Source organism: Hydra viridissima, unplaced genomic scaffold (assembly GCF_058129835.1).
Source record: "Hydra viridissima isolate aposymbiotic clone 2 unplaced genomic scaffold, HvirCarnegie_v1 scaffold_12, whole genome shotgun sequence".
NCBI classification, from domain to species: Eukaryota; Metazoa; Cnidaria; class Hydrozoa; order Anthoathecata; family Hydridae; genus Hydra; species Hydra viridissima.
Window position 1 is genome coordinate 1,138,770 of NW_028324311.1, and position 132,277 is coordinate 1,271,046.

General features: G+C 29.6%; 7 protein-coding genes, 2 long non-coding RNA genes and 1 pseudogene across 17 annotated transcripts in view; 5 read left to right on the plus strand and 5 right to left on the minus strand.

The window, feature by feature from the left end:
- Positions 1-2,294: 2,294 nt before the first annotated feature.
- LOC145194158 (cytoplasmic dynein 1 light intermediate chain 2-like) lies at positions 2,295-8,614 on the plus strand. Its single transcript, XM_090068857.1, has 12 exons — positions 2,295-2,396; positions 3,974-4,047; positions 4,592-4,714; positions 4,851-5,081; positions 5,264-5,418; positions 5,631-5,718; positions 6,643-6,778; positions 6,871-6,982; positions 7,188-7,250; positions 7,394-7,453; positions 7,610-7,696; positions 7,795-8,614. The coding sequence occupies exons 1-12, from the start codon at positions 2,344-2,346 to the stop codon at positions 7,996-7,998; spliced, it is 1,386 nt and encodes a 461-aa protein (XP_089924983.1). The 5' UTR covers positions 2,295-2,343; the 3' UTR covers positions 7,999-8,614.
- Positions 8,615-11,236: 2,622 nt separating this feature from the next.
- On the minus strand, positions 11,237-12,090 carry LOC149880653 (uncharacterized). The gene is made up of 2 exons (XR_016445824.1): positions 11,929-12,090; positions 11,237-11,449 (listed from the first exon to the last, which is right to left on the minus strand). It is a non-coding gene; the product is annotated as an uncharacterized LOC149880653 (long non-coding RNA).
- Positions 12,091-15,401: 3,311 nt separating this feature from the next.
- On the minus strand, positions 15,402-99,745 carry LOC145194156 (uncharacterized). Its single transcript, XM_090069229.1, has 32 exons — positions 99,633-99,745; positions 95,995-96,473; positions 93,857-94,159; positions 89,400-89,550; positions 88,158-88,343; positions 84,603-84,751; positions 80,237-80,359; positions 79,971-80,146; positions 76,264-77,408; positions 75,536-76,200; positions 66,794-66,950; positions 66,644-66,715; positions 66,184-66,318; positions 65,070-66,080; positions 61,491-62,066; positions 59,451-59,563; positions 59,370-59,387; positions 54,782-54,793; positions 46,973-47,437; positions 33,545-33,847; positions 29,882-30,032; positions 26,524-26,988; positions 25,199-25,468; positions 24,331-24,473; positions 23,471-23,621; positions 23,113-23,368; positions 21,345-21,436; positions 21,164-21,230; positions 20,822-20,954; positions 16,803-16,908; positions 16,000-16,311; positions 15,402-15,860 (listed from the first exon to the last, which is right to left on the minus strand). The coding sequence occupies exons 1-32, from the start codon at positions 99,679-99,681 to the stop codon at positions 15,685-15,687; spliced, it is 8,610 nt and encodes a 2,869-aa protein (XP_089925355.1). The 5' UTR covers positions 99,682-99,745; the 3' UTR covers positions 15,402-15,684.
- On the plus strand, positions 39,166-43,213 carry LOC149880654 (uncharacterized). The gene is made up of 2 exons (XM_090069079.1): positions 39,166-42,532; positions 42,692-43,213. The coding sequence occupies exons 1-2, from the start codon at positions 42,422-42,424 to the stop codon at positions 43,211-43,213; spliced, it is 633 nt and encodes a 210-aa protein (XP_089925205.1). The 5' UTR covers positions 39,166-42,421.
- LOC149880655 (uncharacterized) lies at positions 43,403-44,500 on the plus strand. The gene has a single exon (XM_090068863.1). The coding sequence runs from the start codon at positions 43,547-43,549 to the stop codon at positions 44,150-44,152; it is 606 nt and encodes a 201-aa protein (XP_089924989.1). The 5' UTR covers positions 43,403-43,546; the 3' UTR covers positions 44,153-44,500.
- On the plus strand, positions 81,468-82,988 carry LOC149880656 (uncharacterized). Its single transcript, XR_016445655.1, has 2 exons — positions 81,468-82,536; positions 82,864-82,988. It is a non-coding gene; the product is annotated as an uncharacterized LOC149880656 (long non-coding RNA).
- A 4,004-nt stretch (positions 99,746-103,749) lies between the features above and the next one.
- On the plus strand, positions 103,750-111,702 carry LOC149880657 (uncharacterized). Its single transcript, XM_090069231.1, has 2 exons — positions 103,750-103,991; positions 110,586-111,702. The coding sequence occupies exon 2, from the start codon at positions 111,268-111,270 to the stop codon at positions 111,700-111,702; it is 435 nt and encodes a 144-aa protein (XP_089925357.1). The 5' UTR covers positions 103,750-103,991; positions 110,586-111,267.
- Positions 105,824-108,308, minus strand: LOC149880658 (uncharacterized; annotated as a pseudogene). The gene is made up of 2 exons (XR_016445970.1): positions 107,928-108,308; positions 105,824-107,564 (listed from the first exon to the last, which is right to left on the minus strand). The product of XR_016445970.1 is annotated as an uncharacterized LOC149880658 (transcript).
- A 15,301-nt stretch (positions 111,703-127,003) lies between the features above and the next one.
- LOC149880660 (uncharacterized) lies at positions 127,004-130,787 on the minus strand. Its single transcript, XM_090069080.1, has 2 exons — positions 130,202-130,787; positions 127,004-130,012 (listed from the first exon to the last, which is right to left on the minus strand). The coding sequence occupies exons 1-2, from the start codon at positions 130,785-130,787 to the stop codon at positions 128,619-128,621; spliced, it is 1,980 nt and encodes a 659-aa protein (XP_089925206.1). The 3' UTR covers positions 127,004-128,618.
- LOC149880659 (uncharacterized) overlaps positions 127,004-132,277 on the minus strand; it is a 25,791-nt gene continuing 20,517 nt past the window's right edge. For 5 of the 8 annotated variants that reach the window (XR_016445651.1, XR_016445654.1, XR_016445653.1 and 2 more), the window contains one exon: positions 127,004-127,770. Coding sequence is in view for 4 of the 8 variants with exons in the window: in XM_090068862.1 (XP_089924988.1) it covers positions 127,745-127,770 (26 nt within the window). In the remaining 4 variants the exon portion in view is untranslated. Of the gene's footprint in view, positions 127,771-131,985; positions 132,004-132,277 lie in introns of all 8 variants that reach the window. The other 3 variants (XR_016445652.1, XM_090068859.1, XM_090068860.1) reach the window with 2 other exon arrangements.

A 132,277-nucleotide genomic window follows, 5' to 3' on the forward strand; every position in this document is an offset into this window, starting at 1 on the left:
AAAAAAGTCAAATGAAGTTGTGGCAAGTTTGGGCAACTGATTTTTTTTTTTCCGCTTTACATATATAGCTGTGGATAAAATAATAGCATTGGCTTGTAAAACAATGATTTGTGATAGTAATTTTATGTAAAATTAAATATAGGCAGATTGATAAAACGTGCTGCTGTTGCAGATCCTTTTGTAACTTGTAAAACACATTAAAGAAGATTTAAATTTAAGCGTTTCTTCGAGAACAATACGTAGGCGGTTAGAACAAAGTAAGTTAGTTGCCAGAAGCCCAAGAAAAGTTCCCCTTTTGAAAAGAAGGCATGTGGTAGCAAGATTACATTTTGCAAAAACGTATGCAGATTGGCCTGTTTCAAAATGGTGTAATGTTTTGTGGTCTGATGAAAGAAAAATTGTTTTATTTGGGTCAAGTGGACGCAGGATGTATGTAAGGAGGCCACCTAACTCTGCATACAAATCGCAATACACCATAAAAACTGTAAAACATTGCGGAGCAAAAATAAATATTTGGGGTTGTTTTTCTTATTATGGCGTAGGGACCAATCTATAAGATTGATGGTATTATGGACCAAGACATATACCTTCAAATATTAGAAAATACCATGCTGCCCTATGCAGAAGAAGATATGCCCCTAAGAAGGGTTTATATGTAGGACAACGATTCAAAGCATACCAGTCGCAGGGTAAAAAGTTGGTTCATCGAGAATAGGGTTGCAGTTATGGATTGGCCTGCACAGTTAACGGATCTCAATCCGATTGAAAACCTTTGGACGGATGTAAAAGAGGCAGTTTATAGTCAAAAAACAAAAAGTCAGCAGGAGTTATGGCAAGTTTGTCCAGAATGCTTGGAACAACATTCCTTTAGAACATTGTCAAAATTTGATTAACTCAATGCCAAATAGATGCAAAGCTGTGATAAAAAACCGGGGGCATGCGATTAAATATTAATTTTTTACTATTATTTAATTAAATTTATATCATTTTTTGTTAACAAAATAAATTATTTGCAATATAACATTAAATAAATTAATACTACTATTATTATGTCCAACCTGTTTTTTATACTTATATAATTATTATAAATAAAAGCAAAAATTTAAAATTTTCTACTAATTATTTTATCATCTCAAACCTATTTAATTAATAATCCAGTATTAGAATTTCATTTTCAGTAACAGTTTAAAGATAATAACATTAATTCGTAAATTTTAATCACACTACTATTATTTTGTCGATGGCTGTACCTACCAATGGGAAAATATTAAAATTACGATGGACTCTAGTGGAATCTCTAATTTTTTCAACTGAACTCATGAGTAAAGAAAGAAAAAAAATCAACATGGGGTACGTTTTTAAAAATCTTAGGAATGACATCTAGAATAAAAATGCAGTATCAAAAATAATCTTTATAGTTAACAAATATCTTAAATATATGCCTTCAAATTAAATTTAAATCCGGTTTTTTTTAATTTTGACATATTGTGCGACCGTCAAAGTCAGTTTTGGTTTACTATTAAAATTTCAAAACATTTTTTAAAATCAACTGCTGACCGTTACTTTTGCATGTACTTTCTTTTATTGGGAGAAAGTTTTTGATTTTTTTCTAAAAGTAAATATTACTTAAAATTTTAGATTTCCTTTTTTAAAGAAATAATAACTTATGCTTTAAATAATTTACATTTAAGTAAATTATTTATAAAAAAATTTAAAATATATTTTAAAATTAATAATTGCTTACTAAAATTAATAACTTATTTTCTCCCAACGTTTAAAATGGGAGAACAAAATAATTCTAACTAATAATAAGTAAAGCTTTTTATATACAAGAAAAATCACTTTTCTCTTCTTATTTCTCCAAATAAAAGCGGATTTACTTATTATCAATACTGTAAAACTCTGAATAGCAAATGTACTTCGAAGCATTTTCTACAAGACTTTTGTAAAAAACTAACAAAGGCATTAAAAGCCACCCCCCCCCCCTCTTTTTTTTTTTTTTTTAAATCACCACTACAAGATTTTTTTAAATATCTTGCTGCAAGTAACTCTAGTGATCTTTTTAAACTAAAATAAAGCGAATACTTAAGCGAAATGAAATTTTTTCAACTCTGGAATAGATAACTTGAATATGGAGACAACACTCATCATTTTAAGTGAGAATTTTTCACAATAAGCATTTTTAAAAAAGCTTGAAATAGCCTATATGCTTGATATGTATCTGAGTCGTTATTCATAGGTAATTACAATTTTCCTATTATTTGGGGTGTGTACTATCCCGCACTATATATCTGTATATTATTTATCTAAAAAAACCGGAGATGAACTATCGAATTAATCAAGATGGCGGATAATATAGATGGAGTCCCGATCCATCATGAAAAAGGGAATTTCTGGTATGCAATCCCTTTTTTTTTTTTCACCTTCAGCTGTTAATTTTAGTTTAATTTCTGTTTCATTTAACTTTAGCGTAATTTTTAAAAATATCATATCTAGGTAGTTTAAAAAATACCGCTAACTGAAGTTATTTGACCTATTGCTGTATAGCTAACCGTATATATAATTAATGCTATGTATATTAATTTCAGTTAGCTTTGGATATTTATCTATGAAATCAAAATTTTTTTGTTAGCTCTTAATTATGTGAGCTTGATATTCCATTCCTATTTGAAGTTGTGAGCAGTTTAAATAAGTTTCTTTAAGCAAAATATTCTAAAATAATTTTAGCAGGTTTATTTCATACTTTTTTCTTAAAAAGACATTGAATTTTATTTTTTGTGCCTTAATGAGACTTTTATGATGAATGAAAATTTTTATTATTCAAACACTAAAGTTCTTATTTTTGTTATAATTTAAAGAGAAGTTTAATGCTACTTTTTTGGTAGTTATGACTACATTGTTCGTAAACTTAATAATAAACAAATTCAATAAATGTAAACTATATTCATCCTTTTATATTTGGGTGACTGAATTGTAATGTAATTTTTTTTTCTTTCATTATGACATTTGGGGTGTAAAGATATATAAAATATCCAAATCAATTTCAGTAATTGCTAAAATAATTACTCAGTAAAATAAAATTACGATGTGTGATGGAGGATAACTAAAAAAAATGCTATTAAGTACTAAAAATATTTGTCCAATTTAACTTATGCCACCAAAGTAGTTAAAGAAGAAATTATTAACAATAAGTCATTATTGTTATTATTACTTTAAATATTGTTAAATTTATTACAGAGTGAAACCTCGTATATAAAACTTGCATATAAATTAAAAACTCATTTTAAACAACCATGATAAATTAGACTAAAATCTAGGTAATTGTACTGTTATAAATGGAAAAAATATTTGAAAATACAATGAAGGGTGAAAGAAGACTGATTGGAAAAGAAATCAAGCGTTATGCAATTAAGTTAATTGCTTACATGGTGTTTGTGATGTTAAAGGTGAAGGAGCTAAATGCATCTGCAGGGAGAACTTTGTTTCTGTAAATATTTCTCTGGAATGCATTCCTACTTGTCTTAAAGTATGTCCACTTAACTATGAGTGTGCATTTGACTCAAAAGAATTTGCAAATTTGCTACTGTTCATCAGGTAAATGCACCACTGCTGCAGATGTTCAACAATGAAGTTCAACTAAATTGTTTAAAACCTTGATTCCAGTCCATTCCAAAGGTATTATGGTGGTTGCTATCATTCTGATTGTAGTTTGTATAAAATGGAGAAGGCAAAGCAACCAGTATGCACCAAGGAAAATTAAAAATTTCAAAATGGAGAATCTAATTTATTTATATAATTATATAAATATCTAAATATCATATGTATGTATATGTGTGTGTGTGTGTTTGTGTGTGTGTGTATATATATATTATTGAATTTTTTTCTTAAAAGTGATGTTACAAGATGTTTTTTTCATTACTAGCTAACAGCTTTTTTTTTGTATACTTAAGATTTATAATTTGGATATTTTTAGGAAACAAATTCTAAATGAAGTTGCAGCTCAAGCTACTAGAAGACTTCCCTCAAACAAAAGGCTGTTAGTTGTCGGCAAGTTTATTTTTTTTGGGTTAGACTTACTAGTCATTGAATGAATCTTTAGAAAAAGTATAATATTATGAAAGTTATGAAAAATGAGCTTAAATTTGTATTTCATTTATTAGTCATTGTTTATTACATAAAAATACAAGATTTTAGATTTTACTTATAAGATTTTTCTGTTTCACTTTGATGTTAAAAGTGATTTTAAGTTTTCTCCTAAATACAACACTTTTGATGTAAAAGTAGCATTTTTCATAAATGATGTACAACAGAACACTTTCATGTAAACAATAGCATATTTTAATAAAAATAAATGATCATGGTTACTAAAAAATAGCTCTTTATCATATATTAGCATTTTTTAGAGACTAATCTTGAGGATTAACTTCTTTTTATTTTATTTTATATTACTTTTTTTTATTTTGTTTTAATTATATACCACTTGTGTATCTTATATTTTCTTTTTTTTTAAATATTATCAAAATTTAAGTTTAAATTAATTTCTATAGTTTTTGATTCAGTAGTTTTTGATTTAGTAATATGTCTGTTACAGGTGATAGCTATTCTGGTAAGACAACCTTAATTTCTAAACTGCGAACACCTGGTGATGACCATTTTAAAAAAGGAGCTGGATTAAAATATACATATTTAGATGTGCACGATGAAGAACATGATGGTACATTTACATAATTATTTATGATCAATCAAGTCTATGTATGAATAAGTTAAATAAAAGTTTTAATTCAATTATGATTTTCTTAAAATAGTTTTTTTTTTTTTTAAATGTAAATTTAATTTGAACATTTTTCTAGAACACACCCGTTTAAATGTTTGGATACAAGATGGTTCTTCCCATTATCATAATTTGTTAAAGTTTGTATTTACAAGTGAATCAGCAAAAGACTTAATGATAGCAATTTGTGTAGATATGTGTAAACCGTGGAGGATTATTGATAGTTTAGAGAAATGGAATCGCATATTACATGAACATTTACATTCTTTGCATTTACCTGCAAAAGAGCTCAACGCAATGGAAGCTAAACGTATTTTTATATTATACATTTCTTTTATAATATATGTTTATGTTTCTAAGCTTACTTATGTGCAAAGTTATTACAAAATAACTTATGTTAATTTATGTTAAAATGCTAGTTATAATGTTTATTACTAGTGCATATTCAAGTTTGATTACAAATTCACATTCTAGTATTTAATTAATTTTTAGTTTCACATGACTTTCAAGCTTACAAGGATGTTGAAGATGATGAAACAAAATCAAAAAAACTACAAAATTCAGATTCAGATGAAATCAACACACCACTTGGTGACAATGTTTTAACTAGTAATCTAGGCATTCCTATGATAGTGATCGTAACCAAGGTAATATATCTGATGTCTTTTTTTTCTTTTTCTTTTTTTTTTGTTTATTCAAATTTTGTTGACAAACTTTGATTGGATTTTTCACAAGCTACATTCTAACATTCACAAGATTATTTCTTAAGTTTTTAATTTCAAAAGATTTTTTTTTTTCACTTAAGAGTGATTTTTTTTTTCTCTTTTTCTCTTCTCTAAAGAAATTTTTTTCTCTTTAGAGTGATTACATGTCAACACTGGAAAAAGATTATAGAGATGAACATTTTGATTTCATACAAAAATATATTCGGCAGTTTTGTCTCAAATGTATCCTTTTCATTTAAATTTAATTCACTTAGAGTAATCTTATTTTTTTAAAAGAATTTTAACAAATGATCTGGTTGAAAAAAAAAAAAGCAGTTAACAAGAAACAAGAAGCTGCAAGAAGCTTCTAAAATAAGACTGCAAACAAAAACAAAAATCAGTTACATAAAAATTGAAAATAAGTTTACAATTTTCAATTTATATTTAAAAGGAGGGGGGGCGGGGGTCATAAGATGTGTCTCACATACTGAGCAGGTTCAGCAGTTTTCATTGTCATGTCAAAAACTTAGGATGGAGTTAACTCATTCAAAAAAAAAATTTCATTTTACGTTTTACGTGTTTTGAATTGTTTCTCGGAAAAGAAATTTAGAAAGTTATTTTATTATCAATTATTTTGTTATCAATTTCAGCTACTTTAAATTTTAAAAACATTTTCATTTTAAAAATGCAGGTGTCTTGCTTAATTTCCCTTCTAACTCCAAAAAAATAAACTTAAAAATGAAAAAATTTGATTTAAAATCTTTACAAATAAAACTTTGGCAGCTTAATTTTTTTTTACTTCATATAGAAAATGAAAAAAACTTATCAATGAAAGTTAGAAAATAAAAAAAAAAAAAAAAACAAAGTAAAAAAAACCGAAATATTCCCTTGTTCACTGCCTAACTTCAGTGCATCTTTGACTTCAATGTTTCAATGAATGCATTTTTATGAATCTAAACTTGTTAAGACTTTAAAAATGATAAGTGAATTGGTGCGAGACAATTTGTTTTATGTGCAAAATGGAAGGAGCCATGAAGGCAACTCTCCATTGATCAGTTTTTTTTTGTAGGTCATGTTTTTTTTTGTGATTTTACTCTGTGTTCTTTTTTTCTTTTTTTTGCTTTGCATGTTTGATCTACATTTTGTGTTCCTTAACTTTAAAACAAGGTGGTGCAGCATTACTTTACACATCATCAAAAGAAAGTTGTAATATTTCCATTTTGTATAAATATTTACTTCACAGGCTTTATGATTTTCCTCTGCGTACGCCTGCACAAATAGTTGATAAAGACGCTATATTTATGTGAGTAGATTGATTTTATCTTTTACTAAATAATTAAATTTTTATTGTGGATTATCATTTAAATTAGTTTGTACTGTTTCATCATATTACAGACCAATGGGTTGGGATAACAATAACAAAATATCAATCCTTAATGAACATATTAAGACATTCAATTCTAATGATCCACTTAAAGATCACATTAAGAAACCACCATCTAGAAAGGTATTTTTTTTTTGTAAGATTTTACTTAACAAAAATCTCTATTTACTACTCTTTGCAACTATTTTTAGATTATTGCTTTTGATTTTTAGTACACTAAATTCCAGAGGTCATTTATCTAAGTTGTTTAGATAAATGACCTCTGGAGAAAAAATAGCCTCAAGAAAAATTTGGAGCTCTCGAGCTTATTTCGTTTTTAATCATTTAGATAATGACTCAAGAAAAAGAAATAGTAGCCGAAGATGAGCAGTCTTTCCTAGAAGCTCAACTGGTAATTGTGTTTTCATTTTTAAATATCAATTTTTAAAAGAAAATTTGTTTTTTGTTTTTTTTTTCTTTCTTTCTTTCCAGAACCACTTTTTTTTGTAGCCGTTATTAAACCAAAGTTTTTACAGGTTGTTTAAATTGTTACAGGTTGCTTTAAATAACGCTGTTCCAGCAACAGCGGCAGTTCAACGACCCCAACAACCTGTGGTGAGTTGTTACGTTTTAAATGTTTTTTTTAAATGGGTTGATAAGTTCACACAACTAAGTATTTTTATTTACAAAAAAACCTTATCTCATGGTTTTCTGCTCTAAATTAACGATTGTTCACAATAAATCTCTATAAAATACTTATCATTTGCATAGGACCCTCGCAACCCTCGTATTCCACCTTCACTATCGCCCGGCCAACATAAAGGTCCTCGGCCTGGAATGCCAAACACTAAAATTAAGGTTTCTGATTTTTATTGCTTATTTTTATTCTTGTATATCTTTTCCATGTATTTTTTTTTTGTTTTTTTTCTTCTAAAATTCTGAATGATTTATTATAGATTGATCCAACGAAAGGAGCATCCGCACCGAACTCATCGGAAACAGTCCTCGCAAACTTTTTTAACAGTTTATTGAACAAAAACACAACAGGAAAAACACTTAAATCCGCAAATCCGGCGCTCGGAACTAGTAGAAGCGATGTTCAAGCAGAGCTGGAAAGAATGTCTAAACCAACGGTTGTTGAAAAAGAGAGTGACGCGTAGTTGCATTTTTAGTTCTGTTTTAATGAATAAATTGCTCTTTGGCCTATAGAATTGGGTAAACGGCTGTTCAAACTAAAAGCCAGAATGAAATAAGACTTGGTTTGTAGAATAATAAATTTGCATAGTTTCTTAAATTGGAAAGTTGTAAAAATACATCCATTTTTTACAGCTTCTTGGGGTCATCCGAATGGCCATTGTACTGGGAGTACAACTATTATGAAGTAGTATCTCAGAAAGATATTTTCTCTCGCGTTTATCGCGTATTGTCTTCAATTCAACTTAACATATTGTCGGTATAAAAGAAATTGCTGGTATTTTTTCTCTTAAAATGCTCTAAAAATGGCTCTGGTGTTCACTCTGCTGCATTTTCCAATCATAAATAAATATTTCATTTTTATAATGATAGCACCCAACTATTTTCTTTCTTTGAAAATGTCGAAAAAGATGAACTTTTGAGTTAAATTAACGCGTCAGGAAATATAAAAATTATTTTCATTGCATTATGTAATTTTATTAGGTATTTTATGATAATTTATATAATTAGGAGTTTTGTTTATTTGGTTTGTTCCCGAGAAGATGTGCCGTATTTATTTTTCATTGAAAAATTTCTTTTTGATCAGTTTTTTTTACGTTCCATCCATGAAGATTTCTCTTATTTCTGCATGAAAAGTACAAAAAATCATTTAAATGCAGAGTGGCTTTTGATAATATTAAAATTCTATTTTCCAATCGTAGAAGATGAGGCTCGCTAATATTTTTGAGAATTCTAAACATGATTTCGTGGTTCCTCTCTTTTTATCTGTTTAAACCATCTTTTACTTAAGTGTGTTCTGCTGCTACCAATCAGGAAAAGCGCCAAATCGGAGGACGTCACGTGTCACTTGTATTTTAAAGTTATCTTAAAATATTTTTATTGCTGTTATCTTTCAAAAAGTTAAAGTTTTTTCTAACTAATTGTTTCGTTTAGAAGTCTATTGTTAAGGTGGCTCACCCCCATTAAGTCTAACTTTTTATTTATAAAATTTCTAAACTTGTTTTTAATTTTTTATATAAAGAAATTACATTAAAACTTTAACTTTTCAAAATAAAAATTAAATTTGCATTTTTTGATGCTGAGTCAGCATAATTTGTCTAAAATCTTACCTTATCTAAAACAAGGATATCTTGAGTAAAATTTGCACTTATTACACCATATTTTGCCAAATTGTAGCTAAATAGTTGCTTTAGGGCTGGAACTAAAATTTTTTTCAAATGTTAAAAAAAACTAAAATGGCAGCAATAAATGTGCCGAAATCGATTAATTGCCTGTGTCAGTCTGACAAACTACATTGAAACTAACTCATTTATACTTAAAATGTTACAATTCTAGTTCCAGCCCTCATAAATAAGTTAATACACATACTGTGAAAATTTGAAGAAAAAAGCTTTAACCAAACTGAAGATATTAACGTTTTCGTAAGAAAAACATATTAAAATAAGAAAGTCTTAAAAAACACATTTTAAAAAAAAAAACAACAAAAACAAAAAGTTTTTTTTATAAAAAGTTACTAAAAACTGCCATTAGAATAAGAGTTCACATCATCCTTCTCTTTCTCAATGTCTAAATAACCTTCATTTATTGATCTTATATGTTTTCTTCGTTTTTTATTAATATCAGTCAATTTTCTTGACATACTTGATTATCACTTTTTATCTTTTTTATAAGCTCCTTTTTTCGAAATTAACACCTCCAGAAAACCCAAGCATTTTAAAAATGCAACTTAAAGAAGAAAGTCCATCATTGTAATTTAAAATAGATGAATAAACAGATATTCCAAGAATTTTCCTTGCAGTAAAAGTAGTTTTAGGGCGTCACTTCCAAATGAAACCACTAAATGACTCTGCAGTTTTGTGTCATCCCATGTAAACACTTTCTTAGCATTTCAGGGTTTGACAATTCTTGAAAAATAGGTTTAATTTCCTCCATAATTGTCACAGGTAAATTAATTTTTTATCCATTGCTTGTTTTACCCATAGCGTTATCTGATTGCCATTTGCACCAACTGTTTTTCACTTTTAAACAAAATTGATGACGAGTGACTTCATATGGAAAGTTTGTACAATGGTAAAGTACAGCTATTACAGAATTTCCTATACTCAGTAGGTTATTTTTATTTTGTCTTATAGCCATTTCAACAAAGTTCTGAATTGTGTCACTAGCTTTGAACTAGAAGCACTTCGATTTATAGATGGTGATGAATAAAATGTACTTTCAAAGTCACAGTTTGGACATTGTATTATAATTCCAATAGAAAATCCTATACCTATAGATTCATTATGAAAAATAGTTAGCTTGCTATTACACTCACTGCATGTAGAATACTGTTCAAATACATTTTTAATAATTCTAAAGTTACAAATAAAGAAAAAACTGTCAACTTTGGAATCACAATTTGTTGCAGCACTTAAGTCATGTTATTTATTAAGCTTTGATACACTTGTTGTTTCTAATTTCCTGCTACGACCATTTACTTCCTCTGCTCTCCATGTATACCTATTTCCTTGATATTTTCACTTTAAATTTCTAATATTACTTCTTTTGTTCGCCATATCCAGATAGATAGTTTTCAGTTCAGTTACATTGTATTAATGCTACAGAGCATATTTTTAAGAAATATTATATTTTACAGAACAGTAGAAAAGCATAATAGATCTAACATTGAAAAATACTTCAAAACTTTAAGTTGAAACCTTCCAGAAGTAATGAATAAATTTGTTGTTTATACCGTTGCTATGACGTTGCTAAGGAGTAGGAAACTGTATTAACCACAAAAATGGTATTTTTTGTTACTTTTTAAGCATATAATAGTAAAAATATATTATGAATTTTGTACTTCGATGCTTAAAATAACATAATTCAAAAAAAAAAAAAAAAGTTTTTTTTTGATTTTTAATGGGGGTGAGCCACCTTAATGTGTTACTCTTTAATAGCCTCAAATGGCGTGGCAATTGTAGCAATTACAAGCCCTAAGTACTCTGTCCGACATATTTCGGCAAAACAGATTTTTCCTTTTTTTTGCAGCTTTTTCGTTTCCGTGGTATATTTAAGCTTATGTATAATATCTATAAAAACAAATTAGCTTTACCTTGTCTTTGAATAATTTTTCAGAGAATTCGTTTTAAAGTTTGTTATTGCAAATTTATACAGTAGTAATAAGACTAAGGTTGATAATTAAACAAAATGAAAAACTACATTAGGTTAGAATTTTTTTTTTTTTTCATTTGACTTTCAACTTAAAATTTATTTTCGAAGTTTAGAAAGCAATCTTTTAACTTCGTTGATGTTTTCTTTTTGTCGGTCTCCGTCGTGGGTTTTCCGGTCTCTATTTTCATCTATTTTGTTATTGAAACCACTCTTTAATGGCGCATTATTTTGCTGTTTGCTTATAAATGACAAATCATTTGGAGTCACCTACATAAATAAATCAAGGAAATAATTTAAGGACCAAAAAAAAATTTGTTTCGCTGTTCATTACTTTTTTAAATAGCGGGAACCAACCAGTTCAAATCAGTTTATTTGTGAAATTCACTCTTAATCATTTATACAAATCTTATCATAAGTACAACCATTTATACAAATCTTATCATAAGTACAACCATTTATACAAATCTTATCATAAGTACAACCATTTATACAAATCTTATCATAAGTACAACCATTTATACAAATCTTATCATAAGTACAACCATTTATACAAATCTTATCATAAGTACAACCATTTAGACGTTCAGCACCTTTTCAAAGATATAATCAAAATTCGAAAACCTTTTCCAACTCACTGCATGGGAAGATGAAGAAAGGGGAATTGCCAATAATTGGCGATTTTAAGGTGTAAAATGATTATAATAATTAAAATGGTCATAATAATTTAAAAACTACAAAGCTATTACCGTTTTCTTTGTTGAGAAGATTGGCCAAAGAGCACTGGCTATCCCTTGAGAATTACAGACCAATGAAAAAATTATAAGCAGAGTAAGTGTTTTCATTTTTAAGTTTTATTAAAACTTAAATCTTCACCTAAAATCGGAAAGACCGGCAATAAACAGAGATAAACTAAATAAAATGTAAATGATGTTTACAGTTATGAAAATATCTATTAGTTAACTAATGTAATAAAAATAGATAACTAATGTTAATAAAATATACTGATGTTTTTTATATTTGATATTAATAACAACTTTTTTCAACACGCAGAGTTTTTCGCTTCCAAATAAAAAATCTCAGAAGCATATTTATAATCAACTCACCTGTTTTTTTTATCTAAAGCTGTTTCAATAAATACAAGGACAAGTTAAAATGCAGAATACGCAACATTAAAATGCAGAACAAATTTATATTAAACTCTTGAAAATTTTTAAAAAGCAATATTTTATAAACTAGTTTAAATTTTCAATTTGAAAGATGAACAATAACAACGACGATGACACCAACAACGACAAAAGCTATGACAGCCAAAAAAAAAAAAAGATAAAATTCAAAAGTAAATAGATGCACAAGCCTACAGTAACAACTTGCATACACCCATAATATACATAGCGGAAAGGAAAATAAAGGTTCTAGAGAGGTAGGAGGTTTATTTTTTTATTGAAAACCACGAGGTCCTCTTTTTAGTGATCCAAAAATGATTACCAAAAGGAGGAAATTTAAATATGAGGGGGTGCAGAAAAACCATTTTAAACTAAAAACCAAACTATTTAAGATGCAATATATATATATATATATATATATATATATATATATATATATATATATATATCGAGCACTTTTCAACGAACAAGAGCATTGTATTATTTCAATACAACACTACATCAAACGATATATATATATATATATATATATATATATATATATATATATATATATATATATATATATATATATATATATATATATATATATATATATATATATATATATATATATATATATATATATATATATATATATATATATATATGTAAATACACACACAAACAAAGATGTGCTTGCTGTCAGACGCAAAAATTTGTATTAATTATTACAAATTTTGCTAATTTAAATAAAAATTGTAACAGAAAAAAATTTAACTATGACAGAATTACGAACAAAAGCGTTATTTGAAAATTTGAGAAAAAAAGAGGCAAAAAAAAAAACTAGTTGAATAGAATTTGATTGGCTGTTGGAAATATGAATAAAAATATTGCTGTAAAGAAAGCAGAAAAGATCTGGGCAAAACTCAAGAACGTTGTCAATGAACAAATTCAATGAACGTTGACTAAACAATGTTGCTTCAATGGATATTCTTTGTCAACAATATTGAAGTTAAGAAGAGAAAGACGGCAAAGAAAATACCCTTTTTAAAAAATTCCTTTTCGTTTAAAAAAATTTTATTTCTCTTTCGAATGAAGATAAATAGTTGGTTAAAAATAAAAAGATTTTCAAGGCGTTTGACGTCGGAAGAAAAAAAATTATTTTAGGTGAAATAAAAGAAATAATAAAGATAAAATAAAAATTAATTGAATTTAATTGCTTTTTTTGGAAATTTTGTAACTTGCTAAATTTAGAAGTTAAATTTTTTCGTCCTTCAAAAATTAAGTTACAAAATTTTACTCATTTTTGAGTTTTATAAGTTTTATGGTATTTAAAGGCCATACCAAAAAATCTTAAGTTGTATCTCTGTGTTTTCATTCAAAGGGATTTTAACATAGGTATTTAAAAAATGTTCAGTGTGACCCATTAATACCCGTTCATACGACACGACCACTACCCAAAAGTGCGTTCTAATCACTCTTAAGGGGATTTTAACAAAATATTCTCTTGTTAAATTTTATTATCAAGTTTTGTTTTTAACACAAGCAAATTGCTTTTTACACCATCAATTAAGGAATTAACCCGTGTCATCTTGATTTTTAAATACTAATAAGATATAATACAAAAAAAATATAACTTTTCGATGATTTTATTAAAATTTTTGTTGTTGCTAAAGTAAGATTACACGAGCACTTAACATCAAGAAAGAAACTTAAGAAATATTTCGACGACTTTTATAATCTCAAGAGTTATAACAAGAAAATTTAATGTGAATGAAAAAGCGTTTTCAGGGGGGCTGCTACAAACTACTTTTGACATGCTTAAACATTAATTTCAGTAATAATGTATTATTTTATCTTAAACAAATGAAAAAGTATAGCTGCATTGAGATGAATATTTTACATAAAAAAGAAAATGTTAAATTTTTTTAAAAATATATCCTTAATTTTTTTTTCGTCATTTGCTATTTTTTGCATTTGCTTTTTTTTCGTCATTTGATAAGAGTTATAAGTTTAGGTATATTTTCAACATTATAATATATTCTAGTTTTATTATATTATGTCTTGTACATTATTTTTTTTGTGTATTATCTTATATTTACCTATACATATTTTATTATTTTGATAAAATCTGTAAATCATTTAAAGTCCCATGTAAAGCCCCCTCATTTTGTGGGCTTCACTCTACATGTTAATACATCCTCAACACCAAAATATTTTTTGAAGGAATTTAATATCTGTTAGTGAGTTTTATTTTCGTTTATGAACGTAGAAAAATTTTTATAAAAAGTATTGTAGATGACTTTTTTTCAGGGGAAGGGGACAAATTTACCCCAATCTCCTAAAAGTTGATTTTCTCATCAGGATGTACACCAAATAATTCATTCTCTTCTTATTTGAATCTGTTTATTAGTCCTTAATAACATGTAATTGTAATTTTTGAAGTAATTAACTTTTCAACCTAAATGTACTACATTTGAATAGTAAGTATGGTGCGCCAAATCTGTAACTAAATATTTTAATAAGGTGTAATTTTTGAACCGGTTTAGATATCAAGCTAGAATTTACTTGCCTCAAAAATACATAAACAACTATTTTGGATATCAAGAAAATCTGAAACCAAGGTCTAATAAAAACATTTGTTTGTGTGGATGATTCTATGCAAAACACCCCTTAAATATAATCATTTATTTTTGTCTAATGTAAATTTTTTTATGTCGAAATTTTGGTTTACTTAATAGGTTTGTAAATATAAAAACAATAAATGACTGGAGTAAAATTAAGTAATTTGAATAAGCTCAGTTCCTCCTTCCGTTCCAAAATTATTTGAGATGTTGATTATTATGTTGATTATACATGACAATTATTTGATTCTCCACGGATTATTCAGCTCAAGCAACAACACCGAACGTAGTGAGCGTAGTTCACCCGAGCTTAGTGAGCGCAGTAGAAATGACACTTGGTAAATTTTTTTGTATTAAAACTAACACTTTTAAGCATAAAAAAAAAAAAAAAAAAATGGAATTCATAACATTCGTATGTACATAGAAATTTAAGAAAGTCACGAAAATTAATTTTTGGTTAAAATAAAAATGCAACTCAGTCCCAAACATTCGTTAAAAAGGTATAGTCGATTTGTGACCGTTGAAGTTTTGTGCAGCTCATTGATACCTAACGTCGAAGAATTGTGCACTTCGGCACTCGGATAGAACCGTGCCTATATCCTTCTAATTCTCGCAGAAACTGCTGCACACAGATGCATGCTGAATGTGAATTCGAGAATTAAATAAAACAATATCTTCTCGAGATTCTACTAAAAGTTGACTTATATTTTCAAAGAATCAGCATAGAAAAAATTCAAGTGTACATGCTCATTTGAGTATTGCGATAAAAACACAACGAAGCATCTTCATACAATCTCAAAGCGCAGTCATCTTTATTTATTTTTGAAATGCGTAAAGGAGTTGCGTTTAACAATTCGTTTAGCTCTGGTACTTCAACTACTTCTGGTATATTGTACCCATCAGCATCACCTGGCAACCGAAAATTATAAATGAAAACAAAATCAAAAAGAGAAAAAAACAACAACTTTATTTTAACTAAAACTGATTGGTGGATTGCTGATGTTTTGGTTCAAAAATTGGGCCTGATATTGCTATAAAATGTTTTTACCACGTCTGTCAGCCATGCTGTCGAAAAAAACCCAGCTGGATTCGTTCCCTTCACCGCACTTCACAAACGAAATGTAGTGACTTGTTTTAATACACACAACGGCAAACAGCTCCATGGTTGTAAGCTTTAAGGGAACTGTCGATGAACTGTTCACCGTAACAGGTTTATGATTCAATCGCTTACGATGACTATGAACAGCATCCCAACATTTCTCGCATAAAAAGGTGTAGACTTTGTCCAACCCAAACTCACACACGCATTCTGGACAATAGCAACAAGATTTTCTACCACAAATAATGCATAAATGCTCAGCTATAAAAATTCAAAAGCAAAACTTTAAACAGGAATTTTAAATGAGAGCAGCATTTTAAAAAAAAATCAAAGCAGAAATAATCCAGTCTTTTCATGTACAGCGTAACATTAAAGCTCAGCAGAAGACCTCATTGCAAAAGTCATGTAAGTTTATATACTTAAAAATAAGAAGTGGGATTAAAACAGGTTAATAAAACAGAACTAACAAATTGTAGGAACAGAATTAACAACACAGTTCGAAATCAAATAAACGGACTTTACACTCACCATCTTGAAGAAAAGGTTAATATTAAAACAGGTTAATAAAACAGAACTAACAAATTGTAGGAACAGAATTAACAACACAGTTCGAAATCAAATAAACGGACTTTACACTCACCATCTTGAAGAAAAGGTTAATATTAAAACAGGTTAATAAAACAGAACTAACAAATTGTAGGAACAGAATTAATAACACAGTTCGAAATCAAATAAACGGACTTTACACTCACCATCTTGAAGAAAAGGACTTATGTCAATTGTTGAGTAGATTTGAATACGGTTAAAAATCTTATCTGCTCCAGAGCGCGGTACCTGAACTATCATCACAGACGGAATCTAACATAAGAAAAATTTTTTTTTTTAACCATCGACTTAACTAAAGTCCCGATCAGCCACAGCCACACTATGAAATTTGTGTTTTTAAAGGTTATAAACGTAAATTATTTTATTTTTCAAAGGTTTTAAACGTTTAAAAAGGTTTTAAATCTTTTAAACGCATTCAATTGTTTTAAACGTAAAATACATTTTGCGTTTTCAAAGGGTATGCAATCAAATATAAGATTTGTTGTTTAGATTTAAAATCTCTGTTGTTTAGATTGAAAATTCCATCAGCTTGTCCAGAAAAATGTCATGAAATATTTGTTTTTTTTTTTGCAGGAAAAAAAACAAAAAAAAAAAAACAATGAAAGATTTGACCAAATTTGTTGATAATATGATTTAGAATTGCGTAATTTTTTCCACAATGTTTAAAAATGAAAAAACAATTTTAAAAAAACCAAAAACACAGCTTTTTCAAATTTCAACGCAATTTACTAATTTATAAATTTTAAAAAGGCAATTTTATATCAACAAAGCGTAAATCCATCCCTAAACCAATCCCAGAGTTAACCCTGGTATCAGGAGGTAATGAATACAAATTTTTTTTTTTTTTGAAGAAATCCGAGACTTTCTTACTTATATAAAATTTCAACAATATGGAAAAAATATTTATCTCTAAACGAAAGATGGCGCCTTATTACAACCCAAGCATAACACAACATAGTAGTTACCTAAAAAGTACTAAACCAGTTTAAGAATTATTTAGAGAAAAAAGTAAAAGAAAAAGAAAAAAAAAAAAAAACTATTAAATTTGTTCCGTTTTTTTTTTTTTTTTTTTTTTTTGTCATCTCCTTAAATACGGTTATTAAATAAGAAATACACGTAAAAATATAAAACTAATAATTTTTTTTTTTAAGATTTGATTCAGATTTGAATTACCTGAAGTCAAACGACAATGAACTTTAAAATTAAAATACCATTTTCCAACAGCAAACATCATTTTTGAAAAATAAAGTGTTCAAAAGAAAGTGAAGATGAACTGCAAGCTACACGTCAAAACAATATTTATTCGATTCTTGAAAAAGAGTTCTCAAGCAGAGAATGTACAGGGAAGAAAGTACTTTCAGAAACTCTTTAACGGCTTGATCACAATCACAATTGCAATGGTCACAATCCCAAAATGGTCACCTGATTTAGCCGAAGAAGAACATGAAGTCAATTAACACTTTGTGAATTCTGAGAAACCACCTTGAAAAAATGATCAGTACTAATATTGTACAAATAATATACATCAGTTTTATATTCATTTATATCTTTTTTATATCTCTTTTACCTTTTCTTTTATTTCTCCTTCATGTTTCCTTCATATCTCGTTTTTATCTCTTTGAGCAATAAAAGTGATATAAAAAAGATATAGAGGAGAGCAATACTCCATAAAAATAATATCATCATCATCTTCATGTTTAGAATGTTGGGGATTAGAATTAGGATCACGTGATATGGGATTTTTAATAATGCTACTTCCATTCCTAAAAATCCATCAAAAATTTCAAAGAGATGTAGTTTAAAAAAACCCATCAAATTTCAAAGAGATGTTTAAAAAAACCCATCAAATTTCATAGAGATATTGTTTAAAAAAAGGTCCATTATCAGTGAAAATTGACGAAATTTGGTAAACACAATTTATTAAAATGTTGTAAGGTATTTGTCTATATATGAAATGCTGTTTTTTTATCAAAATCTTTTCAAGTTGTTTGTACTTTAAACAAGGTGATAAAGTGCAGGATGTAAAATATAAAATCTTGTTTTAAAGGTCAAACTTTTTGAAATTACTATTTATTTTTTAATTTAATATTCTAAATTAACAATTGATCGTTAAGATTCTCAAATTTGATAAAAAGAATTTTATGCCATCCTTCCAGCCGAATATGCTTAAATCGATAAAAAAAGTTTTTTTTTTTTTGGAAACTTAAAGATAATGGACCATCGTTATCTTGCCCAGAATATGGATCATTCTTCAAGGCTTTCATGATTCATCTTTGTATTGTCATTGATTATAAGTCTATTAAAATTAGCAAAGATTCTAACAAAATTAGAGGAGAAATTGAACCTGACAGTCTTGATGGCTCACAGTACAATACACATCAAAGTGCAATCAATAAGAAAAAAATTTTAAATGCATTTATCTTCCATGGATGTAGAAATTAGATTTTGATTATTTACACCTAACCATATCTGAAATCTAACAGATTTTTGCCTACAGGTCATTTTTTGGATGTCTTAAGTTGTGATTGGAACCAATTTTAACATAATGTAAGATCTTAACCCATGCTTTCCTTACAAGGATTACCCAAATGTCATTTACAAGACCTGCTTTGAAATAGCATTACTCATGAGTCTTTATTTTCTGACAAAAAGAAGATCAACAAGATTGTTTTGTTGTAGAGGAATTCGCTACGCCAAGGAGCAATTTGCTACATCAAGGAGCAATTCGCAACATAAAACAATAAAGAAAAGTTTAGACAATTGAAAGAATATTATCAATTGTTTTTTTTGTTTTAAGAGGCAATTTAATTAAATCAGTTGAGAAAAGTCTCTAATGAGAATCTAATCTCACGCCATTTCCCTTTTATACAGTTCTTTTGAGAAAATATTTCAAATCGCCTAATAAAGTATTTTATACTCCTCAATTATACCTTTGGTTTAAATAGTTTAAATATATACATACATACATATATATATATATATATATATATATATATATATATATATATATATATATATATATATATATATATACACACACACATATATATATATAAATAAATTGAGAAAAGATTATCATTAAAAATTGTTTGTATTAATGATTTTAAAATTATGAAGAACGCACATACCAAATATTGGTGAAACATAAATCCTTCATTGTCTGTATAAAGGAAGTTTATGTCATTATTGTGTATATTACATAATGGTGAAACTAGGTGATGCTACTTGTTCATATAGAAATGTAATATAACATAATGAATAATTACATAATTAATGTAACTAACGTAATCATATAATTAATGTAACTAACATAATCATATAATTATTGCTGAATCAATCAGGAAAGTTTTCTTACGCTCGATTATGTTCTTAAAAAACTTTGGATTACAAAGAAATCTCTTTGCTTTTTGTATATTATTTTTCGTATATCATACTTGTTTAGTATTAAGTTTATCTCAAAAAATTTATACAAAACAATCTTGAAAAGAAAAAGATAATGCATGATGGAGAGAGAGATTTTCTGCTCATAACAGAAGAAAGCAGCTTAAAAGAAAAGTAAGAGAACCACTTTCATACTTGGTGATCAGTTTTTTTCAAGACTTAAAGTTAAGTTCTAAAAGTAATCAAATAATAAAATATCAAATGATTAAATGGATAAAATAAATAATTAAGATTTTTTACATTATTTTTCATAATCTTTTGGCAAAGATTATTACATAAATCAGCAGAATCGAATTCAGACGTCTGAAATTAAATACTTAACAGAAAACAAATACTATAAAACTTAAAGATCATTTAAAATAGTGTAAACAAAATGCCCCAAAACTCTCACCACCATAAAACACCTTTAAAAACGTTTGTGTCAATATCTGTTTTATTTAACTATATCCATATTTTTTATTTTTAGATTTGGTAAAAATAACTGTTTTTACCTAAATTGTCCAAATATGTAAATTTGGCTTAAAACAATTAAAAAATATAACTCTTCAAGTTAAATTCTTTTTAGCATTTTTCCCTTACTATCTGCAACTGCTAATCTGTTCATTAGAGCTCTAACAGAGGATTTCTAATGTTTATTTCTATTAGATATTTATGGTCTATTAGATATCCATGAAATACAACAAACTTCTTTAAACTAACTTAACAATAAATCAATACAAAATACCTGAAGAAGTTGTGCTTTGCCAGATAAAAAAGACATCTCTAATAAAAATTGAATAGAAGGCTGAGGGTTTAGAGGATTAACATCTGCAATAATTTGGTAAAGATGTAAACCTATTTCTGGCTGATTTTGCAGACTGAATAAAAAAAAAAAAAAATGTAAATTAGAATCAGAAAAAGGTTCACAAATGAATAGTAAGATTGTGCACCAATATGAAAAATTTTTCCAGACAAACATTTTAATCAATCAGCAGATTTTTAAATTGTTAAAATAATTTTAATTTAAAAGAATAAATCAAGGGCTAAATCAAAAATAACTCTAAAAAACTAGCAACATAACTTTCACCTTAACTTTATAAAAGGGTCAACTTGTAATACTTTTTCAAATAATAAAGCAATAAACTCCTCAGGATCTAAAATAATAGAAAAACACACCAAAATTAATAATAGTAAAAAATAAAAGAAACAGCAAATAAAAGATAAACAAACTTTGTCCAAATTTTTTTTTCTAGAAGGGAAAAAGCAACCTTTTTCTTTATCTAAAAATCCACCAGCGTCACCGAGCTCGTCTAAACACCTCCGCAACTCCATGATACTTTGTTGCTCAACATATCCATTTCTGAAAGTTTAAAACAAAATCCACTTAATAAAAGCTAAATGTAATGAAAACTAAATGTAAACTTAAACTGTGTATAAAACGCCAGGCAAAAGATTTAAATTTAACCTAACAAATCTAATGCAATGTTCCCTCATATAAAATGTTTCTTATACAATTTTCATAAATTGGATTCTATGGTCTCTAACTAAAAAAGTTTATAACTATACACTATAGATAAACTGTTTATCTTATTGCCAAATTTACCCAGGCTTAAAACTTGCAGACAATTTTTTTTTTTAAAAAAAACACAGACATACAGGGTGCAGCAGTAATTTGTGAACTAATTTTTGGCTAGGTTTTGTGATGTAAATGAGAAATTTCAAAAATTTGTTTTTGTTGAGATTAATGTTCAATGAATGTCTTTGATATGAATAAAAATGTGAATAAAAAATCTTAGTTCAAAGTTTTCCAACAGAAGCCAAAAGAACTGATGTTTTAAATTTGATTTATGTGGGTTTGCCTGGAAGTGAAATGATTTGTATTATTGGAGTGTCTAAAACAATATTTTATAAATTGGAAACACGTGACAGTGCTGAGAGAGCCCAAATACCTTATCCAATGAAAAAAGTTGATAAAAAGTTCACTGAAAAGCTTAAAAACCATGTTGAAAAGAGTCCTTCTATGCCCATCAGAAAACAGAAAAACTGGTTGATGAAAGGATAGTCAGAAGAACTCTAAAAACTCTTGAAAAAGTCAGTGTGGTCCAATCTATAGAACTTTTAATAGAAAGGCTAAAAATTTTGAGATTGGAGCAATCAAAGAAGCTTCTGATACAGCTGAAAAGCCATGCTTCATCAACAGCCAAATATTTCTCAGATGAAAAATGATTTAGCATTATATGTATAATCAAAAAAAGAAATGACAAACTCATAGTGCAAAAATGTAAAAGGGCACCACCTGTGTGTCACACCAAGCACCCTCAGTTCATCATGATGCTAGGAATCATTACTTCTAATAGAGAGAAAAATCCACCAATCTACATTAAAGAGAAAGAAAAAGTTACCTCTGATGTGTATATCAGCTTACTAAAACGTTCTGTGGTGCCATAAATTTATAAAAATCCAATAATATCTTCAGGACAATATGGCTAATTTCTGGCCTGAAGACTTTGGGCCACCATAAAGCCATAACCTTATTCCCCTTGACCACAGTGTGTGGAGTGTATTTGAGTATAAAGCTTACAAAAAGGCCCGCTCAAGTGTCAAGTCACTAAAGACATCCATCACTGGTGTATGGAACTCAATGTCAAGAGACTATATAATCAGCACCTGCCAGTCCTTCTAGGCTTGAGGCAGTGATAAAAAAAAGACAAGATCTTATTGAATGTTTAAGTAGGAAGAGCAATCATCTTCAATTATCTTATCAAATATCTTCAACTTTTCTTTTATTAATATTTCCTAAATAAAAGTTTTTAGTGCTTTAAAAATTTTTTTTGAAAAATGTTTTAAAAAGTTAGCAAATTGTTGCAGCACCCTGTATAGGACAATTGAGGCAAAATGGGTTTGTACCCCTTCCCCACTAAAGAAACTCCTTATATACACCCATGAAAGAATCCCAACTTTATAAGTTGTTAAAAAGTTTAAAACATGAAAATCACTTTAAAAATCAACATAAAAATATTAACAAAAAAAACTTACATTCGCAAAGGATTAACTATTTTGTGATGCAAGCATCTTTGCACTTTATTGTAGGAAGCATCTTCTTTTCCACTCTTACGATACAAAATAAAATCAAACACATAACTAAAAGCAAACATTGCAAACAGGGTTGCATCCATATAGCATGAATTGATATGACCTTGGATTCCTTTCTCTTTTCCAAGGTATTTGCATTCCAACTTACTTATAGGTTGATGATAACCAGGTATTAACTTACCAGAATTAATATTTACACCTAATTAACAAAAAAATAAAGTTAATGAAGAAAGTAGCAATTTAAAAACATCCAACCAAAACTTTGCTTGAAAATAATTTCTAACAAATAAAGAAAAAACACCTTTACTTATTGGCATGTCCAAGTTCTGAAATCGATTGTCTGGCTTACATTTGCTCAACTTTATAAAATATCCTCTATAATTTGAACATATAAAATAACGTTCACCATGAAAAGTACCATCTGAGGTACCAAGATAAGAAGAAGATTCCTCCTAGCGCAAAAGAAGAAGCAAACTTTGTATAATTCTCAAACCTTACAAACAAATTTGTTACTATCTCTAAGCACAAGAAGAAACAACAACTATAACCAATACTTTTATTAACTTTAATCAATACTCTTATTATGAAGAAGACATTCGACACCCCCCCTCCCTGACACAATCTCCCTGGCCACTGAATGTAGTTTTCAAGCTTCCTTAAATTTATTACATTACAAATAATGAGTGCATGAAATTTCAAATCAAAATATCAAATCTTTGGGAGTTTAAAGTTTGGCCTTATTTGGAATTTCTGAAACAATTTTCTTAATCATGAGAGAAAGAGTAATTGTACAATTATCAAACCATAGATTTAGGATTTGAAATTCTTCAAGTGACTATAATTGGTGACTCATCATTTAGATAATTGAGGAGTCATCAACTTCAAAAAAAAAAAAAAAAAAAAAAAAAAAAAAAAGACATAAAAAACTTTATAATTATCACCTTCATACAAATTATCAACTTCATTCATATAAATATATAACAAACAAAAAAATATTATTTTATACAGTCAGAAGGAGCTGACATAAAAGCTGTGCCTTTTCAAAAAAAACCAGGGCAAAACTCAAACAGCAATATTTCAGAAGCTATTCAATTTTTTAAGCTTCATTCAGAACCCATTCCTTCTAATAGAGTAATTTACCCAGACTAAATAAACACTTACAAGTTCTATACCAGCAAGTTCATCCTTTATTTTTAGATCAAAACCTCTCCACTTGAGAACACCATAAAAAGTAGTACCAGACACTTGAAACTCCACCATATCATTTATTTGAAGAGAAGATTTCTGTTTTAGACCATTAAGCTCTAAAGAGTAGTATTTTTTATTTAGTTCTGTTTGTTTCTATTTTCTCATTCTGTTTTTATTTAGTTCGGATCATTACACTCTAAAGACTAATTTTGAACTTCTGTATGCTTATAAAACTTTGTATGCCTTGCATATAAATGAAAAAAATAATAGAATCCAAGGTCATATCATCAATTCATGCTACATGGATGCAACCCTGTTTGCAATGTTTGCTTTTAGTTATGTGTTTGATTTTATTTTGTATCGTAAAAGTGGAAAAGAAGTGGATTGCAACTAAAAACAATTAGCCATGATGTAAAAAAAAAACAACCCAAAAAAAAGTATGAAATCATGTAAACTTAGCACCAACTCTAACTGCAAAAAAATCTTGAAAAGTCAAAGACACTTTAAACACTTTACTAAAATTTAGTAGAACTGGCCTCCATATTACAAATATGTAGAGGGAGGGAGAGAGGGGTAATCCTATTAAAGAAAAGTAACCTAAATGGTGATTTTTATGCTGTATAATCTGGGTGGCATAGCATACAACTTAAAAATCTGAACAAACCAAAAGGGAATCATTTTGATGAACAACTATGAGGAGTCATTATGATCAACAATGGTTGTGGACAATTATGATGAATAGGCTCTGGTTAATAGATTATCTTAAACAATTCAAAAAACATTTTGAAAACTTTTAAATTTATGGAAATAAAAAAATTAAATGCTTTTTTTTTATCCTTACTCATTTCACAAGTTTTAACAAGCTCTTCTTCATTATGATGCAACAATAAGTTTCGCAGATGACTCCAACCTTTGTCAGAATTGTTTCTTGCCCATTCATTTAAGATTTTAAACAACTTTTCCTTTAAGGTAAATTGTTGATGATTTAAATAATCCAGGTATTTATCATTTATGCCCAGTAATTTGCCAAAAGTCAACCATGCTGGAAATAACCTTTCTGCCAATATAATAAATACATCTCCCGAATTTGTTTTAAAATATTTATCTAAAACTAAAAGATAGAAATATAAGAAAGATTTTAATTAAACTAAATGTTCATAAATTTAAACTTGTAGATGACATAACAAACTCAGCCTGGTTATGGACTATATGTCCCAGATCATTGTATTCAAAAGATCTTTTAAGATAATATTTTTTATTTTTAACAAAGCCAAACATAAAAAATGGTTCTTCAAAACAATCTTTTTCTAAAGTTCATACAACCAAAAAATACTTTGAAATTCTGCAAAGATAAACTTTGGTAAAAAATATTTTCTCTATTATAGCTTTAACAAGCAACTTTTTACTTCACTATTTAAGAATACACTGATACAAACTATTATTATGTAAAAAATCAGCCAATGTCAGGAGTTAGGTGCAAAAAAATACCCATAGTTGATCAATAAATGATCAAGATGCTGCAGGAAAACCATTTTTTTTATTAGCACCAAAAGCATTAAACCTATTTGATAAAGCTTGATTACTATTCAAGAATGATTCAAGCATAGTTGATTTAGAGTAAGACTTCCATGCAAGAAAACATTTCTTTCACAAACCCATCAAGAGGTAAGACTTGGATTTGGTAATCTTACTTTTTGATGTTATCATTTTATATCAACATTCTCAACAATTTCTAAAAGTTAGTTAAATCAATGCAAAATCAACTTGCAGAAGATATTAAATGCAACGGTGGTCCAACTCAATACGAAAAAGTCACAAAAGTTAATTACTTGGATAAAACTTTGATCTCAAAAACCTATGTTCTTTAAAATTGAAAACTTGTTCAGTTTGAATAACTTGTTAAATATTGAGCTAGGAAAGTTAATTAGTGACTTACTTTTGTTAATTGAAATCTTGATAAAATTTATTTTCAAAATAATTCTGAAAAATCTTGCTGAACTCTATTACTTTTATTGAAGACCTTAAGTACAATGTATAGGCATGAATAATAACACGATTGTGGAAATATGGTATGAGGCAAAACAATATGCCACCTACACATTTAATACAAACCAATCATGATAAATACAATTAAAAAATAATTTAAGAAGAAATGCTAAAGGTTACCTTGGATTTCCTGAGAACTCAGTTTCTTTTCCTCAGAACCAGTAGGATATAACTCTTCATCAGTAGGATATAACTCTTCATCACCAGGGTACAACTCCTCATCATTTAAATCATTTCTGAACCTTGCATTTGCTTCATGCAACTTGAGATTTTCTGATTGCTTGTAATCCAATTTATTTGAAAAATTGTTTACTTCAGAACTTTTCTCTATTCCCATACTTCCTGTGTATGTGGAGTTATTTATCTTAAAGTTCTGCATATTATCTTGAGGTAAGTTACTTGTAATGTATGATTTCATTTCAATTTCCTGCATACTCAACCCTTTTTTGCTTAAAACATTTTGATTTTGTTGATAATCCTGTTTTTTTAAATTGATTTCATCTTTGGATAAAAACCTTGAAGGATTTTTTTCATTACTTGGAAGATAATCAACATCATAACCAGATGCACTCAAGTTTTCTTTTTCTAAAAACACAAAATAGAAAAACAGCTGAAATTAAAAGCTGTTCTGGTAAAAAACAACTCACAAAAAAAAAACAATGATTCAAAATGATTTAGGTGACTAATTACAATTTGGATTCTTAATTAAATGCTTTGGATATTTAATTAAATGCTTTGACAAGATTACTTATGTACAAAAATGTGCCAAACATTTTTGCAATTAGACTTTAGTTAGGGGGGGGGGGGGGGAGGGTTCCTTAAGCTTTGATTTTAAGAAAAACATTTCAAAATTTAAAAATAATGTAAAAAATTAAACTACTAATAAGTGATTCCTTCTATAGATTTCCATAACAAAGATTTTCAAGATTTAAATAAGGAAACTTGGATAATATTAAACTCTTGCCATTACATCACCAGCTCTTCTGTTACTTGCTGCATATCCACATAGTTGAAAAATTGATAGTTCAGCATGCTAGTCAACAGGTTATCAAAATTTTATCTGCATTTAGAATAAAGGCCAGAATACCAATATGAGTGATTAAGCATTGAATATTACTAATAAATAAAAGAAGGTCTGTAGAAGCACAAAAATGCCAAAAATAATGAATCTATCCAAAGACATTTTGATATGGTTTATTCAGATGCACTAGCTAAGAACATAATTCATTAAGACATTATCCTCTCTTTAAGGCAAACCAAGACTTAAAAGCTGAGATGTTTTAACAGTTCACTGGGATGGTGAGTTGATGAAAGATTTACATTGTATGAATATGTAAAGTTCTTGTTTTCAGTGTTGGAATGAATCAGTTGATGTGAGTTATAAACATACTAGAAGAATAAACACATCTGCAGCGATCTAGTTTTTGGAAGAGTGGGCATTAAATTTTAGCATTTTCAACTGCATCAAATACAGTTTATTCCTCTCATACACCTTTTAATTGATTTAAAAAAAATATTTTCCCACAATGTTATAACATAATTAACACAATTATACAATATAATATAATATAATTTCCCACAATGTCATAAAATTTGTTTTTTAAATGACTACAACTAGTATATGTTTATAGGACATGAAATTCAAATTTTTACCTTCTTGTTCTGGTACTTTATTACTTGCCTACACAAAGCTGGAACCAAAGAAGACATGAGTATTAGTTTAAATTACATTGTGAAAGTTATTTTGATTCAAAAAGAACTTAAATCTGGCAAATGGTAGCTGACTTTAAGTCAATTTTCTAAGCTTTATTTTGAAAAAAAAAAAATTATTTATTTAATTTACGAATTATTTATTTAGATAATTGAAACTCATAATTTAACTCATGCAAAAACTTCAATATTTATTTTAATCTAAGGAGAATAAGAAGATTATAAAAATGCTTTTTATTTTAATATTTTTTCTGCACAGTGTCTTTGACAATTTTTTCTCTACTTATGTTCACTCTCTAATCAAATCTTAGCTGTACTTATTGTTTTGCCACTCTTACACAAATATCTTTTGCCAATTCCCCAAAATTTATCAATGGAACAGAACTGTGGGCAGTTAGGTGGATTTAAGCTTTTTGGCATGAATTTGATGTCTCTCGAATTGTACCACTCTACAGTCTTCTTAGAATGATGTTAAGAAGCAAGATCAGGCTAGAACCAACAGGGGACATTGTGACTTTAATAAAATGGTGAAAGTCTAGCTTGCAACCATTCCTTGATGTAAACATCCAAGTATAAAGTTGAAGATATGACAAAAGGTCAAAATCTCAAACCACAGCTACATATTGCTTGGCACAAGAGAAATTTCTTACCGAATTTATCCAATGATTTATCCTTGAACTTGATGCTGGCACATTCACAAACAATTGAAGTGTAAAATTTTGGACCTTGAAGCTGTTTAAAGTCACATTTGATGTACATCATCCATAATTATCCAGGCATTAAATTTTGTAAGCACTTCGTCATGAAGATATTGAGCTCAAGTTTTAGAAGTCAGTGATTGCTTATCTGATCAGTTTGGATATTTAATAGGTCAATAATACTTGAAATTGTAAAATTTCAACTTTATACCTTTTGGCTGTTCGATAAGCTGGGATTTTGGGTGAATGATGATTGAATACTAATAGCTGCTTTCTTATCCTTAAGGCCACTCTTTCTTCCAGATCCTTTTCCTTGTTTGATAGATAGAAAGCTCTTGTATCATTTTATGATCATGTAAACAGTTGTTTTGCTAGATTCAGATGCTTTAGCGATTGAAAGTAATGATGCAGAAGGATTTTGTAGATAGCTGTGCAGAATTTTTTTTTGTTTTTCTAACAGCTTCCATGACATTTTAATTAAGAGAAATATTTTGACTTGTTCGTTGATGTTTTTAATTAATACTATCATTACTTAATGTAATTACACAAAAATAAATAATTTTGGAATGTGTTAGTGACAAGTTTTAAAACACAGTTCATCAATTGGAATTTAACGACTGCATGCTTTACGTAGATTGTTATCTAAAAACTTTTAAGACCATAACTAGTTTGGAACACTTTTTGAAACAGTAAGTCCCCTAAAAAACTCAACAGCAAATTACTATTTCATACTGTGGCATTTCCAGGGAAATAATCTGATAAGAAAATGCCGAATTGATGCTTTCTGCAATAATCAAGAGAACTTTTGCTGATTATAAGACCTTCATAAACAACATTAGGGATAGAAAAAAAAAAAAAAAAAAAAAAAACAAGGCAAGAAGGGAAACTTACTTATCTTTTGCTTAAACTAATTTCTTTAATCAATATTTAAATGAATCAAAACGAAACTGAAGCATTTTCATTTTTTAAATGTATTAAGTAAATGTTTTACCAAAGATAGAAAAATAGAAGGTTAAAACTTTATAAAGTAGTTGTTTAATAAATAATTTAAAAAATAAACTTGATCTTACTATTAGAAATCATTACATATCCTTCATCTCCTTCTACTACATGCAAGGAATTCATATCTGTGGTAATATAGCCTAAGCCATCAGGACATTCAAAAAGCTTACAACCATTATAAAAGTTTCCATTTTTAATTGGCTTGCTTGGCTTTTCTGACTAAAAAAAATACAAAAAAAGCATTTTTAATATAAAAACCTGTTAACTATATTTATAAATAACTATCTGAAGGTAAAATCTATGAAAAAAAAATAAAAATTTCTTAAAAGGTTTTGAGAGAGCAAAACTTTTTAAAACAACTTTGAAATAAAATAACCTAAAAATATCTCACTAAAGTATCCTTGCTAATAAAACATTATAGAGTAACTTACAAAACAAATTATTTATCACAGGGAACTTTTGCAATTATGACACTATTTTGGCAATGGAAAACTTTTGAAATAATCAATAGACTTTGACGAAAGCTGTCAAAATGTGTATCACAACTCTTGGTTGCTTATATAATTTTAGATCAAAATGAAAAGAAAAATGCACTTAACAGGCATCATGGTTGCAACTGTTGCATAATTGCCTAGAAAAAAAAAAACTGTTTTTAAAATAACCTCCTGTATATACTACTTTATGATAAACCTCACTTTTGATTTTCCACATTACTTATAGCACTTTGTTCCAATAGTAACAATAATTAAAAAATCTTTTTTTAATTTTCATTAACCAACATTTTATTTTTGATTTTTGTTACAAAATTTATCCTTATTTCAAAGTTCTTATCTTATCACAGTTTATACCCAAATGCTACATCAGTGTTTAACATTTAAAAATTTTTTCAAAATCATAAAGAACTGCATTTCTAATTCAAAGTTGAAAATTGTAACTTTCTCACAGACAGCATGACATTGCAAGTTTAAAATCTTTTTTATTACTCATTTTAAAACTCTCTCAACAAAAATTTCGCTTTCAATTTATACTTTACAAATCACCTCAAATACGCTCATAGAAATACCGCTTAAACTATATTTCTCAAGGAAACTATGTCATTCAAATCCCCCATACATAGTTTGTCCCACGCAATTCAATTACAAAAATCTAATTGAATCAAACTGCTATTAAACCAAATATTAAGTGATCACACACACAAGGCTTTTCTTTTGGCTAGACAATGACCAAACTTTATTTGTTTTTTAATAACCTGGATTTTAAAAATGAACTTACAGTAAATAGTAATTTAATAAGAAAGACTTTAATAATAAAGACAAATAAACTTTATTTTTCTAACAATTCTGTACAACTCAGGTGCTAACCCTATGGTTCTGGCTACTCTTTTTTGGAAAGAAAGGTTTCTTGTACAACTCAGGTGCTAACCCTATGGTTCTGGCTATTTTTGTTTTGGAAAGAAAGATTTCTTTTCACCAAATAAACACAGCCATAAAAAAAAAAAAAAAAAAAAAAATTGATAGGGCCAACTTTTAAAAATTTGAATGACCAACTTACTATAATTTAACATATTTACAGCAGTTAGGATTTTTATTACACTTTTAGTTTGAACTTTCTCACCCAGCATATAGTTTAAATATATCATTTATTTAGTCACCTTTAAATTGAATAAAATTTTTTCCAATCTATTTAAATGGAAACATCTTATTTTATGTACATACATCAGCTAGTTAGATTTGAGATTATCACATGATCATAAAGTCATTTAAATGATGAAATCATTCAAATCATGAAATCATTCAAATCATTAAATCAATTTAGAAATGATTTCCCTTATATGACTTGAATGATTTTATAAAAGAAAAAAACTTTTTTTAAAGAATTATTGCTCTTCTTTAAGTGGTCTATAAATACTAAAACTGTCAATACTTAAACTTTTGATGTAATTTTGTTAAAAACAATGCGTAAAGAAAAAACATGCAAATAAGTAAAAAAGCTATTAGTATGCTCATAAACATGCTGAGTCAGCAAAAAAAAATTTTGAACAGTGATTTTTTCTTTACTTGTCAGAGTATGAGTTTAAAATTTTTCTAAAAGGTTAATATGTGGATATATGTTTAGGGAGATCAATTTAGTGTAAAAAATTACAGCCAACAGATTTTCACCCAGCTCTTTCCAGGTTTACTGATAAACTAGGTTTAAGGTTAGGGTCAGATAAAAACCTTACTTGTAAATTAATACTGATGTAGTAGGTTATAAAATAAAAGTTTGAACACCAATTCTAGCTAAAGTCACTCCTAAAAAGTTCCAAAAAAAAAAAGGTCCAAAAAGTAGTTAACAAATTTATACTTTTAGTATTTTGGTAGGCCCTATCATGTGACACAAAGATTGCTTTTTTCATTTTTTTAACTAAATTAAAATATTTAAATGCTTTATCCAATAAATATATCATATTCTTTCCATTTAACAGTTACTTCAAATATAAAACATATTTTGAAATAATTGAGATATTAAATTCCATTTGTTTTCCAAATGTTAGACTGGTCAGAATATTACAAAAATGTTTAAACAACCTTTTACCATCAACTGTCCCTTACAGAATATGTTGTAAGCATACCAGCTCACTGCTTGTAATGAGGCAGTCTGAGTGTAAACCAAATTCAGACCAGGAACATAGAAGTTCAGGACAAGAGTATAACAGGTCACATTTTGGTTGCCTATGTGTCCTGCCTAGACTATTTTAAGCAACTCATTATGAGAGCTGATCTAGTGAAGTGAAGTTTCTACTCTACTTCTCCTCAGACCCTTTTGATAGGATGTCTGGGATTTTTTTAGATACTATTAATTAGAACAAATCCATCAGAATGTCAGCTCTACAAGTCCAATAACTTGATAGAAGGGCAGAAAAACTAGAAACTTGCCAACAAAGGGCGAGTGTAGTTCACTGTATGTCAAAAGTTTTTAGTAGAATTTTGAGCTTACACCAACAAATTGAAAAAGTTGAAAAGATCTTTGATCTCCTTTATTGAGCAATCTTTTAGCCACCATTCACACATACATTCAGTTAACCATAGCAGATTGACAGCAGATAGAGCTGCAAAACTAGTACTTATTGCACACAATTTATTCTTCAAAAATACTGGGAACTTGCTAAATATATCAAAAGGTACAACATTTGAAAAAGAACATATCCATCTGGGAGACAACCCCTTGCTCCAGTGCCATTATCACCATCTTACAATGCATCTTCAGGCTATGATGCATCAAAAATAAATGTGGCTGAGGAGCACAGTGACAAGTGCATTACTGAATCTAAAGTTGATTAGCCAAACATTTAATTTAGCCTTTTTTTTGTTCTAGAATCTAGGGATACTTTGTATTTTGTTTTTATATTCTAATATGTTATAAATAATACTTCATAAGGAACAAGTTTGATTTTTTATATGATGTTAAAAAGAAATACATATATTTTTAAAATTGAATGTTTAACTTAAGTAACTTCATAAATCAAAATCAATTTAGAATCAACGCATAATGGATATGTTGATGATATTTTATTTAGAATCAACACATAATGATATTTTAGCAAACTTACTATCTAAAAATACATTATTAAAATTACCCTTTTTTTACAACACTAGTTAACTCTTCAACCCAATAACTAACCTTCTATAATAACAATACTAGTAATAGTAATAATAGTAATAATAATAACAGTAATAACAATATTAACATACTAACTGAACTCCAATAGCAACTGGATCAGTATTACTTTCTTTAGTACCAATATAAACAATGGAACCCTTTAATGGATCTTGATAACCAGAAATAAAACAAAGAACTTTCGTGCCAATTTTCATTCCATTGTAGTTACTAGTCGAAATGAACTGCCTTCTATTATTTTCATTTGATGTTTTATTATTTGAAGGTTGAGTTTTCTCATGTTTATTAACAAAATGAATATCATGCAGTGCAACAAAGCTTCCATATTGATCTTCACATTCAAAATGCGGCTTCCCATCACAATTACCAACTTTTCTCTAAAAAAGTTTAACAAAGTTTACACAACTTAAAAAAAAATGATGATTGCTTTAAAACCCAATATCAATATTCCAGGAAAATAATTTAAATGAAAAAATGCAAAAGATTGAACCCTTTGCAAATAAGTTGCGTGTTGCTAAGCAGAACAAAATTAAATTAAGATTGAACCCTGTGCAAAAAGATTGAACCTTTTAAGAAGATTAAAAATATTTATGCATATGTTTTTAACTTAATCTTAAAATACTGATTGTCTTGTTTCAAATTAAAGAAAATACTATTCAAAATTAGATTACAATAGAAAAGTTACAGAGCTGTATATACATCAAAAACATTCTACAAATTCAACTCTTAGGAAATACAAAGTTGGTATCAGCAAATCTTAAGATTAGTAAATGGCACAATAGTTATATTTATATATCAAAAATATTATTGAAAATGAATAAAGGACAAAGCAGTTTGTTTGTTTCAATAAAAAAAACAACAACCTGTACTGTGAACTTTTATTTAAAATAGAGTAGGGTAGACTGGGGCACGTTGGCCCTAGGGGCAGGATGGCCCTTTTGAGTTAGTTCTATGACTATGCGCTTCGGTGCGCTAGGAATCTAGGGGAAGGTCGACAGCACTCCTCCCCTCATTCCTCAGAAGTATCACTGATATCTGAGCACAGTTGCCAGTGTTGTATCTTTTTATCAATTTTGGATAAGCTGAAGTATATTTTGAACAGTTTGCTTGATGTGTTTGTGTTCACCAGTCTTCGACAGTAGTGCTATAGGTAAGTATCTTGTTTGAAGTTTAAAGCCTGAGGATTATTTTGATATACAATGTTACACAGTATCTGTTGATGGGTTAAGAAAAAAGTAACTTTTACTCTAAACATGGCGATGGGGCAGGTTGACCCAGCACAAACGAGGCACGTTGGCCATGTGGGCTAACATACCCCATTTACGCATGCACACTTTTTAATTCATATTAAATTGTTTGTGATGGAACAAAATGCCAGTGATAGAATTTTTTTATTAAAACGCTAATCTGATTGAGACTTTTTAGCCAGTTTCAAAACATTAGATAAGAATTAAGCCTAATAAATCAATTAGGTATTTAATAATTTTGTTAGAATCTCATACTATGTAGGGAATATGTAAATTTATGTAGGAATGTAATAACAGTAAGAAAATTTGTTTTTGTAGTATTAAAAAAAATTAAATATGTAAACATGTAATATTAATAAGTAAATATTACATATTTAAAAAAGTTAATATGCAATATAGTACCTAGTTGTAAGTTTCAACACACATCAGTTATAAACCAGCTTTCAAATATGTCAGGGAAGATATATCCTTATAAATAATTGGGCATTTAATAACTTTGTTAGTGCAATCAAGGTTTCATAGTGTGTAGGTAATGAAAAATAATCACTATTTACTCTATATTATATATATGTATATAGAAGATTTTATATATATATATATATATATATATATATATATATATATATATATATATATATATATATATATATATATATATAAATCTTTTATATGGGCAATGCCATTTTTAACTTACGTTACCCGCGCAACAACTTTATCAAATATTTGCATATTTAAACTTTAAATTAAATTTTTAGCTGATTTTTATGAAAGCTGTCAGTCTAAAGAATAAAACAAGCTAAAAGTTTTGAGTCTGGCTAAAAGAGGGCGAATTTATTACCGAAAATGCCACTTAACTTACGTTACGCAGAAAACAAGGTAAAAAAAGTGTTGCAACTTTTAGGTCGAATATTTGCGAACCATTAATCCGAATCGTGTTAGAAATTTTTACAAGATGTTGAGAATTCAATACTAATTACAATGATAAAAAAAAAATTATCAAAGGTGACCGGCAAAGAAAGATATACTTGTTTTCTTGATACTAGGTTTTTAACACTTTCGCTGCCAACTACCAGTATACTCGTAGTAAGTTGGCGTCATTTATTTGCCAACTACGAGTATACTCGTAGTAAGTTGGCGTCATTTATTTGCCAACTACGAGTATACTCGTAGTAAGTTGGCGTCATTTATTTGCCAACTACAAGAATACTCGTAGTAAGCTGGCGTCATGAGTTTGCCAACTACGAGTAAACTCGTAGTTATACTAACTTATTTCAAATAATATTTGTGCATGACTGGCTTTGTCTGTTCTTTTTTTTTTTTTTTCTTAGCTTCACATTTGGTTTCAGAAAATATTACATTCAAGTTTTTATTTAAAAACTCCAGGGAACCTAACAAAAAATGCGGATAAAGACAGAAATAGCTTAAAACAGATAAAAAATAAAACATTGATATTGATTTAATTTTATTTCATGAAAATTCAAGTGCAAACCTATTTTGTTGAATGATACATTCTGAAACATTCGCCAATACATAACGGAGGTCTATTTTCACAAACAGCACACTCATATCGTGTTTCTTTACATTTTATTTTAGAGCAGACTCGACATGGTTTGGTTGGGAATTTTTTCTTTTCATTCGTTGGTATTGGTATTGAAGTAGTGGTATTGAAGACAAGTACTAATACTGGTGATTCTAGGCACAATTTCATTCAAATGTTCACTCAATAAATCTCTAAACTTAAGCAAGAAAATTGTGTTATCTACTCCATATTTGCTGTTTAGACAGTAAGCATTAAACAAAATCAAAGAGATGAAGTGCTACTTTTTTATACCATCTAATTGTCTTAGGCAATCATAATATGATACCATTTGTTCCGTCCTATCTACTCCTGACATATTGATTGAAATCTTTAATAATGTTGGGTTTCATTTTCTTTTCTCCTCTCCTGTTTGTTACTTCAATCATTTGCAACAAATGCAAGTTGCTAATCATTAGCACGTCTCTTTTGTCATTCTATTTAGCAACCACTACACCCACTCTGCTTCTGCTTATAACGTCTCCCTGTTTCAGCTTTGCTTTTGTACACTCTTTTGGATTTGACTTTCGGTCAGTTCTTAAAGTACCACAAATGTATGTTTATTGATTTATCTTCAAACCAGGATCGGCAGTAAATTGAATTTGTTTTACAATATTCGGCTCATCTTTCCATTGATTTAAATTTTTAGATGAACCAACCATTGTTTTAGCTCTTTTCGGCGGCATTAAAAAAATCTTCTGCAGTGGCTGCTAGATGAACGTCTGTTAACTGATTGTCCTCACTTTCTTCAGTGTTATTATCTTCAGAACCTGATTCTGATGCAGTCAAGCTCAAAGATGTAGTAGTATAAGCAAAAAAGGAATCCGAATCTTGAATATCATCATCTTCACTATCCTCACAATCTTCCATTATCATATGTGCTGATCCAATTGTGGAATATCTGTGTTGAGCTAATAGGAGATAGATAAATTTATAAATTATCTATTTATAAAAAAGAGATTACTCATCTATAAAACACATTAATTAGTATACTGTGTACAAAATTCGAAGTGCACACTAAAATGTTTTTTAATGTATTAAAAAACATCTTATTGTGTACTTCAAATTTTTTTTCACATTTTTAATAACATACAGTATAATGTAGTTATCAAATATATTTTAGCTTCTAGTCTAAAAAACACAACAATTTAGAATTAAGAAAACAAAATATAAATTACCTTTTTTACTCATGAAAACTGCCAATGTGCATGTGCATGTGTTAAAAAATTGAAACACTATTTATAATAATACATCAAATAAGCCACATTACTACACCTTTTCAAGATGTAATTGAGAACTTGAAAGTTGTAATTAAAAAAGTAAGATGTAATTGAGAAATACAACATCCAATTTAGAGGTTGCAATATGTAATTAAGAAATACAACATGTAATTAAGAAACTTTAAAATGTAATTGAGAAACCCAACATGTAAATAAGAAATCGCAATATGTAATTTGAAATATATATTATAAACTTTTCTCAATGACAACTTTCATCTTCTAAATTTCATCTTTCGTTTCTTAATTACATCTTCCATGTTCTAAACTACATAATGCGACTTCTAAATTACATGTTGTATTTCTCAATTACATCTTAAGTTTCTTAATTACAACTTTCAAGTTCTCAATTACATCTTGAAAAGGTGTAGTCACCGCAATGAGTTATACTCATTACGGTGTTACGAGTATTTCGGCACTGGAGAAAAAAATTCCTTCTCCATTGCCAAACTACGAGTATACTTGTAGTGATTTTTTTTTTGTCAGTTACATTCAGAATAAAAAATAGTATAGAATTTTTTCAGATTAAAAATATTTTTTTTATTGGAATGTTGATATCTAGCTTTGGCAATGAGAATGGAACCACGCAAAACAGCCTCGGCAAAAATTAATCATTGCAGACATAATGGCTCGGCAAAGAAATAACGCATAGTTTAAAATAGCTCGGCAGCGAACGTGTTAACTTACGTTATATCACTTACGTTACCTTGCGATTATTTTCATGGAATTTTTATATCTATTATTTCGTTATAGATTTTTTAGAGTTATGTAACAAAAGAATGGCAGTTGTATTAAAACTCATTCATTCAAAGTAATTAACAAAAGTAATTTTCAATAACTGGTGACTCTCTACTTACAGATTTTTTTGTAGATATTAATGAAATTTTTAAATTGTTTTAAAAACACTTATTTTCTGAAGCGCAAGAGCAACTTAAAAAATTACATTTGGTATGACAACTTTATTAATTTTTATTGAGTTATTCAAATAAGAAAATGTTACAGTTATTCGAAAATTTTACTTACGCTTATAATTTTTATGTGCCCGCTTAATTTTTTAAAATGCTGCTAACTATTTACTCTCCCCTGCTGAATAAACGGGAGTGGGTGGGGGTCTTAATAAACAGTAGGGTCGGAAACTTTTCTAAAATCTAATAAACTTTAATAATAACGTTTAATAAAACGGGAAGGTCAAAGTTTTAAAAAGCTTAAAATATTATTGGTTGGTTGTTCATATTTTCATCTAATATTGAGAGAAACTTTTTCTCAAAGTAAAAAAATAAGAAAATATTTTATATTGCTTCAAAATTATTAAACGGGGGGTGGTGGTGGTGGTGGTGGGGGTGGTGGTGGTGGTGGTGGTGGGGTCCTAATAAGCTCCGAGGATTCGGAAAAAAATTAAAGAATTATTAAACGTCCCCTCTTGTTTATTCGGCTGGCGAGAGTACATTAAAATCTTTTAAAAAGATTTTGATGCTAAAACTGCTCGAACAACTTTGAAAACACCAAAGTGGATGGAATCAAAATATTTAATTTCATTTAGTTTCAATAACGTGAAAAAAGGTTTGCTTGCTGTTGGTTGTTTTGTGTTATTTTTTTTTTTTTTTTTTTTTTTTGGGGTGTGTGTGTGTGTGTGCTGAAATATGCAACATACTTTTAATGAGAGAGGGGTGCATGTATATCTGATCGTTTGTGACAGGAGGCAGGGGTTAAAATTGACAAATATTGGGTGATATACTTTAAGGACGCCCCCTTAATTCCATTTACAAACCATTTGTTTTAGGAAAACAAAAATATAAAGTGAATAAGAATATAATTTAAAATAAAAATGGTTACATCTTTTTATTTGTTTTAAATACTAAATACGTCACGGTGAAGTTTTTTCCGCTATGATCTGGCTCTTACCGACATAAAAGTAGTGGGATTTAGAGATATCTTTCACTTTTTTGGCTTGCTGGATAATTTGAGATAGTTTGAGTGCACAATTGCGCGCTGACATTTCTTCCTCTGACAAATATAGAACTTTGACATTTATGTCTTGAATAGCATTCACAAAATCATTAGCTGATTAGATTTCAATTTTTCCAGACTTTACTCTGTTGGTTGCCAAACGCTTTACAGTAGCCCCAACGCCATTGACAACTCCTTTGCCGTGCATTGCTGCAAAAAAATGCCAAAATATTATTCTGTTAAATTTCTTTTCAAAGTGCATTATTGCGCTCATCACGACTTTATTTTTAAACTGTGATGTAGCATTATCGCTAAAAATGTGAATTTCTTGGGTATTAAATGAAATAAACTCCAATAACTTATCCAAATTTGCAATTAAGGAGGTCTTTGTGTGATCCAGAGAGTCAGATGCAATGGTGAAAGTTTTAAGATTTTTTTGCCAAATAGCTGCAGTTAAAAGAGAAATTTGATTTTGGCCATAGTGTGCTGCTTGAGGCTCATTCTGACTAAAACACTTAAAATTTTCTGCATAGTCAACCTGAATAGTAGCAACATTCAATGATGGACTCATGGATTGAGTAATGCTTAGTTTAAAACATTTAGATTGGTTACCCTTGATATTAGCATGAGTTGTGAATTTTTCTCTCATACTCATAATGTGAGCAATCAATTCTTTACCACTTTCAAACTTTTTAACTTTTTCGATTACAGCGTAATGCTTTTCATTTGGTTTCTGCCATTGGTATCAACTTGTTTCAAAGTTAAGGGGTTCAATTGTGGCCAGGAATTGCTGGAAAAACTTTAGATCTTTGCATTTGTTGCATTTGTTGCATTTGTTGTAGAAACAATCATTTAATGAGTCCTTACAAACAAAATTTTGAGACATATCTTTCCCAATTTTAATGTTAGACGACAGTAAACGATCAACTTTGACCAAGGAATCCAAAGCAAATCGCATATTTTCGTGGTAAGTACAAACGCATACATTATGAGGCAAATTTGCGATAGATCGAACGTTTACTGGTCGTAGTTCACAAAACCTGCTTAATCCAATCTTGATATCTAAGTGATCATGTTTAAAAAGTTGGTATGCTTCTTTCATGGTTAAAAGAAGGTGACGAACTTGGATCTTAATCTTCTTTCCATTTTCAATTACTGATACAAAGTCCCTAACATTTGGAGACAGTCGACTAATGTCATCTTCGCAGTAGAACCTTTTTACTTTTATTTCTACTTCAGTTAAAGCTGGATTATTCACGCTATTTAATGGAAGAGTAGTTTCTTTGTTGAATGATCCATTCAGCAATGTGGCTAGGACTTCGTAACATTGTGCGGGATCTTTGGGCAATGATTTCTGGACTTTCTTGAGCAATTTCCCTTTTGTTTGAACATTCATAATGGTAGAAAAATTAACTGTTTTTGCAGAATCTTTCTTTTTGATTCGATACTTTCGGACTCTTTCCTTTATTTTTTCTCTTTCTTTCATTTTTTTTTCCGGATCTTGTTTTATTCGTTGACGATGAGCTTTTTGGTGATCAGCATTCATATATTTTTTCCGTTCGGAATCACGCTGGCGATAAGCAGCTTGATAAGTTTTAACTCTCTGTTTAGAACTTTTAGCCATTTTAAAATGCAAAGCAAATTTTGCTAAGTTTTGCTTGAATAACTTTGAATTAATCAAAACTTATTGGCGTATAAAGAATAAAAAAAAAAACCTTTAGGGAATTGCGATGTAAAATAGTTTTCGTCTTTATAAACAACCGTAACTTTAAAATTTTTTTGTTTTTTTTCAAACCCCTTGGGAGTTGCGATGAAAATCGTTTTTTTTATGTTAAAAAACTTTACGAAAAAAGTGCAAAAACTTTTGTAAATAAATGTAGTTTTAACTTACGTTACACAAATTCAAAATGAAAATGTGCCTTAACTAAGCATCGTTATTCAAAAATCTTAATGTATAAATATAAGATTTAATATTCTTTCACATATAATATTACAAAATTTAAGTTTTCAAATTAAATTTTCGAAAAAACAGAACTTGATCATGTTTTTGTTAACTTACGTTACGTGAAAATTGCAAAAGTTATTTTATTATTTCTTTGAAATATATTTATCTTTTAAAGAAAAAAATCTGACCAACAAGAAATTGAACATCTTAGCTCCATTATCACTTTAAAATATTTCGGAATACACAAAAAAAATCATGGGTAAAATAACATTTTACAGTGGTACTTTTTTAATATGCATCAATGAGAAAAACCGTAACTTTCGGAACCATAAAAATGACTTAAATACATTTATTTTAGAACTAAAGGTATATTTTAAATAAACTTTCACGTGTCTACATCAATATTCATTTGTTAAAAACTGACAAAAAAGAGTTTAAAATTTGACTACTTTTTCAGCTTCTGCCGTGGAATTGCCCATATACATTTCATATTAAAAAACATAACTAACATGTAATTAATATGAAATATGTTAAAAAAAGTAAAATTTAAAAAACTGTAAGTATGTAATACAATATTTAACATGTAAGTTTTACAACAATTCTACATTAATAATGTAGAATTGTGTAATCAAAGTATAATGTAACATTATACTTTGAATATATTTTTAGATCTAACTAAAAATGGTGCGAAACTATGTTCGCAAGTCAGAGCGAGGAAAAGTGTCACAAGATACAATGTTACTTGCAGTAGCCAAGTTACAGAATATAAAAGATCAATAAGAAAAGTTAGTACAGAGTTCAAAACCCCACGGAAGACTTTAGGAAGATATTGCAACAAGTACAATGGATTACCTTCTGCTAGTAATGCTTCTGTTCAAACTGAGGTGATTAATGAGAACTCAGTGATTCCTTCATTTTCTGATAATAAAAATGAATGCCAGATTGTTGCTACTGTTGACATGCCTGAGCCAAATGAAGTTAATGAAGTAACTACTATACTAAGAGATCTACAACCTCCTAAATCAAACAGAAAACCTTGGAACAAGTTTGGCTATGCCAAAAGATTTCAGGTATATTAATTTTTGTGTTTAATTACTAATTTGAATTTGATAGTTTGTTTCTATAACATTAGTAAAGACCCATGCACTCATTGTTAACTGTAAAACACAACTGGAATAATTAAAAAGAATGTTTATGCAATGTGTAGGCTAATTCTATTTTCTTTTCAGGTATTTGAACCTGAGCAGGAAGACTTGCTTGAGCAATACCTTATGAAAGCAAGTGACATATACTATGGTCTTTCTCCTAAGGAGGTCAGACGATTTGCATATACATATGCTCTTGCCTGCAGCAGAAAAATTCCCCAATCATGGATAGAGTTACAAATTGCAGGTTGTGATTGGTTTGCAGGATTCTTGAAGAGGCATCCAAAACTTTCTATTCGTTCTCCTCAAGCAACAAGTTTAGCCCGCTGCACTAGCTTTAATCAGCATAATTTTAAATTGTTTTTTGACAGATTAAATAATGTTTTGACAAGGTTTAAAGTGACCCCTGCAGGCATATGGAATATTGATGAGACCGGAAATACAACTGTGCAACGACCAGACCATATTGTCGCTCGTAGAGGCCTTCCCCAGATAGGTCGAGTAATATCTGCTGAAAGAGGAGCATTAAAGACTATGGCTTTGGCAGTTAATGCAATTAGTAATAGTGTGCCCCCATATTTTATCTTTCCGAGAGTTAACTTTTAGTCCCATTTTATTTGTGATGGACCAATAGGTTGTGATGGATCAGCCCATTCCTCAGGCTGGATGACAGAGAAAAATTTTTAAAAATTTATCAAGCATTTTGCCATTCACACACGTTGCTCAAACAACCGTCCTTGTCTAGTTTTGATTGACAACCACAGCTCTCATCTTGATGCACCAGTTCTTGATTTTTGCAAAGAAAATGGGATCACACTTTTATCCTTTCCAGCACATTGTAGCCATAAGCTACAGCCATTGAATAGAAGTGTTTATGGTCCTTTTAAAAAGTTTGTTAACTCAGCATGTGATGCGTGGATAACTGTAAACAAACAACCTATGACTATCTATGATGTACCTGGTATAGTAAGAACAGCACTTCCTAATGCTATAACTCCAAGGAACATAATGAGTGGTTTCCAAGTAACGGGAGTTTATCCATTTAACAGAGATATTTTTTCAGAAAGTGACTTTTTGCCATCATATACATCAGATAGATCAGATCCTGATGTTGATTTCTCCATCGCAGATCAAAATAAATCGACTGCCTCTCTGTCTACTTTAAAGGAAGAAAATTTTCCAGATTTAAATAAAATACCAGGTGCCACTCCTAACCCTTTACTTTCACCATCTCTTGAAGAAGTAAGGCCTTTTGAAAAAGCTAAGCCTCGAAAACAGAGAATAAATAGGCCTAAAAATCGGAAACGAGTTTCTGCTATATTAACAGATACTCCTGTTAAAAAAGCCTTGGAACATGAACAGAAGATATCAAAAGAAAAAAAAGAAAGGGCTTTGAAACAAAATAAAACAAATACTAAAAAGCTATTCTCTAACAAAGTAGGTGATCCAGATAATTCTAAAACCAGCAAGATTCAATCTTGTCAAGCTAAGAGAAAGAAACCAAACAAGAAAGATGAGAAAGATGAGATTGAAGATGAGAATTAAGATGTTTTGTGCCTTAGAAGCCTCAAACCTTTCTTAAACAGTCTTCCAGGTGCAGAGTGGATTCAGTGTTCAATCTGCCATCATTGGGCACATATGACTTGCGTAGAAAAAGAACTCAAGGGTCTATTTTATGAATGTTTATACTGTAATGATCTTTAAGTCCCATTAGATGAAGATAGTGACTAATCTGTGACTAAATATTATAATGTATGTAGCCATATTAAATGCTATGATAAGATAACGATTGTTCATTTATATATAGTTGTTTTCACTGTATGCACCTTTCTAACCTCAAATTTAACTAGAAATTATTTTGAGGGCCAATCTGCCCCAACACATGGGCCAACTTACCCCAAGTAAGGGGCTCATTGGCCCAAGGAACATCACCTTAAATAAAGCATTTTAAAAATTTTCACAAGTTTATTTAAGCTTTTAATAAAAGATTTTTTTATTTTATATAGTTTTAGCAACCTTCTCCCATAAAGAAACAAAATAAAACACGAAATGCGAAAAAGTTAGGAATCAAAGAAAAAAAAGCGGGCCAACGTGCCCCGGTCTACCCTACTTCTAAAGTTGAAGCACCTTTTTTTTTTTTTTTTTTCTATTTTTGAGAATCCGAATCAATGACTTTCCTAGCAAAAGAAGAAAATGGTTGAAAAAAATGCTGAAGATGAGAAAACCAGAAATATTAAAATAAATTAAAATAAAATATTAAAAGTTTCATTTAAAATTTTTAAATTAATTTTTAAATTGTTACAATCAAAATCAGAAACTTAAAATGTTGTAACTAAATTGCTTTTTTTTTCTTCAGCTGAAAACTTGGTTATTTTACTTTTTTTTTTTTTTTTTTAATAAGGGTTTTTTTTTTGGAAGTCAGCTTTCTGACTATTCAGTCAGAAAGCTCACCTCCAAAAAAAATGCCTTGTTTTTTACAAGCAATTATTTTATTATACATTTTACTATACATATAATACTAAATATTATTTCATTATAATAATAATCTTTAGGTTTACTTCTTTCAGCTCTGTATCTGTTTATTTTTCTGGAATTCATTTCTTTTTTATCCATTTTCATTTAATTACAGCTGTATTTGTTTCCTTACAACATTCACAATTACATATAGAAATATTTTTTCTAAATAGCAATTAGGTGTATATTCAATTGGAAACTTTTAGTACTTTCTTTTTTAAAAATATGTAATTGATCAAACTTAAAAAAGCTTAGTTGGTAGAAAAACTTCTTCTTACTGTTTCCAATACTAATTTATCTGGCTTAAAGAAACTTATTAATGCTTTTAAGTTTGCTGATATACCTATATGCAGAATATCTTACAATTACAACAAAATGTTTGATTTTATTCTTTTTAAAAACTTTTTTTGCATATTATGGTCAGTTTGGTTTAAACTCAGTTAAAGATTACTGTCAGGAAATTACATGTCAGGAAAGATATACTTGTGCTTGCACTTCAATATAAACCTATATCAGCAGTAATTTAGATTATAAGTTATATATATGTAATATTATATATATATATTATATATATTATATATATATATATATATATATATATATATATATATATATATATATATATATATATATATATATATTATATATATTATATATATATATATATATATATATATATATATATATATATATATATATATATATATATATATATATATATACACATATATATATATATATTGAGTGCCACTACTAAAGATTATGCAACTGCAAGAAAATTTTTTGGATTTGTTTTTTCATAAACCTAACTATACGGGAAGATGAGGGATTCAAAATTAAAACTTCCATTTAAAGTTTTTTATTTGAGACTATGATTCAATCTGCCATATTATTAATAACAAGCTGTTAAAAAGTTTTCAGATAGTACTGAAGCAATTATTCCCTCCAGTTCACAGTGCTCACAACAGCGTCTTTGCACAAGAATATGAGACTTAAAAAGAATTACAACCTTTATGGTTTGCTAGACCTTGATTAGAGTTCACTTAGCCTTGCAATTCTCCTGTAAAGATTACTTATTCTAGACATGAATAGATCTTAGAGATTTTTAATCACAGCAGACATGGATAAGTATGTCTGAGTATCTTAGAAATTTTAAATGCTTTAACAAAAAAGATCAACCTTTGCAAAAAAGGAGGCTATAACTTCTTAAAGTTTTTTTTATTATTAGTTTTTTTAAACACTTTAGCTATCTTTTATTTATTTATTTTTTAACAATATGGCAAAAAAAAACTAGCTGCATTTCTTTTCAGATATTGTACAGTATTTACAATGAAAACCTTTGAATATAGGTATGCAGTAAAGAAACAGAAAGTACTTCACTTTAATTGAAGCTGTTTAATTAAAGCATGTTTTTATGAAAATATTTAATATGGCAATATTTTTTATGAAAATATGGCAAATCCTTTAGGTGATTGGTCCATAATGAGGATGTGATGTAATGCCTTATGGTTGCCCTGAAGGTAAATAAAAAAGAAGTGATTATCAGGAACTTGATTACATCTTCAATTTGAGTTTTTGTTTTGTGCTATAGATACTTTCCATAATGGAGGATGGATAGGGAAAGGTCTTTTCAGATTTCCTAGATGAGGAATATATTTTAAAATATTCTTCATCCTGGATCATTTTGTTAACCGTCATTTATGGTATATTTCAGAATGTTAATGAAAATCTATCAAAGCTGATGAAAAGTTATCTAAGAATGAAGACTACCCTCAAATTTCTTAGCAAAAAAAAACAAATAAATAAAACAAAACTAAAAAAAAAACAAAAACAAAAGGTAACCTTTCTTACCTCAAACTCTACACCAAAGAATATGCCTTTTTCCCACATAACTAGACCTTTATACTTAATTCTTGCTTCAAAAACACCATTGTTAGTTTCAACCTGGACCAAATCACCAGTTTGAGCTGACTTTCCTTGCCTTAATTTGCCTGGTTCATTCAGAATTCCAACACGATCGGTTCTATTAGGAACAGCTAACATTAACAAGTAATATACTTCTGAAAGCTTGAAAACTTGAGAAATATTTACTGTAACTGTGTTTTGAGGATTATCAATAGAGCGCAAAAACAGTTTATTTTTATTACTAGGTTGCTGATCATCTGAATTTTCTTCCAAAAAGATTCCTTTTGAAGCTTGCCATGTTTGAGAATTATTTGGAAAAATCTTTGAACTTTTTGACTTCACTTCTCCTTTTACATCTTCTGTAAGAAGATAGAATTTCTTATCCCAGTGTTCAGATTTCAGTGACATATTCTAATGCAATAAAGCAAATATCCTTATCATATCCATGTTATCAATAAAAAAACTTATTTATATTTTAAGATGAACATTTGAATAACTCAATTATCATCCAATTTCAGTATTAAAAGTGATATATATATATAAAAAAAGCAATAACACAGTTTCAATTCTTATTGATCTAAGATTAAAAAATACTACCTATAAATTTTTCCATTTTAAAAGATAAGACATAGAAGTTAACAACTTTTAAAATTTTATATCTAGATATGTTGTTACTGGACAATACAAATAATTTAGTATTACCTTTGCTTTTCAGACTTTAGAAAAAATATTCATAGCATTTTTCCAGAAGCACATCTTTCATGTTTTTTAAAAAAGCAACACCTTAAATAATGCACTTAGCCATATGTTTAAGTGTGAACACTTAAAGATAACTTCAAATGCATGAGACTTAGTAGGTTTAGAGAAAAAAAGAAAGAAAGAAAACATGCATCTATGCGTGTAAAATTGAAAAATGGTTTATTGAGAAATCTACTTATGTAAATTACATAATTACAACAGTTTTGCGATGTTTCCATTCTGAATTTCGTATGAAAGTAATTTTATGTTTTTCAGGTCTGATTGTGAAACAGTTAACTTCTAGACAGCTCAAAATAAATTTATTTACACAATAACTAGATTTAGTTATTGCTTATCAGACAGTTTTTAAACAACTTAACATGATTTCAATATATATATATATATATATATATATATATTGAAATCATGTTAAGTTGTTTAACATGATTTCAATATATATATATATATATATATATATATATATATATATATATATATATATATATATATATATATATATATATATATATATATATATATATATATATATATATATATAGCGGCCTAAAATAAATTTACATATCGCTATTAACAATACGGTGGAGAGTTTGAATGCATTTAATTAGAACAATAGTATGCACGCATGAGTGATTTCAAAAAAGAAATAAATTTTAGAAGTGGAATTAAATAAAGTTTAGAAGAAGTGAAATAAAAATAGTACAGAGCGCTTGATTTTAAATTACTTTATCTTATATTTCTATAACACTTAAAAAAATTGTCAGGTAAACACTTGCTATTATAATACGGCTATTTTCATAGCCACATATCTCTTAAAAATACATCACCATGAACAATTATGATATAAACTTATATTCTTTAACTATAACAAATAACTTTAGTAAATAAATAATCAAAAATAAATCTACGCATAACATATTTAAGTAACAAAGTAAAAAAAATATCATAAAAATAACATAATAACAATAGAAAATGTTATATAAAAATTACACAGTACCAAATTCAAAAAAAAAAAACAAACTAAAAAAACTACTTTGAAATTTATCTACTTTGGTTTTATCTACTATTCTATGATGCTTTTAGTCTCCGCGAATGAGAGCGTAAAAAGCGAAAATGTAAATTTATTTTAGGCCGCTTAACTGTAGCTTTACCATATATATATATATATATATATATATATATATATATATATATATATATATATATATATATATATATATATATATATATATATATATATATATATATATATATATATATATATATATATATATCTGTTATTTAAATGGAGAAAAACAACATATTAATAGTACTTAAAGTTTCGTGCCTTACGGCAATCATCAGCTATTAATTACAAATCAAAAACGTAAAAAACCGTTTAAAAACGAATCAAATTTACGGTAGAACGAATTCTGTCGTAATGAGCAAAAAAACGCAATCATTTAGTCTTCAGTATCAAAAGAGGATAAAAGGAACTTGTTAGCATGTCGACATTTAGATATTATTTCGCTTCTTTTGTTAAGCAGGTTGTTTTCTTTATACGATAAAATTTCAAACTTCTCGTGAAGGCAAAGGTTACAAATCTTGGTTTCAGGGTTGTAAGGTTTGCAACGCTTTACAATTCTCCACTTTATTATAGGTGTGATGGCTTTTTCTTTGAGATTCCAAATTTCCTTTGAAAGGAACAGTAATATAAGTAAATAGTAAGCTTCTTGTAAACCAATGGCAAAGCACCTTAAATGTTACAGACTGGTTTAAAAAAATTAAAAACAAACATCTTTACAAATTTCTAATTTTTGACATTAATGATTTTTATCCTTCAATAAGTGAAAAAACTCTCAACACTGCAATCAATTTTGCCGAGCAGCATCTTTTACTAAACTCTGAGCAAAAGGCAATAATAAAGCATGCAAGAAAATCTTTACTTTTTAACAACAATGAAACGTGGATTAAGAAAAATGGGGGACAGTTCGATGTTACTATGGGTAGACACCTGATAATCGGTATCGTATAAGTCGATACCGAGAAGAATGGTCTCGTATCGCGTGGTATCGCTTATATACTAATGTCGATACTATCAGTATCGGTTCGATATCACTCGATACCGAGAAGGAAGGTCTCGTCTCGTGTGGTATCGCTTATGTTCCAATGTCGATACTATCAGTATCGCTTCGATACCAAACGATACCGATATTAAAAAGAATCGTATAGTATCGCATGGTCTCGAATCGAGACTCAATAAAACAAAAAAACAAAAAATTAAAATGTGACTTATTGAATTTTTTATAAACTAAATACAAATACAATTGCTTTTTAGAGATTTAGTTATTGTTTTTTAATAATCTACAATACTTTGGCTATCGTCCATTCGTTGTTTTTTCCTTTGCCAAACTTTCGTTGGTATTTTAGGATTTTCTTCTATTAATATTGGCAAAGATAAGTCTGATTCATGTTCTATATCACTTTCATTTTCTTGTTCGATGGGCCATTTTTTAATGTAATTTTCAAGAGCGGAATAGTTCTGCATTATAAATACGAGCTTATCTGCCTTGTCACTATCGAGATTGTATCTACGATCAGTGATGACAAGGCCAGAAGCAGAAAATGCTCTTTCAGATGATGCAGAGGTTGGTGGAGTTGCCAACCAAGATCTTGCAACACCCGAAAGGATAGGAAGTTCCGCTGCATGCTGCTTCCACCATGCTAAGGTGTCAGTTTTTCCTGCATTTTTGGATCTTATTGATTTTTGGTATTTTTCCATTTCAAGTTTAATAGGAGGGCTTTCGTGAAAATTTCCACTTAAGGTGGTAGACTGCTAAAAAACATTGAAAAAAGTAGTTTTTCAAAAGTTGATTAGTTAAAAACTTTAACTATTGCTGTTTTTAAAAACATACATATTATTTTACAAAAAAACATAAAAAGGCCTAAAAAAACAGTTTAAACTTAGTAGGGTGATTTTGCTTCCCCTAGCAACGCTCATAGCAACGTCAAAATAAGGCAATTTTAACTAAATTTTACAAAATCTAAGCACTCAAACCAATAGCTACTTCTTTGTTTTTTGTTTTTCTATGTTTAAATGACATGGTGTGAAAGAACAGCGTTGTTGAATTGGTTTATTACTATATATTAACTCGATAAAAGTGCATACTATCAACATGGGTTCTGCAGAAAGAAGAAATAAGTCTAAAAGCAAAAAACGTAAATGTTATAGATTACTTGCGAATAAAATTCACTTGACTTCTGAATATACTACTTCAAGTTCAAATAATACATCTTTAACAAATACTTCTTCAAGCAAATCAGCATCTGCTGAAAAGTTAAATTTACCTACTTCTGATACTCCAAGTATTAGTCAAGATAGTAATCCTGAATGTTACATTATATTTAATTCTGATGTCTTGAGTTCAATTTTAAATCTTGTTGGTTCTTTTTCACACAAAGATCTTGGTGCAAACAAGTTATTAAAAAGATGTCTTGATGGAGAAACACAGAATGCAAATGAATCGCTCAATAATGTAATTTGGACAAAATGCCCAAAAAATGTGTACGTGGGTAGGTCAACACTTGAAATTAGTGTTGCATCTGCTGTCATACAGTTTAATGATGGTAAAACTGGTATGATAGATGTTCTTCACAGTTTAGGAATTTTACCAGGACATTTTACTAAAAACGGTTTTCAAAATAGTGATGTGCTACGTGAAAAGCTTATGGACATAAAATCATCTGAAAAGTTTAAAAAACAAAGAAAAAAGCTTAGAGCAACAAGGAAGGGGTTTGATGATAAGCACAATGATGAAGAAGAAACATTATATGAAAAGGGGGGGTTTTAACCTGTTGTCAAGTGTTAATATATTTGTATTTTCAAAATATAAAGTTTTATTTGCATTTTTCTCTGTTGTAAAGTTTTTCATATTCTGGATAAGATTGCAGGAGCTGTATTTGTCCAATTGATTTGAAATTTTGTACAGATGTTCATTTTTATGAGCTTTATGTCCTGAGATAAAGAAATTTTGGATAAAAATTAAAATTAAATTTTTTGGGCTGTTTTGGGGTCAGGAATTTGGCCTAAATTTAGACGCATAGAAAAAGCTTATGGTGCATCGAAATTGAAAAAGATTCAAATTTTTTGTTTATCTCAGGACATTTATCTACTTAAAAGGTACACAACTGTAAAATTTTGAGACTTGATATATTTTACTTTTTGAGATATCTTTTCCAAGAACTTTGCACTTTTTAGGCCTAAAAACACTTAAATTTGCCCAAAAATTAGAAAGAGGAAAAAAAAAAAAAATTTTCTTTTTTTTTAATCCTATTTATCGTGTTTAAAATGAGAAAATCAATTGGAATAATGTCAGATTTTAAAATTTTTTTTTTAGCAGTCTACCACCTTAAATGGAATAAAAGTTCGATAGAGTTGGAATAACGACATGGAAAATTACTCATTGCAGGGGCTGATCCAGGTCATTTTTCTTTGGGGGGTAGTCGGACCAAAAAATATATAAAAAATAAGGTTTGCGTTTTTTCAAAATAAAACAACTGTTTCATTTGATATTTAGAATGATTTTAGAAAGATTATAACATAGTAATAATAAATATATTGAATAGTTACATAAATTTTTTTATTTTTTCTTATCTTTTTAATTTTATCAATAATATTTTGAAGTTTGAAGTTTCTTAGGTAGGGGAAGGGGGTAGTTACACCGAATACCACCGCCCTCCCTTACCTTTTTGTCCGCCCTTACACACTGTTTAACATAATTTAATAGTTTGTAAAAATTTAATATAGAAATAAATGTTGAAAAAATCTTTTCTTTCCTTTTAATCACGGTAGAAAAAATTGTAATAAGGATAACAGATGAGAAATTAAAATACAGAAGTAGTACCACACAATTATTTAAATTAAAACAAAGATACCAGATGAGAAATTAAATGATAAACATGATGTCATACAACCAGCTTAGAGAACTTTTTTTTTTATATAATAAATGAGCCATATATTTATCTCATTATTATACGAATTTACTATTTCAAATTACAAATCGTTTATAAAAATAACATGGAAGTTCTCATGATGACCCGAGTTGCAATAGCAAATGATACTATCGGTACCAAACAATACCAACATAACCGATAACTTTTGATACTAGTATCGATATCGATACCGTAAGGTATCGCACCGAGACCAAACGATACCAACATAAACGATACTTTCGATACCAGTATCGCGTGATCTCGATATCGATACTGTATGGTATCGCACCGATACCAAACGATACCAACATAACCGATACTTTCGATACCAGTATCGCGTGATCTCGAAGTCGATACTGTAAAGTATCGCATCGATACCAAACGGTACCAACATTAACGATACTTTCGATACCAGTATCGCGTGATTTCGATACCGATACTGTATGGTATCGCACCGATACCAGACGAGAAATCGAGACTCGAGACCGATTATCTAGTGTCTAACTATGGGGGCTTACGATGGTGCTGAAGTATGTGAATTAGTAGGAATCTTTCTATTATTTCAACTTTCGCAACATTATAAAAGAGAGGATTTCGGGCTATATCGTGACGACGGGCTAGCAATATTTAAAAACAAAAACGGTCAACAGATGGAAAAAATCAAAAAGCATTTTGTGAAAATATTTAAAAATAATGATTTTCTTATTTCCATCAAATGCAATATGAAAATCGTAAATTATCTCGATGTGACACTTGATCTTAATGATAATTCTTTTCAACCGTACTCGAAATGTGATAATGAACTGTGTTACGTCAACTGTGATTCGAACCATCCACCTAGTGTTATCAAAAGACTACCTCGAACTGTTGAATTAAGATTATCTTCAACTTCATCGAACGAACTTATTTTTAAAAATGCTACTCCACCTTACGAAGAGGCTTTAAATAAAGCAGGCTATAAATGTAAACTCAATTATCAACATCAAGTTGCCACGACTAAAAATACAAAACGCAAGCGAAACATTATATGGTTTAACCCTCCATTCAGTAAAAACGTGGAAACAAAAATAGGAAACCGTTTACTTGCATTGGTTGACCTTCACTTTCCGGTAAATCATAGATTGCACAAAATTTTCAATAGAAATTCGATCAAGGTAAGTTATAGCTGTATGCGAAACGTAAAATCCATCATTAATTCGCATAATCACAAGGTTTTACAAGACCAAAGAAGCATACCAAAAATCACCTGCAACTGTATCAACAAAACCGCTTGTCCTTTAAACAATCAATGTTTGTTAAGCAATATCGTTTATAAAGCTATCGTGAGTTCCGAAAATCTTGAACTCAAAGAAAAAGTTTATTTTGGCATTAGCGAGACACCATTTAAGCTAAGATATGCTAACCATTTGAAATCTTTTAATACGGTCAGGTATAAGAATGATACCGAGCTTTCAAAGGAAATTTGGAATCTCAAAGAAAAAGCCATCACACCTATAATAAAGTGGAGAATTGTAAAGCGCTGCAAACCTTACAACCCTGAAACCAAGATTTGTAACCTTTGCCTTCACGAGAAGTTTGAAATTTTATCGTATAAAGAAAACAACCTGCTTAACAAAAGAAGCGAAATAATATCTAAATGTCGACATGCTAACAAGTTCCTTTTATCCTCTTTTGTTACTGAAGACTAAATGATTGCGTCTTTTTGCTCATTACGACAGAATTCGTTCTACCGTAAATTTGATTCGTTTTTAAACGGTTTTTTACGTTTTTGATTTGTAATTAATAGCTGATGATTGCCGTAAGGCACGAAACTTTAAGTACTATTAATATGTTGTTTTTCTCCATTTAAATAACAGATATATATATATATATATATATATATATATATATATATATATATATATATATATATATATATATATATATATATATATATATATATATATATATATATATATATATGAATATATATTTATATACATAAATATATAGTTTCTTGGAATAATATATTTAGTTTTAATATAGTACTTTAAAAGTGCACTTCAGGAAATAAATTAAAATTTCCCGTAAAACAAGATGACATTTTTGGGTTAATCTTAAATGAGATCATATGAACCAATTAAGGGTCTGCGTCTCGGAATCGTTTTCTCGAAATGAACCGGGAAAAGCGTAACGAGACGAGAAATTTACGAAAAAAATAACGAGACAAATAAAAATAACGAGACGAAAAAAATAACGAGACAAAGGAAACGATTATCCTGGAGTAAAGTTATAAATCGGGACATAAATTTTTTCTCGGAATTTAAAAACTGTATCCTGGATAATTACGAAACGTTACGAGACAGATCAATTATATTAACTAGATATCTAACTCGCGCTTTCGCAGTGAAGAAAATTTTTTGCCAACTAAGTTTGATTTGCCAGCTAGAAATGACGCACAGTGACACAAAACAACAAAAAAAATGGCACTAAACCCCTCACAGTTTTTTGGTAAATATAGTGCCCTTTTTTAAATAATATTAAATTAGAATGATCATTTATTTAAAAAGTAAAAACAGTTTTTTGATAAAACTTTTATTTTACATTCCATGGTTAAAAGAAGTTAAAAATTTTAATATTATTTTCAAAGAAATCTAAAAAATGAGAAATTTTGAACCCATAAAAACCTTGTCTTCCGCCATTTTTTAACAGTGGTTTATTATATCAAAGTAAATGAAAATGGTTTTTATGGACTCATTGACATTTGTATTTCTTGAATTTGAGTTTTTTACTTGTATGACTTGTTTCAACATATCAAATATAGTTTCAAGAAACATATTTTTGTCATCATATGCTACTTAGAAATTTGTTAAAATGTTTTTTTTTTAAACAATTACTTATTATTCGAGAAGTACTACTTATTTGAAATAGAATTACTTAACAACTTCAGTATTTCCTGTAATATACAAGTAACATTATTTACTTAAACATTATAGGAAACGAAATGTGATAATTGTCAAAGAAGTAATAACATAAAATGTTAAACAGTGTAAAGTGAAAAATGATATAAAGTACTCAAAAATGTTTCTGATATATATTAATGATTTTAAAAACAACAACAACAAAAAGATTAGATCTTATCCCGAATATATGTGAATTAGGAGTGGATAAATTACGATTTTTGAAGGATTTACTTAACGAAATCAAATAAAACTAAAGAAATCAGCAAATAGAACATAAATTAATGCTACTTTAGATAGATTTATTTCAAAAGTGAAGAAAAAAACTAAAACAATGTGGTAGAAATTAAGATTCTTTTATAGAAAAAGAATACCAATGGCTTAAAGAAAATCTTATGACCAATAAAAGTAGCCATTTTGGTTCTGGAAAACCCCATAAACAATGGGTGGTCCTTGGAGAGCAAAGGAAAAGATAAAAAATAAAATAACTAAGTGTTGAACATCATGCTCTATTGTTAGTCTCTGCAAGAATTACACATTTTAAAAAAATTCAAATGTTTTATAGATCAAAAAAGTTAAAGAAACTTTGGATAAAACCTTTCCTTTAAATATGAGTGTAAAACAAACTCTTGCATAAGAAGTGAATCCTGACCTCAGCGGTAAACAATATTAAATGATCAGAAACTTAGCCCTTGGAGACATTTATCGCCTTCTTCCAATATATTTTAGTGGAAAGATTTAAATACTATCCCAAAAATATTTTTTTTCCCCTGATTTCAGTTGCTACCATTAACTTTTATAAAGCTGTGTTTATGTAGATGGTATAACAATATCAATAATAGCAGTTGAAATAAATAACGGTAATTGTGCCAGAAATTCATTATTTAAATTTCACAATAAGGACTAACTAGTATGTCTCGTTATGTTTCGTTATGTCTCGTTAAAAAGATGTAAATTCCGGGAAATTGTAAAGCCCCTATTTTGTCCGGGACATCTCGTCTCGTTTCGGTATCGTCCCGGATTTCGAGTGAAAATTGAAAATTGTCTCGATTTTTATCGCTAATCGGGACAAAGGTTTTAGGATCATCTCGTCTCGTCTCGATTAAAAAAAATAACGAGGCGCAGACCCTTAGAACCAATTTAAGATTAACCCAAAAATGTCATCTTTTTTACGGGAAATTTTAAATTTATTTCCTGAAGTGCAACTTTGAAGTACAATTTTTGAAGTACAATTTTGAAAGTAATTATATACTTCAAGATATATATATATATATATATATATATATATATATATATATATATATATATATATATATATATATATATATATATATATATATATATATATATATATATTACTGCACGTTATTTGGAATACCAAATTACGTACGGTATTTTTGATCCCTCATTGGCGTAGAAAAACTGAGAAAAATATTTTAAAAAAACTTTGCGAAATCCCGCGTTGGCCTCAGGTTTGTGCAATTGAACAAGATGAGAGATTGGACATCATGATTACAACGAAAAGTTAATGAGCTTTGCAACATCTGTACAAAACTTTCTTGATAAAGAATAATGTAAATATAAGATTGTTCATAAAATATTTCACTCAGAAAAAAGCCAAAGGTTTCGAAGCTGCGTTGTTAATTTAAAAAACAAACTTTACTAAAAATATTCCTTTTTTTTTTTTTTGAGAACACTTTGAACTTTGTTATGTAAGTATGTAATAATGGATGCATGTATGCGCGATTGTACATATCTACATAAGCATGCATATATGTATAAATCCATTAAGTTATACCCTACATAGTGCAACTTGTGAACTTTGGAAAAATATTACATTATTTAAAAGTTTTTTGAAAAAAAAACACACACTTTTCATGAGAACAAATAAAATCTTTTTAAAGAACTACAAAATATCTTCATTCTCAACCTATGTTCAACTTCCAGAACCTTCTTTTAGCATTTTAGGCACCTCTTATACTAAAATGTTTAAAAAATATCTTTAATACCAAATCAATGTCTAAGTGTGCTTTTAATATTGTCTTGTATTTTTGCACCGACGAGAGGGAGGGGGGGTGGACGGGGGAAGATTCCCGGGGCCCCGTGTATGATAGTAAAAATGAAAAAAAAAAAGTAACTAACGGCTGGAGCAACCTTAGCTGAGGTACGCAAGAGTTATTAAATATTGACAAATACGCACTCAAATTTAAATCCAATTTGACCTCTCTGAGCTTTGATGGACAATGAAATACTCAGAGTCCGAATAAGATTAATAAGTAGCTTAACAGTTCATTTAATGCATTACTAGATACCATTCGGAGAAAAGTTCCAAACGAAACTTATGCAGAATATTTTAGATTTCCAGCGTGTCTTATTATGCCACTTAAGAAAAGTTCGAAATCTACAAGAAACTTTTTAATAAATTGCTTGATAGTTATCGCTCATCAGTTTCGTTTTAATTGCTTTTCGCTATTATTGTTATTTTTGTTAATAACAAAGAAATTAAACGAACGTTACATTTCAAATTTAAAGAAAGACTTAGGAAAAGATCTAGAAGAAAAAGACAAAACGAGGCGTTATTTATCATATCAACGCATGTAAAAGATTTCTAAAAGGATACCTTTACCTACTTAATAGAACCTGAAATAATAAAAATTTGACAAGATTTTTTAAAAAATAATTCCAAATAGTTTTTAGACTTAATGATAAGAATAATAAGAATGATAAGAATGATAAGAATAATTTCAAGTCTTTAGACTGTGTTAAACATTCTAAAATATAGTCGATTGAGCAATACATTGTAGTTTAATAAATAATAAAAATAATAAAAATAAAAAAAACTGTAAGGAGGGAGAACTAAATTAAAAACAACGATCGAAAAAAACGTACATAAGATGACTCATCAACTCTTTATATAAATGAGTGAAAAAGCGTAAGTTAAATACAACTGGGAAAAGACGTAAACACGAAGACTCATCAACCTGCCGCATAATTAAAAGATGAATAAAAACTGAAATTGATATTGCAACCAAAATTCGATAAAAAAAAAAAAAAAAAAAGATACAGAGATTTCTTTAGAGCAACAGATGAGTACGGTCGTCTCTTTGGAAGGAGAGAAGAAAAATAGACGAAATTTTAAAGAGAAATTTTTTAAGAAAGTTTTAAGAATTTTAAAAAGAGAGAGAATTTCGTGATAAGAAAAATACTTTCATGAACAAGCAGTTTCATTAGCAGTTTAATAAGCAGTTGAATAAAAGAAGAAAAGAAGAAGATTTTAACATTGATTAAAGAAGAATAACCAGAAGATTCGTTTAAAGAAGGGATATTTGTAAAAAAAAAGAAAATATAAAAAGAGGAGTAATTGATATAAACAGAATTGAACACTGAAAGAAGAGTAAGAGAGTATTATTTGTATTTATATAAATATTATGAGTTAAAGAATGTTAACCATTACTCACAAATAGAACGTTTGTTGAGTTTTATTATATAACAGAATATATTGAGGACGGCAAATAGAACCTTAGCCCTTTAACGATTTAACCTTGTCCATTCCTAACCAAACTATCCCCAAACCTCGTACTTTCCTAATCAGGTAATCTCCACGGCACTAACCTTTTTCCCAACTTCTATTAACGCTTTCACAAAACTCTACAATCCATACCTCCCTAATCCCTTACCCTCATTACATCATCACACTAACAAACAAAAAACATTAAATTTTAATTTCATTAAAAACGCCACCCTCAAATTGTACATACCCAGTCTGACAAGCGACTTTGCAAACCATAATTCAGTTTTGTCATAACCTTACATGTTCTAAATGTAAAAGCAGGTTCTTTAGCTTCAATTACCCTAATATTTTTCAAGTCATCTTCATTTCACACTAGCATCAAAGTACTAAAAATTTGGACCAATGGCACTTAGTTACACATTTTGAGTAACAAAACTCCTAGGCATTCTCCTAAAATATGTCATTCCACCCCAGGCCCCAGTGAAAAAAGTTGTTTTTACATTTTTGGAATAAAGAAAAAGTTTTTTGATGAAAAACAAAACAATTAGTTTCTGGAGATGTTTTACAAGGCCTAAGATCCTATGTTCCTCACCACCATGAATAAAACAACATGATGGTTGAGTTTGTTTTCAAACCATTGCCAGCTTGGTTTTTACTAAAAAACCTTTATTTAAAAAAGCGCTTTGGTTAATTGGGAATACAAGAACTCTTTGGAGTTTAATCAGACCCTAATCAGATTGAAAAAAGAGATATAAAATATGTTATTTTTGTGAAAAGTGATTTTTATAAAACACTCGATTCATTCTTGTGAATTCCAATTTTGTAACACAATTATACGACTAGTTTTTTATAAGAATCTTTATTATTATTTAAAAAAAAGCAAAGAAGAAAATTGCGCCAACATATTTGGAAACTTCTTTTGCACATTAGAAATGGAAAAAAAAGAAGCTCTTACATAATCTACGACTGCCTCTGGCAGAATGTGGAGCTCATGTAGGCCTTTGTTTAATCAATTCTGGTCAAAGAATGTGAGGCCTACTCTTTTAAAACTCAATTTTAATCCAAGTTCATTGAAAATATTTTAACTGATTCTTGTTAACCTGAATTTAATTCAATTAACTAGCTCTAATTGGCATCATTGGAGTTGATGGCAGGAACGTAAAATCATTCTGGGGTACAGAACTGAACATTTATTGAGGAGCCGTTTTTCTAGAAATATAATAATTGATAAAGTATCACCAAATCTACAATAAAACAAGAGATAAAAATTCTTCAAACAAAAATAATTTAGATTCAGCAACAGCATATGGATAACTGTTAAATGTTACAGTTAAACTTAAGGTCGTTTTAAAAAATACCAAACATACACCGATATCATGGCATGCAGTGCGAATTGAGACATTTAGAAATTAAAGATAAAACAGGAAATAAAAATGCTGGTTTCAAAATCAGAGATTTCAAAATGCAAAACTACAGAACACAGGTTTCTAAAATGCAGGGTTCCAAAATACTTGAGGCAAAAAAATCCCCATTGTTTATTCTTTCTTCAAATATATATTTAATAAACATGAGTTTAAACACAAAAGCAAAAAAAAAATTTTTTTGTTTAAACGCAAAATTTCTTAAGTTTAAGAAATTCTTCTGATCTTAAGAGTAAATTTTTGGTTTTTTTGTTTTGATTTTTTTTTTTTTAATTATGCTTATATCAACTTCTAAAAAAAAATATACAAACATATGAGAGTTTACAAGTTATCCATTATAAAAAGTATTTAGCAAGGTTCGGTTGAAGTCTGGGAAGGACATTCTTCTTAAACACTTCTTTAAACAGGTGCTTTAAAAATTTGTATAAACCCTTCCGAGACGTTTTTTTTTTTTTTTAAAAGTACGAATATGTTTTTTTTTATGTTTTTATAATTTTGTTAGCCAATAGTACCTAATCTATTGGAAAAGTGCAAATAAAACATCAAGTGGTTAGCGGGGCTGGTGGTACATATATGTACCAGCAGTCTTCTGTAGTGGTTCATATGTGTGCCATCAGTACCATACAAATATTGTTCTTGAAAAAAGTTGAACTCTTTATTGTTATATAATAGGGTATTTTTGCTCAATAAATATTGTATATTTTGAGCATAACATAATTAATTGACATAAACAAAAATGAACATACATGCATATTACAAAATATTTTATGTATGATAGGCGGCAAAACATTTTGAACATAATGGAAGATCATATTCCTGACAAATTGTTTTTGTCCGTTTTTTTGTTTGGTTTTCCGCACATCTACATCTACGTCTTGTTGTTCCTTCCACATGAAGATGTGGAGATACATTTTTCAGTCGCAGTTTTTTCATAGATTGTCTCCCTCTCGACAATGAACGTTGTATAGCTGCAGTTTTTCTTCCCTCGTTTACCATTTGCTCTGCTAGGGGAACTAAAAATCGCTTCAGAGGAATTTTGTTCTTTCTGGCCTCCTTATGTTTTATCCAAGCATTTACAAGGGACATCATAAGTAAGCGATAACACACTTTCTTCCACCATTGTTTCAATTTACGATCCAGTTCATATAGTCCCATTATTTGGTCCGCTAAATCCACCCCTCCTATAATTTCGCGATGAAACGCAATCATCTCTGGGCAAGAAACACTACATTTTGAGCAGTCTCTCAAAGTTTTCATCACTTCTGTAACATCAGGTTTATGACAATTACTCAACCCGAGGACTTCTTTTGTGTCTTGCCAATTGACAAATAGCAGTCTATCTTTACTGCACTGAAACACATAGTCGCCTCTTTTCAGCTTTTTATTGATTTTAGGTACATATTTTCTATTTTTGTTGCACGTTCCTAAAGCGTCATCAACAACTAAAGATGTATTTTACATTTCAAGCGAATTTTACTCACAAAAGGCGTTTTTTTAATACTTGATAATGCAAACAAGTTTTTTTTTCAAGAGGGACTATTTTCTGGTCAAACTATTTAAGAGAAACTAAACTTTTCATGGGAAGGATGTTTTTGGAAGTTACTAAAAATAAAATATAATTTTTCTCAGTTTGAGCATTTTCGGGATAGCAACACTGTGCAAAATGCCCAGAATAAAGTGTTTGTCTTCTTTGATAGATATTCTAAACATGCATGTAAATTGGTTGTTAGTATAGATGAACAAACAAGTTTTTAAATTTTTTTATAAATAATATTTATTTCTTAAACTCTACTTTTCAGGTTTTGTTCCTAGAACAAAATTTAGCCCTCGAACCAAGTTATCTAAAAAAAAAAACTCCAATATCCCATTAATTAGATAATTTTACCTTATTCTGTACCATATTTTCAGGCTTTACTTTGTCAAGCAACCCTCTGATTCGATTCAACAAAATTTCTTTCTTTTTTTTGAATAATTTAGTTCAAATATTTTTCCCATCACCTCTAAAAATTTCATTGTTTAAAACGTATTGCAAAACATATGTTAGATAATTGAAAAAAATACTGCTTTTTTCTGGATTTTAGTATATGACCACTTTAAAGAACCAAAACAGAAAGTTATATTTATGTACGTAAACCCCACCACTTCGCCTCAAAACTTTTCATTGTATTGCTTGCGTGGATTTTTAGGGATATATACACTGACCTGCGCCCGATTGTCTTTACCATATCACTTTTATCCTCAACTTTATACCACACGTTACGCTCACCTTATATCACACGTTATCCTCACCTCAATCAAATGTTATCCTTATCTTATATCACACTTTATCCTCACTTTTTATCACTCCTTATCTTGACTTTATACCACAACTTCACTCCTACTCCTTCCTTTCTAAATTTCACTTGTACATCTTCCCCTTCAAGACTCCCCTTCTCCCTTTAAATGTTAGGGGAATTTTCATCCCTTAAGATACATTTGATCTTAACTTTTAAGTTCCTTAAGCAATTTTCATTGAACGATTCATTGTTCATCAACTAATAAACACAAAAACAAATTTTAAAAAAATGTCAACTAAAACAACGGAAAAACTGAGTTGTATATTGCTATGGAACAGCAGAGATAATATTATCAAGACTTTAACGAGCTCCTATAAGTTTGATGACGCAATTTAACTAAAATATGATAAAGAACATTAAGATGCCCGACAGTTGTTTTGCCGTGGGATGTGCAAACAAACGAAAGGCGATAAAAGCTTAGGTTTTTGCAGCATCCTCTTCGGCTACACAAAAAGTCTCTAGCACAAGAGAAATTTGTGGTAACAAGCTTTAAAACGTGACAAATGCTCAACAAATATCCCAGCAAGCTTTGTTTTTGATGACTGATGATGAAAGATTGAAATACCTTGAAAAAATATTCCAATTATCTTACTTTACCTACTAAACTTTTTTATCGTCAAAAACTTTTAGAGTTTGTGAAAAGATTTTTCAATATCTAATAAATATCATAAGAATATTTTAATGTGTTTTTATCTAACAATAGTGGAGACTGGGGCTAGTTGGCTACATTTTTAGTTTTTGAGCTCTTTGATATCTGGGTGAACATTTTAAAGGATATCATTGCAGTTCAAAAGAATATGAATTTGGCAAGCATGTTCAAGTGTCAAACATTAAAAAAAAAAAAAAAAATGGTGGCCCAAAATGGGTCTCCTAAAAAGAAAAAAATATGTGCTAACTTACTCCGGCCCGAGGTAAGTTGCCTATACTCTCAGGGTAAGTTGGCACACCATATAAAAAGAGACAACTTTAGCAACATTAAGTATCTATTTGCAGAAAGCGTAATAAAGTTTAAGGATGGAATGCAAGAGCCAAACTTAAGTCAAGTTCGACTTTGTCAAATCAGACTTGAAAAATTAGCGAATGCGTAAACGAAACTTGGAAGCTTCAAGTTCGTGGTTGAGTAAGTCGAACTTGAAAAATAGTCAAGGCATTGAATTCATGGCGCTTATCGGAAAATGCACTTAGAAACCATTAGCGGCAATGCATTTTTTTAACGGGAAAGACCTTTTCTGAAACAAATTCACATTTTGATATTTGACTACAGGGCCGCCGAGAGCCTTCAAGCCGCCCGTAACAAAACCTTTTTTGGCGCCCTTATAGATTTCGCTTCATATATATACTTAGCATAGAAGCAAAAAAATACATTATGCCTTTATAGCTACTTTAACTTTATTTCATTTTTTGCTAACTAACCACAGCATAAACAATTCCTAATTTAAATAAAACTCTCGAGCTTTTTTCAAGGCAAAATTATAAATTACTTCATCATATGACTTCATCATAAGACAATGATTTCGCAAGATCATTTTCAATAGACAACATCATAAGATTTGAAAGTCGCTCTTGTCTCATGGTAGCTCTGAAGTGGTTTTTTATAATCTTAAGTTTACTAAAAGATCTTTCACCCTCTGCAACGGATAATGGTATTGTGTGAAAGATGCGCAAAAGTATGCATATCAACGGGAAAATTGGTTGTAAGCCTTTGGAATATATTTGATTTAAAAGATTGAGAGAGTTGCCTCTATTGAACAAGGAAGATGCTTTCAACCGGTCAAAGTGACAAATTTCCTCAACAAGACATCTTCTTTAACGTCATTTGAATAGAATTTCGCAAGCTGACGAGCTTTGTCATCTTGTGAAGAAGGGTCTTCATACTGAAGCCAGAAAAAGGAAAACTGAAAAGAAACCTTTTTCACCACATTAAAACTTGATTGAATTTGTAGAATTATGTGGTCCAATGCCACGTTGAAAATATTTAATTCAAAATTTTTTTCTGTATTGTCGAGGTAGTGGGATATATTTGATTGCGTTTCACTTTAAATTCTGTATTAAAGCCTAGGTTTCCAGCCACTAGCTTTGTTTCAGTCAAAATAAAATTCCACGACGAACGAATGCGACCTAGGTCATCTAGAAGTTGTTGAATGAGATTGACTTCTTTAATGGTGATTGACTCCGACTGGAGACATTGACTAACACCATAAATATTTTGCAGTGTCTTATACCAAATGGTCAGGAGAACTACTGATTCAAATGATTTAAAATATTTTCCCAACGATTTCGCTTGATTTAGCATGCCCGCAGTTAGGTCAAATTGATTAACGGCTCTATCTAAAGCAGCAATGATTTCTCGTGGTTTTTTCACTAAAGGTTTTACAGCTGCAATGTGGGCTGGCCATCTTGTATCTGAGAGCTCGTGAAGTGATAGAACAGTTTCTTCAAGAAGAATTTTCCATCTGGCTGGGCTGCAACTAAAGAACACGTAAAGGGCTTGGATATTGCCAAAAAACGTTTTGAACTCAGCGCAAGACTCAGGAGCATGAACTACAGCTAAATTTAAACTATGCACACCGCAAAGAATGTATAAAGCGAATGGATTTTTTTCCAGTATATGAGCTTGGGCTCCATTATAGATTCCAGTCATATTAGAACAACTGTTGTATCCTTGGCCTCTCAATTTTTGTAAATCGTGATTCACTTTCGCTAAAACATCGCAAATTAAATAAGCAATATCTGCACCTTTTTTTTTCTCCATATCTTCAACGCAGAGAAATCGTTCTTTAACTTCCCAAATCATCTTACCCGAGTTGAATCGCACAAATCGAAGAACAAACGTGATTTGTTCGGTGTGAGATACATCTGGGGTCCCATCGGTAATTATCGTAAAATATACGGCATCTTTTACTTCTTTCACAACTGCTTCTTGAACTAATGTAGCGCATTCACTGATGAATTCGTTTTGTGATTGCCAGGAGAGATAATGAGCTTGTATTCTGGTTCCCTTATTTTGATGACGAGCAACTGTTTCAAGATGATTCTTTAATGTTTCGTTGTGACGAGAAATAAGTTCAAGGCAACTTAAAAAGTTCCCTTTCTTGTTCTTCTCCATCGACGAATATTGCTCTAAAACAATAATTTCTACGTTAGTTAAATGTATATCATAGAAGTTCTGTAATAATAAAGAACTTATTCTTAATTATTTAGAGTTCTGGCCTAGAATATTTACCTCTAAATGATAAGTTTTGAGATGCTAAAAATAAAGTTGCATTTAAAATACAACGAAGTATTTCACGCCATCTGGCTACTTCCTTTCCTAGTGCCTTTTGGAACTCTGAGTCAATTCCGTGCTGATTGACAAGAGCTTAGTGCAAAGTCTTCCAATTAAGATAATGACTTTGATGAAGTGGGTTACTATGATGACTTTTGATACGATCACTCAATTTTCTCCAGTCATTTCTTATTCCTCCATTCCAGCGAAGAAGAAGAGATCCATCCCCACTGGATCCGAATTTTTCACATCCAAACAAAGAACACGGGAAACAAAGAAGAGAGTTTGACGATGGGCTCCATATCAAATAATCTCTTTGAACTTTTTCTCCATTAGGCAATGAAATGAAAAGAACTTCTTTTGGGAAGGCCCTGTTATTAGAAGCATCGTGGAAAATCATCAGGTAAAGTTGACGGACCTTTTTTGATTATTTCTTCTTTTTCTTTTTGCTCAAGAATCGATGGCCAGAGCGCTGGGTCATTTTCAACGCCTGAATTTAAAAAAATGAATTAAAACTTAATATTTAATTAATTATTTAACTACTTTCAATTATTGTTTGTGTAAAAACCTTTATTTTCTTCGGATTTCAATTCATCATTAAAACTGTCGTCTGTTTCATTTTCCACTGAACCAAGAGAATGTAGATCAACAATATCCTCAACGCAATCATTATTATCATAATACGATAATTCTATTGTTTGTTCTGATTTACTTAATTCGGCCGACTTGAAAAATGATTAATTATTATTCGTAAATTGCTTCGAAAATAATATATACATATATATATAGGTCTATATATATATATATATAGACCTATATATTTCTGCTAACTCACCTTCAAATCAGTATTTTGATTAGTAGCTTTGTAAAACCAACGTAATTCTTGGAGCGTTTGTTTATTTTTTTCACATTCTTTTGTCCTTTTGGAAGCAAATGCCCTATTTTGGGCACCAGAAAGTTTTTAACGATTCATTATTAACAGTTACTGTAAATAATCGTACGCATCAATAAAATAATAGCATAGTCAACTACGCAAGCTCATCAAAAAATAATAAACTCAATCTCAAAAAGCTAATATCATAAATCAATATTTCAATAGTTAAATATAAATCTTAAACATGAATTACAATGAATAAGTTGATCGTAAAGAGTTGAAAAATATTTACTATTACTTTCTAAATTCTGAACAGAATTATTTCTAAAATGTATTCACAGTTTGTTATTGCTAATTATTAACGTTTACGTTTTTTTACTTTAGTCTGATGAATGCGAAAATCTCAAGGGACAATTTTAATTTAATAGCGTATAGAGTACGAAATCAATGATGAGTTCGTATTTTAAAATTTTTTCGAGGAATTAAAAATAATGATATAACGCGAGTAATACATACATTTCAATTATTGCATTTTAAGATTAAAAAAACTATTTTTGTTTTACTTTGGCATCTGGCGCCCCATCGACATCTACCGCCCGGGACAAACTGTCCCTTTAGCCCCCCCCCTCTCTCGGCGGGCCTGTTTGTCTAATACAAGATTAAATATAAAGTCATTTACATTGTAAAAAAAAACAGTCTTGCTATGTATTTTTCATTAGAAAAATAAATTCATCTTGGGACTTTCAGTTCCAAATCCTAGTTGAAGGTAATCAACAGTTGGTCATATGTACCACTTAAGTGATCAAGACAATATCTCTTGATTTCTCCATTTTAGCAGATTCCATTTTAACTAAATTACATGGAAATATTCTAGAAAATACAGAATCCTATTTTGACGCCTTTTGAGGATGATACTATACTACAATGTATATTTATTTATCTTTTTCCTAATACTTCAATGAAAATAATGGTTTTTTTTTTACAAATACTGTGAAGACTATTTTAAAATTGGTTTTCTCAATGCTAATACTATATATATATATATATATATATATATATATATATATATATATATATATATATATATATATATATATATATATATATATATATATATATATATATACAGGGTGGCCCATAATTAGTGTCCCATCTTAAAAAAGCAATTCCTTGAAAACTAGGGATGGAAAACTATTAATTTTGCTTTGGTTTTTGATATTATTATATATTTTGATCTATTTACTGCTGCCTTCACTCACTTTACTTGTTTTTTTAGCAATGACAAGACCATCACCATATCGGCAAAGTATTATTGATTTTCATGAGAAAGGAGTTTCAGCACGCGACATCCAGACTAGACTCAAAGTGCCGCGAAAGCTTGTTTATAGAACAATTCAACGCTTCAAAGCATTGAGAACAATGTCAGATCGTCCACGCAAAGGAAGAAAGCGCTCCGTGGTGACTGATGCAAAAATCAAGCAAGTTCGTGAACGGGTGCGCCGCAACCCAGAACGCAGTATGCGACAAATGGCCAAACAGCTCCAAATTTCTCGAAGTTCTCTTGGAAGAATTACCAAGGATTATCTAAATTTGACAGCTTACAAGAAAAATCCTGCACAGCTTTTGTCTCAGGCATCAAAGCAGAAGCGCAAGGATCGCTGCAAGGATCTCCTCGCCCGTTTCGCCAACAACGCTCATCTCAACATCGTTTTCACAGACGAGATTTTTACAGTTCAACAACATCACAATGTGCAGAATGATCGTGTCTACGCTTCCTCAAAGCCTAATATCACAATACAAAAGGCAGCACATCCTCTTTCAGTAATGGTGTTCGCGGGTATCAGTGCCACCAAGAAGACACCATTGATTTTTGTTCAACAAGGCGTTAAAGTAAAAGCCCAAAACTATCTGAATGACGTTTTGATCAAAGAAATACTTCCATGGAGTCAAAAGGAGCTTCGTAGACATTGTTGGACATTCATGCAGGATAGTGCTCCAGCCCACAAAGCCAAAATTGTGCAAGATTGGCTCGGCCGAAACACCCCCGATTTCATCAAGCACAATGAGTGGCCTCCAAGTAGTCCCGACTGCAATCCCATGGATTACTCAGTGTGGAGTGTTCTGGAAGCTGAAGCGTGCAAAAAACCGCATAAAACGATTGATTCTCTGAAGAAAGCGCTTCAAAAAGCATGGGATTCGCTTTCACCCGCCTACTTGCGTGCCACCGTAGATGACTTTCCAAAGCGTCTTGAAGCTTGTGTGAAAGCCGATGGTCGACATTTCGAAAAAAATCTTTAAATTTTATTTGATATTGTTAATAAATTGTTTATCAAAAAGTTTTATGTGTTTTCCATCCCTAGTTTTCAAGGAATTGCTTTTTTAAGATGGGACACTAATTATGGGCCACCCTGTATATATATATATATATATATATATATATATATATATATATATATATATATATATATATATATATATATATATATATATATATATACCTACATATATGTATACCATTTATATATGTAGGTATTCCAAACGAGTCAATGGAGATCACATATGGGGACAGGTCTCCTAAAATTATTGGGCCACATATAGAAACAGAAAAGAAAACTTTTACGAAACCATTGATAGCACCTTGCTTATTAACACATGAAAAAGAACAAATTTTAACGTTAAACAAAAATCTCTTATTTAAAAAAAAAATGCAAAAAGGCAATATAATAAAATTCATAAGTAGAAATAACTAATATTAAAAAAAACTCACTCCAGAAAAAACAACAATACAAACAAAAAGAACATGAAATTAAAAGTCTGGTCCACAATTTGATTTCTCTTTGTTTCTCCAAAAATATTTCTTGTGAATGCTTCAGCGTCATCTTCTTCATTGCTATTTTGTATTTTATTGCCTTCCCAACGATCATTTTGTAGAAGGGCAATGTTGTGAAGCACAAAACAGGGTATTATTTTAGCTATAAAATTTTGCAGTTTTGTTCGTAAGAGATTGTTAAGGCAAGAGTATCGTTTTTTGATATACCAAACAATATTCAACAACAATATTCAACAACAACATTCAACATGTTTGTACTTCTCAAGTTCTAATTCTATCGAATTTCACTTTTATTTTTTGGGTTAGAAAAAAGTGTCATTAAATATTGCGCTTACGAGAATAGGCAGAATCACCTAAAACATGAACATAATGGGGAGCTTCTAAAACTTCTTTAATAGCTGAGTTGGCAAAAACTCGTGAATCATGAACACTTCCAGGCCATTGAACACAAGCAGATAAAATTTCATTTGAAGCACCTGCAATGACCTGGCAAATTAATGAAAAAAATCCCTTTCTGTTTTGATATATCTCTGCGCTCTCTCTACCATGAATTATTATAGGAATATACGCTCTATCAATTGCTCCGATGCATCTTGGGAATCTTTGAACTTGGTAAAATCTAAACAATGGTTGATAAATATATATTCTTTATCAAAGAAAATTTTAAAGTTTGCAGGAAATAGCAAATGGCAAATATTCATGAAAACTTATAATCACCTTTGGTGAATTATCAAAGAATCAGCTTCTGTTGGAAACTTTGTGTACTGAAATCTTTTGTTAGCAACTTGAATTGAAATGTTCTTCGCCACTTGACAAAAAGTTGACTGATTAACTTTCAGCTCCTCCAAATCTCCTATTACTCTCTAAAAGAGTTTATTTATTATTACTTGAGTTGGTATAAAATGATGTTATTTAAAAACAACATAAAATCTTCAATAAGAAGGTAAAATTATCTAATGCCATTTCTTGAATATCTACTCACTTGGAATGAACCAGTAGCATAAAACCGAAATGCAATGGCCAGCTGCTGTACAGATGAAAGAGGAAACCCTCGATTGTTTGCATAGTGGTTAATGTCATTAGTTAATGTTAAATAGGTCTCTTTTGAAAATCTGTATCGACTTTTAAATTCTATATTGTTGTAGACTTCTAAAGGATTGGCTCTGTCAATCATATTCCTTGGTATGTGTTTTGGCATTTCTTCTTCTTCTTCTAAAATGCAGCTCATACCGATTCATTTTTAAACGTTTTAAAACAAGTTTTTTTTTAATACTTCATATTATTGCAACTACTTCTCATGAACTCTCTTTTACTCCTTTTACACGTATCACTTCTTTGTATAACTGCAACTGTTTATTACTAAATGGAATTTACTTATACACTGTATCACATAAACGTGCCTTAATCAACAGCCTTGTGGAATAGGCATATTACAATACAATTAGGCAACAAGGCTGCTTATTATCTTAAAAGTGTAAGGTCTTCATTAGTTGTTAGGATTTAATAATGCTAGAACGTTCGACATTTCAAAATGCTAATAAGCATTTCTAATGACATCATAGTGACATGTTGGATCATTACATACGATAAAGGATGTTTTAAAAAACGTTTTCACAATGATGTTAATCAGTTTTCTGTACTGAATTCATTCACAAATATTCTTTCACAATGTAACCTAGATGAATTACGTCAATATACCTAAGTAGCCACTTTTGCTTGGGAAAAACTCGTTTTAATATTTGCAAAGGTTCTAAAAAGTTATATGATAATAGTAAAGTTTTGTATGCATCAGCAAAATGATAATGGCGGTTTAATTTTTTTTCTTTCTTTTTTTCAAGTTTGGTTTCAAGATTGGTCTGAACTAGACTTGAAAAAATGACTTGAAAATTCAAAGATTCTCGTTTTTCAAGTCTGACTTGAGTTCAAGTTCGCTTCTTGCATTCCGTTCAAATCGGACTTCAGATTTGAAGTCTAACTTAAAAAGCGGTCTATTTTTAGCGGTTTTCAAGTCTGACTTAAGTTGAAGCTCGCTTTATGCATTAGCACAATTCGCAATACAGGTTTGAAGTTCGACTTCAAACTTGAAGTTCGGTTCTTGCATTCCACCCTAAATTTATCCAAAAATAACGATAAAATTGCGTAAAAATGCGTAAAAAAACAAGTCGCAATCCAGTTCTACTAGTATACGGATGATCAGACCTAGTATATGGATGATCAGATCTAGTATGTGGATGATCAAACCTAGTATATGTGTGATTAGATGAAGCTATGGATCCAGTGGATCTTTATATTTTAAAAGAAAGAGAGCGCAATTTTATCAGCTTTGACTATGAAGTTCTAAGGCTTCAGCACAGCGCCTTGGAATTTCACAGTCAAACTAATCAAAGTTCAAGCCACCCCTTGGTGCTTGAATGTAAAAAATACCAGACCTTTCCTGAAAAGGATGTTGATGTTTTGGAATGGTGGAAGCAAAATGAAAATGAAGCACCCTTGCTAGCTAGTGTGGCTAGAAATTATTAGGCTATAGCTAAGACTTCTTCATAAAAAAGAATAGTTATATTATAATTAATAAAAACTCTAGCATGCTAGATTTTGTGAGTCTGAACTAAGGTTCCTTCTAATCTCAAAGATTGGGAGAAAACTTTTAAGGTGAACCGTGAATTACCTCATGTCACACTGCAAACACTGAAAAACACCCAACAAGCAAGAAAAATTTAAAACCAAATTCAAACTAAAACTTACTAGGGGGGTACCTGAAAAGGCTTTACTGTTTTTACGGATACCGATAGTGCCAACATAGTTAACCCGAAAACTCCATCTATACGAAGTGATACACATCAGGGTACCCTGTGACGCAAATTTTAAAATCTTAATTTCGTCCGCGGAAAAAAATTTGAAAGTTCAAATTCAAAAAAAAAAAAATTAAAAGTTCAATTGAGTAAATTTTTGAAAACAATTTGGAAAATGAGGGCTACATGAGGGTTCTACTAGGTAATAGCAACAACTTTTATTAAAATTGGTTTTCTGCGCACTTTCGATTTTCATCATAAGCTTTTGCTTGATTTGGCATTGTGGCAATTAAATCCAACAATAGAAAAATAAAACTTAACCGATTGTATGGTCTAAAATAATGTTATATGTAGTGCTATATGTTTAAATGGAGTTATATGGTCTAAACATATAACGTAATGACGAGAGATTTTTAGCAATAAAGGTCCAACTATAGTAATCATGGTAATCTGTTTTTTTTTTTTTGTACCAATTTTCATTGATTGATTTTTTTGTACCAGATTTCATTGGATTGTACCAGATTTCATTGGATTGTACCAATTTTCATTGATTTATTTTGAGTGGTATGAGCTTACTTCTCAATAAGGACAAAAAACAACTCGAACTTTAAAATTGAATTTTTTTCCGCGGATGTAATTTAAGACGGTTCTAAAATTTACGTCACCGGGCACTATCCGGTATTCGTGATAACAGTGACTTCTCCAACTCAAAAACTAACCCTGAACCTGAAGAGAGTCAAGGGACTCCAGATCAATTAGAAATGAATGAAGGAACTCAAACTTTCTCTTTGTTCATTCTAATGGAACTCCAACAAAGACCAAGTAATAGTAGTATAACTAGCAAAAAGCAAATTTAAGTGACATGATGAACTCAAACGGGAAGGGGAAGGGGAACGAGAAAAAGAAGATGCAAATCTTTTATTACAGTCAGATAATGAATTATCTAATGATTAATTTTCAATTATTGATAACTTGTTTAAAATGTTAAGTGATAAAATCTAATATCCAAATAGTAAGCTAAAAAATTAAATCCAAATAAAAAGATTTTTTAAATTATTGATAATAAATAACAAACTTAAATCCAAATAAAAAATAAAAAAATGTTTTAATCGTACGTAATACTGTTTGGTGAGTTAATAAGTAGTTGTGCATGTCGCCCCATGTGATGTCGGGCATCATTAAAAAGTCGTCCGTTTTACTCGTGCGTTATGCTATTTGGTGAGCTAATAAGGTAGTTGTGCATGTCGGGCATCATTGAAAAGTCATCCGATTTACTAGTGCGTAATGCTTTTTGGTAAGTTAATAAGGGTCGTGCAGTTATTTTCTACTTGACACCGTTAGTTGTTTTTTTTTTTTTTGTATGTCTCGTTGTTGTCTTTTTCAAACACTGAGAAATATCAGATTCGCTCCAAATTTTTTCTAGCGTGTTAACTAGGGTTATAACTTTTTGAACCTTTCTCTAAACAAAAATTTCCTTTATTTTAAACAGACAAACTTTTGCCTAAGAACAATGAAATAAGCTCGAATTCTTCCTAAGTTAAAAAAAAAAAAGAAGCCATCCCGATATCAATTTTTGGAATATAGGGGAACCTGTTGTACCTCTGACCACTTTTTGTTTCCGGGCGTTTTTTTGCTCGACGGTTGAATCAATTTATACCATTCAAAGTTAATGTTATTCTCTTATATTTTGCGCAAAAATTATACTTTTGACTTTTTTCTCATTCAACCAATAAGTATCATTTTTGAGCGTTTTTAAAAAAGTACTCAAATAGTCAATGGTACAACATGTACGTTGTACCTTTGACCGAGGTGTGTTGTTCCTTTGACCGTAATGTTATTAATAAGTTCTTATGAATTATTTGGACTTTTAATAAGTAATCATGACATATTACAGCTTTGCTATATGTTATAAAGAAATTTCTAGCCAACCACATGTCAATAAATGCTTATATAAAACCATTTTGTAAGAAATTAAAGACACAGCCGCAGCAAGTTATAACCAAAAAACATTTTTTGATGGTCTAAAGTAAAATTTTGTTTCTTGTCACTTTTATATTACAATTTCAAGTAAAACGTTTTGTTGTAATTCAATTTATTAATTTTGCTTTGAAAAATAACTACTAACTGCAGCATTACATAAGTCTCCCTTAGTTTGGATTTTTTGATACATTTTGTTTTGTATCTAGTCTTGTACAAAGGGTCATTCATTGTCCTTGTACTTAGGGCCGTGTTTTAAAGTAACACCTACGGTCATAATCCTTATGATTTTGCTTTTTTGTTTTTTTGTAGTAAATAAAAGAAAATGACATCAATTATCAGTACTATTTCGATTTAGTCACATTTTTTTCAGTTGGATGCTATTTACATGGGACGGTTCGGGTTAAGATTGGAAACTTCAAATGTGATTGAATTGTACAAAATGTTTTTAATTAAGTTGTTACTCTCTTTTAGATAATTTAAGAGCAAAAATATATTTCTATAACTTGCTATACTTGCAATTAGAAATGAACTCATTGTACCTAAGTTTACCGATTTTAAAACCCTTTTACTTGGCGGAGTTTTATATTTTAAGTAATTATGTCGATATCAATAGGAAGTAATTTGTATGATATGATCATACAAAAAATCTGGCCCTAAGTAGATTAATATCCCCTAAATAGGTTTTTAACTTAGAAACCTCTTAAAACCCAACCAAAACTATTTTTAGTTGTCAGATTCATTTAGATTTGACCATAATGCTTTTTAGAGGAAATCTTTTAATGCAGACAATGAAAAATATGAAAATAAAATATATTATATTAAAAAACATTACTGTACAGTAAAAGATGTCAGATCAACATCAAACATAAGATACTGGCGTCTAGATGATCCATGACCAACACTTGGTGATGGAACTTTCATTATAATATCTTCAAGTTCTACATCATAAACATTGTCATCTTCTCGTATAAATTTATTGTCTCCTGATTTCTTAAGATACTTAACTTTGTAAACTAAACCAACAACTTCAATAACTTCTGCCACATAATGTCTAGAGTATTTCTTTTCACTTAACTTGACAAGTAAGAAACTTCCTGAAACAATTTCACTATTTTCTGATTCATTGTCAAGTATATTTATTCCAAAATCAATTTCATCAAAACTTTCATTAGTTAAACTTGTGTCAGAATGTTGATTAAAAATAATCTGTTTTGCCATGGATTTTATTTGTCTTGAAAAAGGTTTTTGACATTGTTCATTATTAGATTTTGAATGTAAAATAACTTTCATTTCAGGTGTATCAGTTAAAATGCGTGATTTTCCCTTACGTCTTTTTGAAATAGCTGCCTTTCTTAATTTGGCTTTTGGGTGAGGTCGTATTATTTCAGGTGAAACAATTTCCAATGTTGATGGTAAATTGCCAGGAGTGGTTTCAACCTCATTGCTATCATTAGAAATGCAAGTTTCAGTATCCACTATTGGCCTATCAGTAACAGTTGCAGCTAAGAAGTCAATATCAGTAAAAATATTTTCATTAAAGGGAAAAAACCCAGTACATTTAAAACTGTTAACAATATTAATCGGTACAAAAGCATGAGGATAAGCTTGACCAACAAGGTAAGATATATCATAAATTGTAACTGGTTTACCAGCATTTCCTGGTGATATCATCCAATTATTCATGGCATTATTATAAAATATTTTAAATGGACCAAAAACACCACGATCAAGGGGTTGCATTTTGTGGGTTGTGTGAGGATGAAATGTCATTAAAATTATGCCCGATCTTTTAGCTAATTCAATAATAGAAATGTTAACATGACTTTCATGGTTATCCATTAACAAAAGAACTGGTTTTTCTACCGAAGGTCGTACATTACTAATAAAATGCTCAAGAAACTGCAGAAAAATGACTTCATTTGACCATCCAGACTTATTAGCTGCTCCTACACTTCCAGGAGGAGCACCATTCAACATGTAGTCCTTAAATTTTGCACGCGGAAATACAAGTAATGGTGGAATGCTACTTCCAGTAGCATTAATGGCTGCAATCATTGTTACATTATTGCCTCGTTCTGCACTAGTCATACTTCCTATTTGCTTTTTGCCCTTTGGGGCTAGGATTTTTGGTGGTACATGAACTGTGGTAATTCCTGTTTCATCGCAATTCCAAATGTTTGATGGCTCAAAATGATAACGTTCTAAAACATTTCTATAATTTTTAAACACAATTCTTACAGTTTCTTTATTGAATGCAGAAGATCTACCAAGACTTGTTGGCTGCGGTTTACGTAGGGATAACTTATCATTATATCTTTTCCGAAAATCTCGTAGCCATTGTTCACCAGCACATTTATTCTTTATCCATGAAGTTTCAATTTTTTTATGGTTTGCTAAAGCATACTCATATGCAAAGAATCTGATTTGCTTTAATGTAAGCCCATAATGCATATTTGCAGCATCTGCCAAGTATTTTACCAAAATTAATTCTTCTTTTGTTGAGAATACTTTTTTTGGTTTCTTATGTGAATATGAATACTGGGTTCTTCCAGATTTTTTAAACTGCTTTAACTGATATATCAAAGTTGATTTTTTAATGTTGCAATGTCTTGCTGCTTTACTTAGACTCATTTTTTGTTGAAGAACAAAATTCACTGCATCAAACATATCCTTCTCGCAAATCTTCTTACGAAAAACACCAACCTTACTCCTTGGCATTTTAAGATTAAAACATATTAACAGAAATGATTATATATTTATTTGTTCTTACTTCCTTATTGCTGTACAGAAATCAAGTACAACTATATAATCAACTTAATTATCAAGCTGCTACAGCTGCCAACTAACTTAATTATTAAAACTGATTATCAAGCATTATAAGTACATAAAAATATACATTCCAATAATGGATTGTGTGTCAAGTGTAAAATTTACTCTTATTTATCAATAAATTAAATAAAACAATGCATAAGATATAGAAATATATAAAAATATAATTTGTTAATATTATTTTATCACTTATATTATATTTAAAACTTTCAAAATACCAGCAAGAAAGTAATAGTACGCTTTTCGCTGATTTTTACATGCAAGAGTACAGCTGTCTGATAAATTTGATGAAAAATTTCATAAAAGTGTCCTCTTTAAGTTCGCAAAAAATTAAAGCGCAGTACAAACCAGTCAAAGGTACAACGTCCTACGCTGGTCAAAGGTACATGAGATGGGTTTCTTCAACAATTATCATCTCAAACCCCATTTAGGGTTAGAAATAATTATTTAAACTTTTCCATAATAAAAAAAAGATGTTGGTTAATGTAAGTAATATCATAAATTAGCCAAACAACTATTTATGACAGTTTTGTTATTAAAATAAGATAAACATAAATATTTACTTTTTAAGAGCTAAAACTAATAATTTCTTGTGGATCAACACAATCTTCCCCAACCATGATATTTTAAGGTAAAAAGAGTCGTCATGGACTAATATTTCAAATGGCACTTCAATTTTTTGCAAAATGATAATAGTCGGCCAATATGACAGAGTGACTAAAGGTACAACGTGGTCAAAGGAACAACAGGTTCCCCTAAGTATCTGCGTGACTGAGTTATTACTCTAACTTGGTAAAACTCTCTGAAACTTTTTATGACTTTATTATTAGAACTTTCCAGATCTTTTCCAACAGCTGTTTACAACTTAATGTTACAGAAAAATCTAGAAGTTATAGAACAAGCGCTGGATATCTAATATCTGTGTAGCTGTTCATAAAAAAACGCTGTTGTCAAACAAGTGATGTTACTTTCTGTGTTGCCTAAAATAGTAATCATACAAAAAAAGTGATACTACTACGCAAAACAACAACGATATCTGGACAAAAAAACTGTTCCGATTTCAGCAGTCACACAAAAAAAGGAAAAGAGCCTTTAGGAGAATCAGCGCTAGAAGAAATATACTAAATGCCACTCCAACTTTAAAATAATGAACGCTATCAGGTTCTTGTAGCAGAAACAAAAGGCAGAAAAAATAGAGTTGCTTATGTTTTAATTATAATAATACAAACGGTGTTGAAGATATAAGATGATACGGTAAAGAGGGGGAAAAGATGACGCTCTGAATGAACTTTTTGATCTCAATAACATCAACGGTCAGTGTTTTATCCTCTGACGTCTGAGTAGCTGAAAAGACTCAACGGGAGAAGTTGTAAGTTAGGAAACCATTCATGCTTCAAAGAGATGAAAGCGAACTGCAGAAACAACCTCAACATCAAAACCAACATACTACGACCGTACATCTAGTGCTGGCGAGTCTGCAGGTTATGGATATGAAGATGAGAGTACTTGTCAACCAACTAGAAAATGCAATAAAAATAAAAATGCGACCAGTTTAATGACATCCACAGGAGCATAAATAAATAAAGCTGCTAAAATCTGCAAGCAATTGTCAAATGATGACATCGATATTTCAACTATAAGTCAAGCAGCAATTAACAAGACAACATTCGGTTGAAATGGTTGAGAAGTTACACTTAGAACACTGGTTCTTACATTTTGATGAGAAGCACACTAAGGAAAGTGAATATCAAAACTTAAGAAGGAGAAAACCGAAGTGAAGTAAGACGCGTTATGTTTAAAAGATTGCAAGGCTGAGACTAATTTTGCAAAAATTTCTTCAAAAAAGTTCTTGATAAATACATCTTGTGACATTCAATAAAGATGATCGTTGCTGACACAACCAGTGTTAGCACTGGAAAAAAGAATGAAGTAATTGACCAACTGCACAGAATGTTCTCGGAGAAGAATATCAACAAACCGCATTTTATCAGCTGTCAGCACCACGATATGGACAGAATTCTCCGTGAGGCAATGGGTGAAAAACTTGCTGGGAGCACAATCTGGAATCTTGATTAAATATCCTTTCAGAGTAATCATCATAGTTTTTATCAAAAACTTATTTTTGTTTTGTCAAAGTTTATTTTTCACAATAAAATTTTTTGTTCAGATTCCAATCTCTTAAACTGTAAAATCACAAGTAACATTTTGAGTGAGCTCTTCATTATTTGGTTGTTTCATGAACTTTTAGGTCCATTACCAAAGGTTCATGAAACAAATAATGAAGAGACAGCAACTACATGCACTACGCTGTTATCTTTTCTAAGTACTGTAAATGATGAACTATTTTCTGATGCAAGCATTTTTGCACTTTATAGTAGGAAGAACCTCCCTTTCCACTCTTACGATGCAAAAAAAAAAAACCAACACATAATTAAAAGCAAACACTGTAAATAGAGTTGCATCCACGTAGCATGAATTAATATGAATTTGGAATCCTCTCTCTTTTCCAAGGTATCTGTAACCTAACTTACTTACAACTAGATGATAACCGGGTATTAACTTACCAAAATTAATATTTGCACCTAATTGAAAAAACAATAAATCTAAAGGGAGTAGCAACTAAAAAACATTTGACCAAAAATTTGCTTGAAAATAATTTCCAACTAATAAAGAAAAAATACCTTTACTTGTTGGCATGTCCAAATCCTAAAATCGACGATCTGGCTTACATCTGCTTAGCTCTAAAAAGTATCCTGTTGAACTTAAACATTCGAAAAAACGTTTCCCCTTATAAGTACCATCTGTTGTACCAAGACGAGAAGTAGATTCCTCCTAGGGCAAGAGAAGAGGCAACTTTTTTTACAAATCTCAAATCTTACAAACCAAATTAATTATCTGTAGCATAAGAAGAAACAACAACTTTAATCAATATTTTTATCAACTATAATCAGTACTTTTAATTATAAAGCAGTCATTCCGCACCTACTCCCCCCTCCCCCTCCAAACCACCTAATCTCCCTTAACATTGAACATAGTTTTCAAGTTTCCTTAAATTCACTGCATTACAAAGAATGAACGCATGAATCTTCAAATCAAAACCTCAATTCTTTTGTGGGATATTGGGGTTTAAAGTTTGGCTTAGTTTCTAAAACAACAATTTCTTAATTGTGAAAGAAAGGATAATCATGCAATTTCGTGTGTCAGAAAGAATAATTACGTGTGTAAGAAAGAGAAATTACGTGTGTAAGAAAAAATAATCATACAAGTATATGAGTATCTATACACACACATAAAAATTTCAAAATTAAGACGAATAATGAAATAGGCTGAAAAATGAGTAATAGGCTAGAATTACACCGAGCATTCAACAAAAAGACATAACTTTTTAGAAATGTCAACTTGAAAATGAAAATTGACATAGGGAAGAATTTTGAGAGTTAGGTTTCAATGAATCGCTCAATCAGCAGATATTATCCATTTTAAAACAAATATTGACCCAGACTAGAAACTTTTGAATCAGGCTAGAATTATACCATGTAGTCAGTAGAGTTGCGTTAACAAACTTTGAAACGTCGAATTAAAGATGAACATTGACACTGGCTAGAAATATGAGAAACTGGTTAGATTGAATCGCTCACTCAGTTGAAATTGTCAATTATAAAATTAATATTGACACAGACTAGAAATTTGAGAAAGAGACTACAGCCACACCAGGCAGTCAGTAGTAGGACTTTTAACCACTGTGGAATGTCAACATTTAAAAAAGAAAAATAGATACGGACATAGACTAGAAATTTGAGAATTAGGGTAGAATTATACAGAGCAGTCATCTAATCCAATTAAATATCCAAATAAACGTTAAATACCTGAAGAAAAACAAAAGATGACCCGTCTGTTGGCCTATAGAATATTTACTTATATATCCAGGCACGATTTATCCTTTTTTTTTTCTTTTCATATTTTAGACGAGTTTATCATTTTATTATGGACCGTAAAACCTTTTTTTTTTTATGATTCCAAAATCTTCCAAAAATTGGAACAAGCTTTGATTGAGCTTGAAAATAAAACATATGAACAAGTCAACAATGTTGACTTGTGTGTGTCTCCACAAGATTTGGATGAATTGACTGATACAGAAGAACTTGATGTTATCAAGTTGATGATGATATTATAGATGACCCAAAAAACATTCTACAGAAAACTTCCGAAACAATGGAAATATCTGTTACTTTTCATCGTGTCATCAATGTCAATTGACAAAAAACTTTAAGAAGGCTCTTAACAATTTGTCATCGAGACAAATTTGTCACCGAGACAAATTTTTGAAAATTTTTTTTTTCGAGTGAAATTATTACATACATTTGTGATCAATCAATTATGTACGCACGGGAAAAGACTAACCACTCTTTTCAGAGAAACCAAAAAGAAATGCAAACTTCCTTTGCAATTTTATATCCGACTGGATATAATAAATTATCGCGGGAACCAATTACATTGGTTACTAGACGAGGACCTAAGAGTTTCCTGTGTTTATAATGCCATAAGCAGGAACAGGTATTTAGAGATAAAGAAGTTTCTTTTTTTAGCCGATAATGCAGAAGTTGAAGATTCTAAAGATCGTATGCAAAATAAGACCTCTAATAGAAAACAAGCTAATAGAAAAATTTTGTCAGTGAGGATGTTTTCATAAAGACCTGCCCATGGTTGAATTTTTCAGCCATAACCCAGTTAATGTTGACCCAGCAAAACAATTTATCAGAGGCAAACCTGTGAGATTTGGATACAAAAACGGAATGGTAGCTAGTTCCACTGGATATTGTTTTGGATTTGATGTTAATTATGGAAAAAAAAACCAAACGAAACTAAAAATACTAAAGGACTCGGAGCTAAAGTAGAAGTTGATCTTTTGAAAAATTGGCCCGAACATTTAAAAAAGAATTCTTTTTTTTGATAATTACTTAACAACTTATCCGCTAATGGTTTATCTAAAAAGAGAAAATATAAAAGCCGTATATATAATGACCGTATAAATGATTACGTTAAAAAAGATTACGTTACAGGATAACGTAACCTTAAAAATGACTACGTTAAAAAAGATTACGTTACAGGATAACGTAACCTTAAAAATAATTACGTCAAAAAAGATTACGTAACAGGATAACGTAACCTTAAAAATGATTACGTCAAAAAAGATTACATTACAGGATAACATAACCTTAAAAATGCTTTAAAGAATTCTTAATTGTGTAACATCTGAATAAAAATCTTAATTATTCAATATTATCCTGTAACGTAATCTTTTTTAACGTAATCATTTATACGGTCTTCTCTTACAGGAACTGTAAGAGAAGACCGTATGCAAAAAGGTCCAGTCATGGAATCAAAGCAAATGAAAAAAATGGCAATAGGTATTTACGGCTACAGATATGACAAAAAAAAAAAAAAAAAGAAATTTCGTGCGTGAAGTGGGATGACAATAGTGCTTGTTCTATGTTATCACATAACGATGAATTGAACCGCTGAATCAAGTAAAGCGGTGGCCTAAAACTTCAAAATCAAAAAAGAAAAAAATGCAGAGCAGCCTATACTGTTTGCTACCTAAATTTCTGGAATGGGTGGAGTAGATATCAATGCATATTACATCGCATAGGCATAAAAGGAAAAAAGTGTTGATGGGTTCTATTTACAACTATTTTCTAGATATGGTTATGACTAACGCCTGGAAATTCCATCAATTTATTGCTGAAAACGTTTTGGACCAGTTAAAATTTCGTCATCATATAGCACAAAGTTATTTGAGAGATGGTACTGCTTCAAGGCAGCTAATAGTTTGAAGGAAGAGAAAACCTGGATCCAGCATCGACGTAGATAATGGATTTTCTTTTCCAGGAAAACTAGAAAAACAGTTAAGTGTTATGCAAAAAAAAAGGATGTTTCTAAAAATATCACACATCTACCGTCCCCATTTGAGAACGCCTTAGTATCTTTAAAATTAATTAAACAAACTTTTTTTTTTAATATATGTAATAAATGTAACCTAAACTTCTAGTTTTTGCATCATTTAACATTTTTTTCTTGCTCTTGTTTCCATTTATGTGCAAATGGGTTAACTAAAGAGTTACGGTCTAGAGATACCGTCTAGGCCTTTAGGGCTCAGAGGTTACCCACTTCATGCCATTAGTAAATATGTTAAAAAATTCTTACGTTGGAAACAACTCAACTTTTTTAATAAAACAAGAACACCTGAAAGAGAAAGGAACAGATGATCACGGTACACACTAATACAGGTAAATCCATAAGTAAGATCATAATGACGCATTGGGGCATAATTGAACAGGACACCCATTGAAGAATTATTTGGCCATCTCCACCAACGTACCAAAAAACAATTTCAATTAAAGACACTTTAATACATACAACAGGTAAAAAATCTATTATCATTCAGTATTAACCTAGGCTTGGTCGGGAAAGGCGCCTTTCTCGACCAAGCCTAGGTTAATACTATATCTTAAAAGTAAATAGAGACTTTTATTTAGAGTAAAAAGTCTCCATTTTTACTAAATAAAAATCTCTCATTTTTCAGATTTCTTAGAAAATAATATTAAAATTTTAAACTTCTTTTAACCACAAAATATAAAATTAAAATTTTATGGAAAAACTGTTTTACATTTTAGATAAATAATTTTAAATTTTAGGTAAATGAAAGCACTGATGTTTTCTCTTTCTCCCTTTCTACCCATTTAGGCGTCCACTGAGGCATTTACTGATTAATAATGACCAGTGTATGCAAATAAAAAAGTAAAAAAGTCCAAAAGAAAGTTTCTGTGTTGGAAGTAACAATTACAAACAAAAGAAATACTCTTTTATGCAGTTAGAAAGAGTTGACGCAAAACTTATGTCTGCTTAAAAAACTAGGGTATAATTTATACCCCAATATTTCAGAAGCTACTCTGTTGTGTAATGCTGTAATGTTCATTCCTTACGCAATTCTAAAAACTATGGTTAAATATAACACAAAATTTGATGATTTGACATATAAATTCTAAAATACATCATAAATAAATACCACACTTACAAGTTCTATACCAGCAATTTCATCCATTACACTTTCAACAAAACCTCTCCACATGAGAACACCATAATAAGTAGTACCAGACACTTGAAATTCTACCATATCATTTATTTGTAGAGAAGAGATCTGTTTTAGTCCAGAGTGGATTGCAACTAAAAACCATTAGCTATGGTATAAAATAAGCATCAGTGTTATGTCCATTTAACTACGTCCAACGAAGTTGAACGTAAATAAACCTGTCGTAGTTTTGTTTCAATTACGTTTATTTTCGGTATTTTAGCGTTAATCATCTCAGGTGAACGTAGTTAAACAAAGCTGGGCAAAATATTTTTTTAACAACTTAAGTAACTTTAGAAACCCACTGATTTGTATTGTTATTACAAATAAGTAAAATCAAATTTGAGATGATGTTAGAGGTGAGTTTAGCCTGGTATGTCAAGCCTAAGCCTATGTGCTTCTATCAGTTTGGAAACACTGACAGTTTGAAAATTTATCAAGATTTATTAAATTAGTCAATGCATGGGAAATAAAAGATACAATATAAATAAATAATTATTATCTTAGTCAAATTTTTATTTCAATAGTTTGGACAACTATTTAGAAATAAGTCTACAATATTATTAAGTATTATTAAAATCGTTTTTTTTTCCCTCAAATTTTTCCAAAAACAATTATAATGTAGGTCTTCTAATAAGAAAATAGCCTGTATTAAGTCCTGAATATATTTTTTTCAGTTTTGCTTTATTGCATTTGATTTGCTAGTTTTTCTATTCATTAAGGTAATTCATTTACATCTTTCATTGACCTAATACCATTACCAAATCTTAGGCTGAAACTATTATTTTTGGCAACATACATATGCATACAACATACATATATTTTTAGTAATTGCAAATCGGTGATGATCAATATTTTGAACATTCTAACTTATCCTGCTCAACTTTGTTCAACTTTGTTTAACGCAATTGAATTATAATTTTGTAACATTCAATTTGGGTTTTCGGGATGTTGAAGTCTGACTACGTTACGTTTCGCAAAAAATGAACTTAACACTGCTGCCTACTATAACAACAAAACTTACAAAAATATCAAAACAGACAAGTTAAATCAGCACCTACTGAAAAATGAATCTTGAAAAGTCAAAGACACTTAATAAACTTACTACAACTATTTAGTCGGACAAGCCTATTTTTTTTTTTTTTTTTTTCTTTAACTTTAAATTTAAAGAAATGAAAGAATGAAATGTTTTTTTTTTTTTTTTTTATCCTCGTTTTAACGTGCTCCTCCTCATTTTAAAGCAAAAATGGTTTTCACAAAAGATTCCAACCTTTATCAGGATTTTTCCCTGCCTATTCCTTTAACACAGCTAACATTTTTTTCCTTTAAGAAAATTTGTTGATGAAATTCAGGTATTAATCATTTATGCAAAGAAATTTGTCTAAACTCTTCCATGCTGTAGATAATCTTTCTGCCAATATAATAAATGCATCTCTCACATTTGTTCATTGATTCAAAACAATCTTTTTCTAAAGCTCATACAACCAAAAACTCCTTTGAAATTCTGCAAACATAAAGTTAGGTAAAAGATTTTTTCTTCTATTGCAATTCTAATAAGCAACTTTTTTCTTTAATACTTATAGACATAAATAGTATGATATACTGGTACTGATACAAATTGTTATGTGAAAAACCAGCCAAAGTCAGGAGCTAAGCACAAAAAGACACTCATAGTTGGAAAATAAATTGTCAAGATGCTGCAGGAAAACCATTTTTTATCAGCACCAAAAGTGTCAAACCTTTTTGAAAAAGTCTGTGTACTATTCGAAAATGATTGAAAAAAAGTGCAAATGTTTTATGCAAGAAAACATTCCTTTCATAAGCCTATTGTGAGAGTAGACTTGGATTTATTGAGAAATATGTAAGTATGCTGTTATCTTTCTGGAAGAAAGGTTTAGGGATCAATAATTTTAATTTTGTGAGGTTGGATGACTCTTAAAAAGTACTGAGAAAGGAAAGCAAAGCATTCAAAATCAGTTGAATTCAAAGAAAGATGAAGTCAATGTTATGGTTTGGGGATTGATAGCTTGAAATGCAACAGGAAAGCTGGAAATTATTGATAAAGTTATGGACTCTGAGGATTATGTCAATGAATTCTTCTGAACTTAAAAATGGAAAAATATCTTATATTCTAACTAGACAACCATACGTCAATAAGCATATGTCAAATAAAAAAAAAGTTTTTCATCCAGAAAAAGAATGAATTGTCAATCAAATTTAACACCTAAAAACTGGCATACATTGTCTCAAAAAGAAAAAACAGCTGAGGTCATAAAAGTTAACTACTTAGAGAAAACTTTGATCTCAAAAAACTTTGTTCAGATATTCATTTATCATTAAAAATTAGTTATGTTTGAACAACTTGTTAAAAGTTGAGCAAAGAAAGTTAATTAGTACCATTTTACTTTCTTGCTATTTGAAATTTTAAGTCAATTTGCTTTCAAGATAATCGTAAAAGATTTCATCAAAAACATTTTTAAATAACAAGCCAACTTTGGCTTGTCATTTAAATTGTCTCTAGACCATTATATAATGGTCTAAAGACCAATTATACAGTGGTCTAAAGACCATTTATATAATGGTCTAAAGACCATTTATATAATGGTCTAAAGACCATTTATATAATGGTCTAAAGACCATTTATATAATGGTCTAAAGACCATTTATATAATGGTCTAAAGACCATTTATATAATGGTCTAAAGACCATTTATGTCATGGTCTAAAGACCATTTATATAATGGTCTAAAGACCATTTATATAATGGTCTAAAGACTATTTATGTAATGGTCTAAAGACCATTTATGTAATGGTCTAAAGACCATTTATGCAATGGTCTAAAGACCATTTATGTAATGGTCTAAAGACCATTTATGTAATGGTCTAAAGACCATTTATGTAATGGTCTAAAGACCATTTATATAATGGTCTAAAGACCATTATATATAATGGTCTAAAGACCATTATATGTAATGGTCTTTAGACCATTATATTTATTGAAAACATAAAGCACATAATGTGGACATAACAACTTGGTTTCTTTAAAAACCTTTGGTAATGGTAAAACAACCAAATAATGAAAGGCAGCCACTAATTCTACTACGCTTTTATCTTTTCTAACTAGTGCAAAATTTATTACATATAGAAATATAGTATGTTGCAAAACATTATCCTACCTATACATTTGATGCAAACCAATTAGGATGAATGCATTTAAAAAGTCAATTTGGAAAAATGCTTAAGACTACCTTGAATTTCCCAAACCTCCCTTATATGTTAAGATGTTTATCCTAATGTGTGGCAAATTAACTTGAGGCAAGTTACCCACAGTGAGATTCATCTGCTTGTAATTAAATTTTTTTGAAAAAATGTTTATATCAGAATTTTTCTCCATTCCTACACCTCAATGATGAATAATATAATGAATAATAAAATAACTTCATTTCTGTGAGTGAGGAGGTGCTTATTTTAATATTTGATAAATTATCTTGAGGTAAATTACCTGCAGTGTATGGTTTTGTTTCAATTTCCTGCATTTTCATCACTTTTTCATTTAAAACTTCACAATTTTGTTGGTAATCAATCTTTTTTAAACTTAACTCATCTTTTGACAAAAAATTTGAAGGATTTCTTTCATTACTTGGAGGATAATTAGCATCATAACCAGAGCCACTAAAGTTTTCTTTTTCTAAAAACACACACAAAAAAGCTGAAATCAAAATTTTTCATGTTTTAAAAAGATTTAGGTGATTACTTACCATTTGGATATGATAAAATTGATTAAATGATTTGACAAGATTATTTTTGTACAAAAAAGTGTGCCCAATATTTTTGAAAATTATTTAGAGCTGTCTCTAAAGCTTTGAAGTTTAGAAAATCCTTTCAAAATTATACAATAAAAAATATCATTTAAATAATTTATTCTTATTTAATTACTAAAAAGTGATTCTTTCTTGAATTTCAATAATTAAAACTTTTAGGATTTAAAATTGGAAACTTGGCTGATGATGAACTATTGGTAAAAAGTTTTCATCACATCACCAACTCTTTGGTTACTTGCTTCATATCCACATAGTTGAAAAATTGAAAGTTCATCATCCTAGTCAATAGGTCATCAAAATTTTATCTGCATTTAGAATACAGGCCAAATTACCAATTTAAGCAATGAAGCATCAAATAATTATAACTAATAAATAAAAAATGGTCTGCAGAAGCACAAAAAACACCCAACATTCAGATGCATTAGCTATGATCGCATAAACTTATGACCATAAACTTCCTTCTCTCATAAAAGTAAATCAAAACTTAAAAGCAAATTCAAATTTAATACTGCAATTTCAAAAAAATTTGATAGAGATTCAAAAATGTCTTTGATTTTTTAATACATTTGATTCCCAGTGTAAGCGGTTTTTAAATGATGAACAACATCACAGCTGTTGTATTTAATCAATTACATTTGAGCAGTATCTTCAAGCAGTTGTTAAGTATAATACTATGCAGATGTAACTTTATCACGTATTTGCCAATTATTATCACAATAGTTCCACCTCAATATTCTCTCTACAAAATGTTTTAAAATAACAAATTTGTATGTTTTTATGATAATAAGTATCGCTTTATGTTAATAAGTATCAATTTTTTAAATGTATTAAGTAAATGTTTTAACAAACGAAAAAAAAATATACAAACTTAAGTATTTAAGGAGTTAATAACTAAATTATTTAAGAAGAAAACTTGAACTTACTCTTAGAAATTAATACATATCCTTCATTTTCTTCTACTACACTCAAGGAACTCATATCTGTGGTAACGTAGCCTAAACCTTTAGGACACTCAAAAAGCTTTTGACCATTATAAAAATTCCCCTTTTTAATCGGTTTGCTTGGCTTTACATACTAAAAAAATTGCAAACAAACCATTTACATTATAAAATAATAAAATAAAAGGTTATATTTAAGTATAATTTAAAAAAACTGTTAAATATATTTATAAAATCTAATAACTATCTCAAGGTAAAATCTATGAACAGAAATAAATAAAACATGGTCAAAAGGTTTTGAGAAAAACAAAAAAAATTAAGAAAGATTTTGAAGCAAAACAACGTAAAAATAATGAATTATTTTTACATTGTTTTACTTCAAAATACCACAGTTTTCAAAATAAGTTAATTATAAAAGGAAACTTTTGCAACCATGACACTAATATGATAGTTGATTAACTAAGAAATGCTTAACAGGTTTAATGAAACAGGTTAACAGGTTTTGATGAAGGTTTATTACAAATCTAGGCTGTATATAAAGTTTTAGATCGAAATGAAGAGAAAGATGTGTAAAACAGGCCTTAACAGCTACAAGTATTGCATTTACGCCTGTAAAAAATGATACTTGCTCATTAAGGGTTATAACTTTTTAACTTTTTCAAAAAAATAATTTCCCTGCTGTTGCTGCTGATGAACTTTTGCCTCTATTTTAGTTTTTTGTTGTTATTTTTTTTGGTCATGTAAAAACCTCCAGCATCCAAATCATTTGGTACATGATACCTACTATTAAATAATACTTCTTATTTAATTCTCATTTATCATTGAGCATATTGTATTATATTTTCATATTTAAATAAACAAAAAATGGTAGTAAGCAATCAAAATCAGCAGTAGAATCAGCTAGAAAAAAATGGATGCATTAGTTGGATTCCAAGCTCACAATAGATTAACAACCATCAAACTTTAACTATCAGTTTTTTAAAGGTTTTTGGCAGGATATGAGGATTTAAAAAAAGATATTCTGGCAAAGACGCCACATATGAAAACCCAGGATGGAGGGACGTTTCCAGGTTTCTTTTTAAACTCGATGAAACATGTAATTTCTAAAAGAAGGAAGGAAAAATGGCCTCAATTACAATAGCATAAGCTGCCCTTTCTTCATAGTGCTAGGCGGAAGTCACTTTGGAATCTTTGATAGCATTTTTCCTCCTTCAAAAATGGAGAGATCAGCTCAATAGTACTTGTGACTTGATTGCAACCGCTTGGTCAAATGCATGGTTTTCAAATCATCACTATACAGAGAACTCATTCAATCATTTGCATGTTGCTGTGCTAATTAAATATTTTAAAAGTTTAAGCTGTTTTTCCACCCACAGAAATACATCAGATACAGAAATGATCAGTGCTTGATATTTCTTGCTTAAATATGGTTGCCAAGTGAGCTGTCAAGCTGATGAAAAAACTTCATGGCACTTGTAAAAATTCATAGATATCTTAAGAGGAAGTTCATGAATAGTAATTCAGATATTTAGAACCTTTTTGATAAGCGTTTGTATGTTATTTTGACAGTTTTTCTAGAAGATACTTGTAAACAGCTGAATATTCTTATGATGATTCACTATATTACAACACCTTATTAGGAGCTGAGTTTCTTTCACAACTAAACAAAATGAAAGTCGCTTATTAAAATCATAAGCAAAAGCTCATTATTTACCACCACAGACTTTTAAATTTGAAAAATCTAACAACCTTTTTTAAGAATAACCTCTTGAATAGCCTACTTTCTAATAAACTTTATTTTTGATTTCTTCCATTACTTATAGCACTTTGTTGTAATAGAGATAATTACTAAAAAAATATTTTTAAAATTACTTTTATAAACCAACATTTTCTTACTGAAAAAAATAAAGATCTGCATTTATGATCTAGAGTTAAAAATCTAATTGAACCAAATTGTTATTAAACCCAATCTTAAGTGATCACACACAAGGTTTTTCTTCTGCCTAGACGATGGCAACCACACATTAATTGTACTTTAATAAAAACCTTTTTATTGCCCCCATCATTTGTTGGATAATTATAATGTCTTTGCAATTTCTCTGTTTAGAATACTTACCTACTTTGTTTTTTCTTAAGATCTGTTGAATGCTTACTTTACTTTAAGTTGCAATATACATTAATATGCTAAATCATTTGAAAACTTTAGATTTTTAAAAAAATATTAACATATTACCAAAACATAACAAAGACTTATTCATAAATTTTAAAAAAGAATTTATAGTAAATACTAACAATCTTTATTTTTATAACATTTTTCAGCATAAATCAGGTGTAGACCCTAGAGTTAGCTTGTTTTTTGGAAGAAAAAAAAGTTTTTTTCACCAAAATAAACACAGTTAAAAAAAAATCAGCAAAGTTATGGTGGCCACCAATAAAATATTTTTTAAAACCTTTAAGATTTGAATGTTCTACTTACAATAATTATGTTTGTAGCAGACCATTTTTTCGGAGTATTAATTTACAACTAACTCATTTTCACTCAACTCATTCCAGGAACCACTGATAAAACTGACTCATTTTCACCTCACTCCATTTCAGGGCCACTAATAGACATAAACTAGGTTTAGGATTAACCTCAGTTGAAAACCTTAACCCTAATGTAACCTTCAAAATAGAGAAGTTGATTGTAAATTAATTCTGACATAGTAGGTTTAAAATTCAGTTCTAGCAAAAAATGTCAGTTCTAGCAAAGGTTAGTCCTAAAATGGTCTATCTATAAAGCAGAATTTAAAACTTTTAAAACTTTGGTTGGACTTATCATGTAACAAAAAGAGTATCAAAACTTGCTTTAATTAAAATATAATATTTAAATAATTTATCCGTTAAATATATCATAACTTTTCAATTTAATTAAAATATAATTTTTAAATAATTTATCCATTAAATATATCATAACTTTCAATTTAACTAAAATATAATATTTAAATAATTTATCCATTAAATATATCATAACTTTTCAATTTAATTAAAATATAATATTTAAATAATTTATCCATTAAATATATCATAACTTTTCAATTTAATTAAAATATAATATTTAAATAATTTATCCATTAAATATATCATAACTTTTCAATTTAATTAAAATATAATATTTAAATAATTTATCCATTAAATATATCATAACTTTTCAATTTAATACTTAAATCACATTTTGAAATAATTAAGATATTAATCTCAGTTTTCTAAATATGGTAGGCAGGTTACTATGAAAATTTTTAAACAATCTAGACTATTCTAAACAACTCAGAGCTGAAATAGTGCAGTAAGAATAATCTAAATCTCGTCAGACCTTACTAATAGGATGTCTGGGATTTTTTTAACTATTAACAATTAGATGAACCAATTCATCAAAATGTGAAATGTACAAACCCAATAACTTGGTAAAAGGGCATGTGTGGTTCCACTGTATGTCAAAAATTGCATGTAGAATTTTGAGATTACCACCAACAAATGCCCCTGTTGAGAGATCTTTTAGTCACCATTCACATACACATTCAGTTGACCATTATAGATAAACAACAGATAGAGCTACAAAACTATTGCACACAAATTATCCCTCAAAAACACTCCCAACAAATCAAAAGTTACAATTCTTAAAAAAGAATGTATGCCAACTAAATCTGGAAGAAAACCCCCTGCTCCAGTACCATCAGCACCATCTTACAATGCATCTTCAGACTACGATGCATCAGAAATAGATGTGGCTAATGAGCGCAGTGACAAGTGCAATACTGAATCTAAAGTTGCAAACCCAAACGTTTAGTTTAGTTATTTTCTATGATCTACAATCTTAGGATACTTTGTATTTTTTTTTTTAATTTCTAATATTAACTGAAATTTTATTACTTTTGTAATGCTTTTTTTAAATATTTTATTGTATAGTTTCTTTACTTTGGATGCAGCATGTTGCTAATATGTTAAAAATAATACATCATATGGAACAAGTTTGATTTTTTATATGATGTTAAAAGAAATATATAGTTTTTAAAACTGAATGTTAAATTTAAGTAACTTCATAACTCAAAATCAATTTAGAATCGACGTATATTGAAATATTAGCTTATATTAAAAATTACACTAACATTACAAGTTACACTAAAAATTTAAAAATACATTTAACTGATAAAACAAAAACAAACAAAAAAAAAAAACAAAGTAAAAAAAAAGGATTCAAAAAAATATTATTTTTACAGCTTTCTTTAGTATATTTTGAATGCACAAAAAACTAACATCATTGGAACCAAACTAAAAAACTGTTGTCAAAGTGTTTTCTGTTTCATAACTATAAGAGCAGCTAACTTTCATTTCAAAATTTTATTCAATCTTTTGATTTTAAAAAACTCATAAAGAAAAAAATTTTAATAGAAATAAATACATACAAACTGAACTCCAACAGGAACTGGATCAATATTATTTTCTTTAGGACCAAGGTAAACAATAAAACCCCTTAATCGATCTTGATTGCCTGGCACTAAACAAAAAACCTTTGTGCCTATTTTCATTCCATTATATCCACTAGTCGAAATGAACTGGCTTCTAATATTTTCATTTGATGTTTTATAATTTGAAGGTTGAGTTTTCTCATGTTTATCAATAAAATGAATATCATGTAGTGCAACAAAGCTTCCATATTGATCTTCACATTCAAAATATGGCTTCCCATCACAACTACCAACTTTTCTCTAAAAATGTTTAACAAAGTTTATATAACTTAAAAAAAACGATGATTGCTTTAAAATCCAATATCAACATTCCAGAAAAATAATTTCAATGAAAGTTAATATGTAAAAAGGTTGAAGCCTTTAACAGGGATTAGAAATATATACACATATGTAGACTTTTAACTTAAACTGAAACCATTTTTAATTTTGTTTTTAATCAAATAAAATACAAACTCATACTGTAATAAAAAAGTTACAGTATTGTAAATACAGCAAAAACATCCTAGGAATTCAACTTTTATTTCTTTTGCAAACAATTCAAAGTCAAAATTGGTACCACACAATCCTAGTCATCAGCTTATGAGATTGATCTGAACAATTCTTGCTTGTTGAACTCTTTTGTTTAATAAACCTAGAGCATTATCTAGTTGTTCATATGCTGGTTCTTCCCCTGAAGTCTTCAATTATATCCAAGATTTCACAGTACATATTTTCTAAATCAGTCCTACTTAAACAGTTTAGCAATTTATTACCTGCATAAAAAACAGAACATATCAGTTATGGGCCAGCAGTAGGACAATTTTTGGATCTAAATGAGGTAATCTGATAAATAATTTTACTTTCCCATATTACCATTCTATTTTCTGATATTATTCAAACAGCTTGCCATACTTTGTTATCAGTTTCTACTTTTTCAACTTGATAATAATTTTCTAAAACTTTATATCTCCCCATTTTATTCAAACAGTGAGCTTAATCATGTTTTGTATTTACAATCATTCCATTCTCAGTTCCATAAGATTTTGCATCATAATTTTGAACAGCATCAATTTTTAGCTTCTTGGAAAAACCTTTATTTGATATAATAAAAAAAAAAAAAAAAAAACTTTTTCACTCACACTTCTGCAGGTGCACTATTGGAATCCAAGTGCATCTATTAAAATGTGTGCTCAATAATATTTCTAATATCAGTCAGCACAAATTTTAATAGATGCACTTAATAGAAAATTTTTAATATTTCTAATGTGGAACTCATTGAAAGTTTAGCTTGTTGCAATAAAATGTTTTCACTATATATATATATATATATATATATATATATATATATATATATATATATATATATATATATATATATATATATATGCATATATAATAAAAATATTTATTTTGCAAAGTCAATATCAATAACATTGATATTGACTTTGCAATATCAATGTTATTTTACTAATAAATATTTTTATTGATTAATTATTTTCAAAGACTTATTATACATACATACATACATACATACATACATACATACATACATACATACATACATACATACATACATACATACATACATACATACATACATACATACATACATACATACATACATACATATATACATACATACATGCATCACTTTAACATCTTTGCACAAGAATGTAAAACTTAAAAAAAAATTACAAGTTCTAAGATCTGCTTTGTCTTATCATAAAGATCTTGCAGGAATTTAATCAAAGAAGATATGGTTTAGCATGTCTGAGTATCTTAGAAATATTAGAAGCTTTTACAGAAAGATCAACTCTTTTGAAAAGGAGCTTATAATTTCTTTATTGTTTTTTATACTTTTAAAATACTTTAGGAGTTTTTTGTTATAACAAAATGGCCAAAAAGTTTTTCTGTTAGCGTATCGTAGCTTTATTTCTGTTCAGTTATTGTGAAAAACCATAATGTGTGATAATTAAAACCTTTCAATTTAGTGTTGTAGTAAAAATCAGAAAATATTTAACTGAAATTGAAACTTAAGTGAATTGAATATTTTTCAAAAAATTAACTGCATATACAAAAAAGAAAAATTTTCTCACCTCAAACTCCACACCAAAGAATATACCATTTTCCCCACTAATTGGACCTTTATACTGAATTATTGCTTCAAAAATACCACTCTTAGTTTCAACATTGACCAAATCACCAAGTTGTACTGACTTTCCTTGCCTTAGCTTGCCTGGCTCACGCAGAATTTCAACACGATTTAATCCAACAGGAACAGCTTTCATCAAAAGATAATATTCATCTGAAAGCTTGTAAACATGAGAAATATGTACTGTAACTGTGTTTTGAGGATTATCAATAGAACGCAAAAAAAGTGTTTCTTTATCATTAGGTTGCTCATCATTTGAATTTTCTTCCAAAAAGATTCCTTTTTTAGCTTCCCATATTTGAGAATCATTTGAAAAAAGCTTAAACTTCTTTGATTTTACTTCTCCTTTTTTATCTTCTGTAAGAAGATAAATTTTCCTAGTCCAACGTTCAGATTTCAGTGACATATTTTGATGTGACAAAGCTAAAGTTATCAATAATAAACATAGTAAATTTTAATATGAACTATTATATAATTTTTGAATTATGCAATTTAAGTATTAAAAGTGATTAAAATAAAAATAAATACACATTCAATTGTTATTGATTTAAAGTTAAAATATGCTAAGTACATTTTAAAAATGAGACAAAGTCTAGGAATCAAAAACTTTTAACATACAAAGTGGTGTACTAACATTTTCTAACATGAATATTATCGTTTAACGCATTGTTTCCTTTCTGAATTTCGTATATAAGTAAATATATGTAATTGTAGGTCTCTTTGTAAAACAGTCAACTTCTAACAACTTAAGGACTTCAACAGACAACTCAAAGTAAATTTCCTAATACAATAACTAGATTTAGATCGAATTAACATCCTTTTTTTTTTCTTCTTCTTTTTTTTTTCTCTATTTTTTTTTTTTTTTTTTTTTTTTTTTTTATTTCTTAGAATTCCGTATATTGCTTTCAGATAGTTATTAACTAAATAATAAAAAAATTTCCCGTAAACAAGATGACATTTTGGGTAGAACTTAAATTGGTCCGCAACAAATGATGTGGGAAATTTAGATCCAACAGTGGCCTTAAAAAAGAAAAAAAATATCTTTAAAAAACTTTGACCAGGTTCTGCAAAGACCTAAAATTGAATAAGATGAGAGATTGGAAAGCATGATATTGAGGAAAAACCATTGATCTTGGTATAAAACGTCCTTGATAAAAAAATCATACAAATTTAAGTTTGGTCATAAAATCGATACCCAGAGTATCCCTAAAGCTTTTCAAACCACGTTGTTAATTCTAACAGGAAACATTAGTAGAAACACGTCCATAATAATAAAATTTGAAAAAAGAACTTTTTTTTTTTTTTTGAAGTAATAGCAGAAATATTTAAGTTTTATCGTTTTTGGCAAGTAAAATGTATTTATTCTAACCCTAAATATGTGTTTGATCATGAGTTCAATTGAAAAAAAATGTGAAAAATAAGTCACTATGAAGTGCTCACTGCAAATAAAACTTAAGTTTAATGAAATCTTTTCTGATGAGTAAACTTACCAAAAACTAAAACGGAAACCGAGAAAAATGTGTTTCTTCTATTAACAGACTGGTTTCTTTTAATACATTAAGAAAAAATTTACCTAGGCGAAAACATACGAAGCCGTTAGAAAACCGATGACAACGACCAGGAATAGGTTTACAAGACTATATTGGTTAAAGAAGCTTGGTCTTCGAAAAGCGGAACGGAAAAAGTAATAAACAGGAAAGACAAGAAAAGCTGGAAAAGCAGTTTTACTTTAAAACATTTAAACCTGAAGGGTGCACAGCAAAACTGTAGCAATTACTTTGTCGTACCAAGTTTGCAAGAAGTGAAAAAAACCAGAGGAAGTGAATTTAGGATTGCTTTAAATCTAATGGAGTTTTTTTATTATCCACACAAATCTAATCAACCAACACATCTTAATAGAGAAGCCAGAGAACTGCATGTTTCCATCAGCACACATTATGGTGACCCAGCAAAAGGGCGGAAAATTATTTCCAAAATTAAACGGAACCCCACAAGGTGTTCAGTCTTTGCAGATTTTACAATCGCCAAAGTATGAGCACGATTGGAGTATGTTAACCAGTGCCGTTGGACACTAAAAGTTTCAAAAAACTTGATTTATTTGGCTGCTTTGCGACGCCTTTGGGCCATATCTCTGAAACTTCCCATTATTTTTTTATGATGTATGTCTCAAATCAAAGGCAATATTGTTCTAAGTAATATAAATTCTTTGCATATTTGTTGTTACTTCTAGTCAAACCGAGCTATAACAGCCTTTTTTCTCAAAAGCGTGACAAGGAACCTCTATTAAGGAAGTTATGATATAAGAATTATTTAATATTTTTCAGAGTATAAAATTATGATAAAATAGTGACAATATTTTTTTTTATAACATATTTCAATGTACTCTAATGAAAAAAGAGTGACGTTGTATCGATTGCCGTCTTTTAGAAGGATGCAATAAAGAATAATCTATTCTAAAGGTTTTTTCAAAGTATTTATAAAAACATAAGAATGCAGCATTCGGAATTTGTACTACTTGTAAAACGTACTGTTTCAGCTTCCCATCTTCTGTGGAAAGGTTATTATGATACACTAATAAACGTTGCAAAAGGTGAAAATCTTGTTTGAGAGCCGAGTGTACTTTGTGGGCTTTGACCAAGCTATGTATGTATGTATGTATGTATGTATGTATGTATGTATGTATGTATGTATGTATGTATGTATGTATGTATGTATGTATGTATGTATGTATGTATGTATGTATGTATGTATGTATGTATGTATGTATGTATGTATGTATGTATGTATGTATGTATGTATGTATGTATGTATGTATGTATGTATGTATGTATGTATGTATGTATGTATGTATGTATGTATGTATGTATGTATGTATGTATGTATGTATGTATGTATGTATGTATGTATGTATGTATGTATGTATGTATGTATGTATGTATGTATGTATGTATGTATGTATGTATGTATGTATGTATGTATGTATGTATGTATGTATGTATGTATGTATGTATGTATGTATGTATGTATGTATGTATGTATGTATGTATGTATGTATGTATGTATGTATGTATGTATGTATGTATGTATGTATGTATGTATGTATGTATGTATGTATGTATGTATGTATGTATGTATGTATGTATGTATGTATGTATGTATGTATGTATGTATGTATGTATGTATGTATGTATGTATGTATGCATGTATGTATGTATGTATGTATCCTAGCAAGCAAACAACGTTAATCGACGTTGATCAACGTTATTTCAACGTTGTTTCAAAGTTGCGTGCTTGCTGTGATGTATTTGTTAAATTATTATCTGATGTCTTCAACCATACTTTGTTTTATATTTACGTCAAGATATGAACTTGAATTTTTCAACGCTTTCACTCGCAGCCAAACTAATTTTGAAGCTACCATTTAAATTATTGAAGCATTTATTAATAAGAAAAGTTCCAATTTTTTTTTATATTTGTAACAAGTTATGAAAACTTCTAAAAAAACTCCTTAGGGAACGATCTGACCTATTTAAAAGTTTTGTTTAAAAAAAAAAAGAGCAAAAAAATGATAAGAATACATACTATTCCAAGAAAGAAAATTGGTAAATTTGGAAAAATTTACATTTAACATCGGTATAGCTGGCAGAGACAATTGTTGCTTTGGTCAGCAATATTGTTTAGTCGCAAATAAAATTTCTACCAAAATATAAAAGAAAAATAAAACTCAGAGCTATTCGAAATAACTGATTAATATAGAATTACTTCGAGTGGAAGAAAAAGATCAAGCTTATAAATTTTAACAACAAATTTAAGCAGCAAATAGTTATTGGCTATAAATAGGATTGAGTCAGCCAGTGTTGATATTGACTGTATTTGTATTTTAAAAATGTAAATTACATCTAAATGTGCAAAATTGATCTCTTAAGCTTGGCTGACAATGAATTGATTGTTTTTGTCATGTTTTATGAAAAGATTTGAATCAGTATTATATTAAGCTTATGTTAAGGTTTCAAGTTAGACTTTATGGGAAGCTTCGTTTCAAGTTTTGGAAACGAAGTTTGTTATAACAAACTTCGTTTCCAAACTTTAATTTAAAAACGGCATCAAATCCAGGATACACGGTCTAATAATTATAATACAAATGAGTTCGGATTTCGTAAACAATCTGGTTTAGTAAACTTTGTTCAATGCACGGTCAAATTAAGCTACCTAATATATGTAAATGTGCCACTAGGGTATTGACTTTTTGGTATCTCCAGTTTCCAATATAAAAAACAGATGAACTTTGGTTTGAAAGTAACTGAAAAGTCATTGGTTTTATTTAATTTTTGAAAAAGGTCACCCACCATGACCCTTGATTACACACTGGCTCCTATATATCATTGAATTTTTTTTCTTCAAAAGTATATCAACCTGGGTCTCAAAAGAACTAGAATTTTAAAGTGTTTTCAAAGTTCATAATATTTTCTACTGAAACATTTTAAGAAATAATATTGCAAACAAAATGTCATAAAAAAAGACCTTTTCAAGTTTTAGATAATTGTTTTTATATATAAAATTTAATCAATTTATTTTTATTTAAAACCATTATTATATCTGAAATCTCTATGAAATTCTGGTTCTTTTGAGACACAGGTTGATATACTTTTGAAGAAAATTCACTGATATATGGGAGCCAGCGTGTAATCAAGGGTCATGGTGGGTAACCTTTTTCAAAAATTAAATAAAACCAATGACTTTTCAGTTACTTTCAAACCAAAGTTCATCTGTTTTTTATATTGGAAACTGGAGATACCAAAAAGTCAATACCCTAGTGGCACATTTACATATATTAGGTAGCTTAATTTGACCGTGCATTGAACAAAGTTTACTAAACCAGATTGTTTACTAAATCCGAACTCATCTGTACTATAATTTTTAGACCGTGTATCCTGGATTTGATGCCGTTTTTAAATTAAATGACATTCAAAAACGAGACCCGTGTAGCTTCGCAAGAAAATTTATTGTTTTGCGATTTGGAAAGGAGTTTGCTTGCACGCGTATTTGTGAACCAAATGGACCAACTGCACGCATTCATATGGACAAAGAAGAAGTGCAGGAAGTTAAAGGTGCACTGGACAAAGTTTTCAAGACTTACAACTGGCGTGTTGTTCGAGCGAGTATTAATCAATTTTTCCGAGACAATAAAAGTAGTAAAAAATAGTTTGGTAAAGACTAAAGAAATTAGTGACGTTTTTATTGTGGTGCGGGGTCATGAGCGATTTTAGCTATTTTGTGTTTACAATATGTTTTGAGTTATTTTGTGCATGTGTTATATTTCTGTGTTAAACAAATACACAATCTATTTTATTCTAAATTTTGTTGTCGTTTTGATTTTTTAGAGTTAGCATTTAATATGAATTTAAAGTGTACATCAATGTTAAACTTTCAGCGCTGTTGTAAAACGCGCTACTGCTGGACGCACTGCTCGTAGACGTTATTCGATTAACGCGCTACTGCTGGACGCGTTGCCGCTGCTGATTGACGCGCTGCGGCTGGATATATTGTCTAGATACTCCAGGAATGTACTTGTGCTCATTTATAATGCTATTTTAAACATTGTTCAGGTGATCCAATGTAGTTGCTCTGCACACACTGCATATTGTATTATGTAACTAGGGTGTACAGCTGCCGCATTTGACAACTAAATTGTGTTGTCTGATTAGTTCAAAAAGCTAGGTGCATGTCAAATTAATTATATTTTATTGCAATTTTATTGTCAATATTGCAATATATTGCGATATTATTGCCCAATAAATTGCCAATCCATTACAAGCGATTGGCAATATTGGCCGATTGTAATTGCAATTTTATTGCAATTAAAAAAAAAAATGCCGATTAGTGTACTGTTATAAGTCCTTAGATTTTTTAGGAAAAAAAAAAAATATAGAAAAATAAAAAAATACAGAAAGTAAGTTTATCTCTAACGATGGTTTATTTTTTATTTACTTACATTTGAAGTTATTTAAGGTTGTAGTTACATTTGAAGTTATTTAAAGTTGTAGTTACATTTGAAGTTATTTAAGGTTGTAGTTACATTTGAAATTATTCAAAAATTATATGCAACTACAAAACATCTTTACTGCGTCGCGAATTTAGTATTTTCGCATTCTCATTTTCCATGAGTAAACAAAATATTATTTAGTTTCAACTTCAACCAATATTCGCAGCATTTGTATAAAGTTAAGTTTAGCGCAGCTCATGCGCAAACTCAACTTTACGAAAAGACTGCGAATGTTGGTGAGATCGAAAAAAGGTAAAAATAAAAAAGAACTTACAGATTGCGCAACCTTAGCTGAGCTGCGCGAGAGTTACAAAAGTTTAGTGAATACCATGGACGTATAAGAGATGGACGTGCAACTCTTTGCTTTACATCAGAGGCCGCAGAAATCAGCGAGCCATGCGAGTTTCTGACAAACTCTAAATTTTATCCCGTCAACAAAAAAATCTATAATGGCTGCCCACAGTTTTTTAATCCAAAATGGCTGCCCACAGTTTTAAAGCAGAATCTCTGATCACGTGGTATTAGTTTGAACTTTTATAGCATTTTTTATTGAGACTGTTCAGAATAAAGTAACTACTTTACGCGTTGACAAATTACTAAACAAATTACACCAAGGTAAAGGAAATTAGTTGTCGGCACGAACTGATTTTCATCATTTTTTCAAGATAAACATTTGTAAATTTGGGAAATTTTAAGGTAAATTTTAAGGTAAAGGAAATTAGTTGTCGGCACGAACTGATTTTCATCATTTTTTCAAGATAAACATTTGTAAATTTGGGAACTTTTTTCGTGTAAACAAAGCCTATCAATGATAAAATAGACTTGTAAGGATAATTTTAGAATGACAAAAAAAAGTATATCGAAATATAAAAAAGCTTAAATAAAATTCTTTGTCAAGGTTTTATTCAATTTCTTGATCCTTAATTCACCAGCCTTAATTTTGTGTATTTTTTAAGTATTTTTTCCGATATGCCGCAAATTTTTTGCCTCAAATACTCATGATATATATTTCACTATGCATTATTTTTTTAGTAGATGTATTTTCTAATGGGCTTTTTTATGATTCATTTGATATAACAAAACTTTTTAAAAGGTTATTCAAATTTATAATTATCTTGCAAAATGCGGCCAGATATTTCATGTTTTCGTTTTTCATATTTCATATACTATTTCATTTGTCATAAAAAACACATAGTAACCCATTTGTTTTTGTCAAATAAAATTTAGTTTATATATACCTGGGGCCAATGCTATAAACATAAAAAACGAAGTTTTTTCCGTAAAACACGAAGTTTTTAGCGTAAAAAGCGAAGAAAAAAAAGTCTATTGCTATAAACATTCAAAAAATTCCGTTTTTAAGATAAAAACTTCGCTAATAAATCCAAAGCTATAAACGAACAAGGGAATCGCCTTTTCAGATAAAATATGCGTTTTTTCGAAAAAAAACTTCAGATAAATTTTTGATCTCAATTTTAGATATTTTCCTCGTGATTTTTAGCGACCTTTGTTGGAACAAAGTTAGCGCTTCAAAATCATTGAACATTCTTTGTTTGTGTTTTTATGTAGTTATTCTATAGATAAAACTGAAAAGGATTTTGGTAACTCCATAATAAACTAATTACTTAAAATCTGCATTTAATTGATTATTCAGTTCCTTGTTGTGTTTCGTTAACAATGCATGCATGAATTTAACATTCCATGCTTATTTATGTAAGGTTTCGATAGTTATTTTGGTTAAACAAATTTTTCATAGTGTTGAACTAAAGAAAAGTTTAAATAGTCGACAAATGCCATATAATACACAAATACACAAAAAAATAAAATGCTGTCTAAAGAATTTAAAATGTTACTAGCAACAAAGATCAGAGAAAACAAAGAGGTTCTTCTTGGGAAGCTTAGTATGTTTTAATTATCAAACTATTTAAATAAAAATATGTATAATTACATGTATGTATATAGGGGAAAGGTGCCTATGATGGCATACTTAACTTTAACGTTTCTCTGAGTCATTACCTGAAAACTTAAAAATTAATTTTTGACATGGCTGTATTCCCTCTAGCATGCAGAATAATAATGAACCTCAGAATTTTTACTATTTTGCTTTTTTATAAGTTTATACCATTAAAAAAAAATACAAGTATGCCATCATAGGCAACTAACTGCTCCTATGATGGCACACTTTAAAGAAATAAGACAAACAAGAATTTTTTTTGTTTTTTTATTAATGGAAACACAACTTATCAAAAAAAACAGAATTAAAAATAAATATTTGGTCTGTAAGCATAGTTCACATATAAATTTTTTTCTACTTCTCTTTATGCCTGCACATAAACAATGACACCAAGATCTGCATTTTTGACAATAAATCCATGGTTCTTTAGAGCAAGACAGCAAATAAAGTTCATAACAATACAAAAATGCTGTATCAGATTCAAAATCCATTATACTATTACTTCCTTTAATCTCCTCACTGCTGTATTTTTCTTCAACAGTCGTCTTTCTTTTTGTTTTTCTAACAAATTTTTCCTTTTCTTTGTTATCTTTTTCTTTTGCCTTATCTTTTAATTCTTGGATATCCGGTGTGGTATTCAGAGCTCCAGTTTTTCCACGGTTTCATGCACTTTTCAATTCAATTTTAGGTGTTGCTAAAGGCACTGGACACAACTTTGTGTACTAGATCTTATCCTTTCGTTGAAACAGAAGATCTAATGCATGTGGAAGCTTCTGATGGGGGAGATCTCATTTTCAAATGTGTTGGTTTCTCAAACTCTTGTATTTCATCTTTTTTCTTAGCTTGATTACCTTTTTATGCGCATTAAAATTTATTTCAGGCATTTTTTTCAACTCATTTTGCAGACTTTCCTATGATGGCAACTCCTCGGTATGCCATCATAGGAAAGAGTCACCATATTTATTACAACAAGCTGTGTCTACCTTATTCTACACATAGCATTAAAATAAGCATTCTAATTAATGTATAAATCCTGCAGATGAAATGCATGAAAATTTCACTTCTGTATGGTATATTATAAAATCGTAATTCTAAATATATGAGGGCATTAAAACTACAACACCACATGCGAAAATTTATGTTTGTTGATTACAAAAGCATTATTTACGACAAAAGGACGAACTTTCACCAGAAGTAATGAATTACTAATATACACGTGTTGGTCTAATCACTTATACACCAAAACCAATATTTTTGGAAATATGACCAGTATGCCATCATAAGCGCTATGCCATCATAGGCACCTTTTTCTTCATTTTATTGGCACAAATGTCTTTTTTCATGTTCTCAGAGACTGTCATGGAATCTCTACCAACACAATTTATCCTATTATACACAGTGTAGGAGAAGCTATTTTCAATTTTAGTGTATTAAGTTAATAAAACTATTGAAAGTATATAGGGGAGAGTTGCCTTAATTGGAACACTTTAGGAAAAAATATTTATTAACCAAAGATGGCTTAACTATGAAAACATTTATGAATTAAATAATATAGATATACAACCCTACTATGCTTTTATTAATGATTCGACTCTATTGATCGCACCCTTATTGGATATAAACTTTGATTTTTCAAGGCACCATTTTGTTCCAATAAAGGCAACTGGTCTCCTTGAATGGAAAACATATATTCTTTAATTAGAACAGTTCTAATATTTGAATAAAGTACAGCTATAAAACTTATGGCTCAAAGGAAAAATTAATTGATTAGCTTTTTAATAAAAGATATTTAAAAGATATAATAACAAATAAAAATTACAACAAATATTTAATCCTTTTTTTGCAATTCATAAGTCTTTTTTTCTTGCAGCTTCTGCACTTGGGATGGTAGTGGTGATATGTGGTGTGCTGTGGTGGCGATGGTGATTTTATTTGATGTGCTCAATTTCATTTGGTCCATGGTGATTGAGTCAAGTGCTACTTTGCTTTCCTGTGGTTTTTGCAATAGTTTGGCAGTTATTGGATTTAGTGTGAGCTTTTTTTTGTAGATTTTTTAATTTGTTTGGAAGCTATTTGATTTAGTGTGTGCTTTTGATTTCTTGGTGTAATTTCTAGAGCACGCCTATATGGGGAGCTTGTAAGATCAGCCGCCTGAGTTGTTCGTGATCTTCTTTTTTTGTTTTTTACTTCAAGTGAAACCACTGGCAAAAGAGACAAAGTTGAAACTGAAACATGACATTTAAATTTTTTTTCACTTGATTTATCTGTAGATAGTTTTGTCATCCCATCTATACTTTCAGATGACTGAAGATTGTTTGAAGGACCAACATCAGTAAATGAAGAGGCTGTAAAATCAGAATCAGTGAATACATTTATGTCCAAAGGCCACAACCCACTAGCCTGAAATCCTTTCATAGCAATTCTCAATGATGCTGCCTGACTATATGCGTCACCAAATAATTCTGCAACTTGCCAAGTTGTTACTGGTTGTGATATATGTGACCGCATCCATTTTCGCATAGCTTCATCATAGTATGTACCAAGTGGTCCAAAGAACGCAACGTCTAATGGTTGCAGTCTGTGTGTAGTATGGGGAGGTAGTGATACCAGCATTTCGTGCTAGATATATCGCTGCCAAATTTTTTGAATGTGTAACATGACCATCAAGTATCAACAAAACTTTTGATTGTTTTGAAGGTTTAACAACTTTAATGAAATGATTGAGCCAATCTAAAAAACCTTCATTTGACATCCATCCTTTCTCTTGAGTACTAAATACAGTTCCTGGATTTGTTATTTCTGGCTTCATTCTTTTGCGTTTATATATTAACATTGGTGGAACATAAAATCCTGCTGCAGATACACAAACTACAGCTGTTACTGAATTTCCTCGTTCACTACTAGTCATAATTCCAACTCGTTTTTTGCCCCTTGCACTAATAATTTTTATCTGACCATCTTGTACTGTTGATAAACTAGTTTCATCCATATTATAAAGTCTGTCTGGAGTTAACTTTTCTTCCATGTATAACTTTGAAAGTAAATTAAAGAAAGATTGCACTCGCTCTTTATTAAAACCTTGTGCACATGCAATTGATGTTGATTCAGGCCCACGGAGCGACAGTTGTGGGTGCCTTTGCATAAATGCATAATACCACTTTTTTCCTGCCATTCGTGTTTGTTTGTTAAAATTATGTGTGATGTTGTTAGCTTCCGCAATATCAAATGCTAGACGACGAAGATCATCAATCCTTAATCCAAAGTACATCGATTCTAATAATAAACAGTGATCAGCTAGTTCTGTTTCAATTTCATTAGGTAAGGTGGTAAGTCGACCATGAAATTTCACATTTGCAACAGCAACTTTGTTTTTTTCATTTATATGCCTTGACAAAGTTGCTTTTGGAATACAAAATTCATGAGCGGCTTCATTTAAGCTGATTTCTCCTTGTTTTATTTCTTCAACAGCCTTTTTCAAGTTTTCTACTTTCCATTTTCCATATTTTCGTGGTGTTTGCATCTAAAATAAAAGCAAATTACTATGAAGATACATAAGGAGAGTTTTATAATCTTATTACAGGCTTATTTTTTCATATATTTATTTGTTATTCATATATGATTAAGTTAATTATATACTCATTATATAATCATTATTTTTCATCATTTTTGTTTAGTTAATCATTAACTATATAAATCAAAATCTATATAAACTATATAAAGTTTGCAACTTTATATATTAACTTCTATATACAGTAAAAAACTTATGCTGGGTATATACTTGATGTTGTCTTACAGGTTTATCCGTTAAATAGAAATGTATAACTTTTGTAAAACTTTTACATTTTATTTTTTACTAAAAGATTAAAGAAAAATCATTTCATACTTTAAAGCAAGACTAAATACCAATTCCAAAAAAGCAACAAATGTCTAACAATAATACTATGTCTATAAAAGAAATTCGCTTTAAAAAATATTATACAGTCGGACTAATGAAATTTTCTGATAATTCGGACGTCAAGTAGCGTGTTATGAGATGACATCGTTTCAATTACGGCAACTTTTGAAGTTCCATTCTGGGCAACATAGGACCATGGTGTTGTAGCAAAATATTTACATACAAGTAACAACTTACGATATAAGCTCTTAATATCACATAGACTTGAAACCCTTAAAATTTAAAATTTAAAAAAAATTATCATCAAACTCAATATCGTTAAGCTTCTGTAATCGTTTAAATGCAACGATAAAATTAGATCGCAAAAATTTTTTTCTTTAAAAAAAAGTAATTTTATTCACATACGTGCAGTTTTTAAGTTTAAATACTAGAAGTTTCAAATAATAAAAAAATTATTTTCTTTACAAGAAAAAATATTCATGAAAGTAGAATAAGTTCCAGTTTCTAAATAAAGCTAAGTGTTCCAATTAAGGAGCTGTTCCAATTTCGGCAACTCTCCCCTATATATATATATATATATATATATATATATATATATATATATATATATATATATATATATATATATATATATATATATATATATATATATATATATATATATATATATATACAAATGTTATAGTATAAGTATGTAATATATAGTATATATTAACATAATATAAGTATGTAATCAATCAATCATATATTTCTAAATAAAGATTTTACACATTATAAACTAATGTGAAGTAAACTACTAATAGTGCTAATGATATATAACAATGGTAATAATAATGGCAATTTTATCATTATATTCAAAAACAGTAGCAACAGCAGTGATATATTACAATATATGAAATTAAGATTCATAAAATGATGCAATGTATAGTATATATCAATTTTACATATATGTAATATATATATATATATATATATATATATATATATATATATATATATACACACACTTTCAATAGTTTTATTAACTTAATACACTAAAATTGAAGATAGCTTCTCCTACACCGTGTATAATACGATAAATTGCGTTGGTAGAGATTCCATGACAGTCTCTGAGAACATGAAAAAAGACATTTGTGCCAATAAAATGAAAAAACACCATTATCTGGAAACGTACTGAAATCCTTTTATTTCGCTTAGTATAATGTTGCAAATCATCTTTAAGCCTAGTTTCTAATCCAATACAGCTCTTGGTACTCGATACTGCTCTCGAAAAGCGTTGTCAGAAACATCTTCGTTAAAAAAGCGGCCATTAAACTAAAATGAAATTGAAAAACAAAACAAAAATATAATTTCTGCGCCTATTTAGTATGATTTCTGATTTGTTCGATAAAAATCATTAAAATAACATCAAAATTTAGTACTTTTAAGTAATGTTTTAAACACCAACCTCTCGAGGCAATCGGTGGCGAAGCTCATTTTCTGCAACTTCGAAATCTAAGTCTTCATCCGAAAAAATTAAATCCATGTTCCTATTTTAATTTTACACAGTTTTTTTAAACACCAAATACTAGAATGTAAAAATATTTAAAAAATAGAATAGACAGCACAGCCTACTAAATAACTAATAAAGTTTATTAAGTAGGCCTACTAAATAAAAATTAAATGCTATATTATATTACTACTATATATTACGGATAAAAAAAGTCCGTGAATTTTAGTGACGTATACGTTTTATGCTTTATAGCAATGGCCGAAAAAAATACAAACAGCGATAAATTCTTCGAGTTTACGCATTTTTTTACGAAAAAATAATTTACTTAAAAAATTGCGTTTTGACGAAAGATTTTTTTTCTCGAAAAAACTTCGAAATGTTTACAGCATTGGCCCCTGGTAAATCACACTATGTTAATATTAAATACTTAGTTATTCTTGCGGTTTGCCATAAATTGGCTTTGCTAATTTCTTTAAAACTGTGACAAATTATTTTTTTCTTTAATGTATTTACATTCATTTTATGTATAAGTTATTTATCCTTAACTGTATATATTTCTATTATTAAACATAAAAACGGAAAATTCTATAATATTCATAAACTGGAAGTCTACAGCAATAAAATAGATGGAGTAGTTCCCTGGACATGAAAACAATATGCTCTAGTTAGCTACAAAACTAGTTGATATTTTGTATTATTATATCTCAAGTTATACATGTACTAAAGTAGTTAAGTAAATGATCTCAATTTCTATATCATCATCAGCGTTATTTCTTAAAGTATTAAGAATGCCTATCTATATAAAATTAAGCTTAAAACTTGGTTCTATTGCTGTTATCTTGAATAACTAAAAGAAAGTTGATGTGACTGGTAGGGGTGTCGGACCCAATTATTTGTTATTTGGGTATTTGGTGTTTTTAGATATTTTAAATATTTGTATTTTTACCCAAATATTTGTATACAAATAGTGCAAAAATTTTTAAATTATTTTTCAGCATTTTCTTAAAAAATAGCCGTCACATTTTTAAAAATCTAATTTGTTACGAATCCTTTATTTCAATTTCCAAGTTACGCAATATCCGTGAATTTTATATCATAATTAATTCACTAATACTGAAATTTTTTAAAATTGACTAAACTAAAGTTTTATTTAGAAAATGACGAGTGAAGTGTGGAAACATTTTGTAAAAATCAGTAAAAATCAGGCAAAATGTCAAGTTGGCAACTGTAATGAAGTTTGTACGATTGTTAATTATGGAACAACGAATTTGATAAACCATTTAAAATTGAAACATCGCATAGATATATGTCTTAAAAGAAAGAATACATCAGAATCAACAGCAGGTCCAAGTAATCAAAATATTCAACGTCCAATAACAAGTTTTACAGCTCGAGAGTCAAAAGAGTTGTTAATATCAAAATGTGCAGCCAAAAGATGGATTTTCAATTTATTAAATAATAAATTCGGATACTACTAAATCATATTTGTCATCACGCAGTTATCAAATGCCTATATCAAGATCAACAGTTTGGGAAGACATTAAAAAATACTACGAAGAAGTTTTTAATGAATTTGTGTTAAAAATTCAAGAGTCTAAAGTCATGGGAAAGAAATCTAGTACAATAATTGATGAGTGGACTGATAATACACTCAAGAGATATTTAAATATCAAAATTCACAACGGGACTGAATCTAAGCAATTTGCATTAACTTCTGTTGGATCAGGTAGTTGTAACGCTGAAAAATTGAAAACAATTATCAGAAAAAAACTCCAGGACATCAAACTTGACATTTAAGAAGATATTGTCTCATCTATAAACGATGGAGCTTCCGTAATGAAACAATATGCCACCTTGATGCCATTTGAAAGTCAACTTTGTTACAATCATGGAATAAATTTAGCTATTTTTGACTGTTTATATCAAAAAGATCGTGAAGAGATGGATGAATGTAATGATAATGTTGAACTTGATGATGAAGATGAAGATTTTGATGAAAAACTAGATTTTGATGAACAAGAAAGTTCTTTACCAATGGAAAAATCCTACTTTGATGTTGCATCAGTTGTGAGAAAATTTCGAAAATCTCCATTGAAAATTGCTCGCTTTAAAGAAAATGCCCAAGAAACAAAAGGAAAAGAGTTAACTCTATTAGTTGACTGCAAGACAAGTTGGAATAGTGTACTTCCTATGTTGCAGAGATTTTATGAACTGAAAGAAATTGTAAAAACTACAATAATTGAATTTGAAGGTTCATATTGTATGCATTGAAACTAAAGTTAAAGACATAATAGATTGTTTGATTCGTGTTGAATAAGTTATTAAAAAATTAAGTTCTAAATGCTGCAATTTGATGGTCGCAGAAGGATCATTTATCTATTTATTCAACACACTTAACGCACAGGAAAGTGATATTTCGCAAAAAGTGCTTAAAAATTTAAAAACTCGAATTGATTCACGAAGAAATGTCGATTTAACATCAACATTGATTTTTCTTCTCACTGGTGATTATCCGAAGGAAAATGATTATTTTAAATATTCGTCAAAATTAACTATTAGAAAAGAAATTAAGAAACTCAATACAAGACTATTTGCAGAATCATTGTTGGATGAGAATGATGATGAAAATGATTCAAATACAACATCCAAGCTTGATGACACCATCAACCACTTTGTAAACCATCAGAAAACAGTCAAAACTTCGATCGAAAGTGAAATTAAGGCGTTTGAAGGAACAAAAGAACGTACAAATAAACTTCAGTTGATCTACCATGCCTTATTAACTGTGCAAGCAACATCAACAGGGGTTGAAAGAGTCTTTTCTGTAGCTGAAAGACTAAACTTCGTAATAGAATGAAAGAAGAAAAATTGAATATGCTTGTATTTTAAAATATCACTTCTTAAATAAAAGCTAAAATTTGAATTGAAATCAATCGATTTTTTTCATACATTTCCCTATTTGGTATTTGTACAAATATTGAAAACCCAAATATTTGCCATCCCTAGTGACTGGTTAGACGAGACCAGAATTGTCGACGAATCCGACAAACTTTAATATAATTTAATTTCTATTGTTTAAAACAAAAGATTTGTAACAATTCGCAACGAGCATGGCTCGCAAAAAAAGCAATATCGTTGTACGTCCATGGGTCACTACTTTAAAACTCATTCCGATCGGAATTAAAAAAATCGTAAACCCGATGAATTTCATCGGATTCGACAAAATTGGCGTAAACCCAATAATCCCTAATTGCCTCTACTATAAACATTTTTATTCGTATTGTAAAAACTTTCCGACGAAAATACTAGCGGATTCATAAAAAAAACAAAAAGATATTATCTAGTTAATCCATTGTTTTTTTTTTTCATTTTGTTTTGTTTACATCATGGACAGTTGTGAAAACTTTCAGCTAAATGCCACAAGAAAAACAAATTTCAAAAAAGAAATGTAAGTAAACCCAATATCCTTATCTTAAATATACATCATACTTATTTCCAATTATGAATCTTTCTGTGCAACTACTACAGTCCTACGTTCAAATGCTTTAGGAGTTTTAAGACGTTCTTTATCAATTTACAAGGCCAGCTAATCAATGTTTTATTAAACGATTAAAACCATTAAATAGTTATAAGTAATTTTTTCACTGTAATTTTCCTATGTTATAGACATACCACAAAGGCAATAATTATGTCATAGAACTTCTAATTAAAAAAAGTTTTTTTTCTAAGGCATAACAAAGACAGGCACACAGCCACAATTAAATAGTAATTTTAAAGTAGTGAAATTATTATGTCATGTTAATTAATTTTCATCACATTACATCAAAGTTATTCTTTATTGTTATTGTTGCCTGTTTGTGTTGACCCTATACATAATACTATTCTTACACTTAGTGCATTATATTTAATGTGGTTTAATGTTTTTAATCCAAGGGGACAGAAAAAGACGCCTATATAGCTCGAGTGTCATTGGATTTGTCACAAAAATTTGGCAGACAGGATTAAACAATTCAAAGATGTTTTAATGAGAAAATTTGGTGAAAAGTCACAGATGGTTCAAAAACACCAAAGGTTACCAATCTTGAAAAAAACCTGGGCATCTGAGGTTATCTATTCTAAAGCAGTTGCAAATGGACTCCCCATTCCAAACATCTACTACCTAAGACATGTAATAATTTCTTAGATTTCCAAAAGTATTCTAAACCTAGTTTAAAATTAGATTACCAAGTTTTATTCACATTAGATGTTAGTTTGGTTTGTTAGAAGCAGGATCCATTTTGACCAGACAAAAGGTACTGATCCTAAATGCAACTTATTATAAGCCCTTAAAAGGAAGCCTTCGCCACTTCTACTACACTATAAATAACAATAAATAAATAAAAAAAGCATAAAAAGATATCCTAAAAGTTGTTCCAGCAAACTAAAATTGAACAATTCAATTCCATTTATTTAAAATTTTTTTTAGGAGAAATTAAAGTAATAATTAAGGTTGCTCTGACCAATCAAAAACTTTATTTGTTTTCTCCTGAAAAGTTTAATTCTCTTTTTAATTATTTAGTGAAAGTCAGTGGTTATCACATTTTATTTTATTACAATTTTACTTTATAAAAAGTATCGCTTTAGTATCACCTGTCTATGTTGACCCTTAGATGCCATTTACACATTTTGTAAGTTGGAAAATTTGTGTCATTTTTACTAAAATAAAAATTGCCAGGCATCAGTTTTAGTTACCTGACAATATTTTAATATAGTAAAAGTGACCTATTGCCCAAGGTGTAAATGGTTCCTAGACGGTGCAAAATACTGCAATAATGCAATATCATAGTATAGGATGTAATCAATGTTGTAAAATATTACAAACTTAAAATGTATTATTTAACTATGTAGGACTTCTAGGACAACATCAAACAAGTGACTACAAAGAAGGTGACAGATTCTAACAAAAGTAGTATGTGGAGTCAAAAGCTAATACCACTGGATGAAATTGTTTTTGACATTAGACTCAAATAGTTCTATAGAATATAGTACAACTATTCTAGAATTAAGTTCTGAGTTTTTACATTCAAATTCAGTGTGTTCTACTGTAATATAAAGAAATCTAGATAAAAGTATTTGTAATTGGCAAAGCAGTTTCTTTCATTATTAGTGACACTAACCTTAATAGTCTTTTTTCTTACAAATAATATTTAATGATAACCTTGGTGTTTGATATTTGTGGAGAAATTCATATGAAAATAGAGTTTGGTCTGAAAAAAGTAAGAAATTTATTCGTGCCCAAATTCATATTTTAAATTTCTTACCCATTGTTGATTATCTGTTGTCGAGGTGGACAGTGAAAAATGAAATGTGGAACTTATTATTCTAATTATGTCAATGAGAAACATTAGAGATTGAGTTTGATTTCCGCTACACAAAGATCGCGTAAATTTTAATTGGGTTTTTACGCTGAAATTAACGGAAATTACGAAAAAATATGTTTATAGTAACAATCCGCTCTTTTCAGCGGGTTTCAGATGAAATGGTCGTGAATTCCGATCGGAATGAGTTTTATAGTAGTGACCCCATATCTCATACATCCGTGGTGAATACTAATTCAGATTTAAATCCAACTGAATCTATTTAGACTCAGATGGACAAAAAAATAGTCATGGTCCGAATAAGATTAATAAGTAGCTTAAAACAAGCACTAGATACCATTTGGAGAAAAGTTCCAAACGAAACTTGCAACAACCTATGCAGAATATTTTAGATTTCCAGCGTGTCTCATTATGCCACTTAAGAAAAGGTCGAAATCTACAAGAAACTATTTAATAAATTGCTTGATAGTTATGGGGAGTTAGTTTGTAGAATTTAGGGATCTCTAGTTTACGGTATACTAAAAATTTAGTGTACAGTTTACCGAAAAAGTATACCGTAAAGTATACTGTAAAGTATAACGTAAACTAAACTTTTTACTTATTGATTTTTTTGAATACTTATATTGTTAACTTATTTCAGATCAGAGAAATCCATAGAATAAACAATCTTAAATCTTAAAACGGTGAAGAGCAGCACAAACAGCGTGATATAAAAATATACCAACTTAACAAATTTAAGTCTTTACTAAGTAAATCTAAGAAACAAAAAGTGAATTAAAAAAAAAACAAAAACACTTTAATCATGATAAGTCAAATAATAGACATGGTCCAGTAATTTAACTTATTAAGAAAATATAATTATCAAATTATCAAGAAAGTCCAAAAATATTTCACAAACAAAAGTTTGTGAAAAAACAAAAAAAAATATTGTTTAAAGATATTTTTTCATTAAACTCCCATTTTAGTTCCATTTTACTGAAGTTATTTTTTTAAAAAGATTTTCAACTTTTTTAAGGTGAAAATTTTTTTTTAATTTCCCGCCAAAACACTTAACCCATGTGTGGATTTGCTCATGGCAGCCCTTAACATGATGCCAACTGAAAATAACAAACTCATAATCAGAGCTGAAAAAGTTGGCAAACATCCTGGTCGCTTCAATGCACTAACAATAAATGAGGTTGCCATTGTCTTGAGGACGCTAACACAATCAAGACAATATTTTCAAATTGCTATTTAAGACTTCACAAAAACAGCCTGGTGTGAACGTATATATTTAAAAATAATGCTCAATTTTAAGTCTTCGAAGTCAGCATTGATCTAGTCCAATTTTAGATGAAACGGAGGAAGATCAATTTTTTGCTCAGGTATCAGAGCAACATACATATTGTCTGAGATAATGATTTACAGTATCAATGCTAATCCAAAGGCTTAAAAAATTATTGACGGACAAGTATGGTGATTGATATTATGTTTTGTGTTTAAATAAGAAATATTACAAAACACAGGTGATTCTTTAATAAAATGTAATTACCTAAATATGATTAAGAGTTTACAAGAAAAATTTTGACTAAGTAATTAATAAAAATAGACAAATAAATTCATAAAGCTCACAAAAAACAAACAGGTTTACTTGTTTGTATACTAAATCTTAGTATACCAAGTATACGGTAAAGTATACCGTAAAGTTAGTATACCGTATACTGTAACCGGCGATCCCAAGTAGAATGTCACTCAAACCGCATTGTTTTACACTCATCCTGACTTTCTCCACCCGAATCTTGGCGCTATTAGTGAGGAAGTTTTATCAAGACATGCAGTTGATGGAGAAGTGGTGAAAAAGAAGATGGGATGAAACCATGATGGGTAGCTGAGTCCATGTATGGTTTATCTTTGGCACCACAATTGATCCGCCATCAGCAAACAAGCATAAAACCAAGCTTACTCTTGACCACTGCAGTGGTCAAAATTGTACAGTGCACTGTACAATCCATGGTCCATGCAAAGCAGCCGCTCATTGAACGGTGTTTATCCAGTGTTTAGCTTATGCTTATTTAATGGATTACTTTAGGTTCGTTTTCATTGTTTTTTGCATTAAGGTGATACCAGGGTAAAAAAAGGATATTTTTGATAAAATTTTGAAAAATACCAATATTAATGTTTTGAATTCTTACATCTACCTATTTCAATGTGCGTTTTGCAAAAAGTCAAAAATCTTCTTAATTTTAATCAAATTTGCCCTTTTTTTAAAGAGCAGTTTGCTTCTTGCTTTATAGCAACGACCTTAGCAACGCTTTTTCTCCAACATCTCCTTAACCAAAAAAGCGATTAACTTTAAATTTTTGCTAAACAATGCTCAAGACGTTTGGCTTCTCCTTAAATATTATTTAAAGCTTTAAGCTGAAAGTTGAAACCACTAAAATTGTTCTCAAAGTAGAGCTCCTGAAGGACGGTAGTTACTTTTTTGTCAGTCTTCCTTCAGTTTAAATTGAGTTATAATTAAAGATTTTTTAGTGTTTTTATTTATAAATGGGTTCTGCAAGCAGATATAAGTCCTCTAAAGGTAAAAAAAGAAAGATTTTTAGAGGAAAAGTTACAAGAAATAACGGTAATACAGCATTGAATACAGCACTGAGGGAAGTCAAAATAAAGATATTCATCGTGTACAACAATTAGACCATATTACAGAAGACTGTGTTAAAAAGACGTAAAAAGCTCAGAGGCATGAGAAAAGGGTATAAAGATAAAGATAAATTAGAAGAGGGAGAGACATTTGGTTATGATCATTATTAAATAGCTTGTGTTACCATATAATTAGAATATATAACTTTTTAAAACTTATTTTAGCTTTTCTGCGGCTTTTTTTTTCTCGCAAAATCTCAATTTTTCAGAAAAAAATTTTTTTTATAGAAAATAGATAATAGGCTGAAAATTTGCAGTTTTAAAGATGAACATATAAGGAATGTTGTCTAAGAAGCAAAATTTTTTTATTTTTTTTTAAAACTCATTTTTATCATGCTTTGGGTCCCAAACTTCCCTTAATTTTTATATTTTAAAGTTCAAATGTCAACCTGGTAAAATTAAAAATGTTTTAAAAAATTCTATTTGATAGACAACATTATAAATATATTAAAGAATTCATGTTCAAAATTTCAAACAGTTTTGACACTTTTTGAGTTTGTTATATTAGATGAAAGAGTAGGCAGTTTTGGGGGTAAAATAACACTAATTATGCGTATAACTAATGACGTCATCACAAAATTATTTTTTTTGATTATTAATAGAAAAAAGCTAAAGCCTATTAATAGTTTTCAATTTTTTGTTAAAAAGTTGCCTTTACCCTGGTACTACCTTAATTGTTATTTTCGTTAATAACAAAAAAATTAAACGAACGCAACATTTCGAGTTAAATGAAAAGATCTAGAAAAAAAAAACAAACAAAAACAAAATGATGCATTGTTTATCATACTAACGCGTGTAAAGCATTTCTAAAAGGATGTCATAGACATTTATTTAACCACGCGATGACGTCAATTTTTATTATAGTAATTAATATATGGTATCAAGTTGGTAATTATCATGTTTTAATTTACAGATAATTGCCAACTTATGTCAGATTTAGTATAAATAACTTTGTCACTTAATGAGAATATATATAGAAAAAGTTATAAAAAAAGGTGTTGGAGTCGATCTGCCTTCAAAGTCAGCTGAACAAAAAGAAACATTCACAAGGATACCTTTTATCAACGTAACAAAACCTGAAATGATAAATCTGACGAGATTTTTTAAAAAATAATTTCATATAGTTTTTAGACTGTGTTAAAACTGTAAATATATTGTGGATTTAGCATAACGGTGTTAGTAAACACTTTGTATTTCAATAAAAAGTTATAAAAACAAAGCGAAATCAAGGGTTCAAAGTAAAGACCAAACTCTCTCTGTTGATTCCGCTGGGATTTCAATAAAGACAAAGTCTTAGTAGTGGCAAAGGAGCAAAAATGTGACATGATGAAGTCAAAGGGGAAGGAGAAGGGGAAGTCAAAGGGGAAGGAGATGGGGAAGGAGTAGGGGAGGGAGAAAAAGAAGTCCCAAAAAATCTGAGGTTGCAAATCTTTTATTACAGTCAGGTCATTATTTATCTAATGATTAACAGAAGTCCAACTAACAAATTAAAAAATTCTTCTTTAACATTTCGATATTTTGCAAGAAAAGCGGTAATAAGTAATAAATGCGGTAAATTAGCGTATGACGCAACATTACCATGGAAATTAGAGATTAAGGGTGGAATGCAAGAACCGAACTTCAAATTTGAAGTCGAACTTCAAACTTTAAGTGCGACTTGAGCGAATGCACAAAGCGAACTTCAACTCAAGTCAGACTTGAAAACCGCTAAAAATAGACCTTTTTCAAGTCTGACTTCAAACCAGACTTGAGAGAGCAAAAATTCCTTCCGAATGCAAGAACCCGACTTGAAATTTCAAGTCAGACTTCAAATCTCAAGTCTGACTTGAACGGAATGCAAGAAGCGAACTTGAACTGAAGTCAGACTTGAAAAACGAGAATTTTTGAATTTTCAAGTCATATTTTCAAGTCTGCTCCAGACCAATCTTGAAACCAAACTTGAAAAAAAAAACAGACCGCCATTATCATTTTGCTGATGCGTAACAAAACTTTACTATTAGTATATAACTTTTTACAACCTTTGCAAGTATGAAAATGAGTTTTTAACAAGCAAAAGTAGTTACTTGGGCATATTGACCTAATTAATTTAGAAGGTTACATTGTGAAAGTATATTTTTAAATGAATTCATTACAGAAAACTGAATATTAACATTGCGAAAACGTGTGTCTTTTAAAACATCCTGTAACTCGTATGTAATGATTCAACATGTCATATTTTGATGCCATTAGAAATGTTTATTAGCTTTTTGAAATGTCGAACATCCTAGCATTATAAAAGGCTGTTGATTAAGGCACATTTTTGTGATACAGTATAAAAGTAAATTCCATTTAGTAATAAATAGTTGCAGTTATACAAAGAGGTGATACGTGTAAAAGGAGTAAAAGAGAGTTCATGAGAAGTAGTTACAATTACATGAAGTATTAAAAAACTTTTTTTTAAATATTCAAAAATGAATCGGTATGAGCTGAATTTTAGAAGAAGAAGAAAAAATATCCCAAATCACATACCAAGGTTTATTATTGACAGAGCTAATCCTTTAGAAGTTTACCACGGTATAGAATTTAAAAGGTGCTACAGATTTTCCAGAAAAAACTTTTTAATATTAGCTAATGACATTATTAACAACAATGTTAACAATCGAGGGTGCCCTCTTTCAACTGTACAACAACTGGCTATTGCATTTCGGTTTTATGCTACTGGTTCATTCCAAGTGAGTAGATATTCAAGAAACGGTATCAGAAAATGGCACCTTCTTATTGTAGATTTTACATTACGTTTTTAAATAACAACATTTTATACCAACAAATGATTATAACAATAAATAAACTCTTTTAGAGAATAATAGGAGATTTGGAAGAGCTGAAAGTCAACTGTTTGTCCAGTGGTTTAGAACATTTCAATTCAAATGGCTAACAAAAGATATCAGTACATAAAGTTTCCAACAGAAGCTGATTCTTTGATAATTCAGCAAAAGTGATTATAAGTTTTCATGGATATCTGATTTTGCTATTTCATACAAACTTCAAACTTTTCTTAGATAAAGAAAATATTTATATTTATCAACCATTATTTAGATTTTACCAAATTCAAGGATTCCCAGGATGTATAGAAGCAATTAATGAACACATCTTCCTATAATAATTCCTTGTGGAGAAAGCGCAGAAATTTATCGAAACAAGGGATTTTTTTTGAATTGCCAGGTCATTGCAGGTGCTTCAAATGAAATTTTATCTGCTTGTGTTCAATGGCCTGGAATTGTTCAGGATTCATTTGCTTTTGCTAACTCAGCTATTAAACAAGTTTTAGAAGCTCGCCAACATGTTCATGTTTCAGATGATTCTGGCTATCCTTATAAGCAATATTTAATGACACCTTTTTCTAACCCAAAAATGAAAATGAAATCAGATACAATTACAACTTGAGAAGTACACACATGTTGAATGTTGTTGTTGAATATTGTTTTGGTATATCAAAAAAAAAACAATACCCTTGCCTTAACATTCCCTTAGGAACAAAACTGCAAAATTCCATAGCTATAATAATATCCTGTTTTGTGCTTCACAACATTACCCTTCTACAAAATGATTATTGTGGAGGCAATGAAATACAAAATAGCAATGAAGAATGTGGTGCTAAAGCATTCACTAAAGATATTTTTGCAGAAACAAAGCAAAAGTCAAATTTCAGACTTATTTTTTTTAAAAAAAGTTTGTGTCTGATAATGGATAAAGGGTGTAATAACAAAAACATTATTTTCAAATATTTATACTACATATTATTTCAAAAGAATTACATTTTATATTTCAAAATAGTATTATATATGAAAAAAACAATTTCACTAAAAAATAAAGTGATAAATTAAAACATTCCAAAAACAATTTGGATCTGATATTGTTAAAAAATAATAATCCTCACATAGAATAATTCTGTTGTGTTGCTTTTTTAAAACTTTGTGAAAATTTTAACTGTGAAAATTTTCACAAAATTTTGTTTGTATTGTTGCTTTTTCTGGAGAGAGTTTTTTTTTATATCATCTATTTCTATTTGTTTTTGCATTAGTTCTTTATCAAGATCATGAATTTCATTATATTGCTTTTTTGTATTTTTTTTTTATTAAGAGATTTTTGTTTAACGTTAAACTTTGTTCTTTTTCATGTGTTAATGAGCAAGGTGCTATCAATGGTTTTTAAAAGTTTTCTTTTCTGTTTCTATAAGTGGCCCATTAATTTCAGAAGACCTGTCTCCATATGTGATCTCTATTGACTTACATATGTAAATGGTATATATATGTGTAGTTATATATATATATATATATATACATATACATATATATATATATATATATATATATATATATATATATATATATATATATATATATATATATATATATATATATATATATATATATATATATATATATATATACACACACACCATACATTGGAACGCAAAAAAAGCTGCGTTTTGCGTTTGCGTTCCGAAATAAAAACTCACACGCAAACTCAAATGCATTTGACGCAATTTATTGCGTTTACTTACGTAAACGTAAATGCAATTTACGCAAATAACTGCGTTTACGCACGCATTTAATACGCAACTTACGCATTTAAAATGCGTTTATAAACGTAACTCAAACGTAACTTACGCGTATAATTGCGTTTACAAACGTAACTGAAACGGAACATACGTATATTATATATATGTATAGATATATATATATATATATATTCCATTTCCTTTGCCGTATCATAAAATTTACAATAAGAAAGATCGTGTATACATATAGCATATATATGTTGTATATATATATCGTGTATATATAGCATATATAGTTACTTACTTTGACTCAGTCTTCTCCCCCTTCGTTTGTTGCACCTTACAGTTTATTTTTACATTTCATTTTTTTTTTAACAATTGTTTTTATTCTCTTCTTTTGATTTCTTATTTTTTCAAGTTTAGGATAGGGTGGGGCAAGATGTCTATAAAGTTAACATTATTAATTTACCTAGGTCTCACAAATGCACAAGGGACTTGACTTTAGGAACATCTTGCCCCACTAAAAGTTACAGAAAATTAGTTGTATTATTTGTGTGATTATAATAAAGAAATATTTGTTTTGTGGGTAATTTATTCCACAATATTCCTAACTTTAAAAATTTTAAAGCTCAATCAATAAAACTAGTTTATTTGCAATTAGCTAGTTTTGGATGAAGAAAAATGCCCTTTTATGTGGGGGGCAAAACGTCCTGTGATTATTTAGTGTTAAAAACTTTTAGGCAAGTTTATTTCTTTTGAAACAAAACATAAATATTAAAACTAAATATATACAGAGTGTTTTACCTGACGCATAAAAGGCCATTTTCCTCTTTTTACTAAATACTATGTTATTCTATTTGTAAAATTTTTTTTAGATTATAACTTTTTTTTGTTTTGTAGATCTTTTCCCAGCCACGGGTAATTAATTCCTTTGAATAATTGTCCCATTGTATGTTTTTTCATTTTATATATAAAAAGGATCGCTTTAAACGGGCAATAAACCACAAAAACACTTTGCGATTGGTCAGCGCATGCGCACACTTTAAAAATTGCTTAAAACAAAGGAAAACTCATTTTCCGCTCACAAATTGAACGCAATCATACTCAGTTGTGTACCGTACTATTACTTTAATCAAAACTATTTTTAGAAAAAAGTATAGCTTAATACCTTTAACTAGTAAGCTCATTTCAATTATTATAAAAATCTGGCTATATTCACTCAATTTAAAAACATAATACACTCATTTTAAAAGGAGCCATTATAATGAGAAATTAAATATCATTTTTAACAAATTTAATTAATAATTATTTTTTAAATTCGTTATAAAATGACCTAAAAACATGTTAAACACGTAATAATTTCTTTTAAGGGATATGTCTAATGACATTTCCTTTTAGCATAAAGAAGTTACTATAGGCATTTCCTTATGATATGCAGCTTATACATAAAAGTATAAAAAAAAATTAGTTTAAGAAACAAAACCAAGTTTTACTTAATCGTTTCATAAATATCTAATTTAATATGACACATCAATCTCGCAAGAGTAAGATCTATCATGAGGATATCATAAAGTCTTGTTCAAAAAAACGACATGAAGAAGAAATATTGCAATCACAACAGTTGCAATTGCAACCTTATTTATCTCAAAGTTCGTCTGCATCTAAATCTGGAGAAGCAATTTCAAAAAGAATAAGATCTGTAAATCCTATAAAAACGACGAAATTACTATGCAGACAACAAGTGCTGCGTTGACATCATTATCGGGAAAGTCTTCAAATAATACTTCAGTTTCCAATATTTCTATTCCTCCTATTCAGCAAGACCCGAGATTAAGGTTTCAGGGTTATAGTCTTTTGGCAAATTTATCTGAAGACTCGTGTAATTTGATCAACAAAATGCAAGATTTTGTTCAAAGAAACATTTTTCCGAAAAAGAAGTTTATTGTAAATTTAACTGAACGGGTATTTAAATTACTTTTTCTTAGATCTAAAATGTTATTATGAACAATGTAGCGCATGATTTTTATATATTTTAGGAGTATACTTTGTATCTTCATTTCACTTCATCTGATACTCAAATAAATAAATCAAAAAATGATGTTGAGTTTTTCTGCATATTGTGTAATCAAAAGTTTACAGCTCGTATTGGTCGAACATCCAACATTAAGAAGCATTTACAAAGAAAATATCACGACATTTTGGGTAAATGGTTTGACTCATACGACACACTAAACAAATCAAATAAAAAGCGAAACGTGCTAGATGCCGATACTTTGAACGCTATCAAGTTCTTTATACATCAAACTGCTCGATTAATGCATTTAATAATCCTTTTTTGAGGAAACTAGTGAAAGTTCCACTTCCTTGTGCAAAAAGTTTTAGAGAAAACTTGATACCAGAAACGATGGCAAAATTATCAAACATAATTAAACAAAATTTAGACGATGGTAAGTTTTTTAAAATTTTATAGCTTCAATTACTGTAAACACAATGAATTAATTGATTACTTAAGTTATATTTATTTAACAGCTATTACATGTGATGAAGGGAGCTCATTTGTCAGACTGTTTAAGCAATTATTTGAAAAGTCTCAAGAAGATAGAGTTGAAGAGACGAAAGGTAGTGATAGCGCATATGAAGATGATCCATTGCTGAACCAAGAGGTTGCCCTTTATATTGAAGAAGCAGAAAATGAGCAGCTAAAAATAAGTGAAGATGAAGTCTTAAATATTGAAATTCAAACCTCTGATGAACATCTTGAAGTGCTATTAACTGAATCAAGGAAGCTTACTTTTACAAATGTTATTCAGTTAGCCAAAATAGCTGAGGAAGTAAACATCACTAATGACTTTAACGAAGATAACGAATACGATCTTCATAGTGCTGAGCTAATAAAAGATCTTGAAATTGAATTGGGAACATCGAAACTACCGCGGTTTTTCTGCGCAGCTCATAAAACAAACATCGCTGTACGAATCGCTATTAGGAAACAAAAATATGTGTCGTTTTCTTGCGACGCTTTCAAAGTACGCAAGAAGCATAAATCATTCTATAAATAGCGTTCAATACCACATAAAAAATGAAGCTAAATTACAAACAAGTTGTGATGGAATTCATTGGTCAGCTGCTTTCCTAATGTTACAAAGTTTTCAAAGTGCTTACAAAAGAAATGCATTCGATCCGGAAAATCAATGCCCAATCGAATTAGATAAGATTGAACTATACCTACAAATCCTTCTTCCCGCATACCAGTACAACTTAATTGTACAAAAGAATCTTTCATCGATTGCTGATGTTTTGCCTGCATTGACTATTATAATTTCAAAATGGAGTAGAATAGAATTACAAGAAATTAGAAAAGAATTTGCTAACTTGTTAATTTCTTCTTTTAAAATTGAAGTTTCAGTACAAACTTAACTCAGGAATTTATCAAGTAGCATCACTGTTGAATATCTCAAAGCTTAAATTATGGTTCTTTAGACCTGATTGTCAATTTATTGTTAAAGGTATTTAGTTATTAGATTATATTATTTAAATAAGACAAATAAAAAGTTTTAAAATTTAGTTTAAAAAATAGTTCTTCAAAACCTAATTTATAAATTTAGCTACTTTTATATAATAATTTATTATATTAAAGTTTGTATCACAACCCAAAATTGTTTAGGAGCAGTAGAAAAGCTACACGAAGTCCTGAAATTCTTTACGCCACGCAATATTTATCAAAGTGCTTTAGAATCGCAACCAGGATGTGAGCTTACACAAGCGAAAGAACGATTGAGTTCAAATGATCAGCAAACTGATTCGCTCAGCGGATTTATGCTAGATGATAACTATTGCCCAGAAGCTCGGCAGCCTAATTTACAACTTTATTTACTGGAAATCGAAAAAGAAAAACTTTACTTTTTAAGCAAATCGAAGAGAAAGGACTTGCTATATCTGTGTATCCTTCTTATGATTTTTGGTTCAAAAAATTCTAAAATGCCAATGTTACGAAAGCTATTTGTCATCTTACTAAATATTCCATCATCAGCAGCTTTTATAGAGAGATATTTTAGTACTTCTGGTTTGACAACATGAATGCTGATCTGATTATCAGTCGCTCATTGTTAAAAGTAAACTTAAAACTTCTTGTAAGTTCAAATGATTTTTCGGACGACGATGACTCAAATAGTGAAATGTAAACTTATCATATAAAGAAAAAATATTTTTTGAACTTGATAAGCACAAAAATAAAATGAATATATAATGCAATAGTTTCAATAACATTAATTTTAATAATAACGGTTTAAATAAAAAGTTATATTATATTAAAAAGTAAAAAGTATCTACTTAACAATTCGCGTTTTCTTAAAAAGACACATTTTTTAAAATAGATTAGGTAAGTCGCGTTTGAGTCAAGTTTGCAAACCCATTTATACGCGTAAGTTGCGTTTGAGTTACGTTTATAAACGCATTTTAAATGCGTAAGTTGCGTATTAAATGCGTGCGTAAACGCAGTTATTTGCGTGAATTGCGTTTACGTTTACGTAAGTAAACGCAATAAATTGCGTCAAATGCGTTTGAGTTTGCGTGTGAGTTTTTATTTCGGAACGCAAACGCAAAACGTAGTTTTTTTTGCGTTCCAATGTATGACACACACACACATAGTATTATGTAGTATTAGTATTGAGAAAACTAATTTTGTTTAAAGTAATTTTCTCAGTATTTTTTTAAAAAAAACATTATTTTCATTAAAGTATTCGTAAAAAGATAAATAAAAATACATTGTAGTATAGTTTCATCCCCAAAAAGCGTCAAAATAAGATTCTGCATTTTCTAGAAAATTTGCATGTAATTTAGTTAAAATGGAATCTGCTAAAATGGAGAAATCAAGAGATATTGTCTTGATCACTTAAGTGGTACATATGACCAACCGTTGTTTACCAACAACTTAGGATTTGGAACTGAAAGTGCCAAGATGAATTTACTTTTCTGATGAGAAATACATAGCAAGAACTTTTTTTTTTTTTACTGTTATTAACTTTTTATTTAATCGTATATTATACAAATATCATTACACGAAATTTGTTTCAGTAAAAGGTTTTTCCCGTAAAAAAAATCCATTACCGCTATTGGTTACGAAGTGCATTTTCCGATAAACGCCCTAAATTCAACGCCTCGACTATTTTTCAAGTTCGACTTTCTCAAGCACGAACTTGAAATTTTCAAGTCTCGTTTACGCATTCGCTCAAGTCAATTTTTCAAGTCTGACTTGACAAAGTCGAACTTGAGATTTCAAGTCGAACTTGACTCAAGTTCGGTTCTTGCATTCCACCCTAACTGTTTCCAGCGTAAAACTTAACTTTTTGCTGCAAATTTACTGCATGCTGTGGTTCAGTTTTATTTATATTTCAGTAAATTAGTTCCGATTTAATGAAACAAAACTGCGTTAGTTAACTTATAATACACATTGTAAACAATGATTTATTGGCTTTCATTGATTCGTGTATGTTACTTGTGATACTAAGTAACTGCATGTCGCCCCGTGTGATGTCAGACGTCATTGAAAAGTCGCCTGATTTTCAAATGCGTAAGGGTCAGGAAGTTACGTTCCACTTGTCAACGTTAACATTATTTTTTGTATGTCTTTTTGTTGTCTTTTTCTAATATTGAAAAATAATCAAATTCGTTCAACATTTTCTTTGGCGTGATTACCAGGGTTACAACTTTTTGAACTTTTCTCTGAAAAAAGATTTCCCTAATCACAAACGGACGAATCTTTGCCTAAAAACAATCAAATAAGCTTTAATTCTACTTTATCTTAAAAAAAAGGTTACTCCCCGAAATTAATTTTTGGGATAATTAAATATCTAGCATGATTGAATTATTACTCTTCCAACAGTAGCGAAGGTGGCGTCCAAACTGTTTTTTAAGTTTGGTTTTTGAATTTTTATTTTTTTCCTGTTAACAACTTTTCAAAACTTTCTAGTGCTCTCTAAAACTATTGAAGGCAAACAATTTTAAACAACTGAAAAGCAAAAACAAAGTAAACTACTCAAAAGGTAAAGTAGCAAATAAGGAAATCCACACTTGTCCAAAATGGGAAATAATTACTCCGAAGCTTCCCGAAAAAACCCTTTGGAGCGAAGTATCTACATATGTTCCTGATTAGAAAAATGAAAAAAATGAAATCCTTCATGACCGTCCGAGCGAGAAATTTTAGTTTTAAAATGTAAGAAATTGCGACAAAAAATTTTTTTTTGCAATCAAAAGAAAACACATTTTTTGTGTTTTCTTTTGATTGCAAAAAAATATTTTTTACCCTGATGCATGGGTAAGTCACTAAAATGTTTAAAAAACTTCAAAATCAAAAGTAAAATGATTGTTTAGCAAGTTTAATTTTGATTTTTTTTAAAATGATTTAACAATTGTCCACTGTAGATTGCTTTTATTCTTTTTATTCTATGAACACATAACAAAGAAATAATGTGAGAAAACAATGTGAGAAAACAATGTACTCTTTAAAAAATTGAGTTGGGGGCAGCTTTAATGTTAGTTAGTCAAGCTTTTTTGAAAAACTAAAACATAAATAAACTGAAACAAAGAGACGATGTTTTCTTGATAACTTTGCATTAAAGACGCTTGCTGTTGAAATCTACTATGCAACTCAGCAACTTTTCTGGATAGTCTGGATGACCCAGAGGCCTTTTGTATCTCTCCCAGTGGGTTCGGAAACTGTGATGAAGGGCTTCTGTTGTCTGTTCGCTGAATGGTCCAAGAGACTTTTTGTGACGATCAATGAAATCCTTGACATGAAAGAAGACAGTGTGGACTTTTGGACTCACACTTACTTTTGGCAAGGAGAGGAAAGCCAGTTGAAATTGGTCAATTTTCTTTGAGTAGTTTGAATCCAGATGATTTCCAAAGCAGGCATTCACAACTGCATCAAACTTTCTCAAAGTGTCGATGAATGGAAAAACATGAAAAGCTGAACAATTCTCTGCTTGTCTTTGAAGAAGGTCAACATTTTTGAGGAGTTTGCGGCATTCATTCCCAGCAAACTGCCCTCCGTGAAAAGGCTGTTCTTTGATATGAAGAGCTTTAGGCCATTCTTCAGCCTCAGGCCAGGAGTCCTTTAGTGCCTTGAACAGATGGTTCACTACACCGAGAAGGAGATGTAGCTCCATTGGTGGTATGATGTCAAGAACAAGTGCATTGTCAGAAAAATCCAAGAGGGGCTCATGCACCACATTCTGAAATTGTTTAGCCTTTTTCATGTCTAAACCAGCTGCTTTAAATGAGGCATAAGATCTTCTGATGGATCCAAAGGTTCGAAAGTTACCATTCTGTGATAACCTATTGTGGTCAATGTCACACCATGTGCAAGGGTGTGAGCTGGCATGTGACTGAAGCCCACACACAAGGTTTGCCACCTTCAGGTCACTTGAAAGAAGAAAGTCAACTCGCTCAGAGAAGATGAGAGATAGTATTGTTCTCAAATTCTCATAGTTTTCTGGTACATCCTCTGCTACAGCAACAAGAAGTTGAGATTTCACACCACTGTCTTTTGCTGCAAAAGATGTAAGTGTCTTCTTGTCTGGTGGAGCTTGAACTTGAGAAATCAATTCATCTTCTTGAATCCCAAGGCTAACCTTGAGGAAACCACCACCACCGTCAATTCCAAGCTTGACTATGTGCTCTTTATACACTTGTCTTTTGAGCAAGACATCATTGAGAAGTTCAGAGAGATTCTTGCAGTGAACCACAATTTGTTTCTTTGTCTGAGACTTTTCATGTGTCACAGTTATGTTTGTGTGAGTGAAATGTTCAGATAGTTGTGTACCTATTTGATGGAATTTTGCCCGGAATTGAGGTTCAACAACTCTGGCTTGTGCAACATGGTTCAATGTTGAGGCCAATTTTTTGACGCTTGCATTAGACAGCCCTGTGTTTGTCTGAATGTTTGCAAGGTCTTGGGCTTTTAGAACTACTTCATCACCAAAGAGTCTTTTTGCGCTTGCTACACCTGTATTAAAAACATTGCTATGAGTAGGAGCAAATTTTTCACATAAACAACCAAGTTTTCTTTATGGAAAGTAAAGTTTAGATTTGAACTGCAAATTTTATTTGTTAAAGGTTTTTTCTTTTGTAAAAGACAAAGACAATGACAAAGTTTTAATTACTATCAGATAAAAGATTTGCAAGTTACTGTTACCTGGAGTAATTGGCAAAGGTCGCCCACCACCACTTTGTGCTATTCTTAGGGTTCCATGAGGAGAAGCCTCTTTAGATGAAATGACTGCTGAAGCAATCTGTTCACTGACTTTGGAATCTTTTGATGCCAACATCTTTATGTTATGCCTGAATGTGAACTGATTGCATTGATGAGGTACTCCTCTTCCAATTAAGGAGAGGCAATCAGAACATCTTCTTTGGTCTTGGGATGGTAAAGGCTGTTGTGGCATTTCAAATGGGTGCTTTTGCAATGCTTTCAGGTGTCCAATTTTGCAAATGATGCAATCACACTGCTGTCTTCTTGTCTCAGGCCTAGGGATGACAGATGAGAAATCAGAAATGGGAGGGACAGAGACATTCTCACCATTTTTCTTTCTCCTCAGAAGCAGTCTGCAAGAATCACACATTCCAAGTGGGACTCGTGTGTCACAAAAGTCAACATCCTGAGAAATCAGACTCTTGACTTGGTCTTTAAGAAAACTTGTTAGCTCCCTAGAACATTTTTTCATACAGAGGAGACAAACTGACTTCCGACAGTCTTCATGATTTTTTGCTGAGTTTGGCATTTTTGAGTTGTGCATTCCACGAATGAAAACATGAATATGTCATTAAAATGCCTTTTCCCGAAATTTGGTTCAATATTTTATTAGGGATGTGCCGCTAATACTTAAGAACTGATTTTTTCATCAAATTTTGAAAAAAAAAAATTAAAATTTTTTTTGGCAAAAATCTTATTTTTTAAACTGAAATTTCTCGCTCGGACGGTCATGAAGGATTTCATTTTTTTCATTTTTCTAATCAGGAACATATGTAGATACTCCGCTCCAAAGGGTTTTTTCAGGAAGCTTCGGAGTAGTTATTTCCAATTTTGGACAAGTGTGAATCATTAACCCTTCAAAAAGTTTAATGCTAACTACAGCCTCAGCATCAGAACTAATCTACTACGACCATGTATTTAGGAGAAAACCGAAGTGAAATAAGACGCGTTGTGTTTAAAAGATTGCAAGGCTGAGACTAATTTTGCAAAAATTTCTTCAAAAAAGTTCTTGATAAATACATCTTGTGACATTCAATAAAGATGATCGTTGCTGACACAACCAGTGTTAGCACTGGAAAAAAGAATGAAGTAATTGACCAACTGAACAGAATGTTCTCGGAGAAGAATATCAACAAACCGCATTTTATCAGCTGTCAGCACCACGATATGGACAGAATTCTCCGTGAGGTAATGGATGAAGAACTTGCTGGGAGCACAATCTGGAATCTTGATTAAATATCCTTTCAGACTAATCATCATAGTTTTTATCAAAAACTTATTTTTGCTTTGCCAATGTTTATTTTTCACAATAAAATTTTTTGTTCAGATTCCTATCTCTCAAACTGTAAAATCACAAGTAACATTTTGAGTAAGCTCTTCATTATTTGGTTGTTTCATGAACCTCAAGGTCCATTACCAAAGGTTTATGAAACAACCAAATAATGAAGAGACAGCTACTACCTGAACTACGCTACTGTCTTATATAAGTACTGCAAATGAATAACTATTTTTTGATGCAAACATTTTTGCAACATTATTATTGGAACCATTTTCTTTTCCACTCCTACGATACAAAATAAAATCAAACACATAACTAAATGCAAACACTGTAAATAGAATTGCATCCACGTAACATGAACTGATATGACCTTGGAGTTCTCTCTCTATTCCAAGGTATCTGCATTCCAACTTACTTAAAGGTTGATGATAACCAGGTATTAACTTACCAGGATTAATATTTGCACCTAATTGAGAAAACAATAAATCTAAAGGGAGTAGCAACTAAAAAACATTTTCTCTATTATAGCTTTAACAAGCAACTTTTTACTTCACTATTTATGACTACACTGATACAAATTACTATGTGAAAAATCAACCAAGTTCATGAGTTAGCTGCAAAAAGACAAAATATTAAAAAATTATCAAGATGCTACATGAAAGCCTTTTTTTTCAGCACCAAAATCATCAAACCTATTTGATAAAGCTTCAAGAATGATTGAAGCAGAGTTGATTTAGAGT

Excerpts from the sequence above, each read along its gene's own strand:
- LOC145194156 (XM_090069229.1), bottom strand. The coding sequence starts at position 99,681 with ATGTTAAATGTAAATTTTTCCAAATTTACCAATTTTCTTTCTTGGAAT. Across the intron at positions 21,437-23,112 it reads ATAGTTAATCCTTTGCGAAT|AAATGGATATGTTGAGCAAC; the intron begins GTAAGTTTTTTT and ends TTAAACTTTCAG. Across the intron at positions 21,231-21,344 it reads ATTTTTAGATAAAGAAAAAG|ATCCTGAGGAGTTTATTGCT; the intron begins GTTGCTTTTTCC and ends CTATTATTTTAG.
- LOC149880654 (XM_090069079.1), top strand. The coding sequence starts at position 42,422 with ATGCCTGAGCCAAATGAAGTTAATGAAGTAACTACTATACTAAGAGAT. Across the intron at positions 42,533-42,691 it reads GCTATGCCAAAAGATTTCAG|GTATTTGAACCTGAGCAGGA; the intron begins GTATATTAATTT and ends TTTTCTTTTCAG.
- LOC149880657 (XM_090069231.1), top strand. The coding sequence starts at position 111,268 with ATGAAACAATATGCCACCTTGATGCCATTTGAAAGTCAACTTTGTTAC.
- LOC149880655 (XM_090068863.1), top strand. The coding sequence starts at position 43,547 with ATGACTATCTATGATGTACCTGGTATAGTAAGAACAGCACTTCCTAAT.
- LOC149880660 (XM_090069080.1), bottom strand. The coding sequence starts at position 130,787 with ATGCCAAACTCAGCAAAAAATCATGAAGACTGTCGGAAGTCAGTTTGT. Across the intron at positions 130,013-130,201 it reads ACCTTTGCCAATTACTCCAG|GTGTAGCAAGCGCAAAAAGA; the intron begins GTAACAGTAACT and ends TTTTTAATACAG.
- LOC145194158 (XM_090068857.1), top strand. The coding sequence starts at position 2,344 with ATGGCGGATAATATAGATGGAGTCCCGATCCATCATGAAAAAGGGAAT. Across the intron at positions 5,419-5,630 it reads TGATAGTGATCGTAACCAAG|AGTGATTACATGTCAACACT; the intron begins GTAATATATCTG and ends TTTTCTCTTTAG. Across the intron at positions 6,779-6,870 it reads GATAAAGACGCTATATTTAT|ACCAATGGGTTGGGATAACA; the intron begins GTGAGTAGATTG and ends ATCATATTACAG.